The sequence below is a fragment of the Dryobates pubescens genome, chromosome 14 (genome assembly GCF_014839835.1).
Source record: "Dryobates pubescens isolate bDryPub1 chromosome 14, bDryPub1.pri, whole genome shotgun sequence".
Classification (NCBI taxonomy): Eukaryota; Metazoa; Chordata; class Aves; order Piciformes; family Picidae; genus Dryobates; species Dryobates pubescens.
Genome location: NC_071625.1, coordinates 14164429 through 14273786, shown reverse-complemented (window position 1 = coordinate 14273786; position 109358 = coordinate 14164429). Strand labels below are relative to the sequence as shown.

The 109358-nt window shown below is 47.7% G+C and overlaps 6 protein-coding genes across 6 annotated transcripts; all 6 read right to left on the bottom strand.

Annotated features, from left to right (window-relative positions):
• Positions 1 to 3981: 3981 nt before the first annotated feature.
• LOC104299744 (ly6/PLAUR domain-containing protein 2) lies at positions 3982 to 7020 on the bottom strand. Its single transcript, XM_009899933.2, has 3 exons — positions 6969 to 7020; positions 5530 to 5649; positions 3982 to 4520 (listed from the first exon to the last, which is right to left on the bottom strand). The coding sequence occupies exons 1-3, from the start codon at positions 7018 to 7020 to the stop codon at positions 4303 to 4305; spliced, it is 390 nt and encodes a 129-aa protein (XP_009898235.1). The 3' UTR covers positions 3982 to 4302.
• An 18149-nt stretch (positions 7021 to 25169) lies between these two features.
• LOC104299743 (lymphocyte antigen 6E) lies at positions 25170 to 34058 on the bottom strand. The gene is made up of 3 exons (XM_009899932.2): positions 33909 to 34058; positions 28161 to 28280; positions 25170 to 26573 (listed from the first exon to the last, which is right to left on the bottom strand). Exons 1-3 carry the CDS (start codon positions 33958 to 33960, stop codon positions 26365 to 26367), a joined length of 381 nt encoding a protein of 126 aa, XP_009898234.1. The 5' UTR covers positions 33961 to 34058; the 3' UTR covers positions 25170 to 26364.
• Positions 34059 to 47261: 13203 nt separating this feature from the next.
• On the bottom strand, positions 47262 to 54417 carry LOC104299742 (lymphocyte antigen 6E-like). The gene is made up of 3 exons (XM_009899930.2): positions 54366 to 54417; positions 49346 to 49465; positions 47262 to 47473 (listed from the first exon to the last, which is right to left on the bottom strand). The coding sequence occupies exons 1-3, from the start codon at positions 54415 to 54417 to the stop codon at positions 47262 to 47264; spliced, it is 384 nt and encodes a 127-aa protein (XP_009898232.2).
• A 7395-nt stretch (positions 54418 to 61812) lies between these two features.
• On the bottom strand, positions 61813 to 71108 carry LOC104299751 (lymphocyte antigen 6E). Its single transcript, XM_054167334.1, has 3 exons — positions 70883 to 71108; positions 64768 to 64887; positions 61813 to 62476 (listed from the first exon to the last, which is right to left on the bottom strand). The coding sequence occupies exons 1-3, from the start codon at positions 70932 to 70934 to the stop codon at positions 62268 to 62270; spliced, it is 381 nt and encodes a 126-aa protein (XP_054023309.1). The 5' UTR covers positions 70935 to 71108; the 3' UTR covers positions 61813 to 62267.
• Positions 71109 to 77185: 6077 nt separating this feature from the next.
• On the bottom strand, positions 77186 to 81449 carry LOC104299741 (lymphocyte antigen 6E). Its single transcript, XM_009899929.1, has 3 exons — positions 81398 to 81449; positions 78537 to 78656; positions 77186 to 77394 (listed from the first exon to the last, which is right to left on the bottom strand). The coding sequence occupies exons 1-3, from the start codon at positions 81447 to 81449 to the stop codon at positions 77186 to 77188; spliced, it is 381 nt and encodes a 126-aa protein (XP_009898231.1).
• Positions 81450 to 100025: 18576 nt separating this feature from the next.
• LOC128897790 (lymphocyte antigen 6E-like) lies at positions 100026 to 105151 on the bottom strand. Its single transcript, XM_054167232.1, has 3 exons — positions 104979 to 105151; positions 101165 to 101284; positions 100026 to 100397 (listed from the first exon to the last, which is right to left on the bottom strand). The coding sequence occupies exons 1-3, from the start codon at positions 105028 to 105030 to the stop codon at positions 100240 to 100242; spliced, it is 330 nt and encodes a 109-aa protein (XP_054023207.1). The 5' UTR covers positions 105031 to 105151; the 3' UTR covers positions 100026 to 100239.
• Positions 105152 to 109358: the final 4207 nt, after the last annotated feature.

Genomic DNA, 109358 nt, shown 5'->3' with positions numbered 1-109358 from the left:
GTACCAGGGATTCCGTCTCATGGATGTCATCTTCAGGGTGAAGCTGAGGGATCACCAGGGTGATGCTTCTTCAATAGCTGGCATCTGAGGAGAACTCTGTCCATTCTGCCTTTGATCTCAACCCATGTGTTCCTGAGTCCAGTTCCAAAATCCGGCTCCCATCTGCTGCTGAGTCCAGTCTGGGACCTGACCAGCTCCTGCCCACCATCAGTGGTGATGGTGAGATCATTGCCATTAGGGGTTGGGTTCAATATTGGGATTGTATCTCTTTGTATCTGTTCCATGTTATTGATATTATTTTCATTAAAGCTAGTTTAGTTTTCTTTTCCAACTGATGAAAGATGATGAGGGGGCTGGAGCATTTCTACTGTGAGGAGAGACAGTGATACCTGGGGTTCTTTAGCCTGGAGAAGGGCAGACTAAGAGAGGATCTTCTCAGTGCTGGTCAATATCTAAAGAGTGGAGGGCATGAGGGCTCTTTTCAGTGGTGCCCAGTGATAGGACAAGGGGGAAAGGCCACAAACTGGAACCTTGAAGGTCTAACTTGAACTTAAGGAGAAGGTTATTTCCTTTGAGGGTGTTAGAACAGTGGAGCAGGCTGCCCAAAGAGGTTGTGGAGTCTCTTTCTCTAGAGAGTTTCAAAACCCACCTGGACATATTCGTGGGCAACCTGCTCTAGCTGAACCTGCTTTGGCAGGGGGACTTAACTGGATGATCTCCAGAGGTCTTTTCCAACCCCCACCATTCTGGGATTCTGTGAGTTACTTTCTTAGCAAAAATGAACAACAACCACAAAAAAGAAAATAAAACCAAACAAAACAGCCTGGATGCAAACAGCTTCTCTACCAGGTCAGTGGAAATGGGGCAAAACACTGCAGAATTTTGTGTGCCATGTTACTTGGTGCTTGCCAGAGGGGTTCAGGTCCAGGTTTCACCAGAGAGCACTCTCCCAACGTTTCAGAGCTCAGTTGTGGTCCAGGGGTGCAGCTACGAAGCACAGTGCCTCACCCATATGGATTTTATGCTTTTCAGAGTAGATCTCACCCAGGAGCTCTGATCCACGCCATTAACAGCTGAACTGCGGGAAACATGCTGCCAAACTGGCCAGAGATGAAAGAGGTGAAGCATCCATGGCCAATGAAGGGAGGAGAAGATTAGCCTCCTCCGCTCGTGGCTTGTCAAAGTGATGACAGCACAAGTTAAAGTCATGGAGCATGAGCAGCTCGGTAGAAGTGGCTGCAATCAGCTGTGTCTAATGCTTCTTAGTTGGTAGGGATCTCAAAAACTCTCTGTGGTTCAAGAACATTGTAAAAGGGAGGACTGAAGCGTGCAGCCGTGTGAAGAATTCTCACTGCTCACCTCTAATGAAATCACAGGACAGTTGAGATGCTGGGACTTCATGATTCTCTCTCAGGTGTCACCTTCTGTGCTCATCCTACATTGTGACCTCTGTGGCCTCGGTGTAGCTGGAGAAATCCCCACCAAGGATTGCTCTGAAGTCACAGTTTGCTTTTTTCATGGAATCATCAAACATTTTGTGTTGGAAGGGACTTTAATGGTCATTTGGTCTAACCCCTCTGCAGTCAGCAGGGATATCTTCAGCTAGAGCAGGCAATTCAGAGCCCCAAGCAATTTAACCTGCAATGATTCTAGGGACAGGGCATCTACCATCTCTCTGAGCAGTCTGGTCCAGGGTCTTACAACCTTCATTTTGAAAACTGTCTTCTGTCTTTCCAGTCTGAATCTTCCTCTTTCAGTTTCAAACCATCACCCACTGTGCTGTCATGACTGTTACGATGAAGGTGGTGAAACACTGGCCTAAGGTTGCCCAGAGAGGTGGCAGAAGCTCCAACCACAGAAACATTCTCGGTCAGGTTGTTTGGGGCTCTGAGCAACCAATTCTAGTTAGAAATGTCCCTGCTGACTGCAGGGGGTTGGACTAGTTGACCTTAAAAGTTCCCTTTGAACCCATTCTATAGTTCTGTGATCATCTAGCAGCTGGGAGTCAATAGTCTTTCTCCTGTGCACCTTTTTGGTGACATAACTTCAGCTCCAGCAGCCAGATGTGCTCCCTACACTTTCTCAAGCCCAGCAATGGTTTGTTTTCAAGTATTTCAGGATCTTTTCCCATGATTTATAACCTCAGTTTCCCTGACTCTGGTGGCATTTTTAGTGCTCTTCTCCAAGCTGATGAAGTTGGTCAAGGGTCTAGAGAAAAAGTCTTATGACAAATGGCTGAGAGAACTGGGATTGTTTAGACTGGAGGAGGCCGAAGGGAGATCTCATTGATCTCTACAACTCCTTGAAAGGAAGTTGGAGTGAGGTGGGCTTTGCTACCTTCTCCCTTTTATCAGGTGATAGAACAAGAGGAAATGGCCTGAAACTGCAGAAGGGGAGGTTTAGGTTGGAGATAAGGTAAAATTTCTTCCCTAAAAGAGTGGTCAGGCATTGGATCAGGCTGCCCACGGAGGTGGTGGAGTCACTGTCCCTGGAGGTGTTCAAGAAATGTGTGGACATGGCACTCTGGGACATTGATTATCCTTGAGGTCCTTTCCAAACTTATTGATTCTATGATTCTATGGTTTAATGGTGCTGGTGGTGTTAGATTGATGGTTGGACTTGATGATCTTGGAGGGCTTTTCCAACCGAAACTGTTCTATGCTCCTATAAAAATCTGCCTCCTGATGTATTTGTTTTGAAATGCTCTTAAACATCACAATCCTGTGATGTTCTGGGCCACTACCACTCTGCTTATCAAACAGTACAAGGTGAGGACAGTGTAGTCTGAGCCAAGTAACTCCCATGTGAGAAAGAGCAGTGCTGTGCAGTGAACAATCTGTGACATTTGCATTTCTGCCTGAGTTTTCTGAGCACATAATCAGTGTTGGTTTCTTGTGCAGAAGTTCTGAGGTACAATCCTGGGTGGTGAATAGGAAAATGTCTCATTTTTTTTCCTGTCCCTCAAAAATGAGTGAGTAGATGGGTATTTTGGCCACATCCCCATAAATCCTCTTTTTTTGTAACAATGCAAAACAGATGGGGCTTTCTTCAGCTTTGCTTGGGGAATGAAGATAAACTAGAGTTTGTCACAAGTGCCTATAAACACTGGTCCATGGAAGCTTATCCAGATACCTGGCCTACAGCTTTGCTTTCAGGGAAACTTCACTTTCTTCGAGTTGATAAAAGAAAAATGTTTAGGAAAGATGTTGAGTTGCTGGAACATGTCCAGAGGAGGGCAACAGCTGGGGAGGGGTTTGGAGCACAAGCCCTGTGAGGAGAGGCTGAGAGAGCTGGGGTTGCTTAGCCTGGAGAAGAGGAGGCTCAGGGGAGACCTTATTGCTCTCTACAACTACCTGAAGGGAGGTTGTAGCCAGGTGGGGGTTGGTCTCTTCTCCCAGGCAACCAGCACCAGAACAAGAGGACACAGTCTCAAGCTGCACCAGGGGAGGTTTAGACTGGATGTTAGGAAGAAGTTCTTCACAGAAAGAGTGATTGGCCATTGGAATGTGCTGCCCAGGGAGGTGGTGGAGTCACCATCCCTAGAGGTGTTTAGGAAGAGACTGGATGGGGAGCTTGGTGCCATGGTTTAGTTGATTAGATGGTGTTGGATGATAGGTTGGAATCGATGATCTCAAAGGTCTCTTCCAACCTGGTTAATTCTATTCTATTCTGTTCTATACAGAACTTCAGCTATAACTACACATTTTTTACACAATAATCTTTTTATTTTGCTCAAAAAGGTACAGGAAACAAGATATTTTCTCCTCCTTGGATCAGATCACTGGCACATGAAGTTGAATCTCCTGCCTCACATTTTGGACACAGAATTTCTTGCTGACAAAAAGGAGATCTAGATAGAACAAAGAACCAGCACAAAAATGTAGGGTGGAGAAGACCTGCCACATAACAGAAGACCAACCCATTCAGCTCTTCTGCTGGTTAACACCTGGGGGGAAAAATGCTCCAAGGAGTATGGAAGACATCTAATACAAAGTTCTGCTTCTTAACATACACTTTTTACAGTGTATTACTTTTCAATTCAAGCCAATCAGACCAGCACAGCAAACAGACTCCATAGCAAGGTTTGAGGGAGCTGTGAAAAGTCAGTTCAAAAACTTGTGTTGGGACTTCTTGAGTAGTGCTTCTCTCTTGGTTGTGGCAATAGGGCAGCAACTAAACCAGCAATTTCTAGGAGCTGTTGAGGGTTGTCTGTGAGGCATCCAAACAGAAAGTTGGGCTGGTAGAGGATTATTCTCTTTTTCTTCCAGTTCTTCAGCGTGAAAGACCTCCTCCATCAGCTTCTCAGAGTCTTGTCCAGAAGAAGGCACAAATGGAGCTTGCTAGCATCCCAACTGGCACAAAGCTGGTCCTCAGACTAGCTGCACCATCACTATCAACATTGCACAAGTTAGAGTAGCAGCAGGAGACAGGGCGCGTCATGCCAATCCCGTCCACGTCAGATGGGAGGCAGACGGAAGAGCACATCTTGGTGACCGTTGATATTCCCATGAAGGGATAAACTGCAGCAAAGAAAGAAAGAAAGAGGAAACAGTTAGGAATGGGAGGAATGGAGGATTCTTCGTGTCCCTCATGAACTATGAGCTGCCTTCACCACCAAAGTCTTAGCACCAGTTCAAACACACCAGTCAGGCTGAGGTTGCATTGCCAAAAGCTCCAGAAAACTCAAGGGCATTTCTGGTTTGCCTCCAGATGTCCCTACCTTACTGAATTTGGCTTGTCTTTGCTAGAGAAGTGATTGTTCCTCTGTATTGGTCACTAGTGAGGCCACATCTCAAATTCTGGGTTCAGTTTCAGGCCCCTCATTCCAAGAAGGACATTGATGTGCTGGAGAGTATTCAGAAATGGGCAACAACATGTGGAGAACAAGTCTCATGAGGAGCAGCTGAGGGAACTGGAATTGTTCAGTCTGGAGAAAAGGAAGCTGAGGGCAGACCTTCTGGCTCTCTACAACTTCCTGAAAGGAGTTTGGATCCAGGTGGGGGTTGGTCTGTTCTCCCAAGGGACAAGCAAAATGAAAAGAGGAAACAGCCTCAGGTTCAGAAACAGGCAGAAACAGGCTGCCCTGGGCAGCAGTGGAGTCCCCATCCCTGCAGGGCTTTCAGAGCTATGTAGATGTGGTGCTGAGGGACATTGTTTACTGGCAACCTGGAAGTGTTGGGTTATAATGGTTGGATTCAATGATCTTAAAGGTATCTTCCAACCAAAGCAATTCTATGCTTCTGTGATTTTAGAGGCCTCTCCACTTCAACCAGCTTTCATAACCACTTCCTGAGTCAGAAGAGCACTGTTTAAACTACACCCATTGGTCAAGTTATGCAAATTTCCTGGAGAGCCAGAAATCTTTAGCTCTATGTCTCAAGTATTTTCTTTCTGACCACACTCAATATGGAGCATTCAGCTATGAGATTGGATTCACCAAGTACTCACTCACATGAGGTCTGTTCCCCACAGCAGCAGTCTTCACTGAAGAAACACTGACAAATGTCAAAAAGAAGCAATTGTCCTTACCATCCTCCAAGGAGTACATGGTAGTCTTGCAAATGGTCTCATTCTTCTTGCAGGTCTGAATCTTCATGCACTTATCAGAAGTGGTGGGTTCATGGCAACTATAACATTTCAAGGAGTGTACTGCAAGGAGGAAGAATATGAGGTTGGCCTTTGTGTAGACCACAAGGTCCTGCCCATGCCCCTCTAGGTATCTCTGGGGAGGGGATCTTTCCAAATTACTCATACTGGGAACAGGGATGGGATAGTAAAAGATATTTGCACCAAAAGATATTTGTACCAATGGGGATGAGAAATACACTAGTTTGGTGGTCAAAGCAGAGGTGGGTTCAGACCCCTTGTAATAAGTCAGGCAAGACAGTCAGACACACAGAAGATCACATAATACACAAAAGACCTTGTAGTTGGTTTACCTCAGCTCTCTTCTTTCTTTGCATTGCATCTGCTTTTCTGACAGACTGGAATCCACTTAGTTCCAACCTCCTTGAGGGAGTTGGAGGGAGTGAGGTAGTCTCCCCTCAGCCTCCTTTTCTCCAGAATGAACAACCCCAGTTCCCTCAGCTGCTCACCACACGACCTGTTCTCCAAACCCCTGACCAGCTTAAAGGCTGCCCTTCTCTGGATAGGCTCAAACACCTCAATGTCTTTCTTGGAATGAGAGGCCCAAAAGTGAACCCAGTATTCAAAGAGTGGCCTCACCAGTGCTCAGTGCAAGAGGACAATCTCTTTCTTAGTCCTACTGGCCACACTATATCTTATATAAACCAAAACAAGACAGAATTGGCATTTCCTATCAAGATCAAATCCAACTCTACCAGGGCCACTACTACACTATCTTTGAGCACCATTTCTAGATGGCTTTTAAATACATCCAGGGTTGGTGGTTCAATCACTTCCCTGGGTAGCTTGTTCCAGTCTTTGATAACACTTCATGCAAACCACAATTAAATAGAGCTGGAGAAAATCAGCCTTGCAGTATCTGGGCCACCAGCTTTGTGTCCCAGCCCAGCTTTCCCACTTCTGGTAGCTTCTAATGCAATATATGATTGGAGAGAGCAACCACACACACTGCATTAACCTGCCTAGATGTTTTCAGGGTTAAGTATCAAAAGAAGAATAGAAAGTTAAATACATAAATACAGAAACTAGAGTGAGATTGAGCAAGAACATGTAAAAAGTGAGAGCTGGAGTTTGCATTAAAGAAGTGACACCATATAACGACACCTTGTCTTGTGACACTTCATAAAGAGCCTGAACTAACAACCTCAACAAGACCATGATGGTCCTCAACATCTGACAGGCTGGAAATATCCCCAAACCAGGTTGTTTTGCAGAAAACTGCTCAAAGGTGGAAGGCATGGTGTTTGGAGGAAACAGCATGCACCACCATCCCATCACAGAATCTCCTGCAGAGGTTTGGATAAATCAGAATGGGAACTTACCAAACTCCATGCAAGTGATGGCAACCAACAGAAGAGACAGAAACACCTTCATCTTGCACAGACCTGGTCACAAGGCAACCAGTGTTCTTCACAGCTCTCTTTAAGGGTACACCTCCTGCTGGCTTTCAGTGTACTAATTCTGAACTCAGACCCAATTCTACTAGAAAAACGAGTTTGAAGGAGATATAAATGAATTGAAGAAGCTACAAAGCAGGCCCCACCTCCTGCCCTGTGGTCATGTCTTTTCATGTTCTTTGGAGAAGAAAATGAAGGTTTGCATGGTGGACAATAGAGATTACTTCAGGTGGGTGCTTTGTGTCTGGGCATGCTGTGTAAACCCAGGGGTGTTATATAATCCCAGTGCTTGTGTTTGACCTGACACCTTGGTGTCATTTGTTCTTCTCTGCAGTGGTTAGGGAGACCTGGGTGGTGTCCACAGATCCTGGTGGGAAAAAAACCAACCAAACAACAACAAAAAAACCCCCACCAAACAAACAAACATCTGCAGCTCTGAACAGCAAAGCTTTGTAGCTCATATGCTTTTATAGAATCATAGGCTGGTTTGGGTTGGAAAGCACCTTTAAAGGTCATCTAGTCCAACCCACCTGCGGGAAGTAGGAACATCTTTGACTAGAGCAGGTTGCTCAGAACCTCATCCAACCTGACCTTGAATGCATCCAGGAAAGGAGCTTCTATCACCTCTCTGGGCATCCTGGGCCAGTGTTTCACCACACTTATTGTGAATAATATCTTCCTTCTATCCCCTGTAAATCTCCCCTCTTTTAGTTTAAAATCATTAGTCCTTGGCCTATTACAACAGGCTCTCTGGGTTTTTACCCTCAGCAGAGTTTATGGAATCAAAGTATAATTTTGGTTGGAAGAGACCTTTAAGATCATGAAGTCCAACCATTAATCCAGCACCACCAGGTCACCACTAAACCATGTCCCTATCACCATGAGGAGAAGAGGAAAGCTGACTTGCAAAAGCATGGTTGGGGTTTGGGAATTCTCCCCAAGATATGAACAGGATTGCAAGGGACTGGGGGTGGGAGTAACCTGTCTCCATGTGCTCTTCCTGTCCTTCACAGACTGAGTTGTTGGGAGCACTGGGAAGATAATAGGGCCAAAATAGTCTCTCAAGGCCACTATCCCAAGTTGTTCAGAGAGGATGGTGCATGGAGAAGTGCCTCTGTTCTGAGCCAACCCTCTCCAAGCCTGGTGGTAAGCCCATGACTTCCTTGCTTGCTAAACACCTTGGCTTTCCCGGCCCCAAACTGTGCTGCCCCAAGCATTTGCTTGCTTTTCCTGTCCCTTAGGCCAACCCCATGCTGGTAAAATCCTCCTACAAAGTGTGATGAGCAAGTTTGGTGATGAACTTCCAAAAAACTCATGGAGAAGAGTCTTTCAATGGTTATGCCAGGTGTCTACCCAACACTCACTTTTAGTAGGGAAACCAAGGAGGGAAAGCTGAAACAAAGATGCTCTTAGAGATGTTTCCACTGCCTTTGTTATCTGTCACATCAACAAAGGAACTTTATTCAAGGTTAGTGTGAAAAGGTCTTCTGCTATTCCCAAATAAACAACCCAACCATCATCTCTCCAAACATAAACCTCCAGTGATGGCCTCATCATGTTAGCAAGTTCTGCTTCATTTATCAACATCACTTCTGGGTGATCTACACCCTCAGGAATTGAAAGCCATTGTTTGTGTGGTTGCCTCCATAATGCAGTGAATTATTGTTGACTATGAAAGTTTAGCAGTTTTTCCAGCCCACAGTTACCCTGGGAAAGGCATTTTGTGATAGTCCTGGTTTGGCATTCCCCACGTTCAGCACAGGATTTTATAAGCCTATTAAGATTGTGCTGATCATGTTTGCTTTGTTCTTGGGAAGAAAAAAACACCCAACAAATTTCAGGTGGAAAGGGGTGTGGTTTCTGGTTTCTGGTATCAAGTGGCCTCCAACGTGTCCTAGATGGTTGGTTTCAGATGCACATCTGAAATGTGATGTTCATTACATTACAAGACTCTGGATGGAAGAGTGTGTGTCAACACCCTGCTTAAATCCTGTGTCCTCCTTTTAGTATGGAGGGTTGATTTCTTGGGGAGGGGGGGGAGGTGGTGACAACATACCTCACTTGTTTATAGTTTCAGTTGATCTTATCTGAATCTTTAAGCATGGCCTGAAACGTTTCCTCTTTATTCACACCCTGTGCAATTGCCCTGTGCTGTTGGCAAGTCACCAAAGATAACAAGAACTAATAGGAATATCCAAAGTGTTTTCACAGAATCCCAGCATGGTAGGGTTTGGCAGGGACCTCTGGAGATCATCTAGTTGAATGCCCCTGATAAAGCAGGGTCGCCTACAGCAAGTTATCCAGGATCATGTCCAGGGAGGTTTGGTCTCTCTCCAGAGAAAGAGACTTCACAACCTCTCTGGACAGCCTGCTCCAGGGTTCCAGCACCCTCAAAGTTAAGAATTTTTTCCTTTTATTTCAGTGGAACCTCCTGTGCTCCAGTTTGTGCCCATTGCCCCTTGTCTTATCACTGGGCACCACTGAAAAGAGCCCTCTCCATCCCCCTGCCCCTCACCCTTTAGCTCTTGCTGAGCATTGATCAGATCCTCTCTCAGGCTGCTCTTCTCCAGGCTACACAGTCCCAGGTCTCTCAACCTTTCCTCCTCACGGAAATGCTCCAGGCCCTTCAGCATCTTTGCAGCTTCCACTGTACTCTCCAGTAGTTTTCTCTCTCTCTCCTGAACTCAGAACTCCAGATGTGGCCGCAATAGGGCAGAGTAGAGAGGGAGAAGAACCTCCTGGGACCTCCTGGCCACACTCACCATTCACCCCAGAAGACCATTGGCCTTTTTGGCCATGAGAGCACTTTGCTGGCTCATGGTTAACTTGCTGTCCATCAGCACTCTCTCTCAGATCCTTCTCCATAAAGCTCTTTTCCAGCAGGTCAACACCTCACCTCTCCTGGTGCTTTGCTGAACTCTTGTGTTAGAGATTTTCCATTAACTACAGAGAAGAAAAAGAAGAAGACACAAGCTCTATGAATCTGCCCCAAGATATGCCAGGATTGATCAGGAAAAGAAAAACAACTATTTCTAATGGAGGTGTTCAAAGACAAACCAGTACAAGAACTCTCTGTATTTCAGAGGAGTTTGTTATCATAAACAAAAGTTCTGAGTCAGATGTTTACTCCCAGCCTCAGAAACCTATCCCAAACACCTTTCCAGTCCTATCTGTCCAGCGGAGATAGTCTCTGGGTGGAGGCATCTTCATCCGATGTGAGCAGTCCTGCAACAGTTGCATCCAGGCTGGAAATAATCTCCAAATCCTGTATCCTTGTAATGGATGGGTTCAAACTGCTTAAGTACCGGGCTTAAGAGGAACTGCTGGGAAGTCCTAAGATACATGTCCACCCACTTCCAGTGCAGAGCCTCATGGACCATGAGTTACGCATATACACAGACAAGTGCAGGCACTGGATTCAGTTGAGAGCTTCCCTGACTTATCACTGCAAATTCTCCATTTTCTTGATTCTTGTCAGTTCTTTAGATATCTCCTAGGGGAATCCCACAGCTTTTCAGAGCAGACATATATAGCAGGAAAAGTTATGACTGAATCCAAAGGTAGATGTGGAAGGCTGCTGACATGAGTGTCGTACACTAGTGCTTAAACTTTTGCTGCACTCTTACAAGCCTGCATATCTACCCCTCACTCCAAGAAGGATATTGAGGTGCTGAAGAGTGTCCAAAGAAGAGCAATGAAGCTGGTGAAGGGTCTGGGGCACAAGTCTTGTGAGGAGCAGCTGAGGGAGCTGGGCTTGTTTAGCCTGGAGAAAAGAAGGCTAAGGGGAAAACTCACTCTCTACAAATCCCTGAAAGGATGTTGGAGCAAGATAGGAACTGGTCACTTCTGAGAAGTGATAGCACAATAGGAAAGAGCTTTAATTTGCACCAGGGGAGGTTTAGGTTGGAACAATTCTTCACCGAGAGGGTTGTCAAGCCCTGGAACAGGATGCCCAGGGAAATAGCAAAGTCACCATTCCTGGAGGGATTTAAAAGCCATACAGATGTGGTGCTGAAGGACATGGTTTAGTGATGGATTTGGCAGTGTGGGGTTAATGGTTGGACTTGGTGATTTGAAAGGTCTCTTCCAGCCAAAACAATTCTGTGATTTTATGATTCTAAGTAGGCTACATCCCAAAACATTCCAGGTAAGATGTGGAAATATTATTTCCAAATCAGATATAAAGAAGCTGGGATGCAAAAAGGTTAATTAGGCTCATGGAGCAAGATAGCAGTGACTCCAGAAATAGAGCCAGCATTGTATTCCACATGGTTTAACCACCAGTTAATGCTCCTTTTTCATCAGGGCTTCTTCTGCTATTTTGGTGCAATCTTGGCAAGAGGTGCATGAGCTACTAGAAGCAGCAGGAGTGAGAGGTGACCTGAAAGCCATACACTTAGAGATTTCTTCTAAGCTCTGTCAATGATTTGCTAGCTGACATTGTAAAATTACCCTCTTTCCACACTGCAGAGGTTAATGGGGATGTAGACATGGTGCTGAGGGACACGGCTCAGCACTCACCTGGCAGGGTTGGGTTAAGGGTTCGACTTGATGATCTTAAAAGTCTCTTCTGACCTAAATGATGCTCTGATTCCATAAATTAATGCATGTTGTGGAGCTGCTCATAATTACAATATAAACTCTGCATTAGACATGAGATTTGTCCAAACAAATCACATTTTCCTCCCAGTAGCTTCAAAATAATGTCTGTGATGATGAAAGCTGCTTAAGGAAGCCAGCGGCAAAGGTGGGTGAGTCTAATCAGCAAATCTGCTGGTGTGCAAGAGTGCCAAGGGATTAAATTGCCTTGAGCTTCACCTCTGATGCATCATGTCCCCTGTCTCTCTCTGACAGAAACCATGGTTCTGCAGAGCTGCTTTGCACCTAGAAGAGAGGGATTCAACAGGCACTGTTACCTTCCTTTTCTCCACTGATCAGGAGTGTCCTTAAAAGTGAAGGGGAAACCTGGAAAAGCAAAGGGAAAAGTAAACAATGCCAAGCCTGAATCTGGCCTATCCCCATGAATAATGTGTCAGGAATCCAACCTTGCAGCTCCCTTAGAGTTGTTTCCACTCAGGCATCACTCATTAGCTCATTATTCACAGCAGCCTTATTCCTACTAATTGATTTTAGTACAGCTCCCTACAATGTATGGCCAAGATCCAACATATCTCTGCCTGGCTTTAAATCATTACACTGGCACAGCTTTACAAGACACTTCAGCCTCTCTCAAGCCTATTGAACCTCAAAAGGTTGAGTGATTCCTGGAATGGAGTTGTTGGAAGGTGCTCTTGGAGAAAAGCAATGTGTTCCCTCAACTGGACAAGTTGCAGGGTCAAAGCATCCTGCTGAGCAGTGAATTGTGGCTTTCACACATGGTAGCAGGTCAGTCTGCTATGAACTGGAGCCTCAGAAAGCTTGCCAGCTCTTTTCACACTGGTTTCCACCTTGGTACTGGACCAGGACAAGGGATGTTTGTTGTAGTCTTCCCCTACAGATGCTGGTTTTAATGCAGGACCTGTGACAAACAGATCAGACCAGATTGCAACTGCAAAGGGTTTCCTTAACTCTTCTGCTCTTCCCATATTCCCACCAGACCTCACTGTAGCTATTCCCTTCTTCCTCATGCATGTGTTCTGTGCTCTGCCTGAGAATTAGCGATGGTTTGTATACTCAACAGCACAGCAAGGTCAGGAAAATATGATTCATTTCTCTGAGTCCTCTGCTCTGTATGTAATGATTCACCTGCCTTATTTTTCCAACCTTATTTTTTTTCACTTTAAATTCCCTGCAGGTCCCTCCTATCTCCAGATTATTATTTGGAATAACCTCTGTGTGGCATTTAACTCTTTCTGGGTGGGACCTTCATGTTTATCGCTTTCCTAGCCAGTGGCCAAAAATGCTGGTGAAGGGCCTAGAGAGCAAATCTTATGAGGAGCTGCTAAGGGAACTGGAGTTGTTTAGTCTGGAGAAGAGGAGGTTGAGGGGAGACCTTCTGGCTCTCTACAACTCCATGTAAGTTTGTAGTGAGGTGAGAGTCTGGGCTCTTATTGCTGGTGTCAGGTGAGAGAATGAGAGGAAGTGGCCTGAAATTGTGTCAGGGGAGGTTTAGGTTGGAGATTAGGGAAAATGTCTTTCCTGAAAGAGTGGTCAGGCATTGGAACGGGCTGCTCAGGGAGGTGGTGGAGTCACCGTCCCTGGAGGTGTTCAGAAATGTGTGGACATGGCACTTTGGGACAGGTTTTAATAGCCACAGTGGCCGTAGGTTGATGGTTGATCTTACAAGTCTTTTCAGCTGAAACAATTCCCTAATTCTACAAGTGGATACAGTGGTCACAGACTCACAGAATCAATAAGGTTGGAAAAGACCTCTAAGATCACGGAGTTCAACGTCAACCTAAGGGCATTAAACCATGTCCCAAAGTGCCATGTCCCCACGTTTTTTGAACGCCTCCAGGGACAATGACTCCACCACCTCCCTGGGCAGCCTGTTCCAATGCCTGAAAACTCTTTCAGGAAAGTCATTTTTCCTAATATCCAACCTAAACCTCCCCTGGCACAATTTCAGGCCATTTCCTCTCATTGCCTCACTAGCTACTATGGTCCCATGGGAGAATCATACTGGAGTTAATAAATACTGAAGTGTGCTCTCCTTCTCTGTTCATGATGTGCATAGAAAAGCTTGATCATATATTTATAACCACTGGGAATCTGTCTTCCTTCCTATGTGTGGTGTGGCTCAGTTGGTAGCACATAAGACCCTTAATGGGAAGCTTGTGAGTTTATTATTTTTCTTTTCTTCTTGCTTTCAAGGCAGAATCTTTCCCCTTACCATCAGCCCTGACTCTCAGAGGCAGCACTCACTTGTTTCAAGATTATTTTCTCCATCCAGCTTTCCAGGGCATTCTTAACAATGCAGGAACGTAAATCACTTGCTCAGCTCTAGCTGTCACCTGCTTTAATTATCCCCTACATCCCTTCAAGTCTTAATCCAATGCACAAGAGATACTTTCCTATCTGAGTCACTTCTCATTGACCCACGAGGGAAGAACAAGGGTAACACATGTAAAACATTAAATGACCTGACTGAAAGGAAGGAGCTTTGCCTCCAGGCCCCTTTCATCTCCCTCTAATGCTGCAGTGCTTAGCAGTAAAGCTGGAAAGATCCATGTGGGTTTGGCTGAGGACTGGTAGGAGCATGTTCTCAGGTTCAGTCTGCCCAAACCAGCCAGAAAACCTATGTGTCTTGAAGGTATCCCCACTACACAGGTGGCAGTGGGCAGTGTCTCCCATCTGCTGGAAGAAATATCCCAGGTTTGGTCTCCAAGTGCTTGAAGATTACAAGAAGATGCATCTGCCCCAAAAGCTTCTGGCTCCTAGAGCACTGAGGTGAGTGAAGCAGCCCTGTGGTGATGTTTCCCAGACAGGTGAGCAACTCAGCCTGTCTGATAGAATCACAGAATTGTTTTGGTTGGAAAAGACCTCTAAGACCATCATGTCCAACCACCAACTTAACATCTCCATGGCCATTAAACCATGTCCTGAAGTACTAAGTCTATATATATTTTTTAACACCTCCAGGATTGGTGACTCCACCACCTCCCTGGTCAACCTGTTCCAATACCTGACCAGTCTTTCAGTAGTGAAATTGTCCTTAATATCCAATCTAAACCTCCCTTCCTCCTGTTCAATATCCTTATTGATGATCTGGATGAGGGGACCAAGTCAGTCATCAGCAAATTTGTGGATGACACCAAGTTGGGAACAGATGTTGATCAGTTAGAGGGTAGAAGGGCTCTGCAGAAGGACCTTGACAGGCTGGACAGATGGGTAGAGTCCAACATGATGGCATTCAACAAGTCCAAGTGCCAGGTGCTGCACTTTGGCCACAACAACCCCATGCAGAGCTACAGGCTGGGGTCAGAGTGGCTGGAGAGCAGTCAGGCAGAAAAGGACCTGGGGGTACTGATTGACAGCTGGCTGAACATGAGCCAGCAGTGTGCCCAGGTGGCAAAGAAGGCCAATGACATCCTGGCCTGCATCAGGAATAATGTGGCCAGCAGGAGCAGGGAAGTCATTGTGCCCCTGGACTCAGCACTGTTTAGACCTTGAGTACTGTGTCCAATTATGGGCCCCTCAATTTAAGAAGGACATTGAGACTCTTGAACGTGTCCAGAGAAGGGCAACAAGGCTGGGGAGAGGCCTTGAGCACAGCCCTATGAGGAGAGGCTGAGGGAGCTGGGGTTGTTTAGCCTGGAGAAGAGGAGGCTCAGAGGAGACCTTATTGTTCTCTACAGCTACATGAAGGGTGGTTGTAGCCAGGAGGGGGTTGGTCTCTTCTCCCAGTCAATCAGCACCAGAACAAGAGGACACAGTCTCAAGCTGTGCCAGGGGAAGTTTAGGCTTGAGGTGAGGAGAAAGTTCTTCACAGAGAGAGTCATTTGCCATTGGAATGTGCTGCCCAGAGAGGTGGTGGAGTCACCGTCCCTGGAGGTGTTCAAGAGGGGATTGGACATGGCACTTGGTGCCATGGTTTAGTGGTCTTGGGTGACAGGTTGGGCTTGATGATCTTTGAGGTCTTTTCCAACCTTATTGATTCTATGATTCTATGAAAATGAGGCCATGATGGTCCTCGCAAACAGACAATGGAAGGTCTGTGGGTGACAAGGCCAGTTCATGGGCACTTGTCACAAAACAGAAAAGCACAAATCCCCCTACCTGTGCCACCAGCAGAATTCATACAAACCTTGAAATGACTGAGCTTGGCACTTCTGGAGATGTTCTAGTCCAACCCTTCTGATCAGAGTCACAACAGCAAATTCAACAGGGATTTGTCCATTTGAGTTTGAATATCATTAAAGATGGAAACTCCATTTACACAGAATCACAGAATGCATCCATTTAGAAGAGACCTCAAAGATCATCCAGTTCCACCCTCCACCCAGCATCCAGCACTTAAGGGTCAACATTAAACCATGTCCCTAAGCGCCAGCTGCTTAAACACCTCCAGGGATGGTGACTCCACCACTGCCCTGGGCAGACCATTCCAATGTTTGAGAACCCTTTCAGTGAAGAAATATTCCCTAGCATCCAACCAGAACCTCCCCTGGCACTGCTTGAAACCATTTCCTCTGGTTCTGTCACTTGCCACCAAGGAGAAGAGGCTGCCCCCTCCTCGCTCCAACCTCTCTTCAGGTAATTGTAGAGAGCAATGAGGTCTCCCCTCTGCCTCCTCTTCACCAGACTCAACAATCCCAGCTCCCTCAGCTGCTCTTTGTAAGCCATGTGCTCCATGCCATTCACAAGCCTTATTGCTCTTCTGTGGACACACTCCAGCACCTCAGTGTCCTTCTTGTAGAGAGGAGCCCAGAACTGAACACCATGCTAGAGGTCACCATTGTACTCCAGAAACCTTGTGGGCTGCTACTGCCATACTATATTGCTCCTCTAGCAGATCTTGGGGTGGTGAAAGCCCAGCATGAGGGTGAGTACTTTCAAATGGGAGGCTTCTTTCAGCTGTCTGAAGACCTTATCTATTTCTTCCCATATCAGGAGACCCACTACAACACCTATGCTGATCTGCCTGGTCGTCCTGATCCATTACCTCTTGGCTGATTCATCCCCCATCCCTAGGCAGAGCTCCATGGACCTCAGCTGCTGTCTCACATAAAAAGCAACTCCTCTTCCTCGCCTACCTGGCCTGCCCTTCCCAAATACCTTGTATCCAGCCACAGTAGCACTCCATAATGAGCTATCCCACCATGCCTTTGTGATCCCAAGATTTCAAGTGCTTTGGTCAGGGAGTTGAAGGACTTATGAGACAGCTGGCTTTAATCATCCTGAAAAACAGGCTGAGAAGAGAGAGTTGAGGGGCTCTAACAGCATCTGACTGAAAGAAGAAAAAAAAGAGTCAAAGAGAAGGCTGAGTTGGACTCCTCTTTGATGTGTTCAGAACCTGGAACAGGAGACCAGGCAGGTTCTGGTGTCTCTGTGCTTGGGATGTAGTGAAGAGCATGCTGAGCTGGCACAGTTCTTCCTCACCTCCAGGCTACAGAGGAAGATCTTTCTGCATCAGGTTCCCTTACAGAAGGGGTTTGTGGTCCTGATACAACACAATACCAGGAGGTCCTACTGAGACCGCACCAGGAGATCTGGGACCTGCCACTGCCACCTTCTGACAGGAGAAAAAAAATGCAAATACCTGGTCCTAGCTCATTTCCCAAGGAAGGAAGGGAGGAATTTTTAGGATTGTTTTGATAGGTTTTTCATTCCACTGTTTCCAAAATGTAGGTTTCATAACCACTTTGCTCCAGCCAGCTTTAGGATGAGATTCCTCCATGTGAAAATAAAAAGGGGAGAAAAATTCAGTCTACCTAAATCATCTTGAAGAAACTGTGAGTGGAATTCCAACAATGAGTAGAGCTACACTCTTAGAAAGAACCTGAGCACTGCAAAGCCTTCACATCCAAGGTGCAACTGTCTAATAGCTGTATTGTCACCTCTCCTCTAATAGTCTGGACCATGATACCAAACGTTTCTGGAACTAGCAGGCCTGAGCAGTCCGAGCTCAGAAAGGGGTCACAGAATGGTGGGGATTGGAAAGGAGCTCTGGAGATCATTTAGGCCAAACCCCCTCCTAAAGAAGGGTCACCCACAGCAGATTACACAGGAAAAGTGCCAAAGTGATTTTGGAATGTCCCCTGAGATTCCACAACCTCTCTGGGCAGCCTGGTCCAGTGCATGTTCAACTCAAATGGAAGAACCACAGAATGGCTTGAGTTGGAAGGGACTTGAAAGATCATCCAGATCCAACCCTCCTCCCATGGGCAGGACACCTCCCATTAGACCAGGTTGCTCAAAGCCTCACCCAGGCTGGTCTTAAGCACTTCCAGGGATGAGGTGTCCACAGCATCTCTGGGCAACCTGTTCCAGTGTCCCACCACCCTCATAGTAAAGAACTAAATCTGCCATGCTCTAGTTTAAAACCATTGCCCCTTGTCCTATCACAACAAGCTCTGATAAAAAACCCCTCCCCAGCTTTCCTGTAGCCCCCTTCAGGAACTGGAAGGCTGCTATTAGCTCTTGCTGGATCCTTCTCTTCTCCAGGCTGAACAACCCCAGATCCTCACCTCAAGCCTATAGGGGAAGTTTAGGCTTGAGGTGAGGAGAAAGTTCTTCACAGAGAGAGTGGTTAGCTGTTGGAATCTGCTGCCCAGGGAGGTGGTGGAGTCACCATCCCTGGAGGTGTTCAAGAGGGGATTGGACATGGCACTTGGTGCCGTGGTTTAATAGCCATGAGGTCCTGGGTGACAGGTTGGACTTGATGATCTTTGAGGTCTTTTCCAACCTTATTGATTCTATGATTCTATGACCTTTCAGCCTGTCCTCATAAAGGAGGTGCTTCAGACCTCTGATCATCTTTGTGGCCCTCCTCTGGACCCTCCCAAACAGATCCTTCTTGTGTTGGGGGCTCCAGAGGTAGATGCAGTACCCTGGGTGGGCTCTCACTAGAGTAGAATAGAGGGGCAGAATCCCCTCCCTTGACCTGCTGGCCACGCATCTTCTGATACAGCTCAGGATGCATTTTATCCTTATGCTTAGGTGGAAGTTCCTGTGTTCTAGTTCGTGCTTGTTGGCCCTTGTCCCAAATCCCAGTTCGAAACTCAAGACTCTCAGGTGAGAAGAGGTGACTGCATCTCCACAAATGTAGTGATGAGAAGACAGGATCAGAGCCAGGAGCACCTGGTGCCTGGGGACAACAACGTGCCACTGCTCTTGGTATGGCAAGAATCCGTGTGAAATAAAATACACCCAGCTGTTGTTTGTGTTAATTGGTGTGGAGAGCAAGGCAGCCACTCACACCTCTCCCTCCATGGGTTTGATGCTGGGACATTTAAGTGATGCTAGCTTAACCCCTTCTGCATGAAGAACAACAATTCTCAACTTAATGGCAGCTTTAGTGGGCAAGAGTCCCAGGAAGGACCAGATTACGAAACCCAAGGAGGCCCTGGTATAGTATACATCATCGGAAATCTCTTTGATTTGGGTGCCTGATAAGCAAGGAAATGGGAACATGTTTCCCCACCACCACCCCTGGAGCTGTTCAAGGCCAGGCTGGATGAGGCCTTGAGCAATCTGGTCTAGTGGAAAGTGTCCTGCTTGTTGCAGGGGGGTTTGACTAGGTAATCATTAAGGTCCCTTCCAACTCAAAGCATTCAATGAATCTATGAATCTGTGTTCCCACAGCCATGCAAAGCTCCACCTACCTTTTTAGCCTACTCCCACCCCAGGTCAATACTGATGGAGGTGCCATCTTCCCCCTTGCTCCCCATGGCCTCTCATGTGGACTCATGTACCCATGAACTGGGGAGGAAAGGAACCAGGAGGAAAGAAAGTGGAGATGGTGAGCACTGGCAGGAAGGTGGAGCTCTTGATTCAGTTATTATTGTTCCTCCTTCAGAATTTTCACTTGCAAATCATCTGCCTCTGCACTTTCCTTGACTCCTCCACATCAAGCCTAGCAAATTAACCTGGTTTCTGGAGACTCTCCTCCTAGCAAATTAACCTGGTTTCTGGAGACTCTCCTCCAGCCCCAGAGCTATTTCTTCCTCCAAAACATGTGTTTGCCATGGCTGGAGTGAAAGGATGCCCTGTAAAGGGACAGTAAAGGGCAGGGATGGAGGGGCAGGAATTTTCTAGTCGTGCTGTCTCGTACCCCGCGATGATCAGCATGACCTTTGGATCACAGTGAGAAACTGCTGCAGAGCCAACTGAAACAGAAACACTGGCAACAGCTCCTGCTGCTTACTTTCCAGAAATACTTTCAGGCATGTGGTATTTCTATATCTCTCAACAAGGCTCACATGGAAAGATGGGCCTTGATGTAGAAAGTAGCTCTATCAGCGCTGTGCCAAAACATCCATGGTATCCCTTCTTAGGTTTGGCACCATTTCCCTGAACTTTCTGAACACCTGAAATGTGGGAGAGCTCATCCTGGCCCTGTGTAGAGACAGACAGGTGCCCACACAGCAGCAGGAGTGGGAACATGGGTGGTGGTGTAAGAAGAAATCATATTGCTGAGGTTCTGAGGAACATGGTTTAGTGGTGAACTGCCAGTGCTGGGTTGCTATTTGGTTAGGACTTGATCTTAAACATCTCTTCCAACCAAAACAATTCCATGATTCCAAGAAAGGATGGGAACTCCAGCCAGAGAGAGGTATAGCCACTTGGACACAGCTTCCTTTTGTGACCATCTGCTGTGCAGTGCCCTCCCACCCCCAAAGCCACTTGTAAACAAGGCTTCAAAAGAAGGGTTAAAAGGAGGGAGAGCAGTGGAGAAGATCCTATCCCAGGAAGAAGATAGTCTAGTCTAGAGTTCTCCAAAGAAAAGACATGTCTTTGTTTCAACAGTTGGTAGCTGCTCCTAAGAAGCTCCTGAGAACCCATTGCTGTTATTCTGCATTGGTCTTAAATTCCCCAGGGAACAATCATCTCCTTCTCCTATGGGATCCAGCTGGGCTCCCCCAAAATAATAAAGCTTGACACAAAAATTAGAATGATACATCTCTGCAAAGTACAATGAAATCTGCTTGGTTTAGGAGTGCAGAGGGGCATCTCCAGAGCAACAAGCTCCAAGTCTGTGTGTCCACGTGTGCATCCATCCACAGGCAGGAGAGGGGCCAGAGTGGCACCCTGGGAGCTTGGGAAGAGAAGTAGCAGCTGCCCAGACACCCACAACAAGGACTATTATGTGCCCAAAATAGCCACTCTCTCCAACAAGAAAGAGCAGAGGCTCAAAGGCCAAATCTCATCTCCATTCCAAGTAGGGTCATGGACAAGTCAACGATATTTATGAGCTCGCCTATTGAAGGCAAAAACAATCCCTGTTCTCCATCCATCATCAGGGGGAGACTCCCATGGCCTTGAGATGGCATGTATGGATTTATCCCTTCCTGTAGTCAGCCTTCTGTCCTTTTGACCAGCCTGCAACCCCCGTGGGCTTTGAATCCAACCCAAGCACTTTCTTTTCACGCAAAGCAAAGAGGAAATATCTGGAATACCTGCAGCACCATCCACAGATTCTGTTCCAAGTGTAACCTTTTTTATTAATTCCATGTATTTTTATTAGGGCATGAGAAACAATGAGTAACATACACTGAGTTTACACCGAATCTAGTCAAAGGAACCAAGGCATCTTTATTCTGTTACAACAAAGGTAGTGCACAGTTACAAACCTCACACCTAGGTATTAGTAAAATCAACATTTTGGGGTGGAACCATCTCAGCAAAATGAGATCAGCCAACACAGCTGAAAGAAAATGTGCCAATATGGTTTCCTGCAATGTTTGATTGGCTTCTTTTATTTTCATGAAGTGTTTTTTTATTTTGATGAAATGGTATCACTTGGGCTGGAAAAAAAAGTGTTCCCTCAGAAAACGATGGACCTAGGAAGTGTGTTAAGCCTTGAATTTCTCAAGTTATACTATCAGAGCGAATGCAAACACCCAGTCTTTCTCTGATGGCTCTGATTCTCTGCACTTAAAGGTAGCTCACCCCTGGCTCCCTATTCTCCATTCCATTTTTTAACAGTTCCTCCTTGACTAGTGAGTCCTGAGCTTCAAAGCGTCTCAACCAAGTCTGGCAAAAGCCAGTAGATGGCAGGACAGACCCAGGGCTTTGCTTCCCTGCGCACCACGGACGCTCCCCAGCATGCAATTTTGGGAGTGTCCACCCCCATTCCAAATTGGTTTCATCAGAGAGAAGCTTTCCAGGGGTGAGATAACTCCTCCAGGAAAGAGCCAGAGCCATCTTCATCCCAAACAGCTGAGACCCCCAGCACCCTCACCACTAAAGGTGACAGTGAAAGCACAGCCCAGCTTCAGGGTGGAAAAGCACTGGGATCAGAGGAACTAAGAGTTTGTGATAGGGCCTTAAACCTCTAAGTATCCAGATGTGCACCACATCTGCCTTTCCAGAGACAGGAGAGCATAGATACCTATATGTCATTCAAGCCTGGAGGCATAGACACTCAGATCAAAAAGCCACCAGGCTCCCCATAGTCTCTTTCATGACCAAGGGTGGTGGTGGGACCAGTCTCTGGGTCTATTGAGGGTTCCTGGAAGGCAAGTGATTTCCCATAAACCAGAACTGAGTAAATCAACACCAAGCAAGGACATTTTTTGAGCAATGATGTAGATCCCCTCAGTAATGATTAAGCAGCTGGACTTACTTGTTCTGGCTGTTTGTGGAAGGAAGTCATACCAGGTTTATGTTTCTGCCAAGAGAAGAAATTTTACTCCTTGGGTAAAACAAGACAAAACAAACAAAATGAAGCAAAGCAAAAACAAACCAAGAAATTCATAATTCTCAAAACCAGTTGGAAGAATTCTGTTCTTTTTGTTTGGTTGGTTTTGTGTTCTGGGTGGTTTGAGGGTTTTTTGGCAAGTTGATGCCATGGTAGATGGCAGGAGCTGCCACTGAAACGCAGCCCTTGCCAGGATGGAAGCACAGAAACCATTTTCTTACAAGCATGCTCCAAAATGGGCCAGTATTTGACTAAAGTTCTTATTTTTCCCCAGAGCAAACCATTTGGGGATATTTTTTTGTTGTTGTTTTTACTGAGCAAAGCTGCCTCTCCCTCCCCTTGTAACCTCTCATCTTGTCAGAAAAGGTGAAGATTTGAGTTTTCTCATTCCACAGTCCAAGCAAACACATTCAAAGCACTGCAAGGCTGTCCCACAGCGGCCCTCAACTTCCAAATCAAGGTGTTTCGTTTAAGCCACTAGTTTTAATGCTCTATAAATGCTGGACTTGGCATTGCTATGTCTTTTCTTCTTATTATTAATGGTTTTCATTACTATAGCTGCACATTCTCAAGCTTTTCACTCCTGGGCTTTACAAGAGCTGAGGTTCTCACATGATTTCCTGTGCTGGGGGTAAAAAGAAACACTTAGAGTAGGACCAGAAATCAGGAGAGCTGGCAGAACTGATCATACGGTGGTTGGGATTAAACTGCTGAATAACATCTTCTGCATTTGACAAGCTGTCATAGCCTCCCTCTCTCTTAAATCTCCATAAATCTATCAAAGAGATCTTTGCCCGTGTGTTTAGAAGGGGAAAAAAGGAAAAGTCAGTATCTCTTCTTCCATCTACCAAGTGTATAGGAATATAGCACAGGAGGAAAGAAAGAACAAAGAGAGTGAAGAGAGGAAAAAAATACCTCCATATGCTTTCTATTCACCATCCATAGGCTCAAGAACATGTATAATGTGACCTTCACACGTGTCCCCTGGCAACACCATTAATATAACTTGTTATTTGTATAGGATAAGTAGCCTGCTGAATGCCCTGCCCACCAGTATTCCCTGCCTTGCATCACCGAGTCCTGGGCATGAGCAAACTCTGAAACAGCAAGATAGGAGGGAAACGGTCATTGGAGGGGCAGCCATGCCTCCTGTCTCTGCTCATGGCTGGGATTGCCCAGTGTGGCAGCCTCAAAAGCCTGGTAAAGGAATGATCAGGCATTAGGACACAGCTATGCTGGAGGCTTTTAATTTTAGCTCTTTGCTCACAGCAGAGGTGTTGTGAGGATGATTCAGTCCAAACCCAAGATACTTTCTACCTGGTGGCTAGAAAAGAGTTAAAGCCCCACTACATGCAAGTTAGACTGCTTCTGTGCTTCTGGGTGCTGCCTTGGTCTCAGTATGGCAGCACAGAATCATTCTGGTTGGAAGAGACCTTTGAAATCATCAAGTCCAACTGTTAACTCAGCACTGACAGGTCACCACTAAACTATGTCCCCCAGTACCACATCTACCCACTCCATGAGGGCAACTCCACCGCTTCCCTAGACAGCCTGTTCCAGGGCTTGACAACCCTCTTAGTGAAGAAAGTTTTCCTAATGTCCAACTTAGCACAAGATGAGGCCTTTTCCTCTTGCCCTATCACTTGTGACATGGGAGAAGAGAACAACCCCTACTTCACTTCAACCTCCTTTCAGCAAACTGTAAAGAGTAATCAGATCTTCTCTCAGCCTTCTTTTCTCAGGGCTAAACAACCCCAGTTCCCTCAGCTGCTCCTCACAAGTTCTCCAGACCCTTCCCAGCTTCATTGCCCTTCTCTGGACACACTCCAGCACCTCAATGTCCTTCTTGGAGGGGCCCAAAACTGAATGCAGGATTCAAGGTGTGACCTCACCAATGCTGAGTACAAGGCGACAATCAATGCCCTGGTCCTGCTGGCCACACTCTTGCTGATCCAAGCCAGGATGCTGTTGTCCTTCTTGGCCACATGGGCACACTGTTGGCTCAGCCAGCTACCTACCGGCAGCAATCAGCAGACCAAATTAACCCTGCAAGGAATGTTCTAACCCTTTTGGAAGGAAGGCTCATACACAGGGAAGCTTGGGAATATTAACTCCATTTCTGGTTACTTTTTCCCCAACTTTCCCTGTGCTACTCGTGCATAGCAGAGGTTTGTGGAGCACTTCAAACTCTGTGGTTCCAGCAGGTGAAAGAGGGTGCATTAACCAGAGGAAGACACATCTGAGGAGCAAGCAGACAAGCTATGCATTCCTTCCAAACTCATCACCTAATTATGGGTCACGTCACCATGACAGGTCCTCCTGTTGTAGAAGGGTGTCATTAGCATCTGTGTCATTTTAATTACCAGGTGAGGAGGAGGATGAAAAAAAACTCATCTAACCACTTTTGTTGCAAATATTTCTATGCATCTGCACATCTCATGTTTATCACCCAGACAGAGGGGACAGAGGTCTAATTGGACAGCATGAGAGACTATTATCTTCTGACCCGAGAGAACCATGTCCAAGGAGGGAAATGGCCAAGGAGTGTCACCTCTACACCTAGTATTTCTTTCTAGAAGCAGACAAAAAGCCCAGTCCACCTCTGATCAATCAGTGGAAGTGACAGCAAGCTCTTGCCTGGTGTTTTAAGGCTCTCAGTTTTTGTCTGGTTTATGTCCAGCAAGTCCACAGGCAGGTAGAGCAGGTGAGAAACCAGCACAACACAGAGATGGCAGGACACATTTCCCATCATAGGGCTGAGAACTTCCAGAAACAATGCTGCCAAAAGACTTGGAAGATCCTGGGATTCGAGAGGCAGCGGGATTGGTGAAGTCACCTTCTGCAGTCCATGTGCACCATCAGCCCACCAGCCAGGGATTGCAGGTTGAACCTAAAGATCTGAGTTTTGAGATCTTTGCCTCTGACTCCACTACATTTTTCAAGCAGACCTGTTGCCCTGGATCGTTTAGCTTACAATGTCATTAAAGTCTCTCACAACCACACATCCAAAAGTGGGGAAACTGAGGCACCAAGTCTTTGTGGCATGGAGACTAATGTTAACAGGTCCCATTTCCAGGGTGTTTGCTCTGTTAGGAGTAATGGGGTTGACTCAAACCCCTAAAACTGACTTTTTCCACTGAAACACACCTGGAAAAGGCAGTTCTCAGGAGAGGTGAAACCAGTTGGTCTAGGGTGTTTAATCAAGGACAGCAACAGGGAGGAGATGGATTTGCTGCTCAGAGGTGAACTGGATGGAATGCTGAGATGGAAGCACTCAAAAGCTGCTCAAGAAGTTAGGAGGCCCTCGTGCTGGACACAGTATTTGGGTTTTCCATAACAATTATCTGGAGCAAGGAAACACACAGAGCACGTGTCCCATCTGAGGGAACAGGAGCATGTTTATTCAGGTCTGGCACTTACAGAGCTCAGAAGGACAAGGTAACAGCTCATTCGTTTTCCAGAAAAGTCAGCCCAGGATCAGAAGAAATGAAATGATTTTATAAAAAACAGAGACTGCAGCTGCAAGAGGCCAGGAACACATCTCCCTTTGGGTCACGAATTCTCAGTGCCAGGATCAGCCATGTGGTGGAGCACGCTGGTGCCAGGCACCTCCATGGAGGTGAGAGGCGGGAACGTCTGAATGCTTGACCGGGCGGTGTCTGGGGTTAGAAATGGTTTCATGGCAAGTCCCAGCCTTGTTTGAACCAACCTTAGAAACGAGTCGGGGCAGGGGGAGCGGGGGAAATATTAGTTATAAAAGCAGAAACCCTTCCAAAACGATCCACCTTTGCCAAGCAGGTGTGAAGAGTGCACTGGGGTATGTCCACAGAAGGAGAAGAACAGCTCGGCCAAACCGCCCAGGTCTCCAATATTGGAAGAGCAGAAAAGTCTGGGAAACAACCGCCTTGGAAGGCTGCTGAGAAGCAGAGAATCTCCTTGCAGACAGCAACAGAGAAGATATTGGCTAATGAGACCTGTGACGGCCCGCGGAAGACAGCTCTTCCTCGGCCAGCCCCATCACTCGCGAGCCCTGAGGACGTAGAGGAAGCTGACCAGGACAGCCAAGGCCAGGAGGCTGTAGCTGGCTTTGACGCTGCTGGAGCCGCTGATGTTGCAGAGGAAGGAGTCACAGCAGTAAACGGAGGCAGCTGCTATGCCAAGGTTGATCCCAGCGCTGGGACAAATGGGAGAGCATCCCTTGGAGATGGACTGGCCAGACTTGCTGCCTGAATTTAGATCGGGGGGGGGTGGGGGGGAAAGGGAAGAAAAGGAAAACGAGATGGGTTTAGAATGCGTCTCAGCTTGCTGATCAGCTGTTCTGCAAAGGAAATAACAGCACTGAAATAGTCAAAGCATCAGAGGTGACATGGAGGGGATTCATAGAATCATTTGGGTTGGCAGGGACCTTAAAGATCATCTAGTTTCAACCCCCACTAGACCAGACTGCTTGAGGCCTCACCCAACCTGGCCTTGAACACCTTCAGGGAGGGGACATCCATGACCTCCCTGAACAGCCTGTTCCAGTGTCTCACTACACTCACTGTAAAGAATTTCTTTCTAACATCCAGTCTAAATACTCTCTCTTCCAGCTTCAATCAATTCCCCCTCATGCTATCACTGCAAGTCCCTGTAATAAGTCCCTCCCCAGCTTTCTTGTAGGCCCCCTTCAGGTACTGAAAGAAGGTCTCCACAGAGCCTTCTCATCTCCAGGCTGAACAGCCCTGACTCTTGTAGCCTATCCCTATAGGGGAGGTTCTCCAGCTCTCTGATTATCTTCCTGGCTTTCCTCTGGACCCACTTCAGCAGTTTGATGTCCTTCTTGTACTGGGGGCACCAGAACCGGATGCAGTACTCCAGGTGGGGTCTGGATGACGTGCTTCTTGATATGAGGCCACAACAGTAATCTCAGCCAGCCCACACGTTTCAAGCAACGCCCCATGATAACCTCCCACACAGAGCCTAGAGACCATGCAACACCCTAGGGACAGCTTGTTGGTCAAAGTTTGTTGGCCAAAGTTTGGCTACAGCAGTGAAGAATCTCAAAAATCCCACTTGAGCTTGACCCAGAGACTCCTCAAGTGAGACAAGGAACGTGGGGAGCACAGAGCAGTGGGGAGACAGAGCCTGCATTTGGAAGTGCAGCACAGATTTAGCAGCAGGAAAGAGGAAACCATTAGCACTGTGCTAAGATGACAGGTTTATGAAGCTCCCAGCCTCGGTTCCTGCATGCACAACCCACCCACGATGCAGACCCTGCAAGTCAGACATCCAACAGCATTCCCTCCTGCGAGGGAGAGCACCAGGAGACCTGCCAGAGCAGCACTTCTCTTAGGAGAAGCAGCCAGAAAGCACAGACAACCCCCACCTCCAGATCCTTCCTAGCACATAAGGAGGAAATCTGCAAATCTCCCCTTCCTAGCAACCCCACCTTGCCCATGGAGGAAGCACAGAGATGGACAACCCAAACAGAGGGTAAAAGCAGGAAGGGCAAGCCTGGAGCTTCCTGCAGAGGAAGCCCTGCAGCATCCTCTACACTTTCACTTATTCATCAGCAACCTCCCCACCCCCACCCCAAAATTCCCCTCAGATTCCCGGAACTGGTGCAGGCACGTGGGCTTTAACGTGACTCCAGCTGGAGGCACATCCCTCCTAAAAATCCCTTGGGATGGTCTGACACTCAGCTGCTAAGCAGAACTTTCCCTTTTCCTTTTTTTTCCTTCAGCCAAAGGAAGGAAGCTGCCTTCCTGCAGCTCAGCAGGTGACCCAGGAGAGCAGCCAGGAGGGGCAAAGAAGGCGGCCCTGTCAGCACTCACCGATTCCCACTCCGACGTAAGTTGTCACACAGTGGTTTTCATTCTCCCCGCACTTGACAGGCTTCAGGCAGGCCCAGTTGGAGGATGCATCCGAGCAGGAAAAGCAGATGAGCGTGTGGGCTGCAAGGGAAAGGCACATCACAGTTAGGGGCTGGTGGGAAGATCTCCTCACTGGGTGGTCCTCACCTCTGACACATGGCATGTACCACATCTGGCCACAGACACGCTTGCTATTTCATAGAACCACAGCACTGGGGGGGTTGGAAGGGAACTCTGGAGTTCATCCACTGTAAGAAAAGGGTTTGCCTGAAGCAGGTTGCCCAGACATATGCCCAGGTGGGTTTGGAATCTCTCCAGAAAAGGAGACTCCACAACCGTTCTGGGCAGCCTGCTCTAGTGCTCCATCACCCTTAAAGGAAAGAATTCTTTCTTTAAGTTCAAGTGAAACCACCCGAGTCTGAACCTGTTTGTACCCCCTCGGCCTGTCACTGGGCACCACTGAAAAATGCCCAGCCACATCATGACCCCCCCACCCTTCAGTTCTTGCTGAGCATTGATTAGATCCCCTCTCAGGCTGCTCCAGGCTAAACAGCCCCAGGGCTCTCAGCCTTTCCTCCTCAGAGATATGCTCCAAGCCCCTCAGCATTTCAGCTTTACCAGCCTGCAAGAGGTTTTTTCCCCCAAAAATAATGGGCCAAGTGAAGAGTTTAGGCATAAGGGATACATCATTTTGAGCTCTTGGCAGGATCAACCATCACCTAAAACCTCAATACAACCATAGGTCAACCTGGTACTTTATGGCATGCTCCTGTTTTGCACCAAGAGTGGGTTCAAGCTCCAGTTGCCAGCATGAAATAGAATCATAGAATCATTATGGTTGGAAAATACCTCTAAGACCAAGTCCAACTGTCAACCCTACACCACCATGTTGACTAAACCATGTCCTGAATAGAATCATAGAATCATTAAGGTTAGAAAAGACCTCTAAGAGCAAATGAAATGAAACAAAGGCAAGTTCAGGCCTGCAAACTGAAGCTGGAGGTTTGGACTTATTCAGTTCAGCTACCATGGACATTGATGGGAAACACTCCAAGCATGACCATGGGTTGAAGCTTTCTGTGACATGCCTTTGGCAGCAGGGCACAAAGCTCAGGCTATGCTTGAGCTAGCACATGTGGTGGAAACAATTTTTCAGTCAGAGCAAGCCCAGAATTGCAGCAAGATCTGCAAGGACTTGCACTGTCCCCACTTCCCAGAAGAGTCATAGCACTATGAAGACAGCACGTGCAACCAACATTTGTTAATTTGTAGTCAGGGGACACCAAAAAACCTCACACCTTCCTCCATGACAGGTCCCCTAAAATGGTTTATCCTACATCAGCAGGATGGACACCACCAGATGGCTCCCACCCCTCATCCTTCAGATCTGCCCAAGAAAGGGGGAAGACTAGAAAACAGCATTCAGTGGTGGGACAAGGTTGCAGAAAGAGCCTGGACTGGGAACTCAGCAGGACATGTGCACTTGTGGTGGACACATGATCTTCCATGCCTTTTACATACAACAACATTACATCCACACTGTTGACCAACATAGGCAGACAGATCAGGTCTGCTCCTGATGTTTCATGGCCTTTGATTTTTCAGCCCTTGGATGGCAAGTCCTGCAACGAGGCAGTAACTTTACCTCCTGTGTTTACAGGACGCCAAACAGAGGAGGAGTTGATTTAGGATGGGAAGTGCAAACCAGCACAATTCCTGATCCCACCTCTTTCAACCCCACTACAGATTATCCTAAGGAGGTGAAGCGGGTGAAGCTCTGGGAAAGCCTGTTGAGGTTCAGAGTCCCTGTCATGGAATATTACGAAGAATAAGAATTTGCTCCTGTACTCTGCTCTGGTGAGACCTCACCTGGAGCACTGTGTCCAGCTCTGGAGTCCTCAGCACAGGAGAGACATGGACCTGTTGGAGTGGAGCCAGAGGAGGCCACAAAAATGATCAGAAGGCTGGAACCCTTCTGCTGTGAGGACAGGCTGAGAGAGATGGGGATTTTTCAGCTCAAGAGAGGAGAAGACTCTGGGGAGACCTCCCTGTAACCTTTCAGTACTTAAAGGGGGCCTATCAGAAAGATGGGGACAGACTTTTGAGCAGGGCCTGTTGTGACAGGACAAGAGGTAATGGTTTGAAACTAAAAGAGGGGGAATCAGATGAGAGAGAAAGATTTTTTTCATGCTGAAGGTGGGCCCGGGTTGCCCAGAAGGGTTGTAGAAGCCCCAACCCTGGAGCCATGCCAGGTCAGGTGGTTTGGAGCTCTGAGCAACCTGCTCTAGTTGCAGATGTCCCTGCTGACTGCGGGGTCTTTGGACTAGATGACCTTTAAAATTCCTTTCCAAGCCAAACCATTCTATGATAAGATGGACAAATCCCAGTCAGCAGCTGTTCCGCCCTGCCGTGGGACTGCATGACCTCTTGAGGTTCTTCCCAGTCCTGTTTCTCTCAAGGAAAGGTTTTTATTAAAAATGAAAAAAAAAAAAGGCAAAAAACCCCACAATTGTTCTGGGAGGGATGCCTTTTGAGCAGCCACGGTCAAGGCAGTCAAAAGAAAATAAAAACATAAATCGCGGTGAAACAGATTAAAGTGGGTTAGTGGGAGAGCTGGAATGTCACACTAGGGCAGCCAAAGGACTCTGCTTTGGAGACAAAGCAAACCCCACAACCCCCTAAGCAAGAATTTCCTGGACTGTCTCATACATCCTCCCAACAACAATCACTTTGCCAATGACCCTTGCACCAAAACTGTGCTACCCCAGCATGCCAAGGCAGCAGTCACAACCTACACCCAGAACCCAGGATTACAGGCCCACCAGTTGAGTCAAAGGCCCCAGGAGAGATTCCTAGGTGGACCTTGCCTCAGGAACTAGGAGAGAGGGAGGACAAAGCCAGCTATTGACTCTAAGGCCATCATTGTCCCTTGCTGAGCATTTTCATGGGTGGTGTTTTGGACCTCATTGGCCAAAACTGTCTTGGGGGACGGGACCAGTCTGTTTTCAGTGGTGCCTAGTGACTGGACAAGGGGTAACAGGCACAAAGTTGAAGTTCCACCTAACTTCTTTAATTTAAGGGTGACAGAACAATGGAAAAGGCTGCCCAGAATGGTAGTGGAGTGTCCACCTCTGGGGACATTCAAAACCCACCTGGACATGTTCTTGTGTGACTTTCTTTAGGTGAACCTGCCTTAACAAGGGTGTTAAACTCAGTGATCTCCAGAGGTCCCTTCCAACCCCTACCATTCTGTGATTCTGGGAGACCTGAGAGTGAAGGCAACTTCCTTCCTGTTCCCTTGTCCCCAGCATGTTTCTGCTCTCAATCACAGAATCATTAAGGTTGGAAAAGGCCTCTAGGATCATCAAGTCCAACCATCAAGTCTCAGGCGACCTGTACCAAACCTTTCTTCACCTTGCAACCACTCTGAGGGCAAACTGAGGAGGCAATTTGACTCATCCCATTTCACAGGCACCAGGAATGAAGAGGATTACAGGATTCCTGTGGGTATTATGGCAGGACCGTATGTCCCCATATGTATTTGGCTCACAACACTGAATGCATGAGTTGAGTGGTGCAGTGCTGGTCTTTAAGCCTTAGAGGCTCCAGATACAAACACATCCAAAAATATTTATACATGCACATCAAAATGCCTTTAGGCATGAAATTCTTCACCATGTGACAACATCTATGCTCCTACCACAGCATCTCCTACCTGTCCCCATGTTTCTAATTTGTCACACCTACCTAGTACCCCTGCTCTTTAATATAGAACAAAATCTTTCCAGGAAAGGTCTCAATGTAGTTTAAGACAGAAAATGTAGAGAGCTAGGTGCCACTTTGTGCCCCAGCAAATGGTTCTGTGGGCATAGTGGTATTGGGTTGATGGTTGGATTTCATGATCTTAGAGGTCTTTTGCAACCTTAAATGATTCTATGATTCTAAATCAGACCACTAAATAACTGCAGAGTTAAGAGAACAAGGAGGCTGAATGTCTTAGACAAAAGGCACAAGAAGGGTGGCAGAATTATTTCATGGGGCTGGAGACACAGCAAAGAGTTGGAGCTGAAAGCTATGAAAGAAATAAAATGAGGGGGGGAAAAAAAGACTGAAACAAGAAGCCCTGAACAATGCAGGGGGGAGAAATGCAGGGGGGGAAAATGCAGCAGAAGAATTTATGTGTTTATTTGTTTGCTGCTTAGCTCCTTGGAGGAACAAAGAGCTCCCAGAACAGAGCAGATCATTTGGGGGGAATTCCTAAGATAAGAGATTGAATCCATTCTTGCAAAGAGCAAGAGGGAAAAAAAGGAAAGCTTCTAAAAGCTTACTTCAGTTGTGAAAAATGGTGAAAAATGCTGTTGCTTCAGCAGCTTTTCCATTCTGTTCCCACACCAAATGCTCTTCCCTTTTCCATTGCTCTTAAGACGATCCTCAGGGCACTTGGTAAAGCTTTTCTGCAGATTCCCTGGGACGTGCTTGAAGCATTCGGGGATAAAGCTACCTGCAACAGACCCTTCTGCCTGACTAAGAACTTACTTTAAAGCTGAATGGGTTCTGTTTGTTGTTCTTGGGTTTTTTGGGGAGGCAGGGTTGGAATGAAACCCCTTGGCCTGGACTGCCCATCCTCCCAGCTGGAACTGAACAGATGCCAACTGGGCTCCGACGGGAGACTCAGCACTTGAATTGCCAATTCCTACCCGGTCTCACTGGGTGGGGGGTACGGGATGGGCAGCGAATAACTAGTTTCTCCTCAGCGGTATCCTCAGGAGACAAAGCCCTTGTTTCCTGAGCAGGGGCTCAGAAAGCCCAGAACTCCCGTTTGCTCTTTGTTTGGCTTCTCCAAGCACTGACATATGGAAACAATATGGGGTTTTGCTCCGTGGAGTTTTTTTGGATAGTCAGAAATGGAGTCGACGGGAAGGCGGAGATTGCAGACCCTGCCACTTCGACAACTTGCAGTTTAACGCCCAGCAACAAGAAACACATTTTCTACACCTTCAGCGCCAGCCCCATGATATGCTCTACAAGGACATGATCCCTTGGGGGGTCACTGCCTCACACATTGGCATGGCAGGTCGGATCCCCAAGGGATGCTGACGGGAGGGGTGGGGGTAGCAGGAGCCAGAATCACGAGTGGTTTTGCCCACACTTTGCTCCATCATCCATTGCCAGAGCTAGGCTCCATATCTCCCCCTTCTCCATCCCCCTCCTCCCCCCCTTTCCCTTGGATGCATCTCAGTCCATTTCAGCGCCGTTATCCCGGATCGTTGCACCCAAAAAGGGGGACCGGAGCCTGCCCTGGGCTTTGTTCGAGCTGCAACTAGGATGAGCTTCAGGAACAGCTGGAGATGCACACCTCTACATAGACGCAAGGAAACCCTGAAGTTCCTGCTTCAGGAGGGGACACTGCTGCGAAGCAAGGCTCGGGAAGACACCCCTCCAACCCACCCGGCACAGCTCATCTCTGTGTCGTCGTCGTGTCCCCAGCGTCCCCCCCCCCATCCCCCGATGCTTTGCATCCCTCACCCCCTTACGCCTGCAAACCTCCAACTTCCAGAGCCCACCCTGCAAGATTCAGCACCGCCCCCCCCCCGCATCCCACCATTCCCCCACCCCCACCAATTTGCTCCTAAATCCAGGGCTGGGAGACCTTGGGGAGAGGTGGTGTGGATGGGTGATGCTTGCATCTTCCCCCTTCTTACCCCTTACCTCTCTCCACGCACAGCACGGCAGCCAGCACAGCGAACAGAAGAACCTTCATGGTGCGGCGCGGCGGCGGGGGCCAAGCGAGATGCGCAAGGGAGGCTGGCGGCGCGCAGGGCTGGCGGCTGGGCCGGGCGCCGGGGGTGGGGAGAGGCCACCGGCTCCGCCCAGCGGGACAGCCCCGCACCGCCTTCCCCGACGCCCTCCCTCTCTCCGCCTCGTTTCGTTTCCCCGGTCCGGAGAGCCGCGTTCTGGGTAAAGGCGTGCCAGTCACCTCATGGCCTTTCGATTTGCGATTAGCGGGGAGGTGGGGTTAGAGCCCAGCATAGCAACTCTCCCCTGGCGCTGCCCCGTGCGTTTTTCCTTCCCCTTCGAGAGCCCTTTCCATTTCTTTGATGGAAGAGTGAGGAGGAGGAGGTTTAGCGTCAGACTTGGGAGTTAGATAATGGTTGGACTCGATGAGCTGAAAGGTCTTTTCCAGCTGAAACGGTTTCATGATCGTATGACTCCCTGCAAGCCGGACCCCGCTCATGCGCAACCCTTTTCAAGTGCAACCTTGAGGATCTGCTGCTTATGCCTCTCTCCCCTTCTCTACAGCTTCACCCACAGATCCCCTGAGCACTCGTGCTCCCCCCAAGATGTTCACAGCCACTCCGTATACATACATGCCCTGCACCTGCAAAACCCTGACACCCTTCCTGCGTAATCTCCTGCGTGCAACACCCCATGAATGCAAAGCCCCCTGCATGCATGGCACCCTCTCTATATGTAGTACCGTTATGCATTCACAGCCCCCATGAGAGACCCACACAAGCAAGCACATAAAGAAACACTTTCCTAAGCCGTTTACCAGAGCCTGAGTGGGATTAGATACAAAAGGTGGGGAAGCTTGAAAGTAGGAGGGCCCAGCAGCTGGGGTGGCACAGGACAACTTGGGCTGCTTGGCTGGGTCTTGAGAGCAGAGTCGGGTCCACCAGAAAGGTTTGTTGTAGTGGCACAGATTCAGTATGTCCCACACAAATAATTCTAGCTGAGAAACCAGCTTCAAGGAGGGCACTAGGGGAGGGACCCTTTGAAGCTGGCTGTCAAGGATGCCTGGAAGTGAGGGAGGCTGTGAACCAGCAAGAAAAAAATCAGTTTTGACACATTCTGTATGCCGGAGATGAGTTTAATTCTGCAGAATCAGCATTTTCTGGCAAGTGCATCTGTCAGAAGAAATTCCAGTTCCTATCTTGTCAAAGTGCAGAGTCCTCTCTTTGGAAAACAAACCTATGCCTGCAAACCCCCCACTTCCTCTTTGTCTCCTGGGGCTCGTTTTTACTTATCATTGCCAGTTATTGTAGCAGGAGCTGACTGTGAGCGGTACATTTCCGCGGTCGGAGAGCTTGCTCTGGAAAGGGCTGCTGGGGCTGTTGCATTCGCTGCTTTGCAAAGCAAACACTAAAACAAAATGGGAACTTCCAGCTTTGCGGTGGCCTGAGCTCACTCACAAAACTCCTGGCTCACACAAACCAAGTTCAGGTTCTGTAAGAGTTGGTCTGACTTTTGGTAGCCTACATGTGAGCAATCTCAAAGCTCACCTCAGGTTTGAGGTGCAGCGACTGAGATTTTAAATTCTGGGTACCGTGAAGGCATGTTCCTTCAGCTCTCCTGTTCCTTCCCATGCAATGCCACAGGCTTGGGGATGCGTGGGTAGAAAGTTGCGCAGCAGAAAAGGACCTGGGGTCTGCTGGTTGACAGCTGGCTGAACATGGGCCAGTATCTGCCCAGGTAGCCAAGAAGTCCAACAGCATCCAGGCTTGGATCAGCAATAGCGTGGCCAGCAGGAGAAGGGAAGTGATAGTCTCCCTGTATTGTGCACTGGTGAGACCTCAGCTTGAATCCTGAGTTCAGGTTTCGGCCCCTCACTCCAGCAAGGACATTGAGGTGCTGGAGCATGTCCAGAAAAGGGCAACAAAGCTGGTGAACGGTCTAGAGAATGAGTCTCATGAGGAGCAGATGAGGAAATTTGAGTTGTTTATTCTGGAGCAAAGGAGGCTGAGGGGAGGCCTTCTCACCTTCTACCCTGAGTGAAGGTTGCAGTGAGGTGGGGTTTGGTCTCTTCTCTCAAGTAACAGGATGCTGTTGGCCTTCATGGCTACCTGAAGTGAGGTAACAGCCTCAGGTTGTAGCAGGAAAAGTTTAGGTTGGATATTAGGAAAGATTTCTTTATTCAGAGTGGTCAGGCATGGTAGCAAGCTGCCCGGGGAGGTAGGTGGTGGAGTCACAGTAGCAGGAGATGTTCAAAAAAACACCAGACATGGCATTTTGGGACATGGTTTAGTGGGCACAGTGGTGTTAAGTCAACAGTTGGACCTGATGATCTTAGAGAATTTTTCCAACCAGAATTAGTCTGTGATTCAACGTCTTGTGCACTTCCTTCATCCCCACAAGAAGTACATAAGAGCCAACAGCTTCCTAGTTTTCTCAGCTCCTTAGTTTCCTGTAGAGGACATGTCTGCTGCTGGGGAGGAAGAGAGAGGACCTAAGAGTCACTCAGGACACAACTTATCACCGGATCTGGACTCATCCCAATACTGCTGCAATGGCAGGGTGGAGACAGCGCTAATTACAGTGTGATGCAAAGAGAAGAGGTGGGCGGAGCAACAGAGGACCAATTTGCTATGGTAGAACACCTACTAGATAAGGAAGCCTCTCTGAAAGGTTCCTGGTGTAAAGCTGTCTCTCTCACTTCCTTACTAGGGTTACAGTGTGGGACAGCAGATTCCAGAACAAGTTCACAAGAGCCAGCAGTGTGCTCTGGTAGTCAAGAAGGCCTGGGGTGCATTAGAAGAATGTGGTTGGCAGGTTGAAGGAGGTTCTTCCACCCCTCTGCTCTGCCCTGATGAGGCCACACCTGGAGTATTGTGTCCAGTGCTGGGACTCCCAGTTCAAGAGAAACAGGGAACAACTGCAGAGAGTCCAGTGGTGGCCTCAAATATGCTGAAGCACCTCTGTGAGGAGGAAAGGCTGAGAAACCTGGTGCTGTTTTGTCTAGTGATGAGCAGCCTGACAGGGGATCTTCTCGGTATCTAATGGGTAGGGATTGAGAAGATGGGGCTGTGCACTTTTCAGCGGCGGCCAGTGACTGGACAGGCACAAGCTGCAACACAAGAAGTTCCACCTAAACATAAAACCAGCTTTACCTAAACATAAAGAACGACTTTGAGAGTGCTGGAAGCCTCCCAGAGAGGCTGTGGAGTCTCCTTCTCTGGAGAGATTCCAAACCTGCCTGGACACAATCCTGAGCAACCTGTTTTTATGACAACCTGCTTTAGCAGGGAAATTGAATTAGATGATCCTTAGATATCCTTTCCAACCCCCACCATTCTGTCATCCCGTGATTCTGTGACTGGAAAGCTCAACACAGGGACTCTTAATGGCAGGGCTGTCTAGTGGCTGGCTGGAGAATATCCTGAGCTGAAATGGACCTGTGAGGATCAAGGCCAACTCCTGGCTCCACATAGCACAACCTGCACTTGAAAAGCTTGAGCATTAAGTGTGGGCCCACTAAAAGCTTGCTCAGCTTCAGTGGAGCCAGGTGGCATGCAGAAAGTTTCCTTCACTGCAACATCTTTGTTTCAGGGCTTGAATGAGACTTTTTGAGCCTGGATGGGGCTGTGCACATGGGTCTCAGTGAGGCACCAAACCCCAGCTGAATTTGTAAATTAGGTTTTTTTTTTTCCCCAGGTTAGTGGAACAGAATTGTTTTGCAGAGCATAGAATCATAGAATCAATAAGGTTGGAAAAGACCTCAAAGATCATCAAGTCCAACCTGTCACCCAAGACTTCATGACCACTAAGCCATGGCACCAAGTGCCACATCCAATCCCCTCTTGAACACCTCCAGGGATGGTGACTCCACCACCTCCCTGGGCAGCACATTCCAATGGCGAACGACTCTCTTAGTGAAGAACCTTCTCCTCACCTCCAGCCTAAACTTCCCCTGGCACAGCTTGAGACTGTGTCCTCTTGCTCTGGTGCTGGTTGCCTGGGAGAAGAGACCAACCCCCCACCTGGCTACAACCTCCCTTCAGGTAGTTGTAGAGAGCAAGAAGGTCTCCCCTGAGCCTCCTCTTCTCCAGGCTAAGCAACCCCAGCTCACTCAGCCTCTCCTCATAGGGCTTGTGCTCAAGGCTTCTCCCCAGCCTTGTTGCCCTTCTCTGGACGTGTTCAAACTGCAAAAACCTGTTCAAACCTGCTAACACCACCTTGCATAGATGCCACAGGAAGGTGACAGATTTCTTTATTTTCAATACCACCATGCCCATTAAAACCATGTCCTGAAGTGCCATGTCTGCAGGATTTCTGAACATCTTCAGGAGCAGTGATTCCACTGCATCCATGGGCAGCCTGTTCCACTGCCTGACTACTCTCTCAGCAAAGAAATTCTTCCTAATATCCAACCTAAACCTCCCCTGGTGCAACTTGAGACTGTTTCCTCTCATCCTAACAAACCTTGCTGGCTACTGAGGTTTGTGAAACTGTGCCTGCATAACCAGGTACATCTTTGGGCTACTTTTGTTGCTGGAACAGGACTTTGATCTTCTTACTTAAGGCACAACCTTCTGCCACATTCACACTGTCAGATTGATGAACTTTCATTTCTGGGTGATGTCATCATTTCTGTTCCCTTCTCTCTCAGACCCATAAAAGTGAAGGTCACTGTTTGGATGACACATGCTCAATGGATATTGGAGAAACCCATGTTCTCATACCTGTGTATCCTATCTCCATCTCCTGGTTGAACTTTTGACCCATGTTTTAGCCTTGTTTCCAGTCCTGGTCTCTTGCAAAGCATCAATGGGGTTCTTCAGCATCCTGCAAAGTTCCTGTGATTGGGTCCATCTCCTTTCCCACAGCAGAAACTTCATTGTCTGATTGTTTTGGTCAGGGAAGAAACTTTTCAGGCTCTTCCCCATTCCTTCCACCAAAAATGTGTTTCTCTGTAAACAAGGAATTCACCAGGCTCCAGGAAGGCTGCAGAAAGTGTGCTGAAGCTATAAACAAGGTTCTGGGCTTGTGAAGATATGCAGTAGGAATGTTAAGCTCGGTGTAAAAGACACATAAGTGGGAACGTGCAAGTGTGTGAGAGCACCTAGAAGAAATAGCAGAGCAAGAGTTAAGAGGAAAGGCATGTGTTGCCTGCTCTAGAGCACCCTGTGTCTGACTCCATTTAAATGAAGTCAAGGAACAAAGTGACCCTAGATAAGAGTCTCCAGAGAACAAAGAACAGGGTGGGAGCCATGAAAAACACAGATAAAGGAAAGAAAAGAACCTAGAGATGCAGGAATTTCCCCACAGAGAGGTGAAATGAAAGAGAATGGGAACCAAAGCAGCATCTTCTCTCTGAAGGTTGTAAAAGGCAAGTCCAAAATAGTTTCGTTGTGCTCTGCCAAGAAGGTCGGAGGCATGAGAAGTGCATAGCTTTCAGCTCTTGGCTACCTGTGGCATAGAAATACAAGTTACATCTGGGGAGGTTTTGGTTGGATAGTAGCAAATGGTTCTGTCCTGAAAGACTGTTCAGGTATTGTAACAGGCTGCCCAGGCAGGTGCTGGAGTCACCTGGAGGTGTTCAAAAAGCTTGAGGATGTGGCACTTTGGGACTAGGTTTAATGGCCACGGTGATGTTGGATTGATGGTTGGACTTTGATGGTCTTACAGGTCTTTTGCAACCAAAACGACTCTGTGATCTGTTGGCTAGATCATCTGGGGCTTGCGAGACAAGGATCACACTAAATTTGTCAGGACAAGCAGGAGAGGGCAAAAATCAACTTTGTTAGAAATTTGGTATGGTAAAATTGCTTTCTTCTCCCAGAGGATCTTGCAGTAAGTTTTACTACACTAATTTCCTGTAGAAGGGATTTTCTTGTTCCCAGGAGCAATGTCTGCACGTTATCTAATTGCTGATTAACATCTAAAGCTGGAGCGGGCCCTGGAGCTGGAGGCAGATCCCAGGTGAGCTGTTGTGAATATTGGGCACACAGCCAGTGCCCTGTTTCCCAGTCAAGGAAGAATGAAGCCCTGTCATCCTGTCATCCCCCATGCATGATGACAACACATTCTGTGGTGCTTAGGGATTTGCCTAGGTGAGAAATCACCTGAAAATGGAGAAAATAATAGAATCATTAAGGTTGGGAAAGACCTCTAAGATCATCAAGTACAACCATTAGTCCAGGATCACCATGTCCACTAAACTATCTCCCAAATTACCATGCCAAACACCACCATGCCCACTAAGCCATGTCCCAAAATACCATGTCTACATGTTTTTTTAACATCTCCACCACTTGCCGTGGGCAGCCTGTTCCAATGCCTGACCACATGTCATCCATGTTACACAGAGCTGTCTTTCCACCCACAGCCTCACTAGCTCTATTCCTTTTACTGTTGACTGAGATCCTGGGAACCCTGGAAGTGTTCTAGGGGTTGAACATTCATTGGATAAAGTTCCTACATGATGTCAGTGGAAGAGCACCTTTACTGCTAGACATTGTTGTATTTTTGTCTTGGAGCAACTTGGTCTAGTAGAAGGTTTTTCTGCCCATGACAGAAGTGTTGAAAGTAATTGATCTTTATTAAGGTCCTCCCTTCTAAGCCAAACCATCATTTGATTCTGTGATAAAGCAAAGTCATAAATTCATAGAATATTTTGGGTTGGAAGGGATCTTTAAAGGTCATCTAGTCCAACACCTCCAGTCAAGCCTGACCACAACAACTCTGCTTTAGTGAAGCGAACCAGCACTCTCAACAAGTACATGGGAATGACGGAAAGCAGATGGAGAGAGACAGGAGAGGCAACTGAGTTCATTCTCCAGCCCTATGGAGACACCAATGAGATACTAAAGACAATATTTTTCTATCATGCTTTCATGCATCTTGATTGTGATGCTCAAGCTGGTGATGCTGGAGGCAGTTCTCCACCTCACCACTAGACAGTAGATGCTAAGAAACCTTCCTAACCCTACGTAAAAGCTCCTTTGCTGCTGGGTGAATCTTAAAGCAAATAGTGAGCAGCCCAAGCCTGTGTTTTGGGGAAGAGGTGACTGGATCTCATCCCATCACACACCATTTTATGCTTTCCAGTGCAACTTGCAAAACTTGCCAACAGATTGTGAAGATCCAACAAGGCCTCCTTCTTTTCTATGACTTTTACTCTAGGTTTGACAAGTGTTAGAAGATCGCACCACAACTTCTGGTTTCTACCAGATTGCTGCAAGCGAAATTTGTGCAGATAATGAGTCCACTCCAACTGTAGAGCTTTGTGGTTGACCTTCCTAAATGACAAACTCTTTCTCAGACTATGGCTTTGATTTATCAGTCATCCAGAATTCTCCTATTTGCAGGTTCTTTCAGTGTGTCACCTGCAAGCTCAATGAGCAACTTCTCTAATCTGTCCTTCAAACCAGCAATTATCACACTGCATCATCCCAGAGCCAGGAAAACCACAGAGGACCCTGTTTAATAGATCATTCCAGTTTGACAGCAAACTGGTGACAGTTATCTGCTCATGCTTTTAGCTAGACTGTGTTTTCTTGCTTTTGCTTATGAGACTGACTGTGACACAGTGTCAAAAATGTCATTAACACACAGCTATGTGACAGCTGCCACTTTTACCCTAACTACAGATTTTCCCTCCTTGTCACAGGTGGAAATAGCACCTACTGATTACAAAGCTCTTGCTCTTCACCCTCATCTCCGTGATAGCCCCTACAAATTGTTTGATGACTACAAGAAGGACATTGGTGAGGTCACACCTGGCCTCCTGGGTTCAGGTTTGGGCCTCTCACTCCAGGAAGGACATTGAGGTGCTGGAGTGTGTCCAAAGAAGAGCAATGAAGCTGGGGAAGGGTTTAGAGAACAAGTCTGGTGGGGAGCAGCTGGGGGAACTGGGATTATTCAGCCCAGAGAAAAGGAGGCTGAGGGAAGACCTATCTCTTTACAGCTCCTTGAAAGGAGGTTGAAGAGAGGTGAGGGATGATCTCTTCTCCCAGGTAACGAGACAGGATGGCCAGGTTGGATGGGGCCTTGAGCAACCTGGGAGGTGTGCCTGCGTGTGGCGGGGGGGAGGAACTAGATGATCTTTCAAGTCCCTTCCAACCCAAACCATTCTGTGATTCTATGACGAGAGGAAATGGTCTCAAGGTGCACCAGTGGAGGTTTAGGTTTGAAATCAGGAACAGTTTCATGCTCAAAAGGGTTGTCAAGGCCTGGAATAGGCTGTCCAGGGCAGTGGTGGAGTCCCCATCCCTGGAGGAGTTTCAAAGCCATGTAGATATGGTGCTGAGAGATATGTTTTAGTGGTGGACTTGGCAGTGCTTGGTTAATGGTTGGACTTAATGATCTTAAAGGTCTTTTCCAATCTAAATGATTCTATGGTTCATTTCTTCTTTTTTGTCCCCCAAGACTGGAGTCTAGGTTGACTGCTCTGTATGGCCCCACAGTCTTCTCCACCCCCTTCATAATGATGGAGGCTGCAGTTGGTGGTATCCAGCCTTCTGAAATATCCACATTTCTCTATTGTGAAGAAACAGGAACAGGTGAAACAGACTGAGTTTGGTAGCTGGGATGGATGCCAAAGATTTCTTTCACTAGTTCCTCTGAGCCTGGGGACCAGCTGATGTCCCTCACTGATGTGCATATCCATAATCAAAACATCACCTTGGACCTGTGTCCTGCTTCATTTTAATGTTCTTGCTTTTGATGTGTAAATTGCCAAATCTGTGATAATCTCATGAACATCTGCAGCAACAGCAAACTGGCTCCTTTACCCTTGTGTTAGATGTGGTTAGTGTCTCCACACCCACCTTCCCTTTGACTCTCCACATACTGCAGGAGGGAAGCAAACCCACATCTCCTGACTCTGGATGTGGAACTCAAAGTCATTGCCCACAATAAGATTTATAAAACAAGCTCTGCACTGAAGTGGCACCTCTAAGCATCACCTGGATGTCTTCTCCCAGCGAGCACAGCTAAGCTTGGAGAGCACCATCATCCAGTGTCACACTGAAGCGTCATTTGAAAAGGCAAAAGTGACTGGTTCTTCCCATGGTGGAAGAGAGAAGACTTGGCTGTCTGTGCCTAAACTCCTGGGCTACAGGAGCCCTGATCTTCTTCCTCCAGCCCAGGAAAGACAGGTACCAGTGTGGAAAGAGAGATATGACCTTACAGAATCTTGGAACCCTTGAGGCTGGAAAAGACCCGTAAGATCATCAGTTCCAGCCATCAACCCAACACCACCATGCCCACTAAACCATGTCTTGAACTGCCATGTCTACATATTTTTTAAACACCTCCAGTGATGGTGACTCCACTATCTCCTTGGGCAGCCTGTTCCAATGCCTGACCACTCTTTCATTGAAGAAAGTTTTCCTACTATGCAACCTAAACCTCCCCTATGACAACTTGAGGCCATTTCTTCTCACCATATCACTTGTTCCTTGGGAGAAGAGACCAGTCCCCACCTCACTACCACCTCCTTTCAGATAGTTGTAGAGAGAAAAATGGTCTCCCTTCAGCCTACTTTTCACAAGGCTGAACAGCCCCAGTTTCCTCAGCTGCTCCTCACAAGACTTTCTCTCCAGACCTTTGACCATCTTTATTGCTCTTTTCTGGACACACACCAGCACCTCAACATCCTTCTTGGAGTGAGAGGCCCGATGAGCAGACTGACAGATGACTCATTTGCAATCCAACCAAGAGGGGCAGCTCTACTGCTCTGAAATAAGATCTGGATGAGAGTTACTCTCCCTCCTTCGCTCTACCCATTGCCATCCCCTCTATGCCACCAGCCTCAGTGGGCTTGTCCCAACAACCCTTGACTTGTTTCCTCTCTGATAACTTGTCTCAGCTACCAGGTTTTTGCCCTCTCACATTCAGTGAAACTGACAAATTACTCCTTCTTCCCTTTCCTGTGCCAGCTTGCCTGGTGGTAAAGATAGTGATAGCTTTCTCCTGCAGCCCACCTGTCCTAGAGTTGTTTGAAAGCACTTAATGAATTGTCTTCCTTCTGTGCAGGGTATTCATGGAGCATGTGCTCATAAGAGCAGGATGCAGCACACCCACCACAAACCCAGCTGATGCTGCCAGCCCCTGCCTGTAGCAGCTGGAAGGTCTTTTTCCTTTCCCTTGGTTTAAAAATGTTTCCCTTCTCCTCCATCATGGTTTTCCTTCCTTGTGCTTACATTTGGAGAGAGAAAACTAACAGTGTGTGCTGTTTAATATCTTAATCAATATGTTCTTTGATACCTTCCTCAGTGTTATAGACAGTGAGAATGAGTGCACTTTCAGCAAGTTTGAAGAGAACACCAAGCAGCATGTGGTGTGGTTGACACATCAGGGGGGTGGGATCAATCCAGAGAGACCTGGACAAGCTTGAGAAGTGAGACCACGTGAGCTTAGTGAAGGCCAAGTGCAAGGTCCTGCTCCTGGCTTGGGGCAACCCCCAGTATCAACACAGGCTGGGGATGAAGGGCTGGAGAGCAGCCCTGTGGAGAAGGACTTGGGACTGCTGGTGGGTGAAAAGCTGCAGATGAGCCAGCACCATGCACTGCCAGCCCAGAGCCAGCCCTGTCCTGGGCTGATCCCCAGCAGTGTGGGCAGTAGGTGGAGGGAGGGGATTCTGCCCTTCTGTTGCACTCTGCTGAGACCTCACCTGCAGTGCTGGGGCCAGCTCTAGAGTCTCAGCACAGCAGAGACATGGACCTATTGAAGTGAGGCCAGAGGAGGCCACAGTAATGCTGGGCGGGCTGGAAGCCCTCTGCTGTGAGGTCAGGCTGAGAGAGTTTGTGTTTTTCAGCCTGGAGAAGAGAAGGCTCCAGGGAGACCTTCTGATGGCCTCTTACTACTTAAGGGGTTCCATAGGACAGACAAGGATAGGCTTTTTATATTGTGTCACATGTTGTGACAGGACAAAGGGGTGGTTGTTTGAAACTAGTAGAAGGAGATTTCAACTAGAGAGAAGGGGGAAAATTTTGACACTGAGGATGATGAGACATTGGCCCAGGGTGCCCAGAGAGGCAGTAGATACCCCATCCCTGGAAACATCAGTCAGCCCTGGGCATAGCTTACCAGTATACTTAGATCAGTGAGTATCAGCCTCTTCTGATCTCTACTGTTTAAAATGTTTAAAGCCAGACACTGGGCTTCAGAGTTCACAGTAAAATATCTGAAGCTGGTGAGTCATCTTTGACTGATTGTCTTCTTTGGAAACCAGTCACTTTGTGATCCAGGCAGAGTAAAACTTCTCAAAAGCATTCATCCTTCCACATGTGCAAACAAAACACAGCAAACTTCCAGGGCAATGCTTCAGAGAAACTGAAGATTTCATTGGGCCATCAAATACAACATCTCATCCAACAACAACAACAACAAAAAGAATTAACAAAACAAACCAAGAGCTCAACAACCCTTGAATTGTTTGGATGAGCTCTGGTTTCCCTCAGAACACAGCTGAGCTGGTGATGCTGCCAACTCTTCCTTTCTATTTTTTCAGGGGCTGTGACCAAGAAGCTTGGGGCTGTTTGTGTTTGTCTCTGGCTGCCTGGCTTTCTTCCTCTGTGTAGACAACCCCAAGCCTCCTACAGAGCTTTTCTGTCCCCCCTCAGCTGCAGCTCTTGTGGGGAGAGGAGTGAGCAGAGAGCCTGGAGTGCAAAGCCAAGCAAAGCTCAGCACAATCCATCATTTCTATGCCAAGGAGGTGGTTTTGTAGAAGCCATCTCACAATCTCTAAGTGACTGGGGTTGGCAGCAGCTATGTGGGTCCTGGGAAGAAAAACAAAAAAAAGAGAGAGAGAGAAAAGAGGGAAATAGATATGAGGACTTTTTTTTCCAGCTGGACCAGGTCCATGAGGGGGTAATGTGTGGGCAATTCCTAGCACAGTACTTACCATGCTGTCCCCTCTTGCCTTCTCCTTGCTGTCTCCCCAGTGCTTCCCTGCTGCTGCCTTTCCTCTCTCAGTCACATTTGCTCCTCTTTTCCTTTTCATAGTCTGGAATCATAAAATCATTTGAGTTTAGAAAAGGCATTTGAATATGACACCTTTTCCCCAAGCTCAGCCAGAGCTGGGCAATAGTCATGGAATGGTTTCAGTTGGAAGGGACCTTAAACACCATCTAGTTCCACCCTCCCTGCCATGGGCAGAGATATCTTCCACTAGACCAGGTTGTTCAAAGCCCCATCCCACCTGGCTTTGAACACTTCCAGTGATAGAGTATCCACAACTTCTCTGGGCAAGGATGTTCATTTCAAAATGTGATACTCAAAGAGCCAGAGGCTGTATTAGACACAAATCTGCCTGGTTTGGTGCAACGCTGGAGCAGGAAATTTGATCATGGCCTTTTAAGATTTGTTTGGGACACAACACATTTGTAACAGTGAGTTTAGGGATGCAAATGGCAACCCCTTCGTTGGTGGGTTGAGAGATCAATGGTTTGATCAAATGTTGTTCATTAGGGTCTTGAAAGGTGCTGCATTAAAGATTGTCTTTACGTCCACTTGAAAGCTGCAGCAAACATAATATGCCATCAGCCTACTGCAACAATAAGTTACCCCACCATGAATGTGTACTTCCAGAATCTTGGATCTCTGTCACCTTTTCTCTTCATCCCAGGTACACACTGAGGATGTTGTCTTTGAGAATTGCTCTCCTCTGTCGGTGTTGTGTCACTGCATTCAGGATTTATGGGCACAAAAATCCTTTGAATAGCAGTTGAAGGTCCCTCTTCCCACCCCAAAGCTTGCTGAAGCTTCTGATCTTCCAGTGGTGCTGCAGAACCATCTGGCCAACAAATGTGGTAGAGGGTGGATCAGAAGTTTTTACCTCACTGGGGCAGGAGGAACATCCAAAATACTGCTCAAAATTAGCTTTGCCTCTGCCTACTTGTTTATGGCTTACGTGTGCTAACTAATTTACTGTGAACAGAAGACGCTGAAGATTCTCCTGCGTGCTGACCTAACTATGGAGCTGCTACCTGTGCTTCAGGCAGGGTGGCTTGTTATTTCTCACAACACTTTGAAACTCTCAGACAAAACTATGTGTTCAAGGATCTCTTCAGAGTTGTAATGAGCTGAAGCCTGAACATGTCAGAAGGGTTTTCTTTTGTGTGTTTTCATAGGTGACTTGAATGTCTGGGGACACTTAGGATTCAAGTAGGCTTAGGAAATCGATGAGAGTTCAGCACCTAACTTATTTAGACTCTCTTGAAATTCTCAGGAGAAGCTCAGCCACAAAGCATGACTCTTTGAAAGCAGCAATTATCCCAGAGCAACACCCTTTTATTTCAACCAACAATGCCAACATGGGGAGCTTTTCCTAACCCATCAGAGTCCACATGCGAAGATGTAAGAGATACTGGCTAGGACACCCAGGAATGGCACTCCATAGCTGCTTTGCTTGCTGCTGACTCCATTCACATTGCATAATGGCTTCTCACAGCATGAAACCCTCGGGTAGGTTTGGTTTTGTTGCTGATTTTTTGCTGGACACGTTGGAGAACACATCTTAGAAATGACATATTTAGTCTTGTTGGGCTCTAAAGCAGAAGTGGGAGGGGAAAAAAAAAAAGAGTAGAATGTAAGAATCATTGTTAAAATGTTCCCATGACTGAATCTGCACCAGTGAATAAAAGAAGGCCAGGTAGTAGTTCTCAGCACGAATATGTTCTCTGCTCATGACTGGCAACACTTTGGCCATGCCTACACTAGCAGAATATGGTGCTGATCTTCTCTGGCCTTCATGTTTCATCTGTCCCTAAAGTGGACTTAGCATGTATGGGTGGCTTTCAGCTCAAGCTGCCTGAAGTTATGCTCAGGTTGAGTCAATGCCCACCAGGGTGGTTTCCCTACAGCATAAAACCAGAGAGGATGTGTTGTATAACCTCAGATTTGGTCTGAGAGCACACAGAATTGTAGGATGGTTTGGGTCAGAAGGGACCTTAAAGGTCATCTAGTCTAACCTTGCTGTCATATACAGGGAAACCTTCCACTAGAGCAGGTTGCTCAAGGCCCCATCCAACCTAGCTTTGAACACTTCCAGTGACAGGGCATCCCCAGCTTCTCCAGGCAAACTAGGGCAGGGTGGTCACAGTGAAGAATGTCTTCCTAATATCTAACTTAAATCTTCCCTCTTTCAGTTTAAAACCATCACCCCTTTTCTGATCACTGTACTCCCTGATCAAGAGTCCCTCCCCAACTTTCATGTAGGCCCTCTTTAAGTACTGGAAGGCTTCTGTAAGGACTCCCATGGAAGTGCTTGAGGTTGCAGAGCCCCATGGACAAGAGGGAGTCAGCTCATGGGGCAGTTGTGGACAAATGTTTTTGAAAGCAACTCTGGAAGTGAATATTTCCATAGCAGGAACTGGGTGGAGTGGTCAGCAGAAAGGTGAGGGGAGCTTCTCATGAAGCCATGCACACAGCACCAGGCTTGAGGTCACTTTCTTTCAGTCCTTTATGTACCTTGAGCAGTTCCCCAACTCCTGGTAGTGATAATGATCTGGGACTCCAAGGTCTTGCACCTGAGTTGGGGCAATCTTCATTGTCAGTACAGGCTGGGAGATGATAGAGAGCAGCCCTTGTGGATAAGGACCTGGGGGTACTGGTGGATGAAAAGCTGGACATGAGCCAACAATGTGCACTTGCAGCCCAAAAGGCCAATCTGATCCTGGGCTGCATCTAAAGAGGCATGGTCAGCAGGTTAAGAAAGGTGATTCCCATCCTCTACTCTGCTCTGGTGAGACCTCACCTGGAATACTGTGTCCAGCTCTGGAGTCCTCAAAACAAGAAAGTCATAGACCTGATGGAGAGGGTCCAGAGGAGGGACACAAAAATGGTCAGAGGGCTGAAGCACCTCTCCCAGGAGGACAGGCTGAGAGGGTTAGGGTTGTTCAGCCTGGAGAAGAGAAGGCTCTGGGAAGACCTTATAGCAGCCTACCAGTACCTGAAAGGGACGTACAAGAAAGCTGGAGAGGGTCTGTTGACAAGGACATGTAGCACTTAGACAAGGGACAACGGTTTCAAACTAGAGCAGGCTAGAGTTAGATTGGACATTAGGAGGAAGTTCTTTACTGTGGGGGTGGTGAGACACTGGAACAGGTTGCCTAGGGAGGTGGTAGAGGCCCCATCGCTGGAGACATTCCAGATCAGGCTTGATGGGGCTCTGAGAAACCTGATCTATTGGGGGATGTCTCTGCATACTGCAAGGAAGGGTTGGACTAGATGACCCTTTAAAGGCCCTTTCCAACCCAAACCATTTCATGATTCTATGATCCTACAACCACAAGGTCAGTGGCTCCTCACAGCTGGTGATGGGGGATTAATTTTGCCATAGGTGGTCACATCTGGGATGAAAGCCCATTCCTGGGGCCTGCTCTTCTGCAGCAGAACTGAGGTGATGTTCACAAACGTACTTGTTTCCATGTTTTTGAGAATGGTCATACAGTATTTGTCTTCCTTTTCACACATGGAAATGGTCAAACAGTCCTTGTTGGACTCTTCTTCTTGGCACACATAGCACATAAATGGGTAAGCTGGAGGGGGGAAAAAGAAAAGTACATTATACAGAATCATGGAAGTGTTTCATTTGGAAGAGACCTCTAAGATCATTGAGTCCAACCATCAACCTAAGACTACCATGGCCACTAAATAATGACCCAAAGTGCCATGTCCACACATTTCTTGAACACCTGCAGGGACAGTGACTCCATTACCTCCCTGGGCAGCCTGTTCCAATGCCTGACCACTCTTTCAGTTAAGAAATTTTTCCTTATATCCAACCTAACCCTCCCCTGATGCAACTTGAGAACATTTCCTCTCATTCTATTACCTGATAGTAGGAAGAAGAGACCAACCTCCACTTCACTACAACCCCCTTTCAAGGAGTTGTGCAGAACAATGAGGTCTCTCCTCAGCCTCCTCTTCTTCAGACTAAACAACCCCAGTTTCCACAGCTCCTCACCAGACCTGTTCTCTAGACCCTTTACCAGCTTCATTGCCCTTCTCTGGACACACTGCAGCACCTGAGTGTCTTTCTTATAGTGAGCACCCAAAACTGTAAACAATATTCAATATGTAGCCTCACCAGTGCCCAGTATAGGGGAACAATCACTTCTCTAGTCCTGCTGGCCACAGCATTCCTGATCCAGGCCAGGATGCTATTGGCCCTCTTGGCCACCTGGGTACATTGCTGGCTCATGTTAAACTGGCTGTCAACCAGTGCCCCCGGTCCTTTTCTACCAGGCAACTTTTCAGCCACTGTTTTCCCAGCCTGGAGCATTCATGGGGTTGTTGTGACCCATATGGTTTGGGAGCCATGATATCTGCAATCCAGGTGTCTTCTTCTTCTTATCTGCAGCCTGGTGAATGCTCATGTGTGAATGACCAGTGACATTCTCTATCCCTTGACCCGTGGCAGCGATGGTAAATCCTTCTCTGTCTTCTGCGTCTCAGACAGCGAAGAGTTATTGATCTGTTTGCAATCTCCAGCAGCAGGAGATGTGAGTGGAATTCAAGGATTTGGGGTCTTTTATGATGGAGATTATTACTGAGCAATAGCTTCTCTGTCCTGAGAGCTCTGCCACATGAACTGCCAATTACTGCTCAGTTGTTTCTCCCGGAGAAACCCAAGCAAGGCTTGCCAGGGAGAACTTGAGGATGCCTGGAGCATTTTGAGGAGGTGGACAATGCTCAGTGTCCTACTTGTCTTTCATCTGGCTCAGCAACTGCTGTCACATATCCTTTCATGTGGTCAAATGCAAATAACTGAACTGACCTAACCTCAGTCCTAGGAAGTCTGGCAAGAGTAGTCAGATGTTCAGTCGAACTTCTGCATTCTACTGTAAGGCAGAGAATAAATGAGAAGTCTTAACCAAAAGTATGTTTTAAGTGTTGAGTGGAGGTTTGTTGGGATATGTGTAAGACAGACAAAGGTGACTAGCAGGAAGGACAACCTGTGATGAGCTGTCTTATCTGTCAGAAATGGACATGCTTGACCTCAAATCCAGAAGCTGTTAGGACAAACCTCTGAAGACCCTCTTTAAAGTAATGATGAAAATGAAGAAGGGCCAAAACACAGTCTGGATGAGAAACCATACCAAAACTTCATCAGAACATTTCCCAGCAAGGCAGATTAATTGATTTCTGGGTTTTATGGTGGTGGTTGGATTCTGAGCTTGTGAAATCAGCCAGAGAATGTGAGTTTGTGTGTAAGAGGGAGAGGAGTTGCTTTAAAAACAGTTTTGGAGAGGGAAGCAAACAGAGTGCAGAACACTTTCTAAGTTGCTGTCCTGAGGACAGTCTGTCAGTGTGGAAAGGGCTGAAAGCAACCAGACCACATGTGCATGTGACTGTAGGTTTGCCTGATAAGAAGCTGGCAGCAAGAAGGCAGAAGGGCAGTTGTAGGTCAGAGAGACGATTACATGAGAAGATCCTGATAGAAGAGGAAGGGAAGGAAAAAGTTATCACAATATAACAGTGTGATGGAGGTTGGAAGAGGCCTCTAGGGATCATCCAGTCCAATCCCCCTGCTAAAGCAGGGTTGCTCTCAGCAGGTTGCCCGGGGTTGCAATGTCCAGGTGGATCTGGAATCTCTGCACTGAAGGAGGCTCCACAATCTCTCTGGGCAGCCTGCTGCAGGGCTCCAGCACCTTCACAGCAAAGAAATTTTTCCTCATATTCAGAGGGAACCTCCTCTCTTCCAGGCACTTTAGCCTGGAAAAGACTGAGATCTCAGTGCTCATCAGTATCTAAAAGATGAGGGTCAAGTGTATGGAACCAGACTCTTTTCAGTGCCCAGTGGCAGCACAAAGGGCAACGGGCACACACTAGAACCCAGGAGGTTCTACCTAAATATAGAGAAAAGCCCACCTGGACATTATAACCCTGGGCAACCTGCTCTTGATGGCCCTGCTTTAGCAGGAGGATTGGACCAGATGATCTCCAGAGGTCCCTCTGAACCCCTACCATGCTGGGATTCTGTAAAACGTGGGGTAAGGAAGAAGTGGTCAAGTTTCAATTAAGGAGCACAGTGTTAGCAGCAGGAGTCAACCGTGTCACATGGCAGCGATGGAAACCAACGTCACCCAAGGGAGCACAGGCAGCAATGTCATGTGCAAGATATGCTAAGTGGCCTTTCCACTCTGGCAAGACCTCAGCTGGAACACTGATGATCAAATCTGTATGCGGCACTTCAAAAAGTATGCAAAGCATTTGGAGAGAGACCAGAGCAGGTGGAGGAGGAATGGTCAGAGGTCTTGAAAATATATATGACCTTGTGGAAAAAGGGTTGGAAGCATCAAGGTTGTTTATTAAAAGTGATAAGGAAAGGCACAGAAATCTTCTTTGTAGAAGCAAGAAGGAGTTACAGAGAAGAAATTAATGAACTGGTCTGCACATGTCCTGTGGCGAAAACACAGGAGAACTGCACAAAAAGAGGTGTTAAGGGATATTAAGACTAACTTTGTACAAGTGTGAGCATCTGAGCAGTTCCAGGCTGTGGGATCTTCTTTGCTGAAAACTTTGAAGGACATATTAGACAAACATCTGTTTGGTTTGGTCCAATATTGGATCAGGGAATTGGATCATGACCTTTTAAGATTTGTTTGGGAGACGATGTATCTGCAATGGTGAGTGCAGGGATGCAAATGGCAGCAAGACCCTCTTCAGTGGGCTAAGAGATCAACAACTTGATCAGAAATTGCTCATTAGGGCCTTCAAAGGTGCTGCATAAAAACTTGTCCTTAAGCCCATTTGGAAACTGAAGCTAACATAAAATGTCATTAGCCAACCATGACAATAGATTATCCCACCATGAATGTGTACTTCCAGAATCTTGGATCTCTATCCGCTTTCCTCTTCATCCCAGGTAACACTGAGCATGTTGTCTTTGGGAATTGCTCTCCTCTATCTAGGTTGTGTTGCTGCACAGGGAAAAATATCCTTTGAAGGCCCCTTACCCCACCCCAAAACTCGCTGAAGCTTCTGACCTTCCAGCAGTGCTGCAGAGCCATCTGCCCAACAAACGCCAAAGTCAGGGGTTGATAAATCAGAGAGCACAAATTAATCACATGCTTCTTTCTCAACCCCTCTAGATAAGTATCATAGTTTCTGGGAAACCACCAGGTGTGGGGGGAATATTGGCAATCTGGTCATTACTACTGCGAGCAAATAGCGATGGGGTAACACATACGTTTCAGTCCTTCAGACTTCCCTTTGGGAGAAGGATGCCTTTAGCATGACATGTGCACAGAAAAGCTCTTTCACTTTGCCTCTGATTTCATCTACAGGAATTCTCCTTAGTGCATCTCCTAGGAAGGAGGACACATGGGAAGAGAATAACCCCCAGCACCAGTACAGGTAAGGGGGTGACCTGCTGGAAAGCAGCTCTGTAGAGAAGGACCTGGGAGCGCTGGTGGGGAACAAGTTGCCCATGAGCCAGCAATGTGCCCTCGTGGCCAAGAAGGCAAATGGTGTCCTGGGGTGTGTGAAGAAGAGTGTGGCCAGCAGATGGAGGAAGGTTCTCCTGCCCTTCCACTGTGCCCTAGTGAGGCCACATCTGAATCCAGTTCTGGGCTCTCCAGTTCAAGAAAGGCAGGGAGCTACTGCAAGAGTTCAGTGGAGTCTACAAAGCAGCTGAGAGGCCTGGAGCGTCTCTGTGAAGAGGAAAGGCTGAGAGCCTTGGGGCTGTTTAGCCTGGAGAATAGCAGCCTGAGAGGGGATCTGAACAATGCATATAAATATCTAAAGGGTGGAGGCCATGAGGATGGAGCTGGGCTCTTTTCAGTGGTGTGTAGCTGCAGGAGAAGGGACAACAAGCACAAACTAGAACACAGGAGGTATCGCTTAAGGAAAGCACCTTGACTTTGAGGGTGCTGGAGCCTTTGAACAGGCTTCCCAGAGAGATTGTGGAGTCTCCTTCTCTGGAGAGATTCCAAACCATGTTCCTGTGCAACCTGTTCTAGGTGAACCTGCTTTAGCAGGAAGGTTGGACTGGGTGATCTCAAGAGGTCCCTTCCAACCCCCACCATTCTGTGACTGTGGAAGCATGTGGCTTGCTACAATGGAGGAAGCAGGAGTACAGAAAAGTCTGTAAAATAACCCCTCCACACATTTGTTACCCTTTCTGGCACTTCCAACTTCCCTTATTGGAGGCAATTCCATAGACCACTTCATGGATATAACCTGACATTGGCCACCATAGAGTTAGAGCTCTGTCACTCAGTACTGCCCCCGGCAAGAAGAATCAATTTATCAGGCTCTGATTTCAGCATCAAATCCTTAATCAAGGTGCAAAAGGAAGTTGGTTGCAGCACAGCTGCAGCGTTGGAATCCTGCAAAACTGGGGACAGCCTTGGAAATCTTGTCCACAAGACAAGTTTTCCTCATCTCCTCTATAAGCCTTATCATAACTACTTAGCAACATTAGAGGCTCACCTTGCTCCACACAAAGAACAGCAGCCAACAAGGTGACAAGGGTAGTCTTCATCTCCTCCAGGCGCTCTCCACTGGACTGGGGAGATGTTTGGAGGACAGGTTATATACCTTTTGTGTGGCAGCAGTTTTACAGGTTCCAGCTGGCTCGCGTGTGGACATGAAAGCAACCCAAGGGTGTGTAATGTACATGTGGGAGTTCTCCACCGCTGGAGCCCATGGAACGGGCTGGCACCCAGGGGAAAAGTCCTTTTAGCAACACACTTCTTGCTCTTCCGGTCATATGAGTGATGGGAAAGGAGGACCTGCTCTCATCTGCTCTGAGCTTCTTCCTTTCCTTCCTCCTAGCAGAAGGAGCAGCTGAACTGGTGAAATAGCAGAGCCTGGAGGCATGAGGAGGTGCTCGCAGCAGAGCGTTTCTCTAATCCCTTTGGATAGTCAGGCATGGTTCATATCATTCGTTTTCTTTAATTGCTCCATGGAAGCAGAAGGTCAGATTCTCAACTGCCCTACACTGGTTTATCTAAAGAGAAAAAAAAAATCATCAGTGTATTTTACACTAAATTAAATTAGCTAATTGTTAATTAAACTAATTTCCCTCAGATTTTCATGTCAGCCTTTACTTCTCTATCAGTTTTCTATTACCTGTAGTTAATCCTCTCCTCTCTTGACTGTGACTTCAGGACATGGTTTAGTGAGCACGGTGGCATTGGGTCGATGGTTGGGCTTGGTGACCTTAGAGGTCTTTTCCAAACTTAATGACTCTGTGGTTCTGTTCTATGATTCTCAAATACTTTATGCACATTTCATTTCAACAAGTTTTGCTTCTCTTTCAGGGTTTTTTTGAGGGTCTGCTTTTCTCCATACCCAACAGTATCTGGAAATCAGACCTCCTTTCACACCACCACAAACTGACATCCTGGAATTGCTGCTCTACTTTGAAACAAGTCATCTCTCAAACTGTCTCTTTTTCAATCCCTCCTCTTCAATCAATCCTTTTTCTTCTATTCCTCTGTGTTGCTCTTCTCCAGATTTCTGTAAATCTCTTTCTGAGGCTCTGGGGAGTAGACCCGAATACAAGATGCATCTTGGAAGAGCTCAAGCTGCCATCTCAGCAGAGCTGCTTCCAGAATGAAGATTGGTCCTGGACACCAGGCAGCAGAATAGGCAGAAGGGAAAAATAGCCAAACCCTGCTTTTGCTGGCAGTTCTGGAACCAATCTGTTCCAGCAGCACAGGGGCAAGTTGAAGGCTTCTATATCATATTGTTCCTCAGGAGTCAGTGCTGCGTTCATTCTTGTTCAACACCTTCATCAATGACCAGGATGAAGGAACAGAGTGTACCTTCAGCAGGTTTTATAATGATACAGGACTGGGAGGAGTGGCTGACACCCCATCAGGTTGTGCTGCCATTCAGTGAGACCTGGACAGGTGAGGGGTGACCTGCTGGAAAGTAGCTTTCTGGGGAAAGACCTGGGAGTGCTGGTGGACAAGAAGTTCACCATGAGCCAGAAATGTGCTCTTGTGGCCAAGAAGGTCAGTGGTCTCCTGGGGTGCATTAAGAATAGTGTGACAAGCAGGTCAAAGGAAGTTCTCCCCCTCTACTCTGTCCTAGTGAGGACACAGCTGGAATGCTGTGTCCAGTTCTGGATTTTCCAGTTAAATGGGAAAGAGGAACTACTGGAGAGAGTCCAATGGGGCTATGAAGATACTGAAGGGCCTGGAACATCTCTGTGAGGAGGAAAGGCTGAGAGCTCTGGGGCTCTTGAGCCTGGGGAAGAGCAGCCTGAGAAGGAATCTTCTCAATGTGGATCAATAGCTAAAGGGCATGGGACAAGAGAATGAGGCCAGACTTTTCAGTGGTGCCCAATGACAGCACAAAGGGAAACTGGCACAAACTGGAACCCAGGAAGTTCTACCTAAATGTAATGAAGAACTTCTTTCCTGTGAGGGTGCCAGAGCACTGGACCAGTCCACCCAGAGAGGTTTTGAGTCTCCTTGTCTGGAGAGCTTCCAAACCCACCTGTGACCCTCAGCAACCTGCTGTGGGTGACCTTGCTTTAGCAGGGGAGTGGACTGAATGACCTCCAGAGGTCCCTTCCAACCCCCACCATGCTGGGATTCTGTGATTAAGAGGTGGTTAGCTCACAGCAGCGATCAGTAAGGTGGTTTTGGCCATTTCTAATGTGAATCATTCCCACACTGGACGATTTCCTTATCCACATGAGTTTCTGATGCCTCTTCTGACCCTCCTCAAGCTGCTCCTAGCATGACATCATCAGGTGGTGAATTCCAGAGTTGTTCAACCCCGATGTCAGAACAGACATCCTTGCTGCTGTTCGTGAGGTCAGCAGGGGACATGCTGGTGATGATCAAATCAAACCTTCCGCTTTGCAGAGGGCAATTTTGTTTACTGCCCAAGTGTGTTATAAACAGTAATTAGTGGGTGGATCCTCTTGGTGGTGTTTTGCAATGAGGGTAAAAGGAGTCACTAATTTTTTCCCTTTTTTTTTTTTGATGCTATTAATTATCTCATTGACTTCAGGAGAGGTTTATGTTGGATATTAGGAACAATTTCTTTACTGAAAGGGTGGTCAGGCATTGGAACAGGCTGCCCAGGGAGGTGTTTGGGTTGTTGTCCCTGGAGGAGGTAAAAAAAATGTCTAGACATGGTGCTTCAGGACATGGTGCTTCGAGACATGGTTTAATGACCAAGGTGATGTTAGGCTGATGGTTGGACTAGATGATCTTAGAGGTTTTTTCCAACTGAAACTGCTCTATTATTCTGTGTTTCTCTGATTTTATACATTCCTTTTCCTTTCCTCCACAACTGAAGGTGTGCTCTCACTCTCAAGATGCTGGCTTCATGCAAGCTTTGGAAGAGAGTGGTGAGGCTGAAACATCCCCAGGACTGCCAACAAACCTGTAGTAAGAAGGAGAATTTGAGCAGGAAACAAGCTCTTCTATGTCAAGCAGTTATTTAGGAGCTGTCACCAGAACACTGACCTCTTTGTTATACTGTGGTGCTGGAACATGTCCTCTTCTCAGTGTGTGGAGAACAGGAATTTTGCAGCACAGTGACTGGATTGCAGTGATTCCTTCTTCCTCAAGAGGACAGATTATGAAACTCAGTGGGATCAGAGGCAAAGATTCCAGCAGCCAGTGTGGGGAGGGTGTTTCCTGCTGCTCAGCATCATAACCTTCAGCCTAGAGGAGAGCCTGGAACAGGTAAGCCAGGGACACCAAGTGGGAAGTATGATTGAGGAAGACTGCAGAAAAAAATGCCAGGAAGTCGAGTCACTTCTGTAGAGTAATATCTCCTGCTCACAAAACCCAGAATGGACCTTAAAATTGGGGTTGGACTAGATGACCTTTAAAGGTCCCTTCCAACCCCAAACATTGATGGTTCTATGAAAATGAAGCCTTGAGTTGGCTTGAAGACAAAAGAGCAGCAGTTCATTTTGAAGAAGGCATGCTTTGGTCACTTCCCAGGACTTTCAGAAGCTTTTTAGACCCCATGAAAACCTTGCTTCGACCTTTTGCCTACATCTTATCTCTTGCTTTGTCATTTGTTCACTGGGTGTTAATCACATCTGGGCAATAAGCAGAGAGAAAGGCAAGAAATGTCATGCCAGGGAAAGAACAAACTATTTGAGGTGAGCACAAAGCAACATAGATCCTTCAGAATCCATGGTGATAGAGCTCTGAGTGAGGGAAAAGAAGGGTCAAAGTTAAATCACCTCCTCCAGCTGCCTATTTAGGCAGGGCAGGGCCCCCTTGGCTGATTCAGGTCCTGGTGCAGTGACTCAGAGCACCAAAAAAATGAGCTCTTAGATAATCCAGGCATTGAGAGCCAGCTACCTACCAGGAGCAATTCCAACAGTTTGAGTGAGACACTCACCTTCCTAAGAGCCCTCCAGGCATCCCAGATGTCTCTGCAGGGCAGCTCTAATCCAAGGAGTATGAAGCCATGAGAGCCAAGAAGTAATAAAGCCTGGGTGGAGAGATGTGGAATTAGGCAGCAATATCTTCGTGGGAGATGTTGTATCATGATTTCTCAGGGAGTCTAGCAGAGAAGAGCCTCCTCTTACACAACACTGCTTGCCAAAGGAGAGTTCACTAAAGGAGCTGTCATGGTTTTAGGACGTCCTGTGCCTTAGAGCAGTTGCTGCTCTCACCTCCAGATGAGGACCTTTTTATGCAGCTTGAGATAGGAGACAATGTTTGGCTCACATGCTGATGGGCAGTAGGGAATGCAAAAACTATGGGATCAGAGAGAAACCAGGAAAGAGAGAAGCAAAGTGAAGCCCATGGATGGAGCTTAGGGATGGGACTCCTGGCTTCCCAGTGCTGTTCATAACTTCTCCATGCGACAGCCATAAGCAGACCATGAAACTCTCCAGGGCAGACGCAGGCTCTACCATGTGCCATCACCCTCTTTGCCCACATATAGCCACGTTCCCTCCCAACCCAAAACTCTGGCACCTGCCAAGTTCAGTTAGCACAAGACAGGACTTCTATATTAAATCTGGCTGCCAAGAGTAGGTCTGTATTCACAAGCTCAGCAGGATAAGACCTGGGGCAGTACTAGCCCCAGCTTGACATTTGTCTGTGCCTTCCAGCATCATCCCTAAGGAATCCTAAACCTGTCAATAGCAAATGTTGAAGACTACTTCAAATAGTGCATTTTTTACCACCTTGTGATCTGGGTGTGGGACAGAGAATGGTCATCCAAGACCACAGAAGAGTTCCTGGCTCATTCAAGGTGTTCACATGTGTGTCACTTGAATATCTCTGAATTTGGCAGGAGAAGAAGAAAGATGAGGAGGAGATTGGGCAGAGGAATGGAGCCAGCACATCTAGAACACAAGTCTTGTGAGGAGTGGCTGAGGGAACTAGAGTTGTTCAGCCTGGAGAAAAGGAGGCTGAGGGGAGACCTTCTGGCTCTCTACAACTCCCTGAAGGAGGGGAGACCTTCTGGCTCTCTACAACTCCCTGAAAGGAGGTCAAAGCCAGGTGGAGGTTGGTCTCTTCTCCCTAGTGACAAGCAATAGGACAAGAGGAAATGACCTCAGGTTGCATCAGGGGAGATTTAGGTTGAACACTGGAAAAATTTCTTCACCAAGAGGGTTGTCAAGCCCTGGACCAGGCTACCCAGGACATTGGTGGAGTCATTGTCCATGGAAGTATTTAAAAGACCTTTAGATGTGGTGCAGTGCTTGGTTGACAGTTGGACTCAATGACCTTAAAGGTCTCTTCCAACCAAAATGATTCTATGATACTTTGATTCTTTGATCTAGGGTAAGGCAGTATAATAGAAAGCATGAGGACAACAAAGAATCTCCTGGCTAAAGATGGTGAATCCTTGGCCAAACTTGTGTTTACTTCAAGGAGAAAAGAAATCAGCTGAGGATCTATGAAGAAAATAGAGATTGGAGGTAAATCCCACATTATGACAAGGAAGTCTGGCAGAGGAAACAACCAGTGAAGTGTAGAATGTGAATAGGAAAAAGGCTGGAAAAGAAGAGATGAAAGCAGGTGGGGTTGAGCTGGAACAATAAGACCACATTCCCTTTGCAAACCTGTTATAAAGATCTGGTTGTTTCCAAGTGGTATTGTTCTTTTGCTCCCAGCAAATACCCAACAGAGTGAGCAAAGCGTGGAGCTGCTCTCCTTGTGCAATGAGACTCTGGAGAGAAAACCAGCTGGGTGAGCTGCACCCAGCTAATTACCCTGGGAGATCTTCGCTGGAGTCATCCTGGTGGAAAGCTTCTGCAGCTCAGGAGAAAGCATTTCAGCCTCCTGTGAGCAGAGGCTGGTGAGAGGCCTTGAGCACAAGCCCTATGAGGAGAGGTTGAGGGAGCTGGGGTTGCTTACCCTGGAGAAGAGGAGGCTCAGGGGAGACCTCATTGCTGTCTGCAACTACCTGAAGGGGGGTTGTGGCCAGGAGGGAGTTGGTCTCTTCTCTCAAGCAGCCAGCACCAGAACAAGAGGACACAGTCTCAACCTGTGCCAGGGGAAGTTTAGGTTGGATGTTAGGAAGAAATTCTTCACTGAGAGAGTCATTCACCACTGGAATGTGCTGCCCAGGGAGGTGGTGGAGTCACCATCCCTGGAGGTGTTCAACAGGGGATTGGACGTGGCACTTGGTGCCATGGTCTAGTCATGAGGTCTGTGGTGACAGGTTGGACTCGATGATCTTTGAGGTCTCTTCCAACCTTGGTGATACTGTGATACTGTGGTACCTGGGAAGTGAGCAAATGTCTCCCTCCTAGCTAAGATAATCCTCAAGGAAGGTCAATGCTGGGGAATGAGTCCCTTCGGTTTGCCCCTGGTGTAATGTTTGAGTAGCAAACATAAAACATTTCTCTTTGAAGCTAACATTTTCACAGAGATGGAGCTGAAATTTCCAGCCAACACATGATAGAACCCCCTGACTTTTCTGATGGTTTTCCTTTAAGCAAGATACTTTTCTCCCCTTTCAAAATAATCCATAATGATTCTAAAGCAATTTCCACTGGAAGGCCTTAAATCAGCTTAAAGGAAACTTAATGCTCAAGATCCCTTCACATTGGCTCTTGCCTTGTCCCCTCTGTCTGCTCCTAGAGAGCTTAACAGCCATTTGCTATCAGCCAACCGACCCAGGAGAGAAATGAAAAGCTAGTTGAAGAGGAGAGAGTTTATTCTGAAATGGAGTCACAACAGTTACACTTCTGGAAATCCATAACAAAAATTAAATGGAGGGAGAGGCTTCCCAAAGAAGGACCTTGGAGTGCAAGTAGAAAACAAATTCACCACGAGCCTACAATGTGATCTTGTGGCTGACAAGTCCAGTGGTCTCCCGGGGTGTATTAAAATTGTGACCAGCACTTCCTCTGCTTTGTCCCAGTAATGCCACATCTTGAGTACCGGGTCTTGATCTGGGAAGCCCAGATCAAGAGAGACAGGAAACTATGGGGAGGAGTTCAGAGGCTATCAAGATGCTGAGGGGCTTGGAGCATCTCTGACAGGAGGAAAGGCTGAGACCTGGGACTGTTTATGCCGGAGAAGAGAGCCCGAGAGGGGATCTTCTCAATGCTCAGCAAGAGTGAAAGGGTGAGAGTCAAGAGGATGGGGCAAGACTCTTGTCAGTGGTGCCCAGTGACAAAGCAAGAGGCAATGGGCACAAACTGGAACTCAGGAAGTTCCACCTAAATATAAGGAAAACCTTTTGCCGTGGGGGTGCTGGAGCCCTGGGGCAGGTTGCCCAGAGAGATGGCAGATTCCAAACCCACCTGAACATTGTGATCCTGTGCAACCTGCTGTGGGTGACCCTGCTTTAGCAGGAGAGTTGGACTGGATGATTTCCAGAGGTCCCTTGTAACCCCCACCAGTCTGTGAAGCGAATGCAAAGCCATTACAAATATTCAGTGTTGTTATTTCAATCTGGCTTACAGACTGAACTCTGCTTAGATGCATCTGGCCACCACACCCAGCGTCCCACAGCACACAGTCACACCACTGAATAAAACAACACTTTTATTGTGCCTGGCTTCTCCTTAATAACTGTAATATTAAAGGCTTTCTCAGAGCAAAAATGATACAGGGCAGAAAATGATATGAAGGGGAAGATTACAGGGCTAAAACCAAGGGGTACAAAAGTGCATGGAGTTATTGAGGCAGATATTAGGAGAGGTGGTGACTATATGGGGCCCTTCTGCATGTGCAGATCTCCACAGCATACCTTCCTCTTCCAAAAACCCTTCTGAGGTAGGGCTGCGCTCTTGAGCGTGGGAAGAGCCAAAATGTTTGCTGATGGGATGTGACCTGCCAAGGTAGGAGAAGCGGGGCAGCAATCAGACTGTACAGAGGGGAGCTCGATCCCTTGCAAGACAAGGTCAAGCAGCTCCTTACCACCCAGCACCCTTTAAAAACCCATTCGGAAGATGCAGGCGAGGCTGGCCAAGACCCCCAGAGCTATCACGGTGTAGCTGGTCTTCACGCTGGCGGCACCGCTGATGTTGCACAAGTTGCTCTCGCAGCAGCTGGTAGCAATTCCAGCTATGCCAATGTTCAGGTCAACTGTTGGGCAATAGGCAGAGCATTTCTTGGTAATGCGCTGGTTGTGGTTGTTGCCTGCAGTGGGAGAGGGGGGAAAAAAGGAGGGAAAAAAGGTCAAGTTCTGTATCTTACATAAAATCATAGAATCATAGACTTGTTAGGGTTGGAAGTATCATCTAGATCCAACCCCCCTGCCATAGGCAGGGACACCTCACGCTAGACCAGGTTGCTCACAGCCACATCCAGCCGGGCCTTAATAACCTCCAAGGATGTGGCTTCCACCACCTCCCGGGGCAACCTGTGCCAGTGTCTCACCACCCTCATGGGGAAGAACTTCCTAACATCCAATCTGAATCTACCCATTTCTAGTTTTGTTATATTCCCCCCAGTCCTAGCACTCCCTGGCACCCTAAAAAGTCCCTCCCCAGCATTCTTGTAACCCCTTTCAGATACTGGAAGGCCACAATTAGGTCTCCTTAGAACCTTCTCTTCTCCAGACTGAACAGCCCCAACTCCTTCAGTCTGTTCTCATAAGAGAGGAGCTCCATCCCTCTGCTCATCCTCCTGGCCCTTCTCTGGACACCTTCCAGCACCTCCAAATCCTTCTTGTAATAGGGGCTCCAGAACTGGAGGCAGTACTGCAGGTGGGGTCTCACCAGAGCAGAGTAGAAGAGGAGAATCACCTCCCTGGACCTGCTGGCCACACCTCTTGATGCAGCCCAGGACGTGACTTGCTTTCTGGGCTGCAAATGCACACTGCTGGCTCATGCTGAGCTTCTGATCCAGCAGCACCCCCAAGTCCTTTTCTTCAGGGCTGCTCTCAAGCCCTTTTTACAGACTTCAATGATGGACTGGCTGTGCAATATTCAGTGTGGAATACATTGGTTTGTGCTTAAGGCTGTTGTTTTTTCCCTTGGGATTCATTAGATTGCATCATTACTTTTCTACATGAGGGTGGTGGAACATTGGAACAGGTTGTCCAGAGAGGTGGTATATGCCCTGTCCCTGGAGACAGTCAAGGCCTGGTTCTTTGGGGCTCTGAGCAAGCTGATATAGTGGCAGCTGTCCCTTGCTGACTGCAGGGAGGTTGGACTAGATGACCTTTAAAGGTCCCTTCCAACCCAGTCAATTCTTTGATTCTGTGTGTGACCTATGGAAACCATCTCCAGGCCTTACAACTCCTCTACTGGACCAGCTGAGTGCAACCTAGGGCAGGAATTGTGGCATCTAAGGCATTGAAGTTAACAAGGGTAAATGAAGTCTTGCACCTAAGGAGGAATAACCCCCTGTGCTAGCACAGGAGAGAAGAGCTAGAAAGCATCTCTGTGTGGAAGAACCTGGGATTGCTGGTGGACAAGTTCAGCATGAGCCAGCAATGTGTCCTCATGGCCAAGAAGGCAAATGTTCTCTTGGGGTGCATGAAAAAGTGTGTGACTACAGGTTGAGTGAGGTTTTCCTTCTCCTCTACTCTGCCCTAGTGAGGCCATATCTGGAGTCCTGGGTCCAGTTCTGGGCTCCCCAGTTCAAGAGAGACAGGGAACTGCTAGAGGGCATCCAGTGGAGGCTCCAAAGCTGCTGAGCATCTCTGTGAGGAGGAAAGGCTGAGAGCTCTGGGGCTGTTTAGCCTGGAGAAGAGCAGCCTGAGGGGAGATCTGATCAATGCTCGGCAACAGCTAAAGGGCAGGGGTCAAGAGGATGGGGCCAGACCCTTTTTAGTGGTGCCCAGCAACAGGACAAGGGGTAATGGGCACAAAGGGGAACCTGAGAGGTTCCAGGTGAACATAAAAATAATCTTATTTGCTGTGAGAATGATGGTGCCCTGGAGCAGGCTGATCAGAGAGGTTGTAGAGTCTCTTGCTTTGGAGAGATTCCAGGGAATTTGGACACATTCCTGTGAACCTTGCTGTGGGTGACCCTGTTTTAGCAGGAGGGTTGGACTAGATGATCTCTAGAGGTGCCTTCCAACCCCCACTCTTCTGGGATCCCGTGATTCTGTGATTCATACAGTGCAAGATCTGCAAGACATCACTGTCACCACCTGTTGACATTGTTCTTTCCAGAATACCAGCCCTTTCCACCTCGTGAGGATATACATGAGCTTGGAGATGAGACAAGGGATTTGTGCAGAGAAATTTTCCCTCTTCAAATGCCTCCCTTTCCTGAGTGTCTTTAATTAGCAGTGTTGTCCCAACATATTGCAACAGAGAGGGGTGGTGGTGAGTTCCCACCTGCTGCAAGCTTTGCTCTCTGCGTGTTATGATCCTCATTAATTCTTCCACCACACCTCACGGTGTGAGGAGGCTCTGCAGTCAGCCTAACCTGAACACCATTGTGTCATCAGAGCTTTAGGAAAGCTTCACACTTACCATATCCTGTGGTGGAATAGCTTGTGAGGCAGTACTTCTCGTTCTCAGCACATGTGGTGATACTCAGGCAGTGGATGTTGGAAGTTGCATCTTTGCACGTGAAGCAGGTAAGGGAGAAAGCTGCAAAAGAAGCACAGGAGGCCTATCAGTCACCCCTAGAAATATCCAGAGGAGCATAAAACTGCTGCTGTTGGTCTGTATGAAGGGTGTGTCAAGCCCAGTAGGCATAGGTAGGCAGCCTCCTGGATGTGTGAAATTTGGCCCCAGTGACTCTTCTGCACCCAAAGAACTTCAGGCTCAGATTCTTGACACTGATTTGTTCCTTTAGTAACCCTCAAGGGATCTTCCCTCTGGATACTCAATGGAGTCTCCCTTGAATCCATTTAAATATCTGGAATCTCCAGTGTGCTCTTGGAGAGCTCCACTTGCAGCATGAAGCTCTTGTGGTTTCTGTCCAATCTGGCTCCTCCTAACCCACTAGTTCTTGTAGGGAGACAGACCAGTGGATTCCTCTCCACACTCTTTCACATCTTCCTTAAGTCATCTGAAGTGTCTCAGCCTATACATCCTTTCTTAGGATCTTTTTGAGTATAAAAGGGGAATACTCATTTGAGTCAACCCCCTGACCATACAAAGCATGAATATTTTGCTGCATGCCCACACAAAGTAGCTTGTGTCAAGGGAAGTGATTCTGCCCCTCTGCTCTTCACAGGTGAGACCTCACCTAGAGTACTAGATCCAGCTTTGGAGTCCTCAGGACAGGAGAGATCTGGACCTGTTGGAGCAGGGCCAAAGGAGGCCACATAACTGATGCAAGGGCTGGAAGCCTTCTGCTATGAGGACAGGCTGAGAGAATTGGAGTTGTCCAACCTGGAGAAGAGGAGGCTCCAGGAGGCCTTCTTGTGGCCTTTCAGTGCTCATAGGGGGCTACAGGAAATCTGAGGACAGGCTTTTTATCAGGGAGATTCAGACAAGAAAGAAAGACGATTCAGACAAGAAAGAAGTTTTTTACATTGAGGGTGGTGAGACCCAGATTACTCAGAGAGGTAGTAGATTCTCCATCCCTAGAACCATTCCAGATCAGGTTGTCTGGGGCTCTGAGCAACCTGCTGTGGTTGCAGATGTCCCAGCTCACTGCAAGTGGGTTGGACTAGATGCCCTTGAATGGTCCCTTCCAACACAAGCCATTCTATGATTCCATGATCTCACATGGGGGAGAAGTGACCCAGATCTACTTCTCAGTGTTTGCTGGAAAGATGGATGCTCGGATTTGCCTGGTTCATTTCCAGAGCTGTTCTGTGTCAAGAGGCAATCTTGGGCCTGTAGAAGACAAGATTCAGCAAACTATCCCCTTGGCTGCAGCAGATTCCTTTTTACAGCCCTCAGGTGCGTGGTGACTGCCTCTAACACTCCAGATGTGCACACCTGTAAAACTGTGCATCTGCAAAGCCCTGTGCTGATGTCTATGAGTGGAAACAGCTTGCACTCCAGCAGGCTAGAGCAGTCATTCATAGCAAAGAGGTCCCTGGGGATGGTTTCCTTTGCATGCTCAGGGGAATTTCCTACTCATGTGTCTCTGGAGCAAGCACTTCTGCAGGAATGTCACCCACCAGGGATTAGACTCATGGGAGGGGTTTGGGAAACCCTCGCACTTTGGGACAGGGTTAAATGGGCATGGTGGGGTTGGGATCATGGTTGGACTTGATGATCCTGAAGGTCTTTTCCAGTCTTGATCATTCTATGATTCTTCTGGCTTGCAGGAAATGCCTTTCTATGGCCAGTTAATACCCATCTTACTCTTACATCAGCACTGTCCTTTAGCTTTGCCTTCCTTGCTCCTCATCTCCCTTGCCTGAGCTTCTTTGCCACCATTAGTGTGTATGTCCCAACATCACTGTTGCTCTCCTTTGACCTTAGACAAGTTTATCTGACCCAAACAGGATCTCTGTTCATTAATGTCCTGCTAGCCCAGGCATGGCCCCAGCTCAGACCATGACTTCAGGTGACCAGGTCACTATTTCATAGGAAGACACAAAAATGCCTTTTAGGCAACTATTCATCTTCATCTCTGTGGAAGCTGCCATCTTTTCCCACTCCAGTTAACAGCCCCCTCTCAGCACTGGTGAGGCCACACCTCAGATCAAGGGTACAGTTTTATACTATCACTCCAAGAAGGACATTGAAATGCTGAAGTGGGTCCAGAGAACAGCAGCAAAGCTGGTGAAGGGTCTGGAGAGCAAATCTGGTGAGGAGAAGCTGAGGGAACTGGGGTTGTTGAGCCTGAAGAAAAGGAGGCTTCTGCTTTTGCAACTTCCTTGAAAGGAAGTTGAAGCCAGATGGAGTTGGTCTCTTCTCCCTAGTAACAAGTGATAAGTAAGAGAAAATGGCTTCGAGTTGCATCAGGGGAGGTTTAGGTTGGACATTGGAAGAGGCTTCTGCACTGTAAAGATTCTCAACCGCTTGGACAGACTGCTCAGGGAGGTGGCTGGATCTCCATCCCTGGAGGTGTTTAAAAGACTCAGAGATATGGTACTGAGGGAAAATGTTTAGCACCAGACTTGGTCAAGGTAGATAATGATTGGATTTGTGTTCTTATAGGTTTTATCCCAGCCAAAATGATTCTATGATTCTATGATTCCCCTTTCCATGCCACCCAGCACTGATCTTCCTGTAGTCTATAGTCCTCACAGTTCCTACTCTCTTTCTATTCCTTCTCACTGAAGAGAAACTAGCAGAGGAAACAGAGGCCAGGCAACTGGCCTTGAAGTGACTCAGATCCCATCTTCCTCTATTCCAATGCTCAACATCTTATGACTCCAAACACCTCACACTATCAGCTCACACTAGCTTGATATGAAGACTACTGCAACTTGCTTCCCGCCTTAGTCATTTCCATCTCCAGAAGCTCTCAGCTGTCCTGCTTAAATCTTGCATTCATTATTGTCCTATCATGGTGGGCTAAATGTTTTTAATACCCTCCTTTAGACCATCTGCATGCAAAGTGGTGTGGCTTCATTCCCTTTTCTTGTGCAAACCCCAGACAACTGCATTTCTGCTCCACCCCACTGGGAACCACCTTTCCTCCCAGTAAAATATCATTAGAGCAGACTGCCTAAACTGGGTTTTCCAGACATGTAGCTCATCTGATTCCTTAGTTAATGCAGCTTCTTTAATCAAGCCTATTCCAAGAAAAAACTTCCTGAAGCTAGGCAGGAAACAGTGCAGCTTGTTGCATGCCCAACTCCTGTTTCATCCCAAAGCTGTTAGTTTCTGTAGTAGCTGTCAGAGTGGCTGGAGAGTGGCCAGGCAGAAAGGGACCTGGTTGATAGTAGGCTGAACATAAGCCAGCAGTGTGCCCAGGTGGCCAAGAAGGCCAATGGCATCCTGGCCTGTATCAGAAATAGTGTGGCCAGCAGGAGCAGGCAGATCATTCTGCCCTGTACTCAGCACTGGTTAGGCCACACCTTGAGTCTTGTGTCCAGTTCTGGGGCCCTCAGTTTAGGAAAGATGTTGACTTGCTGGAACGAGTCCAGAGAAGGGCAACAAAGCTGGGGAGGGGTTTGAAGCACAGCCTTATGAGGAGAGGCTGAGGGAGCTGGGGTTGCTTAGCCTGGAGAAGAGGAGGCTCATAGGAGACCTTATTGCTCTCTACAGCTACCTGAAGGGAGGTTGTAGCCAGGTGGGGGTTGGCCTCTTCTCCCAGGCAAGCAGCACCAGAACAAGAGGACACAGTCTCAAGCTGTGCCAGGGGAGGTTTAGGCTGGATGTTAGGAAGAAGTTCTTCATAGAAAGAGTGATTTGCCATTGGAATGTGCTGCCCAGGGAGGAGATGGAGTCACCATCACTGGAGGTGTTTGGGAAGAGACTGGATGGGGTACTTGGTGCCATGGTTTAGTTGATTAGATAGTGTTGGATGATAGGTTGGACTCGATGATCTCAAAGGTCTTTTCCAACCTAGTTAATTCTATTCTGCTCTGTTCTGTTCTATTCTATTCTATTCTAGTTTTCAGATCCCAGTGGCCCTGGAATCCTTCTAGCCAGGAAAAGGGGCAACACTCTCTAGAAATGATTTTGCCAACTTTGTCAGTGCTGAAGAGGTTTCTCAATATCTATTAGAGAAGACCCTGAAGGTATATGCTCTCTTAACCTGGTTGACCCTGAGGTCAAGTTAGCTAAGTTGCTCATGCTGCTGAAAAGCAATTCCGACTGTGTTGCATCTGCTGAGATATCTGCTGGAACAAGAACTGAGTGGGAAGGTGAACAGTGTTCCTTTGGAGGTGTGCCCCACCCAGGAGACAATGTTAAATCTTGCTGCCTTTGAAGGTCTCCTGACTGCTCCCAGCAAGACCTCTGCTCCAACAGAAAAAGAACAGTCATAGAACAATAAAATCATAGAACCATTTTGACTGTGGGAGACCTTTGAGATCAAGTCTAAGCATCGTCCTGACACTGCCAAGTCCACCACTAAACCATGTCCCTCAGCACCACACCTTCATGTCATTTCAATTCCTCCAGGGGTGGTGATTCCACCACTTCCCTGGACAGCCAGTTCCAGAACTTGACAACCCTTTCCATGAAGAATTTTTTCCTAATATCCAACCCAAACCTCCCCTGGTGCAACTTGAGGCCATTTCCTCTCTTCCGCGTTACTTGGGAGAAGAGACCGCACCCCACCTCACTCCAACCTCCTTTCAGGGAGTTGTAGAGAATGAAAAGGTCTCCCCACATTCTCCTTTTCTTTAGGCTAAACCATCTCAGGAATTCCTCAAGGAAGATTTTTCATGGGAATAATTTGAGCCACCAAGACAAACAGCTTCCACATGCAAAGCATTAGCAAGTGCTGGCAGATATAGGACTGAAAGCATTAAAATGAGACAGGTCCGGTATTAATTAGAACAGCTGCCAGCCTTCAGGCCAAATTGCAAAGCAAAGTGATGCTGCCCATGTATTAAGTTTCACCAGCTCCTTTGGTGACTTTTCAGTCTCGTTATTTGATTTTTATAGAAATAAAAGTCCCAGGTGATTATAGTTGATAAGCTGTAGGGGAAAATGAAATCTTTTTATTGCCCTTAACTTTCTCACTTTCTCAACCTGGTTGAACAAAGTGATTTAGCACATGCCAGGTTTAAAGCCTGTGAAGTCCCACAGTAAGATCATTTACAGCCTCAAATTAAGTGTGAGTCTAAGTACTCAGCTAGACCAGGACCAGAATGGTCAGTAGTTTGCAGATGAAACCTGCAAAAGCCTGAGCAAAATTCAACCAGCAATATAGCAAAAGCCCCCTGGAATAGGCAGAGGGATAGTCAAGGCTGCACCCTCTGTCTGTGCCTGGCCCAAAGCCCACACCCAAGGCATCTCACAGCGGCACAGACAGTGGTCCTGACATTCCAAGTCAAGCTGGATGGGGCTCTGAGCAGCTTAATCTAGCTGAAGATGTCCCTGCTCACTGCAAAGAGGTTGGACTAGATGACTTTTAAAGGTCCTTTCTAATCCAAATGATTCCTTGATCTCAGAGCTGGGATAAACATCACTAAAGTTGCACCTCGAAGCAACAAGCTGCAAGAAAGAGATGGAAGCCAGAACTGCACCTTCTTGTGTGGTGTGACCATCTTTACTAATTAAGGCAATGGTGGTTTGTGATCACAACAAATAAACAAGCAAGTGAAGCATAAATAAACCAGGCTGTAGTTAGTTCTGCCCACTCTGCAGCTTCATTGCATGTATTGTCCTCTCCTTCTCCAGCTCTCAACATCTCTCAACTAACTCCCCTTCTCATGGAGCTGTACCAAGAACTTTGCTTCCTACACAGAGCTGCTCCAAGGACTGGGCTGAGAAAAATCCAACTTGCAATATAGCAAAAGCCTCCTGAGATAAGGGAATTCCCCTGGAATAGCGACTCAGGTGAGGTGGCTATCCCATGCCCAACTTCAGCTCCTCAGCATCCTTCCAACTTCTGGTGGGAATGCATCCCTTAGCTTCTTATCCTGAGGACTGGCATATTGTCTAGAGCCAAACGACCTTTCAGCTTTCCCATTCATGCTGCAAAATCACCCTGCAAAATCCATGCCCCAGCTCTGAGGGTCTTGCAAGTGCAAAGCAATCCTTGGAGACTCACCAAAACCTGTGCACAGGGCTAGGACGAGCACGACAAGAAGAGAAGTCTTCATCCTTTATAGGTCTGGTAGCCTCCAAACCAAGCAGGACTCACCCGGGGGAGGTTTTATACCTCTGCAGTGTTTGCTCTGATGTTGGGATAGTAGCTACGGAGCAGCTGTGTCAGATGATGGATTAGGGAGAGTAACGTGTCCGTGCTTGTGTGCTTTGTTGGAAAGCTACGCAGGCATAAGTTCTCCTCCCACTTGTCTTTTTTGTTCCTCCCTAGTTGTTTCACAACAGAGCTCACTCATCTGCAGCTCATTATGAAACAGTTTCTAATTCTGGGTAAGTGGAGGAAAAGCAAAACATTAAAAAAGCACAATGCAACATACAAGTAAGAAAAAGAATGTTTTCCTGTCCAGGTCAGCTTGGGTCTCAGAGCAGGTTACACCCTTGAAGATCTTGTCCTCATGCAGTGTTTTAGTGCATATGGGAAAGGATTGAATTTGAAAGTGAAATTGGGATTGAAATGTCTACAGAAATATCTCCCAGGATCAGAACACTTGCATCAGAAGAGCAGTATCTTTTCTCTCCATGTCATAGGAAACCAGACATCATCTTGGACGTCAGGAAGAAGTTCTTCACTGTGAGGGTGGTGGAACGCTGGAACAGGTTGCACAGGAAGGTAATAGATGCCCCATCCCTGGAGACATTCCAAGTTAGGCTTGATGGGGCTTTGAGCCACCTGCTCTAGTTGAGGATGTCCCTGCTGACTGCAGGGAGATTGGACTAGATGACTTTTAAATGTCCCTTCCAACCCAACACAGTCTATGAATCCATGATTCTATAATTCTGTGAATCTATGGCTCTGTGATTCCATGATTCTATGAATCTATGGTTCTATGGCTCTGTCATTCTGCGATTCTGTGGTTCTATCATCATTTTCTGTGGGTGTTTTTTGGACAGCAGCTCAAAACCATAAACATTCTGAAGAATGAAAGAAAAAGAAAAAGAAAAAGAAAAAGAAAAAGAAAAAGAAAAAGAAAGAAAGAAATAAAGAAAGAAAGAAAGAAAGAAAGAAAGAAAGAAAGAAAGAAAGAAAGAAAGAAAGAAAGAAAGAAAGAAAGAAAGAAAGAAAGAAAAAAAGAAAGAAAAAAAGAAAGAAAGAAAGAAAGAGAAAGAAAGAGAAGGAAAGAAAGAAAGAAAGAAAGAAAGAAAGAAAGAAAGAAAGAAAGAAAGAAAGAAAGAAAGAAAGAAAGAAAGAAAGAAAGAAAGAAAGAAAGAAAGAGAAAGAAAGAGAAGGAAAGAAAGAAAGAAAGAAAGAAAGAAAGAAAGAAAGAAAGAAAGAAAGAAAGAAAGAAAGAAAGAAAGAAAGAAAGAAAAAAAAAAGAAAGAAAGAAAGAAAGAGAAAGAAAGAAAGAAAGAAAGAAAGAAAGAAAGAAAGAAAGAAAGAAAGAAAGAAAGAAAGAAGGAAAGAAAGGAAAGAGAGAAAGAAAGAAAGAAAGGAAGGAAGAAACAGAAAAGAAAGAAAAGAAAGAAAGATGGAGAGAAAGAGAGAAAGAAAGAATGGATGAGAGAAAGAAAATAAAAGAGAAAAAAAGAAAAAAAGCAAAGCAAGAAAAGAAAAGAAAAGAAAAAGAGAAAAGAAAAGCAAAGCTATTTTATATAAGGGAAAAGTTCCTATTAGAAAATAAATTCCACCAGGCAATGAAAATGACCATTTAAATTCCAAACTAGAAGTCACACCCACTCTCATCACATTGAACAAGCTGTGAGTTGTTTTTTTTCCCCTCACCAATGACAAAAATGAAATGTCAGGGAGTAAAAAACCAAAACAACCCCACACAAGCAAACCAGTTAAAGCATGACCGAGGGATTGCCAGCAGCAGGATCTCAACTCATTAAATCTTCTGGGGAGAAAAAGAAAAAAAATAGCCAGCCTAAACTATGTGAACTTCCCAATAAGAGTACTCTGCTGGATTTCCATACTGAGCTCTTTATTCCTCCTGTTTTAGCATAGACTTGTAGAACTGTTTCAGTTGGAAAAGACCTCTGAAATCATTGAGTCCAGCCATCAGCCTAACACCACAGTGGCCATAAAACCCTGTCCCAAAGTGCCAGGTTCACACATTTCTTGAACACCTCCAGGGATGGTGACTCCACCACCTCTCTGAGCAACATGCTTCATCCTATCTCCCTGAATAAAATGAGATTTTTCCCCCATCCTCTTCTGCTTGCTGTTTCTTTTTCCTCCCACCATTGTCTTTCTTGCATTTAGGTGGATTCACAGTCCCAGAAATGGTCCAGCTGGATCCTTTTCACATGACACTCAAAGCTGCAGGAGCAACCTGTGCTCCCCAAGCTTCTGCCAGCCACTCTGCTCCTTGCTGCTTTCCATCTGCTTGGTTTCCCTTTTTTCCTAGTCTTACATTTGCTCAGATTTCCATCTCCCATTAAACATTTTGGCTTCTAACATGACCCACCTACAGTCATTATCTCCCTTGAAAAAAGGATTCTTAGTTCTTCAGGTGCTGCAAGTCTTTCCAACACCTTTAAATTGGGTAGATAAATATTGTTAGGATGGAGACCTGGCATGACTAAAGGGAGGAAATTTTTGCTTTCTCAATAGGTAGAGCATGCAACTCAGTTGGAGCAGAGGTGGCAATTAACCAAGACAGCTCAGAGGAGGAATGTTGCTTGGCTTCAGAAGGCTGATGCCTTTGTAAGGCACCAAGCAGTATGAAAACAGAAGCTGGCACCCTCCACGACAGGCAGTGCAAACCTCTCTTCCCTGTGGGTTATTTGATTTTTCCCAGTCCAGAAGAGATTTCATGAGTCTTTATTGGTAAATCAACACTTATTGCTGACTGTTTGAGGTAATAGCAGAAAGGGAGGCTCTAGACATGGGGTGATGGTGTTCAGCAGCCCACTTTGAGATTTATTTCAGCCAACAGCATCCATTAGCAGGTACAGAAATAGAAACTCAGCCAGGCACCTTTTTTTTCCTTCCCCCTCCCTTGTCGTCTCATCCAAGCAAAAACTAAAATATCTCTTGTCTCCTGCAAGCTGCTGAGATTTAGATAGGACAAGGTTATATTTCTGAAAGGAGTTATTGCAGGTTTTCTGATGGTGGAGGGATTCCAAAAGGCGGTCCTGCATGCTTCCAACTGATCCCATATGTCCTCCTGGTATTAATGCTATTTTCACTCCTCACCGGGGCCAGGTGGTGCACTCAACACCTTTCTAGATCACACCAAGTTGCATGACACCATCCTGATGCACAGGGTGCCATCCAGAGGGACCTGGACAGGCTTGAGAAGTGGGCCCATGTGAACTTCATGAAGTTCAGCAAGACCAAGCGCAAGGTCCTGCACCTGAGGCAGGGCAAGCCCCAGTATCAGCACAGTGAGGATGAAGCACTGGAGGGCAGCACTGAGGAGAACTTGTGCACACCGGTGGGTGAAAAGCTGGACATGAGCCGGCACCAAGCAATCCCAGGCCAGAGAAAGCCATGTCCTAGGCTCATCCCCAGCAGTGTGGGCAGCAGGTGGGGGAGGGATTTCTGCCCCTCTGAGACCCCACCTGCAGTGCTAGGGTCAGCTCTGAAGTCGTCAGTACAGGAGAGACCTGGATCTGTTAGAGCAGGTCCAGAAGGTGGCCACAATCATGATGGGAGCTCTGGAAGCCAAGGCTGAGAGATTTGGGGTTGTTCAGCCCCAGAGAAGGCTCCAGGGAGACTTTCTGATGGCCTTTCAGTTCTTAAAGGGGTCAAGAAGAAAGCTGAGAAAGCTGGGGGCAGACTTTTTAGCAGGTCCTGTTGTGGCAGGACAAGGGCTAGTGGTTTTAGCCTACAAGATTTAGACTGGAGAGAAGGAAGACAGTTTTTACAATGAAGGTAATGAGACCCTGTCCCAGGTTGCCCAGAGGTATGGTAGATGTCCCATCCCTGGAACCATTCCAGTTCAGGTTGTTTGGGGCTCTGAGCAACTTGCTCTAGTCGCAGATGTCCCTGCTGCCTGCAGAGGGTCTGAACTAGGTGACCTTTAAAAGTCCCTTCCATCCCAAAATATTTGATGATTCTATTCTATGATTCTCTGAGACAGACTGAAAAGAATCCATGGGGGTGGAAAGAACAAAGGCAATTTGGACACCGGGGGGCCAAGGCCAATCAGAAGATGATATGATGGCTTGGAAGTACTTGGAAGTTACAAACTTCAATAATATTTTGGAAATAGGAACAGGAGATTTAACTGGGCGTGGAGGATGGGGTGGGGAAATTTATTTCCCTTGGCACAGTTGCTGAGTGGAGAGGAAGGGGAAGGGTTTGTTCATCATGTTCTAAATCTGGTGAGAATTACCATGTGAGAAGGGCAAACAATTTCTTTCATTTGCTGTTTTGGGTAGCTTTCATGAAACAAAGGCAGAAATTTAAAAGCAACTGAGGAATCCAAATCTTTTTACTAAAATGTGGATTTTTTCAAGTTGGCCAAAAGCTTTCAGAATCATCTCTGAAATGACTCTGATTAACGTAGAGGAAAAGGGATGGAAAAAGTGGTTAAAACCTCTGAAATTTCTGTCGGTGCTTCATCACAGAAACACTGTAACAGCTCCATTCCCCAGTTAACACATCTCCCATTGGAACAGATGCCCTCCATGCCCAGAAAGTCATTTTCTATAGGATGATTAAACCTAATCCCATCTTCAGGCAGAGTTGTGGTTTCTCCTTGTTGATCTTCACAACCTTCGGCCAGTGCTGTGGTTTCTCCTTGCTGCACAAAAGCAGATGCAGCCCGTCCTGAGTCAGGACTCCTCTCAAATCCATCTGGGCTGCAGACATCAGGGCTTTTTTTCCAGGTGCTGCCTCTAGACAAACCCTCTTGAACTGCAGCATTGCAGTTGTAAGCTGCTCAGATGAGAATTATGCCCCATCCAGCTCCAAGACTGAATGTATTTTGCCCATCTTGGCTATAGCTCTGCTCCTCCAAGAGCTTGAGGGGATCTCCACCCCAAGAGCTGCAGAGAACCTCCACCACAAGAGCTGAAGATGATCTCTACCATAAGAGCTGCAGAGAATCTCCACCCCAAGAGCTGCAGAGGATCTCCAGCACAAGAGCTGAAGATGATCTCTACCATAAGAGCTGCAGAGACTCTCCACCCCAAGAGCTGTAGAACATCTCCAACCCATCTCCTCCATCCCCAAGCCTGGAAATGCAGCAGTGACAGAGGAAAGAGAAGGAGCAGAGACTTTCCCAGTAGATCAGACACCCATCACCTCTACCAGGCTCTTTCTTCCCATTTTCCCTGTCCCTCCAGGGAAGTCATGAACTGCTCAGACAGCAACATCTTCTCCAAGCAAACACAAGGGTCTCCTTCACATGAAAACCTATTCTGGCAGCGCTGTCCTCATCTTGGACATCTCCAACATCTTGGGGTGGCACCTTTACCACAGATGACATGAGAACTTTGCAGCACAGCCAGGAGCAACCAACACCTGGCCAACCCCAGCCTGCTGGGGTGGCAGTTACAAAACAGTTCTTGCTATTACTTGCAATGAGAGCACCACAAACATCTTTGACCTTTCCAGCATGACACTTTCATTCGTTAGCACTGAGTGATCCAGGTAGAACATCTGGCTTTATGGAGTGTTTATCCTGAGCTGATGGATGAATCACCCCTAGAAAAGCAGCCAAGAGAAGACTCCCAGGTGATAAAAAGTGAAATTCAATGTAGAGATGCAAACTACAGCCCTTCCTGACAGAGATGTTTCCTGGGGCTGATCTTAGTGTGGATAGAACAAAGACACTCTAGAATAACATATATCTTTATTTTGTCTGACAATTGTCACACTCATGCTATCAAAAGAGCTTTCCCAGGGGAAAAAATAAAATAAAATTAGTAGAAACCAACAAATTATATGGGGGGGCAAGGGGGTGTGTGGAAATAAGAGCTACACTGCCATGGCATTGGATATCAGGAAGAAGTTCTTTACTATGAGGGTGGTGGAATACTGGAACAGGTTGCCCAGGGAGGTGGTTGAGGCCCCATCCCTGGAGATATTCAGAGTGAGGCTTGATGAGGCCCTGGGCAGCCTGATCTAGTTGGGGCTGTCCCTGCTGACTGCGGGGGGGTCACACTAGGCAACTTTGGGAGGTTCCTTCTGGCCTGGACCACTCTATGATTTTGTGTCTGGCATCTGCAGCAACGTCCTGGACAAAGCAGGGTAGCATAGACCTTTTTGGAGATAGTTGACAGAAGATGTTGGTTTCTCAGTCGGGGAATACCTTGTAGGTTCTGGGGTTGTCACGTCATCTCCTAGCCCTCATCACAATCCTGCCCTGACGACACAGATCAAGCTGGCCACGATGCCCAGGAGCATGGCGGCGTAGCTGATCTTGATGCTGTTGGCACCGCTGAAGTTGCACAGGGAGGTACTGCAGCATTTGGTGGAGTAAGCTGCCACGCCGAAGTTCACGTTCGTCTCAGGACAGTCTGCTGAACACTTCTTGGTGATGCGGTGCCCTGCATCCTTGCCTGGGTGGAGAATAGACAGGAAAGGAGAGCTGTGGTTTGTGATTCTGCTGCAAGAGCTGACCAGAGGGTGATAGGAGGAGGTATATGGCACTGTGTTTAATTTGCATGCAGTGGATGTGATGAGTCCTGGGTGAGTGTCTGCATAACCTGGACACTAGAAAGTTCTTGGTAGGAACCAACATTGTGATTCACGTAGGACAGCAAAAAGTCACTGTCAATGTATTTTTGCTTTCTAAACCCGCATTACTTATGTCCATCCTCCATCACAAAGCATGTGTGTGAGGTCTCACACCAAGCAACAGGGTTCACTCATGAAGATCTGTGTGCTCCAGCCAGCTGTGCCACAAGGCAGTAAGGAAAGTATCACAGAATCCCAGAATCCCAGGATCCCAGGGACCTCTGGAGGTCATCCAGTCCAACCCCCTTACCAAAGCACAGTCACCCAGAGCAGGTTGCACAGGAACGTATCCAAGAAGGCTTGGAATCTCTCCAGAGAAGGAGACTCAACAACCTCTCTGGGCAGCCTGCTTCAGGGCTTCAACACCCTCAAAGCAAAGAATTTTTTCCTCATGTTCAGATGGATCCTTCTGGGTTTTATTTTGTGCCCAATGCCCCTTGTCCCATCACTGGATACCACTGAGAAGATTCTAGCCCTATCCTCTTGCCCCCACACTCTTTAGCTTTTGCTGAGCATTGATCAGATCCCCTCTCAGGCTGCTCTTCTCCAGGCTAAACAGCCCCAGGGTAATCAGCCTTTCCTCCTCACATTAATGCTCCAGGGCCCTCAGCAGCTTTATAGCCCCTGCTGAACTCTCTTGAATAGTTCTCTGTCTCTCTTGAACTGAGGAGCCCAGAACTGGACCCAGGACTCCAGTTGTAGCCTCACTGGGGGCAGGAGAACCTCATTTGACCTGCTATGTATTCTTCTTCATGCACCCCAGGAGATCATTGTCTTTTTTGGCCACATGATCAGACTGTTGTCTCATCTCCCAGACGGTGGAAGAGCATCTCTGAGGGATTCACACACACTGCATGTTGTAAAGCTCAATAATCAATCCTTTCCTAACTACTACCCTAAGAAACCTATCGCTTAGCATTTGCCCTGGAGGAGGAAAAAGCCTGCAGGTATTGTTGGTACTCACCAAGCCCAACAGAACTGTATGTGGTTGTACAATACTTCTCGTGGTCTTCACACCTGTAGGTATTAAGACAGTTCCAGTTGGAGTGCTCATTGTCACACGTGTAGCAGAACAGCGAGTAGGCTGGAGACAAAGTGCACATGACACATATTAGTGATATCTATCTGAGTCCTCCTGGGCAGAAAGTGTCAAAAGCCAGGAAACAAACACAAGATGAGAAGTATCTTACAGTACAGTTTTCATTACAAGTGAGATGGAATGAAGCAGCAAACAAAGAGGACAAACCAAGTTTTCTTGCTTGGGATTTCCAGTGATTAAACCTGAAAACACTTTTGTCTTCATCCTGAGCAACGCTCTCAGGTGAGCTTTCTTTCTCCCCTGCATCCACATTAACCTGGCTGACAACCAGCCTTTTAAAGGCTCCCCATGTTACAGGGAGTTTCCTGGGAGAGGTTGAGTTGGACATTGGAGACATTATTCCTAATTGCCTGGAACATGTTCTCAGTGATATCATCAGCAGGGATAAGGCAGGTCAATTGTAAAGCCAGAAGAAGGTAGGATATGTATTTCTGAGCCAAAGTGATTTGTGTCAAATTAGCAGGCTGGCATGCTAATACAGAAGGATCTGCCATCTTGCTCTACCAGCAGGTGGAGTCACAACTCATGGAGATTATTTCCCTCCTCTTCCACTATTTCTGTCCTCTTCAGCTGTGTCCCTCCTCTTCAACAGTTTCCCTCCTGTTTAGAGTCCCATAAAATGCTCCTCATTTCTGAGCAAGAGTGACAGAGAGAGCTGAGGTGCTCATGGAGCTGCCTACTCCATTGTCACCAGTGGTGGTGAGCTCTCAGTTGAAGATAACCAAACTGCAAACCAAGGAGGGTCCTTCATTAGGCTGAAATTTCCCTGGTTCAGTTCCTCCTGGCTTTCTTAACCTAGGAAGAGTCTCATTTATTCACAGAAGAGCACTTTTCAACTGACTTTGGGTCTATTTTTAACAAGGAATCTCCTCCAGGGGACTTCCCAAAGCCCAGCTTCTGCTAAATCAAATTCATCTCTGAAGCTGAACCTCCTCGTGATGCTTGGTTAGAGAATTCCAAAAGCAGTTTTAAAAGAGCATTAAAACCCATTTTAGACCCTAACTATTCCAGGTAGGAGAAGAAAAGCCTACCCCTCTGTGATGTGGGGAGCTCAGGTGCCTTGGGTACAGCTCTGGAGTCAGCTCTGGGTTCCTCACATGCTCTTTTCTAGTGCCAGGTGTTGTGAGTGCAGACGTTATCCACAACAGCAGATAAAATCATGCTTGTTGCATCCTGTCTTTAACTGACTTATCAACAGTCTCCATTTCTCTATCACATGGATAAGTTAAGCCTCTCAACTCTCCTCTAGAATCATAGAATGCACTGGGTTGGAAGGGTTATTTAAAGGTCATCTAATTCAACTACTCTGCAATAAGTGGGACATCAGCAACAGATAGCTCAGAGCTTTGTCAAGCCTGAGCTTGAATGTTTTCAGGGACGCAACCTCCACCACCTCCCTCCCTGAACAACCTGTTCCAGTGTTTCACCACCCTCATAGTAAAGAGCTTCTTCCTAATGTCCAAATGTCCACTTCTGGAGGTTACCCAACCCAAGCTGTGAGTTACTTTGCTGACCATCCCAGAGTCAGAGTGAAGCCTGGGCACACATTACTGAGTTTTACAGACCCTGGAGCTTGCTCTCAGATCTCCTTTCCTGCCAGTTCTCACCAAGTTGTTGAAATCACTTCCAGCTGCAGGTGAAGCCAAATCCCCAGCATGAAAGTAGCCAAAATGCACTTCTGTTCACCAACTGATGTAAAGACAATCCCTCCCAGCCAGGAAACAATCACAGCTTAAGCCATTATAGCTGCTCTAAAGCTTTGCCCATATCTGGTCTCCATCCTCCACTGGCTCTACTTTTGCAAATGCAGCCAAAAATAGCCTTAACAGCGTGTGGGGGGGTGGAAATAAAAGCCTTGCAGTGCTCCTCAGGATGGCAAAACCATGCACAGAGCCAATGTGTCTCAATTGGGTATTCCTGCACAATTCCCTAGTTCCATCAGCACCTCCAGCTGAAAGTGGATGAGCCCAGAGTTTTGTGGATCCCATTACAAACACACTCACTCTCAGCCACTCAAAAATATAAAAGCTCTTCAAACCAATGAGCAAAGAGCTCTTAGGCTTTCAACTGTCTGCCAGCAACCCAGTTTCTTAATTGTGATGGTATTGTGGGAAATAAAGTGAAATGTTGGCAGGAGGTGTGGTGTCCAAACCCCTCAAGTATTACCTTTGCCAACCACCCAAGCATTGCCTTCATCAACCACTCAGGTTTCATTCAGAACAAATATCACAGAATCACAGTCACTTTGGTTGGAAAAGACCCTTAAGATCATCAAGTCCAATCATTAAATCAAACCAAAGCTGTGAGCCTAACTGAATTCACAGATTCACCAATTGCATTGGGTTGGAAGGGACCCACAAAGGTCATCTTGTCCAACCCCCCTACAGTGAGCAGGGACAGCTCCAACTAGATCCAGCTGCCCAGGGCCAATTCCTATTCTCCTTTTTCAGCTGACATGTCTATGTGCAGACGTGAACGGTCAGAGCTTGACACTTGACAGTATGAGTAACCAAAGTGGTGAGCTCATCTTCTCTGGGCTGCAGGTGGCTTGTTAGAACTCAACCAGAAGCTAAAACTCAGCCGCACTAAATACTGCTTGACACAGATGATAACCAAAGACAAACTGCGCTACCGAGACCTCACCACCGATAAAAGATGTCAAACCTTCTTGCCTCTAGTTTATCTTCTGATAGTTTCATCCTCTCCCAGCTGCCAAAGTTCCTTACCTTGCTTGGCACACAGGATTGTCACCAGCAGGGCAACCAGAAAAGGCTTCATGGCTGTTGTGCCCTCAGACCCTGAACACTGCAGGACTGTGCGCTACAGAAAGGTTTTATACTGGGACTCTGTTTACACTGACTTCCTCTGATTACAGTAATTGGAGCTTTGGGGAGTGACAGAGGAGACGTGATCATGGATGGGTGTGTTTGTGCATAGGAACCTATTATGAAGCTCGAAGTAGCAATTTTTTTTTAACAACTCATTCAGATCCAATCTTTTTTTCCAAGCCCTACTCCTGCTTACCAAGTCTGCGTTGCTAATTTGGGGAACCATTTATCTGATTCAAACATGGGAGTCCCTTCTTATTGTGTTGCGTTGAACCATGAAACCAGGAGCAGAGCAGAGGCAGCTGGGCCAGTCTGGGGAGGCTCATGGCTTGCATGATGTCCCTTGGCATCTTCCATCCTGTCCCCTCTGGAATAAGCTCCCAAGGAAGTGGTGGATGGCCCTACATCAGACAGTTTCAAGGCCCAGCTTGCTGGGCCATCTCATTTGAACTACATTCTTACCCTGAAAGCTTGGACTAGATGATCCTTGAGGTCCCTTCCAACCTGGTATTCTGTGAATCTATGGGAGCTTCATATCTGTGGAAAGTAGGAGAGGGGGTAAAAATGGTTTTTCATTGAATTGTCCCCAGTCATTCAGAATGATCTCACTTGTGTGAAGGAAAGTAAGCAGAAAATGAGATTGTATCATTCCTGGAGGTTACCACTCAGAGGATCCCATGGTCCATGCAGGCATGGTGTCCAATGCATTCTTGTCTTGTGATTCTCCCTCCTCTAGAATCATCCAGGGTTTCCAAGCGACGATGTTTGTTGTTACCTGTAGATCAATTCCGAACTCAGGTTTTCCCAGTCCCTTATGACTTTTCCAGTCCTTCTGGGCTCCCACCTTCATCACCTCTTGCCAAATGATTCAGGATGCAGCAGAGGCAGAAGGTGCATGGAATCAGCTGCGGCTACAAATGGGAGTGAGAATAACTGAGAAATAAACCAAGTCCTGGCCAAAAGGGTCTCAGCAGAACAGGACCCTTTGATTTTAGAGAGAAATGACCAAGGGCAGCTCAGAGTCAAGGTTTGTAAGGTCACAAATGGTGTGGAAACAGAATAAAGAATATCCAGTTGCTCTTTGTTTCCCCCAAATAGCTCCCCAGGGTCTTGGTTCATGGACTCAGGTCACCTGTCTGCAAGATTTTGGCCAAACAGCCACATGCCCAACCCTTCTGACCAGTCTTTTGCTTCCAGCCATTCTTCTTTTGTCCAGTCCCTCCTTTTCCACAGCAGCAGCAGCAACCCTTAATGAATTCTGTCTCTGCCTGTGCCCAGAGCAGGTTAGAGGGGATGAGCACCCAGTTTTCAAAGTTTTCCACTCCATTATATAGATTGACCCTAACCTTGAGCATGAGCACCTTCTTGAGTGCATGAAGAAGAGTGTGACCATCAAGTTGAGAGAGGTTCTTCTCCCAACCTACTCTGCTCTACTGGGGCCTTATCTGGAGTTCTGGGTCCAGTTCTGGGCTCCCCAGCTCAAGACAGACAGGGAACTACTGGGGATAATCCAGTGGAGAATCCACAGCTGCTGAGGGGCGTGAAGCACCTCTGTGAGGAGGAAAGGCTGTTTAGCCTGGAGAACAGCAGCCTGAGAGGGAATCTTCTCAATGCTCAGCAAAAGCTAAAGGATGGGGGGCAAGACATTGGGGCCAGACTCTTCTCAGTGGTGCCCATTGACAGGACAAGGGGCAATGGACACCAACTGGAACTCAGGAGGTTCTGTCTGAACATGAGGAGAAAATTCCTTTCTGTGAGGCTGCCAGGGTGCTGGAGCAGGCTGCCCAGAGAGGTTGTGGAGTCTCCTTCTCTGGAGAGATTCCAAACTTACTTGGACACATTCCTGTGCAACCTGCTGTGGGTGACTCTGCTATAGCAAGGGGGGTGGACTGGATGATCTCCACTAGTCCTTTACAACCCCCACCATGCTGTGATTCTGTGATAAATCTTTCGTTATCTCCTCTTCTAGGTTGTGTAAGACCCATGCAACAGCTAATGCAGCAACTACTCTTCAGAAATAGGTAATGTCAACATAGGTTATGGTTGGACTCAATGATATTAAAGGTCTTTTCCAAAGCAAATGATTCTAGGATTCTATGAAATAATCTGTGAGAAGTCCATTCTCTCCAAACAAGACTTGGCATAGATACACACATGAAAGACATCAGGCAGGAAGCATGGAACTGTAGACTTGTTTCAGTTGGAAAAGACCTCTGAGGTCATCAAGTTCAACCATTATACTGGATATTAGAAAGACATTCTTTACAGTGAGGTTGGTGAGACACTGGAACAGGTTGCCCAGGGAAATTGTGGATGCCCCCTCCCTGGAGCTGTTAAAGGCCAGGTTGGACAAGGCCTTAAGCAATCTGGTCTAGTGGAAGGTGCCCCTGCCCATGGTTGTGAGGTTGGATCTAGATGACGTTTCAGGTCTCTTCCAACCCAAACCATGCTATGAATATATAATTATAGTATATTATTTATTAGAATATTTATGGCATTTATTTATTATATTCATTAGACTGTTTATGACATTTATAAAGAATCATTAAGGTTGGAAAAGACCTCTAAGATCATCAAGTGCAACTGTCAACCCAACACCACCATGGCCATTAAACTATGTCCCAAAATGCCATGTCTAGATGTTTTTTGAACACCTCCAGGGATGGTGACTCCTCCACCTCCCTGGGCAGCCTGCTCCAATGCCTGACCACTCTTTTGGGAAAGGATTTGTCCCCAATATCCAACCTAAACCTCCCCTGGCACAATTTCAGGCCATTTCCTCTCATCCTATTGTTTGATACTAGGTAAAAGAGACCAAACCCCCCATTTGACTCCAACCTTTTCTCAGGAAGTTGTAGAGGACTCCCCTCATCTTCCTTTGCTTTACCTCATCTCCTCTCATCTTCCTGTACTCCAGACTAAACAACCCCAGGTTCCCTCAGCTGCTCCTCACCAGACCTGTTCTCCAGACTGTTCACCAGCTTTGTTGCCCTTCTCTGGATATACTCCAGCAACTCAATGACCTCCTTGTAGTGAGGGGCCTGTCACAGACACCTCAAAAAAGCTTGGATAAGTCCTCTAAGATCAGGTCCAACCATCAGCCCAGCACCACCATGGCCATTGCACCTTGTCCCAAAGTGCCACATCTACAGATTTTTGAACACCGCCAGGGATGGTGACTCCGTCACACCGATCATGATCTGCTAGAACATGGGGGGAAGAGAGCAGGAATTAGCCTCCATGTTTGGTTTTGATACAGTAGCCATTCTTCTCTCAGCCATCTGGAGAAATGGGAAATGAAACTTCCTTCCCTCCCATCCACATCATGAAACTGAATTACCACCTTGAATCTAACTCATCTCAGAGCCAGCCGAGCAGAAAAAAACGCAGCTCCTCATCAGGAAGGAGGGGGCAAGGCCTGAACACAGCCCACAGCAAGCCAGAAGAAAGGGGTTGGAATGAAAACAAATAAATGAGCAGTAAATAAATGAGACTGTTAAAGCAGAGTGCAGCGGAACAGACGACCCGCCAGTGAGGAATGAGCTGTAGGAAGTAGAAATGTGGGAAAGCGTTTAAATAGATTAGAGAGAGGGGAAGGTTAATAATCATAAAAAAGATGAATATTTCACCCAGGGCTAGGGAAAGGGAAGGAGGGAGCTGAGAAATGTTGGGGGAAAGCAAAATAAATCAGAGCAAACACACAAAGCTTCTGGGGGAGGGGAAATAATTGAAGACAGGCAAAATGAGGGGAAGAAATAAAGAAGAAATAAAGAAGCAAACTGATGTTTCATGTGTTTTAAAGCTCCACAAATCCCAGTTTAACCAGTGACTAGAGTCAAAATGTGGGGCCTGGATGGGGAAAGCATTCAGGGCATCATTTGGCCACTATCTCTGTGTCTTTGAAGACTGCAAAAGCTTTGGGACCCACACTGAGGTCTCAGGAACATTTTCTGCAGCTCCCAAATCCCAATTTAACCAGTTACTTGAGCCAAGCTGCAGGGACTGCATGAGGAAAGCATTTGGGGCATCACCTGCGGCATCACTTGTATGATGATACGTGTGTCCCTGATGAAGAAGACTGCAAAAGCTCTGGTACCAAATCTGAAGTCTGGTCCCAAATCCCATTTCAAGTCTGAGAAGCATTTTGTGTAGCTCCATAAATCCCAGTTTAACCAGTGACTAGAGTCAAAATGTAGGGTTTGGACAGGAAAAGCATGTTGTGCATCATCTGGCTCCTATCCCTGTGTCCCTGATGGAGCTTTGAGACCCAGCCTGAGGTCTGGCCAGGTCCCAGGCTCACATTGTTCTCGTGCGCTGTTGATATTGCAGTCACGCCCAGGGCTGCTGCAAGGGCTCTGAGCTCCAACCAGCACCATGGTGGTGGGATGGGGGATGAGTGCCTTTGAAGCAGAGAGCAGCCCAGTGTTTTTCAAGCAAGGAATGAAGAGAGCTGGAAGAAAACCAGGGCAAAGACAACTAGGGTAGTGAGAAGTGCAGATGGTGTCAGGAGAAGGCAGCATGGAGGTGTCAAAGTTGCTTTCCCAGGGACATGAAAAATGAGAGGGGTGGGCTGCAGGGCGAATCTTGTGGCAGAAACTGGGCTAGGTGGGTGTGAACTAGGTGGGTGTCATGAAGGGTATGAAATAGTTAAGAGAGCCTCGGAGTTTTAAGGGAAAAACCTTAACCCACTTGGAGCTTGGCAGCTGACATCTGTGTTTGTGCCAGACCTTGGGAGTGTGTTGTGCAAGGCCAGTTCCTTTTGTGTAACTGGAACCAGACCAGCCGTGTTTTCAACCCCTGATGGAGCAGTGAGGTGGAGCAAACTGCCAGGCCTGGGAACAGTTTAATATCAACTCACCTCCTTTCTCCCTATTTCTTTCTGAAATGGGGCTCAAATCACAGTTCTCCTCCATGAGAAACTCTTAGTTTCGTGCTCAGGGTTTTAATCTGCAGCCTCAACAGGGGAAGGAGAGAACAGGGAATGATATGAGAAGAAGGAAGCCATGAGGAGTGCTCTCAGTGTCCCTGAGTCACACAGATGGTGCACGCAGGGCAAGCAGTTCAGCCCAACCCTGGACAGCATCAGACTGCTCCGGTTGTGTCCTCTCCTTCCTTGGCAGGTCAAGGAAGGCTGAGTTGCTTCATCTGTCTGTGCGATGTCCAGAAGTGAGGAGATCGTGAGATTCAGGAACCCAAGGGGAAAAGGAAGACCTAGGTGTGCTATTTTGTCTTTCCCACCTAAAGCCTGACTGTTGCAGGCGTCTCACTCTGTTTTTCCCATTCCCAGAGCACATCTGGGTGTGTAGCTGACCTGGCAAGCTCTGAACAACAGGACAGAGCTCCTTGGGTCAGCACCACAGCAGATGACAGAGGCTTCCAAACCTCCAACTAGGAAGGAGAAGGGTAGTCCAGATCCACCACGTCTGGCTGAAACACAAGGTGACCAGGTAGACTTTCATCTGTGAGCAGCAATGACGGTCACATTGAGTGAGCAACCTGAATCCTTTGAGACTGCAACTACCAGCCAACAGGGAACCAAATCCATTTAGTCACATTCCCTTAACTTCCAAGGTCCTAAGATAATTCTGTCTTGTCAGCTTGGATGCTCTTGGGTGATATTGAACAGCACTATCGTGCATGGAGTCAACCACTGTGATTCACATCCTCACTGATGCCCTACCTGAAGGGCAAGATGCAGACTAGCTCACCAAGCAGGGCACAAGCCCAGCCCCAATGCCATCCATGCCATTGGGCCATCAACGTGGCTTGGGCACACCCCAACCAACATTGTACCAGACAATGCCCTGACATGGGGCTGCTCTTTGCAAGCAATTTGGATGTAACCACCCTGTTTGTAGAAGAAAGAGGCTAAGAGTCATGGAAGTGAATCATCCTCCTCGGATCCAGGGCCAAGGTTCATTATTCTGTGGTGACATCTCTGCAGTCAGGTAGGAGGACAGCAGAGACCTGCAAGTTTGAAGGAAGAGGGGCACTGAAGAAGGATGGTTGGGAGAAGGTAGAAGAGGTGAGAGAGAAAAACCCAGTTTCCTCTTGGGATTCCACCAAAGGAATAAAAGCCAGTCCTCTCCAAGAATAGAATAGAATAGAATAGAATAGAATAGAATAGAATAGAATAGAATAGAATAGACCAGGTTGGAAGAGACCTTCAAGATCATTGCATCCAACCTATTATCCAACCCACCCCAACCGGCAGCCACAGTCACAGCTACAGCTGTGAGGAGCAATGATCCTCACAGGTTTATTTAAGCTTGCACTTGTAACACAGCTCAGGTGACAATTCCCCTATCTGTCGCTGATTTTTCACTTGAAGTGTGAATTTCCCCTTGCCCAAGGTCCAGCCCTCACAACCCTTTGTCTTTGACACATGCAGTCCACACGCAGGCACTAAGATGGGATGCAGGGGTTTGCAGCACAATTTTGGGCAACTTGGAGTGTTCTTATTACAGCATTACTTCCTTAGCATGAGGAGCTTGAGTTTTCTGTATTGGGAAGGTGGTTTGACACTGCAACGTGTTGCCCAGAGAAGTTGTGGATGCTCTGGAGAGACCCCACCTGGAGAACTGTGACCGACTCTGCAGCCCTTGGCACGAGAAGATAAACCTGTTGGAGAAAGTCCAGAGGAGGCCAGAAGAATGGTCAGAGAACTGGAATCCTGCTGCGGAGAGGGTTGGTGTTGTTCAGCTTGGAGAAGTGAAGGCTCCAAGGAGACCTTCTTGTGGCATTGCAGTACTTACAGGGGGGTTGTCAGAAACATGAGGAGAGAGTTTCAGCAGGGCCTGTTGTGGCAGGACAAGGGGTGATAGTTTGAGACTAAAAGAGGGAGATTTAGACTGGAGATAAGGAAGACATTTTTTACAAAGAAGATGGTGAGGCCCTGGCCCAGGTTGCCCAGAGGGGTGGTAGATGCCTCATCCCTGGAACTATTCCAGGTCAGGTTGTTTGGGGCTCTGAGCAACATGTTCTAGTTGCAGATGTCCCTGGTGACTGCAGGGGTGTTGGACTAGGTGACTTTTGAAGGTCCCTTCCAAACTATGATTCTCTGCCCCCTTACCAGGAGTGTTCAGTGCCTGGTTGGACAGGGATCTGAGCAACCTTGCCTAGTGGAAGGTGTCCTTGCCCATTGCAGGGGGGATCGGAACTAGAGTCATCTTTAAGGTCCCTTCAAACCCAAACCAGTCTGTGATTCTATGATTTGCTGAAGCCTTAATCAGCAAGCTGCGAACTTTCACCTAGATGTGCTGTATTTTCACTTAGTTCAGCAAAGGGGTGGCCTCCAGAATCAGTGTAAACCAGAAGATAAGGAGGTTATGACCATCAGCAGAAGAGGCAACTCAATATGATAAGAACATTTAACATCCTACCTGAAGACAGAGAAGAAGTCCAATGAGGTGTTTGAAGATCCCAGACCAGAAGTCATCATTATTGGACCAGAAGGTGCATGAAAGGCGTATGAAGAGTGCAAGAAGCACTGAAGAAAGGACACAGAAGATTTTGGACTGCCTCTTCAGGAAGTAAAGCAGGTGACAGCTGTCCTGTTTGTCTTTCTGATCACTGTGGGGGTCTTGTGATTTGTTTTGTGGTCTGGTTTTTGCTTTTGAATTAAACTTTAAGTTGTTGGAGTTACCCAGCGGTGTAGAGAGCAGTCATTGAACGTGCCAGGCCAGCAATGTGTGAAACTCATCTACAATGCAGCTGTGCTAGCAGCTGGCCCTTTGAGAAGCTCCACAGCTGTTTGCAGGGACGTCAAGAAAGCCTTAATTGACTCATCCATTTTTCTTCTGTAAGAAATGAATGAGTAGTTGGACATGATCTCAAAGGTCTCTTCCAACCTCAAGAGTTCTATGATTCTGTGATTAAATCTTTCTGTGTCTGCCCATTATGGAGGGTAGAGATGCACACCTCATCCCCTTTCATTTGCTTTAAGTTCTTGAACTCGTCTTTTGGGTGATGGATCTTTCAGGCCTGGAATTGATGCCCTGCACTGAAACCCAACAGCTGATATTCCCAAGGCAAGGTGAAAGCTGAGAGTGTAATGAGAAAAGTGTGTTTCTCTGGCTGTGGAAAAGCTGTGATGAGCTCCACAGACAACCTCTCTGCTCTCAGTTTATTTTGGGGAGTCTCAGCAAGGGTGGGAAAAAAAATCAGCAAGAGTGGAAAAAACAAATCCACAAGAGCGGAAAGCTCAACCTGTGCGTAGGAAGCTCAGGCTGCTCCCGCTTCTCTCCTGACCCACGTACCTGCCTGGGTCACATCCACCACAAATCCAGTTGCACAGTGAGAACAAGAGCTTGGGCCATCCCTTGTTACGTCTAGAAACTTGTCACACCTCATGTAATAGCCATGCTGAAACCTCTGCATCTGCAACCCAGGAGCACAACGAGAGCAGGAGGAGTCCCCGGAGGAGAGCCCACTTCAGGTGGAGCAGCCGCAGATCAAGGAAATATCCCGCTGAAACCATCTCACCCCAAGGGGGTGTGTTCAGCAGGGCAGAGAAACAAACAGGGTGCTATCTGGGAAGGCAATCGTGCTCCTCACTGGGTGAGCAGAAGACTATTTTCTCAGGAGGCTTGGCCAAACGTTCAAGGCTGTGTGTTTTGGAAAAACAGGGCACGGTTTTGCTGGGGTGTGTTTGTGCTGTGGAGGGGCAGAAGGAGGGACAGGCCTTGGGCTGTCTCAGGAACATCCTTGCACAATGCAGCCCAGCTTTAGCTTCTCTCACCCCGTCCCCCACCACTCATGGGGTATGATGACAGCAGCTCACATGCTATGATTGATTCCATCCACAGCAGAGCAGCAACTCTGAGCCCAGCTCACCAGCTGCTCAGTGCAAACAAGGGCTTGTAAACCTTGAAGATCACAGCCTGGGAGGGGCATGGGAACCAAAAGCCACCCATACTGATCCAAGGAGAAATACCAGGGTGGAGAAGCCACCCTGAGTTTGCAGGCACCCTGCTGCTTGCCAAGAAAAGGACACAGTAGGAATAACTCTCCCCATCTTAATTGCACATGCTGTGTAGCAGGCTTTCACCCACTCCCAACTTGTTCAAAATACCAGCAAAAGGACAATCATGCCTTGAAGGGTCCTCAGCAGAGGCTCCCAGAGCTGCAGCATTGAGTTGCAGTGAGGAGAAGCATGCCATATGTCACAGGCATGGGAGAGCAGCGGCTTTCTCCTCAGCCCACAGCAGCTGCAGTGCTGTTATCAGATTTGCTTTGCAGCCCAACCACTGCTGCAACAGCAGGGTGTGAGGGAGGAGAAAGCAGGATCTCTGCTGGGAAAAAAAGGCCCATGAAAATGTCCTTCCTCTGAAAGGAAATCCCAGGGCCATGTCCTCCCATTTCTGAACTGTAAACACAGCCCTTGGCATCAGGCCCTGATTTTGCTCACAGCTGCTCTCCTCCTGCCTCCCTGCATGAGGGAAAACCCACCTCCATTCAAGTTGAAAGGGAGATGGGGTGAATAAAGTGCCAACAGAAACAAATCTGGCATGGCCTTAGAATCAGGAGACCTGTTCTGCAGCCAAAAGGTCACCCCTTGTCCTCTTGGCATAGCTTTGAGAGCAGACATGTTTCTTGTCCTCCTCTCCTCTCCTCTCCTCTCCTCTCCTCTCCTCTCCTCTCCTCTCCTCGAGTCTCCTCTCCTCTCCTCTCCTCTCCTCTCCTCTCCTCTCCTCTCCTCTCCTCTCCTCTCCTCTCCTCTCCTCTCCTCTCCTCTCCTCTCCTCTCCTCTCCTCTCCTCTCCTCTCCTCTCCTCTCCTCTCCTCTCCTCTCCTCTCCTCTCCTCTCCTCTCCTCTCCTCTCCTCTCCTCTCCTCTCCTCTCCTCTCCTCTCCTCTCCTCTCCTCTCCAGGCCATGGTATCTCTTGTGCTCTCACTGCTACCTGGTCCTAACGGTAGGATAGGTCCTGCCCACCCATTGCAACTCCATCTCATTTCCCCAGGAAGGAGTGGCCAGGAAGGCAAGGAGACAACATGTCATCTTGAGCAGTAACGCTTCCACATGCTGGAGCACATGAGCATGCTTCCTTTGGGTTTCTCATGTCAGTTGTACAGCCTGGTGGGTTCCTGGCTGGACCCACAAAGTTCTCTGATAATAAAAAAGAGATGGCAACCTACTTCTACACCGGTAAATAAGTCAAAGGCAAGACATAGGCTTGCACATTTGCCCACTATCAACATTCACCAATGGCAAGAAACATCTCCCAGACCATGCCTAGGAGACAGGCCAGGGCCAATGAACTATCCAGTTGGACTCGACGATCTTAGAGGTCTTTTGCAATTAAAACAATCCTATGATTCTATGATTGACATCATGTTTGGGGATGAAAAGCATCCCATAACACATCACAGTATCACCAAGGTTGGAAGAGACCTCAAAGATCATTGAGTCCAACCTGTCACCACAGACCTCATGACTAGACCATGGCACCAAGTGCCACATCCAATCTCCTCTTGAACACCTCCAGGGATGGTGACTCCACCACCTCCCTGGGCAGCGCATTCCAATGACGAATGACTCTCAGTGAAGAACTTTCTCCTCACCTCCAGCCTAAACTTCCCCTGGCGCAGCTTGAGACTGTGTCCTCTTGTTCTGGTGCTGGTTGCCTGGGAGAAGCGACCAACTCCCTCCTGGCTACAACCCCCCTTCAGGTAGCTGTAGACAGCAATGAGGTTTCCCCTGAGCCTCCTCTTCTCCAGGCTAATGTCCCCATGGCTGGAGGACAGACCAGTTGGCAAGAAGGCCAATGGCATCCTGGCCTGCATCAGGAACAGTGTGGCCAGCAGGAGCAGGGAAGTCATTCTGCCCTGGTTAGGCCACACCTTGAGTCCTGTGTCCAGTTCTTGGCCCCTCAGTTTAGGAAAGCTGTTGAGCTGCTGGAAGGTGTCCAGAGAAGAGCAACAAAGCTGGGGAGTGGTTTGGAGCACAAGCCCTATGAAGAGAGGCTGAGGGAGCTGGGGTTGCTTAGCCTGGAGAAGAGGAGGCTCAAGGCAGACCTTATTGCTGACTACAACTACCTGAAGGGAGGTTGTAGCCAGGAGGAGGTTGGTCTCTTCTCCCAGGCAAGCAGCACCAGAACAAGAGGACACAGTCTCAAGCTGTGCCAGGGGAGGTTTAGGCTGGATGTTAGGAAGAAATTCTTCATAGAAAGAGAGATTGGCCATTGGAATGTGCTGCCCAGGGAGGTGGTGGAGTCACCATCACTGAAGGTGTTTAGGAAGAGACTGGATGGGGTGCTTGGTGCCATGGTTTAGTTGATTAGATGGTGTTGGATGATAGGTTGGACTTGATGGTCTCAAAGGTCTCTTCCAACCTGGTCTATTCTATTCTATTCTATTCTATTCTATTCTATTCTATTCTATTCTATTCTATTCTATTCTATTCTATTCTATTCTATTCTATTCTTACCACTGCTGAGATGCAGCTGGGAGCTGGGTGATGAATGGAAAAGACAGTTTCCCAGCTTTTGCAGGGTGAGGCACATCTCCAAGCCTCCTCCCATCCTGGCATTGGGTTCATTCCAGGAACCAAATCCTGGCCCTGAAGCTCCTCTGATTGCACTGTCAGGAGACTCAGCCTCAGCCCACCAAGAAACCTCTCAGCCTGCTGGCAACAAGTCAGGCAGTGACCAAACAACTGTTGCACTGAGAAACAGCCAACACCTTTGTATTCACTTCTGTGTCTACCTCCAGCCATTGTAAAAGCTCCTGTATGAAAGGGAAGATAGGCATAAATGTCTTTCTTCACAGTTTGCATGCCCAGCTCCTAATAAAATCTCCTCAGCACCACAATGAGTCAAAGAACAGCATTTCTGGAGGAGTGAGCGATGTGGGAGCAGCCCCAGCTTTGCCATGACAGGTTTCTGCATCACATTATGGAAAGGATGAGTGTTCACCACAGTTATAGCAGCACAACGCTGCAGGGGACTGTGAGAAGCAAGCTCTGAGTGCACAGACATCTGCAGTGGGGTGTTGAGGCTGGCCCTGATGTAAGGACCTGGGAGAAAGGGTGAGACATCACCAAAATAGTGAGTGCTGAGATTTCAAGAGCCCTCCAAGTCAGGACAAGAAGCCCTACATTGTTATCACCATCTTAAAACATGAATCAGAGGCACTCTTCCATGAGGAAGGGGTGGTAGAACTTGGTTTAAAGTCTCACCTAAATCATCTTCTCCCCAAAGAGCTTTGTGGGCTTCTTCCCTTCTCTATTTTCATACAGCTGCTGAAGGCACCAGGCAGGGTGTTGATGACAGGGTTAAACCCCACAGACAAAGAGGGAAAAGGTGGAATTTCCATTATTTGCATTCATGGTGGGTTGGGAGAACTAATCTTGATTTTTGGCTGTGACCATTTAGGAGAGGAATGGCGAGAGTTAGAGGAGTTTTGTGTCAAAGGGGTGGGAAATGAGCAAGGAGCCATTGCAAAGAAGGAATGCACCAGAAAGAGGGGATAGAATCACCCATAACAGGACTGAAAAGTGCAGCACCATCTGATTTGATCCCATTCTACTTCCCAGGACCTCACAGACATCAAGAAAATCAAGCTCTCTTCATGCAGCCCAGGCCTAGCCCAACATCCACACAGCCATTCTGGGGACTCCCAAGAGTATAAACAGCTGTATGAGAGGGAGGGACAGAAGGTTGCACAGAGGGGCTCACCCCACTTCCAAGCAACCCATGACCACAGGCTTTGTGTTGAAATCTTGCAGGGCTTTGGGGTTCAGATGCAGATACCCCCTCTTCTAGCACAGGCACCCCAGAAGCTGATCTTAGATGCACAAAAATTATCCTGCCCAGCCAAACCAAGGCACATCCCTGGCGTGGGAAGAAGCAGACCCTGGAGGCCAGCCAGGTCCCACCATCAGCCAGCAGAGCTTGGCCAGGCTGGCATCAACAACATGTTCCTACAGCCAGCCTTCTTCCTTGGGCTGCTTCCAGCTGAGCCATCTCATCCCTCGCAGGACTGCTGGTTTACCCCACGGAAGTTGCTCCAGGAGCGCTGCCCGTCTGTGGGCAGACAGCGTTCTGCGGGCAGGCCAGCGCCACAAAGAGGCAGCAGCTCCCTCTCGTGGGCTTAGTCTGGTTCTGTGTGCTGGAAACCATCCAACATTTCCCAGAAAACTGATTTTTCAAATGATTTCCCCCCCCCTCCCCTCATCAATCAAAATATTCATTGGCACACCAGACGTGGAAGTTTTGTGGAGATGTGCCAAGTTCCATCACATTTCCTCTTGTAGGAGGATGATTTCTTCTTCCTTTTTTTTCTCCCCCACCCTTCTGGGGGCTCTTTGCATTTTTCTCACCACTGATGGAAACAGCAACTGCTTTAGATATGTAAATGATGAGTCTCTCTAATTCACTTGTCCTGGGGCTCTGGAAAGAGTTGAGAGTCTCCAGTGAGCCCTTTAAGCACTATGTTTGATGCCTGTCCTAGAGGGGGGCAGGCACAAACTGAAGTATCCAGTATTTAGATGCATCATTGAAGGCCTCAAAGGGCCTTTCAGTGTGCAGTGCTTAAAGACAAGTATGTCTTATGAAGTCAAAAGTCACGAAAAGGAAAATAATAGAAACCATCTCTTTTGATGTTTTTGGCCACAACAACCCCATGCAGCACTACAGGCTGGGGTCAGAGTGGCTGGAGAGCAGCCAAACAGAAAGGGACCTGGGGGTACTGGTTGATAGTAGGCTGAACATGAGCCAGCAGTGTGCCCAGGTGGCCAAGAAGGCCAATGGCATCCTGACCTGCATCAGAAATAGTGTGGCCAGCAGGAGCAGGGAAGTCATTGTGCCCCTGGACTCTGCATTGGTTAGGCCACACTTTGACTACTGTGTCCAGTTCTGGGCCCCTCAGTTTAAGAAGGACATTGAGGCTCTTGAACGTGTCCAGAGAAGGGCAGTGTGGCTGGGGAGAGGTCTCAAGCATAGCCCTATGAGCAAAGGCTGAGGGAGCTGGGATTGCTTAGCCTGGAGAAGAGGAGGCTCAGGGGAGACCTTATTGCTGTCTACAACTACCTGAAGGGAGGTTGTAGCCAGGTGGGGGTTGGTCTCTTCTCCCAGGCAACCAGAACAAGAGGACACAGTCTCAAGCTGTGCCAAGGGAGGTTTAGGCTCGAGGTGAGGATAAAGCTCTTCGCAGAGAGAGTTGTTAGCCATTGGAATGTCTGCCCAGGGAGGTGGTGGAGTCACCATCCCTGGAGGTGCTCAAAAAAGGATTGGACATGGCACTTGGTGCCATGGTCTAGTAGTCATGAGGTCTTGGGTGGCAGGTTGGACTTGATGATCTTTGAGGTCTTTTCCAACCTTACTGATTCTATGATCCTATGATTTGTAGCACACAAAAAACCCCCCATGGACCCCCCAAAGTGCCTGGGAAATGCTGTCCTAAGTTGGATTTAGAAAACTCCTGGTTTCCTCAAGTTGCTGAAATTTCTCCCAGAGTGTAATTTCCCACAGCATTTCCACCCAAACATCCATTCTGGAGGTGTCATGAGTCTGGAGAGGTGTTTGTCCATCCTGCAGCACACCCTGGTACCTGCTGGGGACAGCCAGGTTGCTTCTCCCATCTTCCTCCTCTCTGTGTGGCATGACCTAGGAGGTCTCACCAGCATGCTGCTGATGCTGGCCACCCTGTAAGAATCATGGAATTGTTTTGGTTGGACAAGACCCCTAAGGTCATCAAGCCCAACTGTTGACCTAACACCACCATGGCCATTAGACCACATCTCAAAGTGCCACGTCAACATAGTTTTTGAACACCTCCAAGGACTGACATGGACCTCATCCTCCCACCCCAAGCCCTGTGGAGAATTAAGCAACAGATCAGGGGCTGCTTCAGGAATGTGGTTTGGTGTTTTCCTGTCTGGTGTGATACTCATCTTGGTGGTGTGGGACAGATGGAGTGGCTGCTGGCCACAGGAAGGCTTGACTTGCCTTCATCTGCCATCACCACCCACAGAGTCCCCTGCCCAGGATGCTGCTTTTTAAAGGGCTTGACAGCTCCATCCCCCTTCCAACCCCTCTCCAAGTACTCCTCCAGCTTTGCCCCCACGCAGAGCTTGGCACAGAGCTAAACTGACCATGTGGGTTTGGCTGTTGGAGGCTGTAAGGTGGGAGCTCTGATAGCTGGCCTACAGCCTAGATATGCAGAAGCCACATCACACCTCCTCCTGTGTCCATCCAACAAGTCCCTTAGGTATTTAAACTGTTGGTTGTTATCTGCAGCCAAGCATTTGTGATGCCATTTGTAACTGTTTGTTGTTTCATCTCAACACTGCCATGTCCCTCCCTGCTCCAGCCACTGAAAGGAGCCCCTGTTTGCTTCATGGCGCCTCTTCTAAATGCCATGCTTGGGTACTTCTTGCTCCAGGGACCCTTCTCCATGCCTTGCACCAAGGCTTTTTAGTCCCTTCGGAGGATGACAGCCCTCTCTTCTCTCTCTCCCCATGTCTGGACGCTTGGGTATCTGCTCCCAAATGCCTTAGTCTCTGTAGCGTCTTTCTCCCACATCCTGGATCACCTCCAGCTGAGCTCTTTTGCACTATGGGATGCCACAAACTACTTGAGTGCTGCACCTCAGCCTTGCCATGTGCTGGGACAAGTAAGAAATCTCCATCATCTCTTTGCCAGCTCCCTCATTACCATCACGCTTTTGAATGGGGTCAGAGAAGCTCAGTGCAGCCTGCAGTGGTTGGAACAATGAGCTCCTTTCCACCCAGTGGAACTGAAGGTCCTCCAAGCACCTTTCAAACCCAAAGGGTGAATGCTGTCCTGCACAATGACACAGCAAGGGGCACAGGCTTGTGGGAGTTTTCTGGATAGCTTCACCCATGTGTTAGCCATCTTCCTGTGGGCTCAACTGGCCCTAATTCCTGGTTAAAATTAGTGGTTGGGAATCATACCCACTGCTTCCTCCTCCCTGAGCATCTTGCATGTATTGAAGAGGAGTAATTTGCCACCAGGTAGCTTTACACCACAGGAGGAGGGCAGACACCACCATCCTTGAGATGCAGTGCCCTTTGGGCAAGGGAAATAACCCTTTGCTCTTCAGCCATGCCCAGGATGATTTCCTTCCCCTTTTATCAGTCATGGGCTAGAACAATGCTGCTTTTACTTCGAGGGGGTTGGGGAATAAATAAAGGCAAGCAACACAATAGACCAAACCAAGCATAAAAAAGCCAGTTTTGCTTGAAAGCAGCAAAACCTTCCCCCACCCCACCCCAACTGTGCTTTCCTGCAGGCTGTGGAAGATTGTCTCCACTGCTGCAGGATGTGTAAATCCAAGGCAATGCAATATTAATTATTTAGAGTCCATCCAACCAGGGTTCCTCTGTGCTTTCAGAGAGATGAATAATTCCAGCATGCAGGAGGGAGAAACACACACAAGTTTTGGGGGTTTTTTATTGGCCTTTTTTCTTTTTTTTTTGGTTGTTTTAATGAGAAAATATTGTGTGAGGAGTAAATTAGAGCTTTGGAGTGTTCAGGTTGAGGGGCAGGAGGGGGCTTGGGTTGCTTCAGGGTGCAAAATCATGTGAATTCCTAAAGAGGGTATAAAAGAGATGATGGTTTAATGAAGAGGTAAAGGGAGGGGTATCACCCAGTGTGGGTCCTTCAGCATGGAGATGTGTCCTCCCAGGGTGGTGGAGCTGTGAGGAGGAGAGGGTAAAGGAAAGTAGGACTTGATTAATAAAGGAGAACCCACATCTCTGAAAGCTCCTGTTATGCAGCACTTCAGAAGAAGTCATTCATCCAGAGCAGCCATGGGCACCAGCCCAAGGCTCAGCGTGGCTCAAAGCTCTTTTTGTCCCCCTTGTTTACCAGGGCTGGGCTCAAAGCACGTCATCCCTTGGCTGAGCAATGTCTTGCAGATTTGCTGACCCAAGTTTAAGCATTTCCATGCTTTCACCAGAACAAAACTCCTCCAAAAAAGTGCTGCTTGGGAGGAGGGAGAAGCATTCAGCACCTCCCCTGGCAATGAAAAATCTCCCAGCTCTCTTTGTTGTTCACTTTTTCCCTTTCCTCTGCTCTGATTTCCCTGCAGCCTTGGGAAATAGTCTGGGATTCTGGGAAACATCTACATGAAATATCTGGCCTCTCTGAAATCTCTGTTCTTCTAGAAACCCTCCACTGTTCCTTGACCCAAATGCTTCAAATGACCCTGAGGTTGCTTTGCAGGATGTTGGAGGGACAGGTAAATGAACAGACCATTGGAGGACACAATGCCAAGTGGTAGGTCCATGGCAGTGCTAGTCTTGTGTGAGGCACTGGGGTCAGGCCCAGGTTCACTCTTGTTCAACATCTTCATTCCATGGACGAGAGGATATTGTGGAGCCTCAGCCAGTTTGCTGAAGACTGTGAGTGGCTGATACCCCACCAGGCTGTGCTGCCACTCAGTGAGGCATGGACAGGCTGGGCACATGCAGGGGAGGAACCTCAGGAAGTCCAACAAGTGCAGGGTCCTACAGCTGCAGAGTCACAACCCCCTGCACCACTACAGCTGAGGGTGACCTGCTGGAAAGCAGCTCCAAGGAGCTAACCTAACCCTAACCTGGGGGTGCTGGTGGAAAACAAGTTCACCATGAGCCAGCAATGTGTTCCTGTGGACAAGGTCAATGGTGTCCTGGGGTGCATGAAGAAGAGTATGGCCAACAGGTCAAGGAAGGTTCTCCTCCCCCTCTACTCTGCCCTGGTGAGACCACATCTGGAGTCCTGAGTCCAGTTCTGGGCACCCCAATTGAAGAGTGGCAGGGAACTATTGGAGAGAGTCTGGCAGGGGCTACAAAGCTGCTGAGGGGCCTGGAGCACCTCCATGAGGAGAAAAGGCTGAGAGACCTGGGGCTGTTTAGCCTGGAGAAGAGCATCCTGAGAGGGGATCAGATCAGTTTCTGAAGGGTGGAGGTCATGAGGATGGGGCCTGACTCTTTTCAGTGGTGCCAAGCAACAGGACAAGGGCCAACAGACACGAACTGGAACATGGGAAATTCCACCTAATCATAACAAAAAGCTTCTTTCCTGTGAGGGTGCTGGAGCCCTGGAGCTGGCATCCCTGAGAGGTTATGGAGTCTTCTTCTCTGGAGACTTTTAAAACCCTCCTGGCCATTGTGATCCTGGGCAGCCTGCTGTGGGTGACCCTGCTTCAGCAGGGGGGTTGGAGTGGATGACCTTCCTGGAAACTCCACCATTCCGTGATTTTGTGAACAACAGCCACAAGCAAGCAAGACAACATGAAGAGAGGGATGACCAAAGACAGCTGGTAGAAGTGGAGGTGGGGACAAAGACTGGAGATAAGCAGATGTGTGCAGATAAGCATAACTTTGATAAAAATGCAGCACCACAGCACAGCCAACAGGAAGAGGTGTGGGGTTGCCAGGTCTGGCTGGTAATGGGGGACAGGGGGATGCCATTGTCCCAGCTGCACCCCAGATAAGAGAAACCCCTCTAGTGACTGGCAGGACATGCAGAAGCAGCATCTCCCTCCCCAGGCTGCAGGACATAGCACAGACACTTCTTCATCAAGCTGCCAGGACGACAGAGCTCAGGCATGAGAAGCAAATGAGAAGCTACAGGTTGGGAGACAACACAGGGTGATGACCGTAATACTTTATCTATTCTATGTCCATACCCTGCTGGGGGAGTCTGACCATGCTCTTCAGGCCTCCAGGAGCCCCTTTTTCCCACCACTGCTGAGCAGGTGAAGGAGGACCCTGGCGTGGCACTCCCTGCCATCTCACCGCCGAGCTAGCCTGGGTCCAGGGCATGCACTCAGGTTGCACAAGAAGGATTGGCAGCAATGGGATGTGTAGGAAGCCAGGCCCAGGCTGAAGTTGTGATCTGGGCAAGTCTCAGAGCACTTCTTGGTGATCCTCTTCCACAAAGACAAAAAGCCTGGTGCAAAGAAGGGAGAGAGCAGTATGAACAGCGTTTGTTGAATGCTCCTCAATCTCATGCCGCGGGGGGATGAGCTAATGAGTCCCACTGTCCCATGCAGCCCCAAGGACCAGTATGGCCAATGAGACACATCCCAGTCCCACTGGAGCTGAATAATTGCTGGTGAGCAGCTGCACAGGGCATCCAATATCCCTGCTGGGCACCTGGCACCCCCCAGCATGGACCCCCATGCAAGGCTTTTTAGGTGTATGGTCGCATCCATGAGACTATGTTCATGCCTGGATTGAAAGCACATTCCCAGACTGCTGTTCCTGAAGGAAAAAAATTGTTCTTCTCTAAATCTCTCTAGACCTTTTCATCCATCCTATCTGCTTCTTTCCACCTCATTGTCTACTTAAGGCACACATTTATTTTCTCTCTTCTGAAGATATTCAGAATCCACCTGGATGCAGTCTTGTGCAACCTGCTCCAGGTGAACCTAGGAGGGGGTTGAACTAGATGATGCCCAGACATTCCTTCCCACCACCCACCACTCTGTGATCTGTGATTCAGAAGCTAAAGAGGAAGATCTCAGTGTGTGGCGAGGTGAAGGATTTCAGACCACACAAACTTCAGCTCTACCAGGCTGAGCTAGCAGGGTTTCTGCCTCCCACATGTGCTTCCTTGTGACTCCGAAGGCCATCCATCCACAAGGAGTAACCATAACAAATGCAGTCACAGCCCATTCCTGAGTTCCCATCTGGGGAGACACAACCAGCACATACCAATTCCTACAGAAGCAACGTTGGTCACACAATATTCATCCTTGTCCGAGCACTTCTCAGCCTTCAGACAGCTCCAGTTGCTTTGTTGCCAGTTACAGGTGTAGCAATACAGGGAATTTACTGCAGGAGAAGACACAGGATATGGGAGCTAGGTGAGGAGAGGGGAAGGGCTCTGTACATTGACTTGGATGAACTTGAGAAGTGGATGTGTGTGTACCTCCTGAAGTTCAATAAGGTCAAGTGCAAGGTCCTGTGCCTGGGTCAGGGCAATCCTTGATATCAACACAGGATGGAGATTAAGGGATGCAGGGCAGCCCTGCAGAGAAGGATCTCAGTGTGCTGGTAAGTGAAAAGCTGGACATGAGCTGCCAGCCCAGAGTCAGCCCTGTCCTGGGCTGATCCCCAGCAGTGTGGGCAGCAGGTGGAGGGAGGAGATTCTGCCCCTCTGCTGAGACCCCACCTGCAGTGCTGGGGCCACCTCTGGAGTCCTCAGCACAGCAGAGACATGGACCTGTTGGAGTGGGGCCAGAGGAGGCCACAGCAATGATCTGAGGGCTGGAAGCCCTGTGCTGTAAGGCCAAGCTGAGAGAGTTGGGGGTGTTCAGCCTGGAAAAGAAAAGGCTCCAAGGACACTTTATTGCAGTCTTTCAGAATTTAAAGGGGATTACAGGAAAGCTGGGGACAGACTTTTGAGCAGGGTCTGTTGTGACAGGATGAGGGGTGACAGTTTGACACTAAAAGAGGGAGATTTAACCTAGAGATAAAGAAGAAATTCTACACCATAAGTGTGGTAAGATCCTGTCCCAGGTTGCCTAGAGAGGGGGCAAATGTTCCCTCCCTGGAACTATTCCAGGACAGGCAGTATGGAGCTCTGAGCAACCTGATGTAGCTGATGTCCCTGCTCATTCTAGTGGGGTTTGGCCTAAATGACCTTTAAAGGTCCCTTCCACCCCAAACCATTCTATGTTTCTATGGATTCAGCCCTAACACACACATAGTCTAACTCTCCATTTTCACAGCTTGGGTTATCTAACATGGTTTCAGGCAGTCTTGGCTTTGGCCCCAAAGGCAGGCTCTCTGTCTCTTGGGCCTTGTTAACACTTGGAAATTTGTCAGAATCACTCCTCCAGCCGGTGAACAAAGCTAAATGGCAGAAAGGTATTCTTGGGCCACAATGAGACAGAAATAACTATCCCAAGGAATTATTTTTCTGCACCAGACAGTGTGGCAAATTTCCAAGTGCTGGCAAAAACCTGAGAAAATGAGGACAAAGTTTATTTTTCCTGGGTGCTTAACCATCTTGTCCACAGAGAATACAAGATTGGATAGCAGGAAGAAATTCTTTACTGAAGGAGTGGAACAGGCTGCCCAGGGAGGTGGTGGAGTCAGCATTCCTAGAGGGATTCAAAAAACATGCAAAAATGCACCCTGGGACATGGTTTAATGGCTGTGGTGAGGTTGGGTTGATGGTTGGACTCAGTTATCTTGGGGAGTCCTTTCCAACCTCAACAATTCTATGATCATCTATGTTAAGAGGGCTCTGAATTCATTTACAATCTACCAGCTCAAATATACAAGGCAAACGATATGCAAATGCACCTCTTCACCCAATATCCCAGCAGGAGGCTGCTTAACCCCTGTAGCCCACAACCCAGCTTCTCCCTAAATCCTGGACTTTGTCCCAGATTCTCTGAAATCAGCAAGCTTGTGGGATCTCTGAGATGAGCAGAAGTCAGAGACATTCATGAGGCAGATACATTCACTGAAACACAGAACTCACTGGGCTGGCTGGGGCTTCGAAAGGTCACCTAGTCCACACCCCCTGCAGTGAGATAGGATAGGATAGGGTAGGATAGGATAGGATAGGATAGGGTAGGGTAGGGTAGGATAGGATAGGATAGGATAGGATAGGATAGGATAGGATAGGATAGGATAGGATAGGGTAGGATAGGATAGGATGGGATAGGATGGGATGGGATGGGATGGGATGGGATGGGATGGGATGGGATGGGATGGGATGGGATGGGATGGGATGGGATGGGATGGGATGGGATAGACCAGGTTGGAAGAGACCTTTGAGATCATCGAGTCCAACCTATTACCCAACACCATCTAATCAACTAAACCATGGCACCAAGCACCCCATCCAGTCTCTTCCTAAACACCTCCAGTGATGGTGACTCCACCACCATCCTGGGCAGCACATTCCAATGGCAAATCATTCTTTCTATGAAGAACTTCTTCCTAACATCCAGCCTAAACCTCCCCTGGCACAGCTTGAGACTGTGTCCTCTTGTTCTGGTGCTGGTTGCCTGGGAGAAGAGACCAACCTCCACCTGGCTACAACCTCCCTTAAGGTAGTTGTAGACAGCAATAAGGTCTCCCCTGAGCCTCCTCTTCTCCAGGCTAAGCAACCCCAGTTCCCTCAGCCTCTCCTCACAGGGCTTGTGCTCCAAACCCCTCCCCAGCTTTGTTGCCCTTCCCTGGACACCTTCCAGCATGTCAACATCTTTCCTAAACTGAGGGGCCCAGAACTGGACACAGCATATCTTCAACTAGATCAGGTTGCTCAGAGCCCCATCAAGCCTGACCCTGAATGCCTCCAGGGAAAGGGCCTCCATCATCTCCCTGGGCAATCTGTTCTAATATTCCACCACCCAAGAACATCTTCCTAATTTTCAATCTAAATCTATCCTTCTCTAGTTTGAAACCATTGCCCCTTGTCCTTTCATAAGCCCATGTAAAAAGCCCCCCTCCAGCTTTCTTCTAGGCCCCTTTCAGGTACTGGAAAGCCAGTATAAGATCTAGTCCTGTCCCACTGCTTCCACTGACTGCAGCAGGAACAAGGTGAATGGAGTTCTTGATGTATTGTGGTATCATGGGCTGAAGCCCTTCTTCATCAAGATTCAGTGATAACCACAGCCTTGCATCATCTCAACAGACAAACTCACTGAGAAGTCTCTTAACAAAGACACAACAACGGCATCAGCTTCCCTTTTTTCTGTCTGGCTTTCATCTAGAGATGTGTCTACAGGGAGATTGCACTGCAGAGAATAAAACTGTCACATGCCCAGGCTGAGACTACTGATAAAGAACCAAAAGAAGAGCTTGGTGTCCTTCAGCTGCACCACTGCAAGAGCTCACTGCCTTGGGGTACATTAAGAGGAGCATGACAAGCAGGCTTAGGGAGGTTCTTCTGCCCTTCTTCACTGCCCTAGGCAGGCCATAGCTGGACTCCTGGGTCCGGTTCAAGAGAGACAGGGAGATTCAAGAGAATCCAGCAGAGACTACAAAGCTATTAAGAGGCATGGAGCATCTCTGCAAGGAGGAAAGGCTGAGAGACCTGGGGCTGTTCAGCCTGGAGAAGAGCAGCCTGAGAGGGCTGATTGATAGCTAAAAGGTGGTGGGCAAGAGAATGGGGCCAGACTCTTATCAATAGGGTCCAGTGACAGAACAAGGGGCAACCGGCAGAAACTAGAAACCAGGACATTCCATCTGACAGAGGAAGAAACTTTTTTGCTTTAAGGGCACTGGAGCCCTGAAGCAGGCTGCCCAGAGAGATTGTGGAGTCTCCATCTCTGGATAGATTCCAAACCTACCTGAACGCAGTCCTGGGCACCCTGGTCTAGTTGACCCTGCTTTAGCAGAAGAGTTGTACTAGATGATCTCCAGAGGTCCCTTCCAAGCCCCACCATTCTGTCATTCTGTAACTCCAAGGCACACCCTCCTATAATTTTCTTCCCTGGCTCTGAGGTCTCCCTGCCTTTACAACACAGAAGTCCTCTTTGTCTAGTAGCCAACCGCGACACCTCACCTTGATCTGCACACAGGATCAAAGCCAGCACAGCAAGGAAGGAGACCTTCATCTTCTCTCAGTCGCCTCCACAGCCCAAGAAAGACACCCTCACCTGGGGACAGGATATATATCTTCCCTACCTTTGGACCCAGTGATGATGAAGACACCAATTTTGAAAGAGTGGGCAGGATCATGAGCTGTCTGAGAGGCTTGGAATGCATGTGGGTTGTTTTCTCACCTTGGTGTTGCCTTCAGGCTGGTCTGATGTGTCCAGAGAGGAGTGAAAGCACTGAGACAATTCATTCCATTTATTGCTTTTAATACTTTAATTTCATTATGGTCAGGGGGGCATTGCTGTTGATGTCTGAGTTGGGGGTTTTGTACTCTTTAGCTCCAATCTGCTCATCACATCTGTGGCCAGATGGGTGAGTGAAGGCATCTAATCAAAGTAAATAAGTGGCATAAATGGATGGCTTCATCTAGGTGGATTGTTGCCAAGTGTCTTTCCAGGGTTAGACTTGGAGACCTCCCACTATCTCCACTTAGCACAGATCTAGTTGTATGTGCAACCTGCTCTAGGTGATCCTACTCTGTCGGGAGGGGGTCAGACTAGATGATCTCCAGCGGTCTCTTCCAACCCCCACCATTCTGTAATTCTGTGATTAATGGTTGGCAATATAAACAGGAAACCTCTCATCACTGCAAAGCTGCTGAGTATCTACAAAGTCCTAAATGGTCTACCTCCTGGGTTTGAGAGAAGCTGCAGCAAGAGAGCTTAGGGTTCAAATGCAGGAACAGGGACACGAGATTGGTTTTCAGCTTTGCAACCCCTAAGTAAAAGGCCAAAGCATCTTAGCCCCATCTCTGTATGAAGCATCCAATTCCAAGTATTGCTAGAAACCAGTCACATATGATGTGCTCAACCCTGTGTCCTCAGGACATGGCATAGTAGGAGCAGTAGGATTGAGAGCTCAGGGCAAGCAGTCAGACTTGATGATCTCAAAAGTCTCTTCTAACCTCCTCAACAGTTCTACAATTCTCTTCATGTTTCCAGTTTGGGTGGAGCTGAAGCTGATAATTTCAGCCCCTCTGGGGCCTCCATTTGACTGCCTGTCCCACTTCTGCTTCCAAGGTAAGAGTTACCAGGAAGTTTAGTACTAGATATCAGCAGCCATCAACATGAGTCACCACTCACCAACCAAGCCACCAAAGAGCTGAGAGGCTGAAACAGGAGCAGCCTTTTTGAATAAAGCCACTTGGGCAATCAGCTGTCTGCTCACCCATTCCCTCTCCATCCTGCATGAGTTGGTCTGCAGGATAAAGAACAGAGACCCAGCTGTGGGGTTTAGAAGATGGAGATGCAGAAGAAGAAGAGGCAGAGGCTCAGAAAACATGTGGAAGAAAGAGATTAGATGGACAAAAGAAGGGTTAAATTATTTGGGACCAGCATTATTTTCTGGACGGGAGATCAGTCAAATGAGCAAGCATCTCTGAAGCACAGGTCATGCTCATCAGACATCTAAAGCATCTGAGGGCACTAATCATTGCTCATCACAGTGAAGGCATGACCAAAGGAAGTTCAAGAGGACCCCAAAACCCATAATGTCTTCCTTTTTGAGAGGAAAAAAAAGGGAAAACATATTTTTAAAAGGGCTTTATTTTAGGGTTGATTTGTAAGATATCTTTGAAGGTTCTGGCACCAACATCAAGCCATAGCATCTACCAAAAGAGGTGACATAAAACAGGATCAACAGGATGATGAAGTCAGGCCTGATAACCCCATGAGCACTAACCATTGCTCACCAATGGATATATTTCTGGGTGTGGGGAGGATAAACCACATCATTTGCCCAACAGATGATCTTCTGGCAGACTTAGGGCCTGCATGCCACCATAGATGCCAGAGAAGGTGTGTCAAGGCCTCCCAGGTGTCACAAGGCAGCACCCACAGCGCTAGACCGATTTCAGGGAGTAAGGATTGCCCAGCGTGATTCACTGCCTGACAAAGAAATGCCTCTGACTCAGTTTATTCCCTCAGTTCCAAGGATGGATGGGGTGAACATCTCTGATACAGAGCTGGAAAAGTCAACTTGTCTAGAGATTCAAAACTGCTCCTCAGAGCCAGCAGGAAGAGATGAGCTACAAGTCCATGGAAAGTGGTCCACCAGTGGTCTGCTGCCTGGAGTGGCTTGATGGACAAAGGTGATGAGGGACAAGGATGCACAAGGGCATTTTGAGGGTTGGTGGTGGCCCACTGAGCCAGGTAGTTGGGAAGTTACCGTCCTGGCCTCAGGTATGTCTGATGCATATGATGCCATGATTGACAGATATAATGATGCATGATACCATGGCTGGCATTTCCTCACAGGCACATAGGAGACCAGGGATGGTGGTGCTACCTTGGTGGCCAACACATGGAAGCAGTTTGAGTGCAACATGGAATGCAGTGCTTGGCTGGGTTAGGACAAAGAGCTGCAGAAAAAGGTGTCCCAGCAGCCAGCATCACAGAGCAGAAAGGAGGCTACAGCAACAGCAGCAGATTAAACGTGTCCAGAATCACCTCCAGCATGGAGGCAGAGAGCTGGACATCATCAGGGCCTCTTGCGAATCGTCCTTCCCTCGTGCTCTGATGGGACTGGGGTGGTAGGTCCGTGTTAAAAGCTTGCCAGGGAATGTGCTAGCAATTAAAATGATGAAGTGCTGCAGATGATGGCACTACAGAGCAGGGAACGTTCCAAGGAACTGTTTGTTTCCCTTGTGTAGGTGCAACCTTGGAGATCCTTGCAGGAATATGAATATCATCCTGCAGGATGAGAGCTTGGCTGTGCCACAGAGTTGTGTTGGAACTGGCTAGCAAACTCAACTTTATTTGGCTGCCCTCTGCAATGTTTTGGCTGTTGAGTCTTCTTGGATAGAGAACAGAGATCAGAAGTCAATGAGCAGAAGGTAGTCAGTGATCTGCTCATCTTCTGGGAGCCTCACAGCAGCTTCTTCCCCCAAAAGGCCTCAGGCCGAGTGTCCACACAAGGAACCACATCAGTAAGAAGGAACAGGAGCATCATGGCTTGGCCTCATGGAATCTCTTCCTTTTATTTGTCCTGAAGTCTTTAATTTCAGCTTCCACATGGTGAAAGCATGTTATGTGCCTCATCACTTCTTAAGTGACATCTCAGAAGGTTCCCAAATACTTCCCCCTACCCCAGCATCATCCCAATGAGTGTCTATATCCTACCCAGTTGCTAGTACACTTGGGACTGCCATGAGTTGATGGATGGAATTGGGCCTCAGCACAAGGTTTGATTGGACCACCAAGGACTTTCCAGCCCTAAGTGAACCCTACTGAAGCAACTGCCTTGTTCCTCATCATCTATTTTGGGTGGAGCTGTGGGTGAGGAAGAGGCAGGTCAACATGGTACCACTTGTTTTTGGCAGGGAAAACAACAGTTTGAAGCATGTATTGCTCTGGGAGAAGAGGCAACTGTGTGGGTTGAGCACCTGCTGGGTGAGAGCAAGCTCCAGCTCTTCCCAGCCTCGAGTCCAATGAGAGTGGCCAAATGGTGATTTTTCTTCCTGCTCTTTTCTTTCCATCTTTCTCTTCCTTAAGAATTTACCTGTGTTTGGTCCTGCAAAGCTCATTCCTGGTTGTGACTTCCTCAAAATCAGGACAGCACAATGAGTTGTCACCACCATCCCCCTGACACAGACCTGTCCCCACCTCAGCCCCTCACAGCTGTTTCAGTGCTTCAGCCAAAAGGGGGTTGGAGCTAATCCCACCCATGGGTTTACTGCAGACTAACAAGGCCTTAAACTCTTTCCATGCCAAAACTGAGAGACTCAAGAGCCTGTGGTTGCACCTACCCCACCTTCCATGCACTCCCCATTCCTGGGTGTTGTGAAGGTGGCCAACTGCTCACCATGGGAATCCCACGGTGGAGCAGGGATACTCAAGTTCAAGAGTACAATGTGGGCAGCCTGGGGCCAGGTGGCACCACAGTGTTGAAATCCTTCTGAGAACCTGCCCTTTGGCTTCCTCTCTTTTAAGCAGGGCATCGAAATGGAGCCCCAGTGGCATCTCAAGTCTCCATTTCCCAGTACGACCTGATTTTTATAGTGTCGCTGGGACTGCTGCATTGCCCAAACCCCATCTGGATTGATTTATGCAGAGGAGCATCTCTGTACTTAGGGGCATTAATAAGGGTACCCAGCAGAGATGTCCAGGTGTCACAAGCTCCAGGAGGGGTCACCACCCTTCCACATGCCCTGGGGCTGGAAACATACTGCAGAAGAGCTACCATGCAGGTACCTATGTGTATACCAATAATGCACAGAAAGCACAGTTCCAGGTGGTCCACACCACTTGTTAGCATGCTCCTCAGCATATCTTTAGCCTGACCAACC

Bases quoted from the DNA above. Each gene is read 5' to 3' on its own strand.
- LOC104299744 (XM_009899933.2), bottom strand. From the start codon at position 7,020: ATGAAGGTGTTTCTGTCTCTTCTGTTGGTTGCCATCACTTGCATGGAG. The intron at 5,650-6,968 runs GTAAGTTCCCAT...TCCTCCTTGCAG, and splicing joins CATCACTTGCATGGAGTTTG to TACACTCCTTGAAATGTTAT. The intron at 4,521-5,529 runs GTAAGGACAATT...TCTTTGCTGCAG, and splicing joins CATGTACTCCTTGGAGGATG to TTTATCCCTTCATGGGAATA.
- LOC104299743 (XM_009899932.2), bottom strand. From the start codon at position 33,960: ATGAAGGTTCTTCTGTTCGCTGTGCTGGCTGCCGTGCTGTGCGTGGAG. The intron at 28,281-33,908 runs GTAAGGGGTAAG...TTTCCCTTGCAG, and splicing joins CGTGCTGTGCGTGGAGAGAG to CCCACACGCTCATCTGCTTT. The intron at 26,574-28,160 runs GTGAGTGCTGAC...ATCTAAATTCAG, and splicing joins TTACGTCGGAGTGGGAATCG to GCAGCAAGTCTGGCCAGTCC.
- LOC104299742 (XM_009899930.2), bottom strand. From the start codon at position 54,417: ATGAAGACTACCCTTGTCACCTTGTTGGCTGCTGTTCTTTGTGTGGAG. The intron at 49,466-54,365 runs GTGAGCCTCTAA...TCCCCCCTCCAG, and splicing joins TGTTCTTTGTGTGGAGCAAG to CTTACCCATTTATGTGCTAT. The intron at 47,474-49,345 runs GTACGTTTGTGA...CTTCTGCTTTAG, and splicing joins TCTCAAAAACATGGAAACAA to AGCCCAACAAGACTAAATAT.
- LOC104299751 (XM_054167334.1), bottom strand. From the start codon at position 70,934: ATGAAGACTTCTCTTCTTGTCGTGCTCGTCCTAGCCCTGTGCACAGGT. The intron at 64,888-70,882 runs GTGAGTCTCCAA...CTTCTTTTGCAG, and splicing joins AGCCCTGTGCACAGGTTTTG to CTTTCTCCCTTACCTGCTTC. The intron at 62,477-64,767 runs GTAAGTGTGAAG...CTCCCACTGCAG, and splicing joins CTATTCCACCACAGGATATG to GCAACAACCACAACCAGCGC.
- LOC104299741 (XM_009899929.1), bottom strand. From the start codon at position 81,449: ATGAAGCCTTTTCTGGTTGCCCTGCTGGTGACAATCCTGTGTGCCAAG. The intron at 78,657-81,397 runs GTAAGGAACTTT...CTTTGTCTCCAG, and splicing joins AATCCTGTGTGCCAAGCAAG to CCTACTCGCTGTTCTGCTAC. The intron at 77,395-78,536 runs GTGAGTACCAAC...TTCTCCACCCAG, and splicing joins ATACAGTTCTGTTGGGCTTG to GCAAGGATGCAGGGCACCGC.
- LOC128897790 (XM_054167232.1), bottom strand. From the start codon at position 105,030: ATGAAGGTCTCCTTCCTTGCTGTGCTGGCTTTGATCCTGTGTGCAGAT. The intron at 101,285-104,978 runs GTGAGGTGTCGC...CTTCTCCTGCAG, and splicing joins GATCCTGTGTGCAGATCAAG to TAAATTCCCTGTATTGCTAC. The intron at 100,398-101,164 runs GTATGTGCTGGT...TCTTTGCACCAG, and splicing joins CGTTGCTTCTGTAGGAATTG to GCTTTTTGTCTTTGTGGAAG.